Here is a 144179-nt window from a genome sequence, read left to right on the forward strand (position 1 = left end):
GTGTGTTCAAGTCTTCACTTGACACTTAGCACCCTATCCAACACTTCCATACAATCCACTCACTACAGGTGAGTTCATACCCCTTAATTAACCTTTTAAATGTTTTAAGTGCTTTTATGGGGGGAATACAAGTTGAATCATACTAGTTATTATATCAATCACATGTGATTAAGAACTAGCATACAAATGGATTTTCTATGCTTTAAACAGTTTTGTCAACAAATCTACTTGAAAATGATTACTAAACCCTTTTACATGTTAACCTTGTTATAAAACTTAGTTTTAGTTTCCAAATCTTTACTTTCAATTATTATACTCTTATATTGTGAAATCATCTCCCATACATATATAGTTATATAAGTAAGGTTTGAAGGACTTCGGACTGATAATACACTCTATTTCCTGTTCCTTGTTTGGTTGTGGACTTAGAGTACCTTATTATTTGTCCGAGTGTCGTTTGATCCTTAGTTATATATCATGTATATATGTATAGACATAAAAGCTTATTGTCTTATTTCAATACACTCAGATATACACACAACATTACTATTAAATTATAATAAGTATAGTTTAGTGGTGTATTACTTACTATTTCTAGTACAAAGAAACATACAAAGAGTCAGTTCATACATGAGTCAATACACACTATAAACAATACATACACTATACTATACAATTGAACATACTATTCATACACACTATATACTATACTAGAGAACTTACTATGATGAGAATCAGGGGAGACATACACTACGCTAGTACATACACTACATACACACTATATCATAAATGTGAGGCACTACTTCAGGGCACGACATCTCTGTCATGGCTCGTCTTGTATCCAGAGTCTCCTGAAGGGAGAGCGTGAATTTGTGTATAGATCTATACTGGACTGAGTGTCCTACACCTTGCTGCTAGCTACAGTGGGACCTACAGGTCTTCGGATGATGAATGTCATAACATCTCGACGTCTTCGAGCGTCGTGTTTCACTAGGTCGATCAAGTATGGTTACAATTACATCACATTATACCTTAATTAACAATTGGTTTAAGGTAGTTAGTACAATAGTAGTTATAATATTATTATACTACAGTACTTCATTATTTTCCAATTACATCTACCTTGTGACCTCCTCACATAAAGTGTAATGTAAATCTATATTTTTACTAATGATAGTAACGTTTGGGAAAAATACTCACTTTTACAATGAACCAACATATAGTACACTTGATGCCTTGGTAGAAGGCTGCTTTTAATGGAAAATATAGGATTTTCTAGTAGATACAAACAATTACTACAAACATTTACATACTTTTGCATTCGAACACTTACAAACATTTTCATAGAAATTATGACACTAAATACTTATGAACTCACCAGCTTTAATGTTGATAAACTCTTTCAAAATAACTTGTATTCTCAGGTCATCAGTAGACAGGTATAGGGACCAGCTTCTGAGAAGATGGAGCATACTTCAAGTCTCATCTTTTATTTTGATTCATATTTTTCGTGTCTTATAAACTGTACAGAACTGATGGGTTTGAGCCATAAGAACTTTCCTATGTGCACATGAAAACCATAATGCTTGGATCTAGGTTTCTCTAATTGAACATGCAATGTATCCAAGGCTTAAAATTCTAGATCTAGTGTAAACAATTGAATCATAACATATGAAATCAAATCTAGAAGAATACCTTGAGTTGATTGCTTGAAACTTCTTGTTCTTGGAGCTTAGAGTCACAATTGTCACTCCTCTAATGGCTTACAAACACCAACTAGCAAGAGAATGATCTTGAGAGAGAGAGAGAGAGAGGAGGAGGAGAGGAAATCGGCTCTAGGGTTTCTTCCTTGCTAGAGTGGCCGATTTCCCTCACCCATGGGGTCTATTTATACTATGATTTACTAGGGTTACACCCTTAACCCTAATTGAATAACTTAGGCCCTAAGCAATCCAAAGATCCTTCTAGATATGAGGCTTGGACGATTTTAAGATATCATAACCCTAAAATTCGTCCACCCTAATATATTTAAGGATTCATAGCCCAAAACCACAACTATCATACATTTGACAGTTTATGCCCCTTTATTCAATTAACCTCTTTAAGTCACCAAATTAATTCTTACTTAATTTATGACTTATATTAATTAAATAATATTATTATTCCTTTAATATATTACTCTCATAATATATTAATAATATACCTTCTCTCTTTACAAATCACCCTGTCAAGTTGCTATGGTGAAGGCAACCCAAAAGGACCATGCAGAACCGGGTCAAGTACTTACTAAATATAGTTACAGCCTAAGACACTAATCCAATTGTCTCCCACTTAGATAAGTCTAGTAACTTTATATGAAAACACAATTCGATTAGCAATCGTAGATCTCAAAGACGCTGTCAAACTCTGATCTTATCAGTATCCTGTCCTTTAGATAAGGGATCGTACAGTCCTTTGTTTAGATACGGTGCGGACAATCTCATGGAACATAGTCATACTTATTGTCCAGCAGTTGGTTTCTCGATCTCAGATTCATTTGACATAGAACTTAATTGAACACATCAATTCAGTCCTGACCGGGCCCGACACATAAGTCAAATCAAATCATCGAGGGGCCCTGATATCGCTTTTACCCTCTTAGGACAAAAGTAACAGATAAACTTCGACTTATATGCATTTACTATTTACTAATCAACTATACACAACAATGTGTTTTATGACATCAATTTACTGATGCAGTTTCGCATTGTCAATGCACAACCAATTAATAAACAATAAACCATATATCTTGGTTTTAAGACCATATGATATTATCGTCTTGCGATCACTTGCGGTACATTCCATAAAGTGATTCCAGCAAGCGCGGGTTTATTCCAATGCTCAAAAATTGTTCATAAGCACTCATGAACGTTGCAGCAAACCTTTGCTATGTCTAATACCTTTTAGACAATCTACACACCAATTCATGACAATCTTCATTCATACCTAATTCCAACATATGAACGATTGTGGACCATTCAAATAATTGATTATCTAATAACTCAATTATTCAGGAAGTCAAAACATGCAAAGTGAATAATAGTTAAACAATTAACGTAAGACAGTAGCTTTACTTATAAATAATACTCCTTTATTTAATCATCAAATGTCAATTACATTTATCTATTACATGTTTCTAAACTATCTAATCTAAACTAATATCGTCTTTGAGCCCAATGCTCCTAGTGTGCTACAAATGCTTAACCCTACTTAGTCCCAAGGTAAGCGGATCTGCTAGGTTATCCTCTGACGATACCCTCTTTACTATGAGGTGTCCTTCTACTCAATGTCTACTAAAGTGATATTTTCTATCGATATGTCGAGATCTACAATGATCCCTCGGTTCCTTGGTCAAGGCAACCGCTCCTTCATTATCACAGAAAATTTCCATAGGCTTCTTTATGGCAAGCACAACTCCAAGGTCACCAATGAAGTTCTTCAACCACATCGCCTCCTTTGACGCTTCGCTCGCTGCAATGTACTCTGATTCACACATTAAATCAGCTACGGTCTCTTGCTTGGAACTTTTCCAAGTCACTGCTCCTCCATTGAGGGTAAAGACCCAGCCCGACTGTGAACGGTAGTTGTCCCTGTCGGTCTGGAAGCTGGCGTCACTATACCTCCGCACCTTTAAGTCATCACTCCCTCCAAGGACTAAAAACCATTCCTTGGTCCTCCGAAGGTACTTAAGGATATTCTTGACTGCAATCCAATGAGCTCTGTCAGGTTTCCCTTGATATCTACTGACCATGCTCAAAGCAAAGGCCACATCAGGGCGAGTACAAGTCACAGCATACATGATTGAGCCAACTGTGGAAGCGTAAGGTACTTGGCTCATCTCAGCTATCTCGGCTTCTGTACTCGGACTTTGAGTCTTACTCAATTTGGCACTACTTTGTATCAGTAGTTCTCCCTTCTTCGAGTTCTCCATACTAAAACATTTTAGTAGTTTATCCAAGTAAGTATTCTGACTAAGTCCTATTAGTCTCTTATTTTGTTCTCTCACTATCCTTATTCCCAAAATATAGGAAGCCTCTCCGAGGTCCTTCATAGCGAAGCACTTCCCGATCCAGGAATTAACCTCCTGCATAGTCGGGATGTCATTTCCTATGAGCAACATGTCATCGACATACAAAACGAGGAAGCTAACTATACTCCCATTGGCCTTGACATATACACATGATTCATCTTCACTTTGTACAAATCCAAACTCTTTGACTTTCTCATCGAAGAAAAGATTCCATCTGCGAGATGCTTGCTTAAGTCCATAAATGGACTTCTCAAGCTTGCACACTCTATTGGGATGCTTCGTATCGACAAAACCCTCTGGCTAAGCAATGTAAACATCCTCAGCCAACTTCCCATTAAGGAAAGCGGTCTTGACATCCATCTGCCATATCTCATAATCATGAAATGCAGCAATGGCTAGCATCACCCTAATAAACTTTATTTTAGCAACTGGCGAGAAGGACTCATCATAGTCAACTCCGGGAGTTTGAGTGAAGCCCTTCGCAACCAATCGTGCCTGATACATGTGCACATTCCCATCCACGTTGGTCTTCTTCTTGAAGATCCATTTGCACCCAACCGTCTTACATCCGGGCACATTGTCCACCAAATTCCAAACTTGGTTGTCATACATGGACTGAATCTCACTGTGCATTGCCTCTTTCCATTTTGCAGACTCTGGGCCTACCATGGCTTCCTTATAGCTATTAGGTTCATCTAGATTTATTAGTGTACCATCACTAATGTACGTGTCCCCTTCGGTAGTAATATGAAAGCCATAAAACTGGGGTTGAACTCTAACTCGTTCGGAACGTCTAAGAGGTAAGGACTTGTCAATTGGTTCAACCGGAGTTTCCTCCTCGGTTTGAGTGCCAGCGTTAGAGGTTCCTTCATCGCTCGACTCTTGAATCTCTTCAAGATCGATTTGCCTCCCACTGTCCCCTTGGCTTATGAGTTCTCGCTCTCGGAAAACCCCTCTCCTCGTAACGAAGACAACATTGTCACTTGGTCTATAGAAGAGATATCCAAAGGATTTCTGCGGGTAGCTGATGAAAATACACCGCTCACTACGAGGTTCGAGTTTGTCGTGATTTTCTCCTCTTATGAAAACCTCACAACCCCAAACCTTGATATATGCCAACGAGGGAGCTTTCCCTCTCCACATCTCGTGAGGTGTTTTAGAAACCTTCTTTGTAGGGACTCGGTTAAGGATATGGGCGGAAGTCTCTAAGGCATACCCCCAGAATGAGATAGGTAGTGAAGCACGACTCATCATAGAATGAACCATGTCTAACAGGGTTCAATTACGCCTTTCTGCCACACCATTCAACTGTGGTGTCCTAGGTGGCGTCAATTGCGAAACTATTCCGCATTCCTTGAGATAGTCGTGGAATTCAAGACTTAGGTACTCTCCTCCTCGATCGGGTCGAAGCATCTTGATTTTTCTGTGCAATTGATTCTCCACTTCATGTTTGAACTCTTTGAACTTTTCAAACGTTTCTGACTTGTTCTTGATTAAGTAAGTATACCCATATATACTATAATCATCGGTGCAAGTCACGTCGAAGCGGTTCCCATCCTTTATGGTGGATCTAAAGGGCCCACACACGTCGGTGTGTATGAGATCCAATAAACCCTCACCTCTTTCACAAGTGCTAGTGAAGGGTAACTTGGTCATCTTTCCAAGTAAACAAGATTCGCACGTGTCATCTTCCCTAAGGTCGAATGACTCCAACACTCCATCCTTTTGGAGTTGGGCTATGCACTTCTTGTTGACATGTCCAAGATGACAATGCCACAAGCATGCTTTATGCATACTATTGGAAGAATCCATACACAACACATCATTTCCTAGGTTATCTACAACCATAACAGTTTCATAATTTCCATTACAAGGCATTGCTTCAAAATATAAAACACCATTTAGATAAACATAAATCGAAATAAGAATAATCATTTTAGAATATGAATTTGATCGTTAAGGAAAAAGTGATTAAGTAAATAATCAATCATCTAATTAATTATATAGGACATTTATTTACACAAGCTAAATTTAAAACATACATTGTTGTAAAACAAGCATTGTTTTATAATACATGTATTTTATGTTCTAAGCATAAATAAAAACTCCACCATAGTAGTTCCAACTTGCTTGTGCTCAACTGCTTACTCTTCTAGAGTATCTATAAGCATTGGCAAATATTAGATTAACATTAAGTATCAAGTACTTGAGTGTTAAATGAATAATATAAGTTCCATCTAATAAATACATGAATTACTGGTTTGGCCAGTTGTTTTTATAATAGACATGTTTGATCCCAATTATGCCTCAGACATCTGTTGTTTAGGTGACCTTTATCACAATAGATTTCCGATCAAATCATCTAGTTTGAGGAACATGTGTAATCGGCCTATAACTTGGTTATAGAAATCGTGAATACACATGGGCCATCAAAACATAACACTAGCGGTTAGGTGCCTTTTATCCCACTAGCTCATAAAAGTGATGTGCGAGTGATTTCAAAGTGGACTGCATAGATTTGAGTTTAATAAGAGGTCTTCAAATGTTTTTATAATTCTAGTTTACCAAACATATGGTATCATGGTTATTGCATGCATTCAATAATCCATTATATGCTTTTATGTAAAATCACATTTTAAGAATGTTCTTTTATAAAATCATATTTTATATAATCCACGTGATCAAATTTTAAATTTAACATCTAGTATTAAGTTTCGATATTTGAGCGCTAAACAACATTTATAAACCTTTTACTAAAGTTTCCTTTTATAAAATAAGGTTTGAAGTTTGATAAGTCTCTAAAATTCCAATTTCAAACTTATATAATTTTAATCCTCGAAATTTACCATTAACTAATTTTAAAATATGAAGCCCATTTTATTTTTAAAATCTTTTTACCATCATATGTTAAAAGAAAATTGTCACTAAAATCAATCTCTTTGTGACCATTTTGTGTTAAAAATATTTTATAGAATTAAAAACTAATTTTACAAAGATAGGATACTTTATCATAAAATCAACATTACAAAGCATAAAACATAATGCATAAACCATCCATAAATTAATGAAATTTTGTGAGCCATCACAAAAATGTGAAGTCCATTCCTACGGGACATAAGGGACCAAAACTTCTTGTAATGTCTTCGTCATCCCATTTTCTTCAACACCTTGTAGCAAGTTTATAAAATAATTTTATAAAGTTTATAAAACTTTAATAAAACTAAGCGCATTAACTTTTGATCTTTAAAATGACCACCATCTTCATTCTTGTTACGTCTTTTATAAAATTAAACTATTCTAACTAATCTATTACTTACAAAAACAAACAAAATGAAAACTAACTATTTAATTATTACATACAATATGAAATAAGTAAATATTACAGCCATTTTAACTAATCAAAACAAATAACATCACAAGAGGTCCATGTCTAGTTTATATATATATATATATATATATATATATATATATATATATATATATATATATATATATATATATATATATATATATATATATATATATATATATATATATATATATGAATGAATGAAAAGATCCACGTAAACTTCCAGTCATAAAATATAACAATTATAAATATTTTGAAGTTGTCAAAAAAAATATGTATGATATTTTCTTATAAAAGAAAATTATATATGATTTCCAAAAAAAATATTATTCTAAATAATCTAATAATCTAACCAAACTTGTAAAAATGTATTTCACACAGATTGTTGGGTTTTATTCAAAAACAATCTATAATAAACTACGAGTTTAGCAACAAGAGGATTTTAAAATGACTAAACTTAAAACCATTTAACCCCCTAATAATCATTTTGCAAAGCATGGAAAAACTAAATCAACCATAAAATGAAAAGGATCATAACTTTTGAAGACTTTGATTGCCATGGGAGATTGGAAGTTAATGAAGTAACGCAAAAACTTCAAAGTAGAAGCTTTCTATAATGTATGTCATCTTCCTAGGTTCATGGTCATCTCTTCCATCTTGTTTTCTCTCAATATGGTATTCTTCCAATTCTTTCCAGCGAATCAAGATTTTCTGTCTCGATAGTTTCTTTTATCCCATATTCTTAGTTTACTATTAGACTTTCATTCATACTTAACCTTAGAGGTCGATACCTTTAATTTATAATCTATGTGTTTTTTACCATTCACTTTTCAAGTTGTGTTATCCTCTTCATTCAGCGCAAGAATTTGATAAGCATGAAAATTTGAATAACCACTAAGCCTTTTATTATCTTAACATTTTAACAAACTGATGAAATTTCAATTCAACTTTTATTCATCATGATTAAATGAAATTCTTTCGTATCCAATCATGAGGCTCTTAAGGTCACATTTCCATTGATGATATTTAGAAAATAATCATTTCTTTTTTCTTCCAATTATGTCATTCTATTTATAAGGTAATTTTTTCTCAACTACCCCCCACCAAGAAGTAACCCATTATTGGTCAACATTCTCATGTCACTAAGCTTTACAATAATGATATAACAAAATCACATACTTTTCATAATCCCTCTAAACATTAGATCAACTATTCAGTTGTTCTTCCGAGTCATACATCTGATCTTCTTCATACATGTTTCCTATGTTTTTCTCTTAAACAACTTTTAACAAATGTTTCTCTGGGATCCATTCTACATTCCATCACCGTAGTCTTTACGACAACTAATTCCAACCATTATAATAAGAATCTATTTACACCAACCATCTGGTTGAAGCATTTAGTTTTCTATAAATGACCCCATTTCCACAAAATTATCTACCTAACACGAGATTATATTTCTAAATCATTTTCCAATACCAACATTGTAACAACTGGTAAAAATTGGTTAGAGTTTGGAGTCAAACCACCGCAAACCGCTATGTGTTAAGGACCAATTGTGTGTAATTCTATGTTTATAATGTATATTAAAGATGTTTTAGGGAAAGGATCAAATGAGAACACCTTAAAGGTTGAGAACGCAAGAACAAGTATATTCATTTGTGATTCCATGTATTAATTTGTGGAGAAATGATAAATTTTTACGCATAATCTACATGAATGTGCCTTTTTTCTTCAATTGAAATTAAAGGCATAAAAATTTATCATTTCTCCACAAATGAATACATGGAATCACAAATGAACATACTTTGTTCTCGCATTCTCAACCTTTTTGTGTTCTCATTTGATCCTCTTTCAGATGTTTTATTCATAATTATTTTCAGAACATCCTAAACTTCTCAAACCGTCTATCGTTGAAGACTGAATAGAAACTTACTAAAAATTTAATTTATCTGTGGCGTTAAAAGTAATTTTTGCATCTAGTATATCTGAGAGTTATGGATAAGATATTTTAGTATATTACATTCTCCTGATTTCGTGAATATAAAGAACGTTTAAAACAGATGTCGTATGACAAAAAGTTACGTCTCTTTAAAATTACAAAAATCGATATATATCTGATTTTTCTGAAACAAACGGTACACTGCTTCCTTTGGAATAACTATGAACCTCGAAAACCACTTTTGAGCATGTTTTCACATAGGTTGGTACCTCATAATTGAATTGAGTCTACGTTTTTGGAATCACCACGACTAGGAGAATTAACATGCAATACCATAAGAATATTATGTAGTGAGCATCGATGGCACCAGAATCAAGAATCAAGAAATGAGATTAATACCATAAAAAATACATAATATATGTTTAGTATCAAAAATATCTATACAATGAGTTTTTTTTTTTTTTTTTTTATAAAGTATTTGTGCTTCCAAATGAAGCTATCCTTTTCCCTCACACTTGACAGCACCACTCGAAATCTCTTCCTCCCCAACCATTTCATCTCTATCTCCCTCAACCAATTGAAGAATACCTACCGGAGGTGAGTGTTTTCCGATCACCAGCAAGAGGTTGACGCCTCTCCTCCCCCCCTCGGGTCGATGAAGGACCACCCAAGCCCACCCTCATCTTCAGTTCAAACAAAAGGACCATCCGGTGGAATTTACTAATAAAATGACCCTCTTTCTTTCGATTTTCCTCCTCTTTTTTTGTTTTCCTTTTCTGTCCACTGATTGAAGATGCCAAGGGACCACCAGTGGTGGGTGAAATGCCGGTGACCACCAAGAAAAGCGTAACAACCCATATTTTCCTTCTTTCTGTCAAATACAACAATCCAAAACACCCTCTGAATCGCTGCTTCTTTCTTTCCGATAAACTATCAAGAAGCACCGGAGGTGTGCTGATTCCGACGAAAATCAAAAGGAAGCAGCATCCTACGTTTACCTTTCCTCCTCCTGTTGAGCACCCACTGTCAAACACCCCCTGGAGCTGCTGCTATCGTCGGATGCTTTCTAGTCACCAAAACAGCCGCCAAAGGCCTTCCCTTTCGAGAACCTACCGGCGAGCCAAGGGACTGCATCGCCACCAAATGTCGCCTCTGCTTCCTCCTGCATCTTCCTTCTACGTTGTCGCTGCTTCAACTTCTTCAACCTTTGACTGTCGGCGACGAAATCACGAAGGCCTAGGAGGGATCGCCGTTCTCGACGGCCTTCTTCTTCCCTCAACGCGATTTGAATGACCACCATTGGAATTTCTCATCGTAACCGCTTCCGATTCGCTCGTTCCTTTCAATCCCCAATCAGATGAAGATGACGAGGCGTTGACCCCCATTTGTACATGTGATAAATTTGGCGAAATCAGTCCCTGCAGTTGAAGTCTTTAATAAAAATTAACTCCTTAGTGGAAATCCTTACAATCTGAGTCCCATGTGATTTAGTCTTTTCAAAAATGGTCTCTGCATTGTTTTTAAAGATCAAAATTGGTCCTTATGGATATAATTCATCACCAAATCAATCCTTTGTGTTAGTGAAACAAGTTACAAAACAACTTTTAAATATAAAGTATTTTAAAACAAGTCCATTAACTTCAAATATTATAAAAATTGTCCAGGACCTTGTTTTAACTCAAAAAGACGTCAAGATGCGGTTTCTCAAGTGAAGCTTCACCAAAACGAACCTGGATCGAGATCACACATCAAATGTGAGTTGCTACGACCCCTATTTGACTATTTTAATATTTGGGGGAGAGTAAATGTGGGTCTATTAGAGTTTTGAGGATTTTCATGTTTTATACACATAATAGCATCCTACTTTATTATTGGCCAAAAACTTATTAAATAGCAATCTAAAATGTTATAAATCATTAATAAACTATACAAGTTAAAGTAGATTGCTAAAAGATAATATGTATATTAAGAAAAATTACAAGATTACAAATAAATACTATAATGGTGCAAATGTATTTAATGATTTATAAAGACTATGATACTTGTCATATATAAGTTTGAGCATGATAAAAGTATGTAAAAAGATATTATGTAATCAAAAATACTATTCCACATATTTACTGCGTAAAAGGAAAATAGATTGACAAACGTGGTGGAAAAACCAAGTTTATGAAAACATATAATTATTAGTTAAGATTATCAAATTTAACTTTTAATGTATAAGATTTTGTAAAAATAAATCTAAAATTTATTAATATATTTTTATATTGATTATAAAAATATAACTAATTTTTTACTAAATTAAGAACACAAGAATGGCTTTAAATATGTCGTATGATTAAGAGTCAACACCTCAGAAGAGCTCGATTAAGAACTTCGACTGTAGAGGTGCTTAGGGTTACAAAACAATAAATGATAATCACGACTTTTTTTACAATGCATACATGCATGCATTATTTATATAGTAAAACCCTACTAGATAATCACAGATGGACAGGCCCAATCCGGATACAAAACATAAGCTCATGACACAACAAAACAAGACCCATCAATCTCCCCCTTTACGTCAATGGAGCAGAAAGCTCACTTCGGTTGAGCTGCAGAAGACTTCTTGATTGTCTTGAACACCTTCGGTATGATGGACAACAGATGATGACGAAAGGTAACGTACCACCGAAGCATGTCTGTGAAGTTCTTCTTGTCTGCTTCTGAGTTCTGCTTGCACCGATGGATAATATTAATAATGTACTCCAAGCAGTCAGTTGAGAATAAATGTTTATCAGCAAGAGCAAACAGAAAGCGATTGCCTTCGCCTTTTGTGAACATCACAGTAAGATGTGTAGAATCAATTTGGCCAATCTTCATTTTGTCCACATCACTTGGTTTCGGTGTAGGCTTGACAGTCGGTTTCTTGTTCATCACTTTCGCTATCTCCTGCTCCATAGTAGCAACCTCATGAATGTAAGAGGCCAACATTCTCTTCAAATGATCCAATATCGGCTCATATTCTTTCGGATTGGAGAGCAGAATGTTAAACAATAGGATCCGGTCATGAGGATTTAAATTCGGAAGATCTGCCAGAGAAATAATCGACACCGAGTTTGCTGATCCTCGTGTGATTTTGAAATTAACATTTGCAAATTTCCAAGCAGGTGTAGGTTTCAATACCTTGACAGTAACTATCTTCTGTGCGCTCCATGTCAAGTACCGCGGTTGAACATACTACAGATAGAAGTCGATAAGCTCTCGATCAACTTTTGGATGAGGGAAAGGAACTTCAACAGTCGAATCAAAGCAATGAAACGTGAATGCCTTTCGTGTTATCGACATGTCAAACTGTGAATCCTTGGAATTGTCAGAATCAAAAGAAGCGACAGGTTCCAGCCAGTAAACGCTTGGAAACACTATATCCTCATTGATAAGTGTTTCTCTAGTCTAGAGGGGAAACAAGGCCTTCTTGCGGTTCAAGGCTTCTTCTTCTTCCATGTTCCTCCTTTCCCTTTCCTCAGCCTCTTTAGCAGCCCGAGGAGTCCTCATCTATCTCTTCATCCTCGTCATCTTCTCCAATAAGACGCTTTTTCCTTCCTTTGACACCAGAACCCAAAGCTAAATTATCCTTCGGTTTGGTTGTAACTCCGACTTTCGGTTGAGGAGATTTAATTTCAGTCTTCATAGTAAACTTCATTTGAGCATCTTGTCCCCCTTGTTTTGGAGATATGAACCTCTTCGAAATACTCTTCATCTCGTGTAACAATGCAAGGGCAGGAAGAAGTTTTGAAGTAAGATGATTCCTGATAGTCAAAGTGAGGATATGATCATGAGCACCAAGGAAACTGGTCAGCATATCCTTGACATCCCCAGCACAGCTGCGAAAGACAGCTCTCTCCGTCTTCAACAATGAAATCTCCTTTTCTGCTTGAGCTAGCTGTACCTTCTGAACTTCAATAGTGGAGGCTTGGCGTGCAAGTTCTTCCTTTAGAGTACTCTCCTTAGCTAAATCAACATGAAGAGAGTCAAGCCAAGACATCACAGAACTGATAAGTGAGGTGTTCTCTGCTTGTATTGAAGAACGAACAACCTCAAACTTTGTACTCTCCACTTGAATAGACTTGGATAAGGAATCCACAGAGGCATTCACCTTTGCTAAATTGGAATCAGCATGCCCTTTGAGTGACTTAACAAAAATATGAGTATTTTGAACAATTTCTGCAACGGCAGTAGTGGCCTTTTTGCAAGAAGAAGTAGACTCATTAACAAACTTGGTAGATTTGTCAATAGACTCGGTGTATTGCTCAAGAGCAGTATCCAGGAAAGCCTTGAGTACAACATCACTGTAGGACTTATTGGCGTTAAGTAGGTTGTTGAGTTTCTCGTCAATGCTCTCCAAGTGTTTGCGTGTGACTGGAGCTTCATCATCATCATCATCTGTAGGAAGCCGATAAGGACTATAGAAGATTGAATCAAACTCATCATTAGCACCACCGAGAGTGGCACCAGAATCGGTTGAATGTGAGGGTGAAATTGTTTTAGAAGTAACTGGAGGTTTTGTCTCAGTAGTCTCCCTCGTATCAGATACGTTGACTCCTACTCTCGGTTGTGAGATAGTTGAGGAAGTTGATTGGGAAATAATGGGAGTAGGGATTGGTGTTGTAGAAATGGGAATAGTAGAAATAGGAGGCGGTGGTGGAATAGAAGTTGTTGTTTGAGATGTAATAGGTGGGGGAATAGGAGCAACCGAAATAAGAACAGTTTGTTTCGGTGATGGAGGTGGTGTTGGAAGTTTGTCATGAGGAGGTTCGGTTGGAGAGGGGGATCGGGGAGGAGTGTTGCCTCTCGGTGATACATGGTGAGTTTCCTCTTCTGCATCCTTCTCATTGTTTTCTGAACTAGAAGGAGAGGGACTCTTGGATTTTTTTCGCCATCTTCTTGATCTTCTTTGACTTGGAAGAATCCCCTTTCTCAGACTTCCGCTTCTTCGACTTTGACTTATTATCCTCGCCTGTCCCTTTCTTGGTAGTAGCCTTTTTTCCTCGGTTGTAACTCCGACTCTTGGTGCCTTGGGAGGAATCTTGCGATATTCAGCAATGAGCTTACTCTCAGCTGAAACACACCTGTACATGGTCTTAGGAATAGAGCCATTGTGAGGGAACTTCGTAGGATCAGAAATTATGATCTTCTTGGTGTGAAACGTAGCCACAGAAGCTACTAAGGCATCCTTCATAACTAGAACCTGCAGAGTATCAATTGCCCTCCGTGTAATGAGAGTCCAGAATCCACCACACGAAACTTGTGAGTGCCTCGTTGAAGTGTTGAGGCTTTGCACCACCTATGACCAGATAATCGACCCATAGTCGAGATTGATACCATTATAAAGGCCATATAGAAGGGTCAGAAAACCCTTGCTAGTACCATCAGACCCACTACTCCTCTCTGCCAAACTCTTGATGAGAAGAGTAAGCAATCCATTCCACTTAGGCGGTAAGCATAACTTTTTGACCTTCGTAACAGTGGTAAGTACATTGGTGTAGCCCATCTCGTAAAGCATCGAGAACAGTTGAGTAGTGGTGATGAAGTCCGGTGAGATCACAGATGAATCCACAACAAGTTGCAAGAGGGAACATAATCTCCCTTTAGAATTTGAAGCCTTGTGAGAGAAGATTTGGAAGTAGATCCTCTCCTTGTTCTTATCATACGAGGCGGTAGTGTAGACTTGCGATAAGAGTGACATTGGGACAGATTCAACCTATGTTAGGGCTAGAACCAGAGGTGAATACTTCAAACACTCAACCACTTGCAGCATGTACGAGTCGTATAGAAAAGAGTTGAGTTCGATGATCATGTTCTGATTTGGCTTGATAGAGATCAATGTGGACGAAGCAGTAGAGCTGATGATGAAGTCGCCATTGTTGAGTGAAGGGTGAAGATGAACAGTTGCAAATCGTCGTGTATATAGAGAGAGTTTGTTGCAGGTAAAAGAAACAAATAGAATTAGAAACCCTTTATATACCGTTTCCAGGAGAGATAAAGAATCATCATGATATTGATGAGATCACTAAAATGTCGCCTGTAAAAGCATGATGTGACAAGGTGATATCTCCCAGGTATACGTCAGCACGCGTGGGTTTAGGAACCGTTCAAATTCACGTGCCCAAAAGCTTATCCTTAATTCGTCGTTTGAAATTCAATGTTGCTCCAAAATTTAGGATAACCTCTGTTATTCCAAAGATAAATAACAATCGAACCAACAACAACCAGATTGTTTAGAAAATAAAAAAAAATCTTCGTGCAATAGGGTGACAAAAGATAAAGAAATAAATCAAAAGGTGTATTAGATGTGAGTGATGTCTATTACAAGACATAAAGCAGATGATTCCGGGCAAGAATCACTTCCTTCAAAGTCAAGAGAGACTTAAAGTGCTTGTTTGGTTTCCCGAGAAGATACAATCAATTGTTTGTAGAGAAACATTGAAAGGCTTCTTTTAAATTATAGGCTAAGGGTATCTTATCTTCAACCGAACGTCGATTCTTAACATAAGACTGAACGTTGGAAGAAGTACTTGTGAGACCATTGTGGTCTGTTAAACAAGTAGGTTGGATATAATTTATAGTGACTTAAGATGTGATAGATATCTCAAAAACAAAAATAAGCTGGATCTTTTTGGGAAGAAAAGCCTTGGTGTTAGACAATTTCTTAAAAGACCACTCAAAAATAAATAAAGATTTCATTAGATAACAAGTAAGATCTTGAATATAATGATTCACCGTCAATTCTTTGTAGGTGTTGGTTTTTGGGTTTCACTTAGCACGTGGTGTATGTATCTAAGATCACAAACACAAATTTTGTGCAACGATAAACCTTAGTGGTAAAGACCGAGAGTCTCGAGGGTTACAATGGTGAACCGAAAGTTAATGGAGAATGTAAAGAGGAGGGTTAAAGAACCGAAAGTACCTCTGCTATATTATCATGACTAAGCAGAAAACTCTTAACTCATTTGAGAAGAGTAAGGTAGGTCTGAACTTGAATGAATTTTATCAGCCTGATTGGGAAGAAACGATAGGTATAGATCGAATCATTAAGGCCTTACTCTTAGTTATAGAGGCTTAGGTCAACATGCAACAGCATGCTTCTAGGGACCCTTAACTAGTTCAAATAGAAAGAATCGAACCTGCCTTAGCTCCAAATTCTGTTGTACTGGTATACTTGGGACCTAATTAAAAGAACAACCAAACAAACACACCACACAAAAAAAAACAACCAAACAAAAAGAGTGTTTAGAAAAATATTTTTTAAGTTTTGAAATTTTTCTGAAAAATAGTAAAAACAGAAAGAGAAAATATTTTTTGATTTTTGAAGTTTTTCTGAAAAATAGTAAAAACAGAAAGAGAAAAATGAAGTAAAACACTAAAAAAATTGTTAAAAGAATAAGTAAAGAGTACAACCGAAACCATATCTTAAAAGAATGAAGCAAAATAAGCCGAGCGTTCGGTTCATTTCGGTTCCTAAAGTTCTAGAGCCAAAAAGGACCGAGCATTCGGTTCCCGAAAAATCCGGAACCGAAATAGACCGAGCAGTCGCTCTATTTCGCTTGTCCAATTTGTAGTGAGAGTTTTGAGGATTTGGTACCGACTCTGCTTCCATCATTCCCAAGCCTTGTAAAATTTTATTGAAGCTTGCTTCAGGTAAGGCTTTAGTGAATATGTCAGCCAGTTGATCAGAGGACCGAATGAAATGTACTTCCACGTTCCCATCTTCTATATGGTCCTTGATGAAATGATATCTAAGTGCAATATGCTTAGTCTTTGAGTGTTGCACTGGATTGTGACATATTCTTATTGCACTTTCTGAGTCACAATAAAGAGGAATCTTCTTCATACTCAGCCCATAATCTCTTAGTTGACTTTGAATCCATATTACTTGAGAAGTACAGGATGCTACAGCTATATACTCAGCTTCGGTTGTTGAAAGCGACACACTGGTTTGCTTTTTGGACTGCCAGCTTACAAGTTTACCGTCAAGAAATTGGCATCCACCAGTTGTGCTCTTACAGTCCAGACCACATCCTCCAATATCTGCTTCAGAAAAAGCCTGAATAAAGAATCCAGATCTAGCAGGGTACCAGAGCCCGAGAGATGAGGTTCGCTTCAGGTAACGGAAAATATTTTTCACCGCCACCATGTGAGGTTCTCTTGGATTAGCTTGAAACCTGGAACAATAACAAATAGAAAACATAATGTCCGTTCAACTAGCTGTTAGATACATAAGGGACCCTATCATTTGTCGATATAGTGTTATGTCAACAACAGGTTTTTCCAGAGAAGGTGTTAACTTAGTGCCAAATGCCATAAGAACCTTTCCTTTCGAATCTCCCTTCATACCAAATTTTGCCAGTAAGTTCTTTGTGTAGGCCTCCTGGTTGATAAATATACCTTCTGGTCCCTGTCTAATATTCAAACCAAGAAAAAAATAATCGGACCCATTGCGCTCATTTCAAATTTAGTCTCCATCAACTTCCTGAATTCAGCCGTTAAGCTAGGATTCATGGAGCCGAAGATGATGTCATCAACATAAATCTGAACTATCATTAGATGTTCTCCTTCTTTCTTTCGAAAGAAGGTTGGGTCAACCGAACCTTGTTTAAATTTCGACATTTTCAAAAAGCGACTTAAAGTTTCATACTAGGCTCTCGGTGCTTGCTTTAAACCATATACAACTTTATCCAGCACATAGCAATGATTAGGGAATTTCTCGTTCACGAACCCAGGAGGTTGCTCAACATATACTATTTCTTCTAGTTCTCCATTCAAGAAAGCACATTTTACTTCCATTTGGAAAACTTCGAAGTTTTTATGAGCAGCATATGCCAGAAAGATTCTAACTGATTCCAACCTTGGTACTGGAGCGAAGGTTTCTTCATAGTCTATCCCTTCCTCTTGACAATATACTTTTACTACCAACCGAGCCTTGTTTCTATTGACGTTCCCCTCTTTGTATAATTTATTCCTAAAGACCCACTTCAAGCCAAACACTGAAGCATCCTTTGGTGTGCGAATCAATCTCCAAACTCGATTGCGTTCGAACTCATGAAGCTCATCTTGCATTGCTTGTACCCAATCAGAATGATCAAGTGCAACATTAACTGTTTTTGGTTCGACTTTGGAGACAAACGAATTAAACATACATAATTCAAGTTTAGAGAATAATGCAGTTTGTTTTACTTTCAATTGAGATTGAATGAGAACTTTCTCAGATGATTCACCAATGATTTTTTGTTTTGGGATGATCCTTGGTCCATTTTACTAAAGGAGGATAATTTGGGTCACAGGCTGGATCCAACTCTGCATTTACTTCCTCTTCAAGTTCTGATTGTTCATCTTCGTCAGTTGTATTCTCTTTCTCCCCCTCGATTGGTGAAGTAAAACCTGTGTCAGGATCAGAGTTTTCATCCTCTGTAGAAGTTGGATTCTCCCCCTCGATTGGACTATTATTGGGTGGGTTTGGAATTGTATGCTCCCCCTCGCTTGGACCTTTATGAGTTGAGGATGGTATAGGATTCTCCCTCTCGAAAGACATTTTAGTTGTATTTGGTGCTGATGAACTCTCCCCCTTGAACATTGAGCCGTTGTTTGGAGAGTCATTGGAGGGTTGACCACCTGTCGGTTTAGGAGGTTCACTTTTCATTTCTTTGGCAGCTTCATCTATGATCTTTTTGAGACTGTCGATTTTTTTGTCTGCTGCTTTCGCTTCTGAGTGTGCTGCTTTCTTTGGTTCATTAAATAGCTGAATGTATTCTTCAAACAAATTGGATAGTGGAACCGAGACATGTCCTGATTCAGGAAATATTTCCCCCAAGACACTTACGCTCCTTTGAAATTTCTTCATGTAATTATCGTCAATGGTTACATAATATGTTTATTCAATTAGTTTGGAGTGTTTTTTCAAAACTCTGTATGCCTTTGAAGTGAACGAATACCCAAGAAAAATTCCCTCATCAACTTTGACGTCAAACTTATTGCGGTTCTCTTTTGAATTAAAGATGAAACACCTTGAACCGAACACGTGGAAAAATTTAACATTGGGCTTTAGATTGTTCAGAATCTCATATGGAGTGATTAAGAATGTTTTGTTGAGCAAGGATCGGTTCTGAGTGTAGCACGCGGTTGCAACTGCATCAGCCCAAAAGTATAGTGGTAGAGAAGCGAAGCTTAGCATGGTTCTGGCTGCCTCACATAGGGAACGATTTCGTCTTTCAACAATCCCATTCTGTTGTGGAGTATAAGGGGCCGAGAAGTTGTGAGATATCCCCTTTTCTACCAAAAATCCTCAAACTCTTTATTCTTGAATTCCAGCCCGTTGTCGCTTTTAATGTTTCTCACCAGTTTCCTCAGCTGTACTTCCTCTTGGTTGATGAACGTTTTCAACTTGGGCGTCGCATGTGATTTCTGTTTAAGAAAGAAAACCCAGGTGAAGCGTGAAAAATCATCTATAATGATAAGAATGAACTTACTACCACTGAAGCTTTCGATAGCCGAAGGTCCACACAAGTCAATGTGCAAAAGTTTAAGAGCTACAACTATCTTTGTGTTGATTCGTGTAGGATGGCTCTTTCTGCTCTGTTTGCCCAACTCACATGAAGCACACAGATGTTCCTTGTCGAATTTGAGAAGAGGAAGGCCTCGAACATGGTCACCTAGCACCAACTTATTAATGTCTTTGAAGTTCAGGTGCGATAGGCGTCGATGCCACAACCAACTTTCATCATTGTTTGCCTTTGATAGCAGGCATATAGCTGGTTTTCCTCGAATGGGGTTGAGATTCAAAGGATACATCTCTCCCTTGCATTCAGACTTCAACAGAACCTTTTTGGATTCCTTCTCAATTATTTCAGAGCACTCATCATCAAACGAAACCTTCAAACCTGTTCCCACAACTAATTGTGACACGCTAATGAGGTTATGCTGCAATCCTTCCACATACGCTACTTTTCGAATCGAGAACTCTCCGTTGGTTATCATTCCATATCCTTTGATTGTTCCATATGAGTTATTGCCATACTTCACACATCCACCATTCTTTATGTAACAATTGGTAAAAATAGGAACGATCGTACGATGCTATCTTTTGATTATTAAGCAATATGAGTATTTTATTAAGAATGGTTGAAGGAATTTAACCTCTTTTATTTAAATAAGTTATTGTGAAATATAAAACAAGTAACTATTGATAAATTTCGTTATGATGTATGACATCGAACCATCACCGGTTTGTGAAATTAACATATAACATCATTTAAATGCAACAAACTTAATTTTTGTATCAACATGTCTCTAGTTGATAAGTAAGTTAGGTTCTATGTAAATCGTTTGCTTAATAGATGTGAAGGATCTAAATTTGACAAATATACGAACCAAAGTGACAAAACGTGTTTAACGATATGGTTAACCGGTTAAATGTCACGAAATTATACATTGCTCAATAAATTTTATATTTAAATAAATTAAAATATAAAATGAATTATTATAAGGTATAATTAAAATGTATTTAAGTGTTTTTGAATAAAAAGAATAAAACATAAACATTAAAGTTCAAATACACAAAAACTACATTGTTATTTTATACTAAGTATACATGTATGTATTTGTATATATGTATTATTATCTAGTGAATGACTAGTTATAAGTCATGAATTAAAATGATTTCATGTAAGTTTTATGATGTCTAAATCAATTAAGATAAGAGAATTGGTGGAGATAAGTGCCAACTTAACTAATAAGTGCTTAATCACTTAAGACATTTTACTAAGAATGCTTATTAATCCCTCTTCTAATTTTCGAGATTAAGACCTTCCCTCTCCTTAACTAGAACTCCTAACTAACTAAATAACTAGTAGTTAGTTAGTTAACTAACTCTATCTCTAAACAACCACCCAAGCAAGTGGCTAGACAAGATCACATCACTTAAACTCACATCCCATCACATGCTAGTCTAGGTTTTGTCCCCTTATCCTCTTCCACCCTTTCCTCCTTCATAACCACGAAATTTCCTCTTCATTTTACCCTCATTTGACCAGCCAATACTCCAAGTAATTACTCTCAACCTTCATCTCATTTTCAAGCACAAGAACTTCCTTCCAAAGCCATCAAAACCATGAACTAAAGGGTTGCTGTCCCTTTTGTGTTTCAGCCACCATTTCACCCATCTACACCTTCCTTTTGCTTGATATTTTTACCACCAAATACCCCTGGAAGTTACTTGTTTTGATACTCAAAATTATTGATTCAAAACAGTGAGTAAACTACCCTTTTTCTTGCACTTTTGCTGTGAAATTTTCGTGACAGCAACATAGCCAAAAGAGTGGCTGTTTTGGAGCATCAAACCAACAACCAAAAGTTCATCTTCAACTTTCCATTCTTCAAGTATTCACATAAGGTGAGTTCATACCCCTACATTTTCATGTTTTATTCAAGTTTTAAGGGGGGGGGGGGGGAATACAAGTTAGAACACTAAACATAACTCAAATTTAAATGACAGCTTTCTACAGAAAAGTTGAGTCCTGTTCACGGACTGTTTTGACCATCTTAAACTTAATATCTTTCAAAACTCTACAATATGCAAATAGTTCAAGTTTATACCTTTCTAATGACTACTCGCACGCGTTCATACGATTTTTCTACAATTTATGGCGATTTTTATAAAACTGCCTGTCATTTCAGAAGTGATTTCGGACCAGTCTGTGAAGATGTTCATTTTCACACTAGTTTGAGACCACTAAAAATCATAATAAAAATTAGGAACAAAGTAGACTCATTTTATAAACTCTCAGAGGTGACGGATTCAGTTTTTGACTTATGAGGATTTTTCTATGAGTTTTCTAAAAACAGGGACAGTAAAGGGCAAAACTGTCAAAAGTGGTTTATACATTTATTAACACCTTCTAACATTTTTTAGCAATGTTTATACATTAAGGAAGTTAAAACACAATCATTTAAATATGTTTAATTACCATTTTTACAAAAGTGATAAGTACAAAAAGGTCTTTAGTATCAAACTTAAGGATTATTTCATGCAAAGTTTCTAATAAAAACGTAAGAATATGAACAACAATTACGAAACATACCAAATCATCTTTTAAAATTTATACATATATATAACCATATACATATATATGTTTTGTTTACAAAACTTCTTTATGCTTTTATATTATAAATTGCATGCCTCTATATGTATAGTTATATAAGAAATGTTTAAAAGACTTAGAAAGGCTATCCACTCTGTTTCCTTTTCCTCGATTTGGATGTGGTCTGGTGGGATATCGGGTACTCCTCCGAAGGTCGTTTAAATATTAGTTATATATCATGTATACATATATGGTCATAAATGTTCCACCAGTTAATTTAGTTTCGATACTCCTGGGTAGCAAAGGTGTATAAACCTACTTGGACACTCATCAATTACATTCTAGTAAACTATTATAGGAATAGTTTAGAGTAAACAAAACATTTTCATTACTACAAGAAATTACACCAGAGTCAGTTCATTCATGAGTCCAGACTACATGTTATATGAAGGAATACTTTTACATGAATACTTATACATGAATACTTTTACATAAACATTATATGGCAAATTACTACTACATGTTATATAAAGGAATACTCTTACCTGAATACTTATACATGAATACTTGTACATGAATACTTTTACATAGACATCATATGGCAATTTAATATTACATGTTATATGTCTAGATACGGTTATATTGTTCGCCTTTCTATCTTTACCTTGTGATTCAATCACATCATCGACGAGGTAGACTGGGACTTTATCTCCTAGTACCACATCATACTTTGAGGGACTAACCATTCCGATAACCACTGCTAGCTACAGAGGTAAATGAACAATCTACGGATGTTCTAGGTTGATACCATCGTGGGTATACAGAAGGGACTAACTAATCCTAAACTCGGCTGTTAGCAACAGAGGTAAATGAACAGTCTACGGATGTTCTAGGTTGATACCATTTCAGGTATACTTAAGAGACTACTAATAAGAGTTAAACAAGGAAAAACCATCACATTTTCAAGAGATGCGTACTTTCAAAACAGTCAGGTCTAGGTAAAAGACTACTTTCAAAACATTCGAGTCTTGGTAGAAGACTACTTTTATACTAGTAGGAAATATGGGATTTTCTAGAGCTTTTCGTACTTATACTAAATGTTTCATCATTCATTTACCAGTCTTTCATATCAACTAATCAAAGCAATGACATTAAATACTTATGAACTCACCAGCTTAAATGCTGATCTACTCTTTCAAAATAACTTGTATTCTCAGGTTACAAATAGACAGGTGTCGATACAAGGTTCAGAGAAGACGGAGCAGTCAAGACTCGTCTTTTTTTTTTGATAAGTTATTATCATATCTTGTACAATGAAAGAAAACACTTGTAACTAAAATTATACTATTGATGCAATGGATGATGTTGTTGCTTGTTTACTACTTTACATTTGTTGTGATGCATACATGACGTCCTCCGCCCCAGAACGTTTCCGCCGTTCGTGGTTTTGGGGTGTGACAGATTGGTATCAGAGCATTGTTTATAGTGAATTGAGTATATCAGCCCATAAAAGATATACTAACTATAAATACAATGGGATTAAAAATACTCTGATTTAGAGTTTATACTTTAAATAATAAAATATTTAAGTAAGTATACGTGCTGCATTCATACTAAAATCAGTGTCACTAGGACAGTACAAAAGAATTACGATTGTTGGGCAACACAAGTGGGCTTAGAGACATATGGTCAAAACTGGGAAGATATAGCCTGATCGCCTATATTATCCGAGGGTTGACTAGCATGTGCCTAAGTTTAAATGTATAGTCGCAACAATGCTAAAATCTTACCAACCCTACCACAATGAGAACAATAGAACATAACGTTAAAATTAAAATACTATAGGAGTATTTGGTGTTACTATAAGTACTTTATACTTGAGAATTTAAAACAGGATCCTCATTACTAAGTTGATAGTTGTTAAGTGGATACACTATGGCTACATGTAATTAGGATGTTATAGACTTAGAATCAGTGATAATTTTGCCTTACCTCTATTCTGTGTGAATTTGGAAATAAGGTCACTTATTCGAAGGTCTATCCTGTTTAGATTACACATAGCTGGTATGCACTTCACAAATAGCGATGTAACTAATAAGGGTTTTTTCTAAATAATTATCTAGATAGTTCGTCTAATAATTATCCACTTACCCTAAATTCTCGCATAGAAATCATAGTTGGACTCCATCCCCTCGGCAACCAGTATCTTCCGAATGAAGTCATAGCTGGTTGGTTTGGAGAAGAACCAGAGAATGATCATCCTATCCCTTTGGATGATCATCATGATGAAAACCTTTCAGCCGATGCTAATTCCGAACTAGAGGTTGAGAACCTACCTCGAGCAACTCCCTTTCCAATTCCTAACCCTCGTCCAGCTCTTCATGGCCCGACGCCTGATTCGGTGGAATGCTTGGAAACATGAAGCCAAGAACAAGATCAGCCCATGCCATTTATTGGCGACTGAAACTTTTACGACCTGAGCAATGGGGGCTCAGCAGGTAGAATCTTGCCAATCATGGTCCGCAGAGTGGCCCAAAATGAGATTCAAGGCAGGACAGCCCAACATCAGATTGCCGAAGTTGTCACCGATGCAAGAATGAGTACCCTCCACACCACTCATCTAGAAGATGCTCACAAGAGATCAGAAAGAAACCATGAGAACCTGCTGCAAACACTAGCTGAAAACCCGAGCCAAAGTCATAGAGCTCCAAGTACGCCAGAGGGTGTAATAGAGACACCTACTTGACATGGAACGTCAATTGGTTGAACTAAGAATTCACCAGAGGAATTACCGTCACCAGTAGTAGACGCTTTACTTTATTTCCCTTACAAAAAGAGGAATCGTATTCATCTGTCTATGCCTGATGTGGCATTTTCCATGAAATTATCTTGTACCGTAAGTACTTTAGTTAGGTCTTTATACTGTCAGGAACTATCTCTTGTGTATATGATGTAAGACCTTTACAAGGCCATTTTCCTGAACCGTTACGCCGTAAATATCCAAGATATTGACCGCCGGCTAACTTTTGTGTCATTTCCATCATTCAAGTACTCTTATCATACTCTCATTGGAGTCTATCTGAAACCTGCTTTATTTAAGTCATTGGACCATAGCAAGTTAGATACGGAGACATTTCCAAGTCTCTTTCAGTGGTTGGATTTTATTATTCACCAATCCACGATACCTCAACTTGTACAACAAACAGTGACATTCCATACCACCACCATCCCTACTACCTCAGTGCCAACAAGACCATATGTTGGAAACCTGCCAAAATGCACCAAGTGTAGCTTTCATCACAAAGGAAAGTGCAGGGAAATGCATTGCAAGAACTATAATGAAAAAGGGGCATACCACAAAGTTCTGTAGGGTGCCGGCTCAACAGACCAACCAGAACACAAAAGCTGGGATGAGTCGGACTTGCTACAGATGTGGAGAAGTAGGGCATTTCATAAAGGAGTTCCCGGAGACTAAAAACAAAGATGTCAAGAGCATCGGAAGTGTTTTAGCAACAGAGCGTGGGAAAGCAGTAATAGACCCCGCTGAGATTCCGGTACGTTCATTCCCGATAGCACATATGCATGGATACTATATAATAGCAACGCGGAGAGGAGTATTGTGAGTCGTAGATTTAATCAATTTCTCAACCAAAAACCTCAAAAACTTAAACGAAATATTTACAGTAGAATTGGAATAATCAAAAGCACTAGAGACGTGTACATAGGGTGCACTCTAACACTAAATCAACCAATTCATTCAAATCATCCTAAAACCGGTCACAATAAAAATTTACGACATTTTCATTTTAACAACGTATTAGTTAGTTTCCTCACCATACCGATATCATATATTACGAAAAGTCCATTCGCCTAAACCCATCGAGTAATAGAACCCTCGTTGTCTATAACGACAAACCGGACACAATCCCCCGACTCGCCTTTTGCAACAAGACTCAGAAGTACCTACACAGGAGGCACCACGCCATCCTAGCCTGTGCTGTGGATAAGAAACAAGAAGAGAAAGACATCATGGATGTTGAAAAAGCCCATAACCTTCTCGATATATTCCGAGAAGATCTCCTGGGAATACCATCCATACGGTAACCCGAGTTCAAAAATCAACCTAAGTGTAGTAGTTGCGGAAAAGGGTTGTGGTAAATGCCATCTCACCCAAGTTAATCACCCCACTCAAGTAGAGACTATGGACCCATACTAGTGAATCTATGATTACTAAGTGTATATATTGGAGCCTTATATAATTAAGATTCTACGGACTTAGGGTTGGTAATTCCGCTTTAAATCCTTTTCCTTGTTTGGATGTGGGCTTAGAATAGAATCACCGATTCGACTGTCTTTTCAATCTTAATTATACACGACTTATAAACACAAAGAGATGATAGATGAATCAGTTATGAGTCATACCATGAACTCCATGACAAGTTACCCAAGACAGTGGATGGACATGCTACCACTTGAGCGATCGTAGACAAATCAACCAAACCCACACACTTTCTACCGACCAAGGATACAAAGAAAAATAGAAAAGCTAATAGGAGCATACACAAAGAAAATTGCGAGACTGCATAGTATACCACTGTCTATCATTTTGGATAAGGGACAGGCGATTCGCCTCGTGTTTTTAATAGTCGTTAAAGAAGTCCTTTTTATCACCCTCAAACTGAAAGACAAAGAGGAAGAACCATTCATCGAATCCTTATACAACATCAACTATTACATTAACATCAAGGTCACGTCATTCGAAGCTCTCTGCAGAAGCAAGTGTAGATCACCTCTTTGATGGGATGAGGTAGGTGACACACAAATAGCTAATAGGCAAGTTCCTAACAACACTTTCACCAGCCCCCAGATCATACGAGAAACTACAGAGAAGATTGTTCAAACCCGTGAATGATTGAAGGCATCCCAGGATCGGAAGAAGATCTTGTCTGATGAGACTCTTGTTATTCCACTGGATGAAATTGAAATCAACGGGAGTCTAAACTTCATCGAAGAACCGGTGGAAATCATGGATCAGGAGGTCAAAAGGACGAAACAAATCCGCATACCCATAGTGAAGGCCCGTTGGAATGCCAAGCGAGGACCTGAATTCACTAGGGAACGCGCGAATCAAAAAAAAAAATAAATAAAAGAAACACCCCCAATTGTTTAGTGATATCCCGTCTACAAGTTGAATTTCGGGGCGAAATTCTTTTAACGGGGGGAGAATGTAACAATTGGTAAAAATAGGAACGATCGTACGATGCTATCTTTTGATTATTAAGCAATATGAGTATTTTATTAAGAATGGTTGAAGGAATTTAACCTCTTTTATTTAAATAAGTTATTGTGAAATATAAAACAAGTAACTATTGATAAATTTCGTTATGATGTATGACATCGAACCATCACCGGTTTGTGAAATTAACATATAACATCATTTAAATGCAACAAACTTAATTTTTGTATCAACATGTCTCTAGTTGATAAGTAAGTTAGGTTCTATGTAAATCGTTTGCTTAATAGATGTGAAGGATCTAAATTTGACAAATATACGAACCAAAGTGACAAAACGTGTTTAACGATATGGTTAACCGGTTAAATGTCACGAAATTATACATTGCTCAATAAATTTTATATTTAAATAAATTAAAATATAAAATGAATTATTATAAGGTATAATTAAAATGTATTTAAGTGTTTTTGAATAAAAAGAATAAAACATAAACATTAAAGTTCAAATACACAAAAACTACATTGTTATTTTATACTAAGTATACATGTATGTATTTGTATATATGTATTATTATCTAGTGAATGACTAGTTATAAGTCATGAATTAAAATGATTTCATGTAAGTTTTATGATGTCTAAATCAATTAAGATAAGAGAATTGGTGGAGATAAGTGCCAACTTAACTAATAAGTGCTTAATCACTTAAGACATTTTACTAAGAATGCTTATTAATCCCTCTTCTGATTTTCGAGATTAAGACCTTCCCTCTCCTTAACTAGAACTCCTAACTAACTAAATAACTAGTAGTTAGTTAGTTAACTAACTCTATCTCTAAACAACCACACAAGCAAGTGGCTAGACAAGATCACATCACTTAAACTCACATCCCATCACATGCTAGTCTAGGTTTTGTCCCCTTATCCTCTTCCACCCTTTCCTCCTTCATAACCACGAAATTTCCTCTTCATTTTACCCTCATTTGACCAGCCAATACTCCAAGTAATTACTCTCAACCTTCATCTCATTTTCAAGCACAAGAACTTCCTTCCAAAGCCATCAAAACCATGAACTAAAGGGTTGCTGTCCCTTTTGTGTTTCAGCCACCATTTCACCCATCTACACCTTCCTTTTGCTTGATATTTTTACCACCAAATACCCCTGGAAGTTACTTGTTTTGATACTCAAAATTATTGATTCAAAACAGTGAGTAAACTACCCTTTTTCTTGCACTTTTGCTGTGAAATTTTCGTGACAGCAACATAGCCAAAAGAGTGGCTGTTTTGGAGCATCAAACCAACAACCAAAAGTTCATCTTCAACTTTCCATTCTTCAAGTATTCACATAAGGTGAGTTCATACCCCTACATTTTCATGTTTTATTCAAGTTTTAAGGGGGGGGGGGGGGGGGGGGGAATACAAGTTAGAACACTAAACATAACTCAAATTTAAATGACAGCTTTCTACAGAAAAGTTGAGTCCTGTTCACGGACTGTTTTGACCATCTTAAACTTAATATCTTTCAAAACTCTACAATATGCAAATAGTTCAAGTTTATACCTTTCTAATGACTACTCGCACGCGTTCATACGATTTTTCTACAATTTATGGCGATTTTTATAAAACTGCCTGTCATTTCAGAAGTGATTTCGGACCAGTCTGTGAAGATGTTCATTTTCACACTAGTTTGAGACCACTAAAAATCATAATAAAAATTAGGAACAAAGTAGACTCATTTTATAAACTCTCAGAGGTGACGGATTCAGTTTTTGACTTATGAGGATTTTTCTATGAGTTTTCTAAAAACAGGGACAGTAAAGGGCAAAACTGTCAAAAGTGGTTTATACATTTATTAACACCTTCTAACATTTTTTAGCAATGTTTATACATTAAGGAAGTTAAAACACAATCATTTAAATATGTTTAATTACCATTTTTACAAAAGTGATAAGTACAAAAAGGTCTTTAGTATCAAACTTAAGGATTATTTCATGCAAAGTTTCTAATAAAAACGTAAGAATATGAACAACAATTACGAAACATACCAAATCATCTTTTAAAATTTATACATATATATAACCATATACATATATATGTTTTGTTTACAAAACTTCTTTATGCTTTTATATTATAAATTGCATGCCTCTATATGTATAGTTATATAAGAAATGTTTAAAAGACTTAGAAAGGCTATCCACTCTGTTTCCTTTTCCTCGATTTGGATGTGGTCTGGTGGGATATCGGGTACTCCTCCGAAGGTCGTTTAAATATTAGTTATATATCATGTATACATATATGGTCATAAATGTTCCACCAGTTAATTTAGTTTCGATACTCCTGGGTAGCAAAGGTGTATAAACCTACTTGGACACTCATCAATTACATTCTAGTAAACTATTATAGGAATAGTTTAGAGTAAACAAAACATTTTCATTACTACAAGAAATTACACCAGAGTCAGTTCATTCATGAGTCCAGACTACATGTTATATGAAGGAATACTTTTACATGAATACTTATACATGAATACTTTTACATAAACATTATATGGCAAATTACTACTACATGTTATATGAAGGAATACTCTTACCTGAATACTTATACATGAATACTTGTACATGAATACTTTTACATAGACATCATATGGCAATTTAATATTACATGTTATATGTCTAGATACGGTTATATTGTTCGCCTTTCTATCTTTACCTTGTGATTCAATCACATCATCGACGAGGTAGACTGGGACTTTATCTCCTAGTACCACATCATACTTTGAGGGACTAACCATTCCGATAACCACTGCTAGCTACAGAGGTAAATGAACAATCTACGGATGTTCTAGGTTGATACCATCGTGGGTATACAGAAGGGACTAACTATTCCTAAACTCGGCTGTTAGCAACAGAGGTAAATGAACAGTCTACGGATGTTCTAGGTTGATACCATTTCAGGTATACTTAAGAGACTACTAATAAGAGTTAAACAAGGAAAAACCATCACATTTTCAAGAGATGCGTACTTTCAAAACAGTCAGGTCTAGGTAAAAGACTACTTTCAAAACATTCGAGTCTTGGTAGAAGACTACTTTTATACTAGTAGGAAATATGGGATTTTCTAGAGCTTTTCGTACTTATACTAAATGTTTCATCATTCATTTACCAGTCTTTCATATCAACTAATCAAAGCAATGACATTAAATACTTATGAACTCACCAGCTTAAATGCTGATCTACTCTTTCAAAATAACTTGTATTCTCAGGTTACAAATAGACAGGTGTCGATACAAGGTTCAGAGAAGACGGAGCAGTCAAGACTCGTCTTTTTTTTTGATAAGTTATTATCATATCTTGTACAATGAAAGAAAACACTTGTAACTAAAATTATACTATTGATGCAATGGATGATGTTGTTGCTTGTTTACTACTTTACATTTGTTGTGATGCATACATGACGTCCTCCGCCCCAGAACGTTTCCGCCGTTCGTGGTTTTGGGGTGTGACACTTTAGGGACCGAAACTCCCTCAACTCTTCCTTCCTTCCTGCCATGTGACATGAGCAGCCACTGTCTATGTAACATTCATCATCAAACTGCTTGTCACTTATCACCTGCAAATTCAAGCAGATTTAGGAACCCAAAGTCTCTTGGTTCCTTGTGAGTTTTTCACAGAAAAAGGAACTGCAGTAGAAACATCAACCAAATAAGTTCTTTTTATTAGAGTGGATTGATCTTTTATTTTGATGGTATACACCTTGATTTTTGTTTTATCTTGTTTAAATTTTAGTGTATTCAATGGTGTGTTGTTAGATGGTTTTGGTATTTTCTTTTGAATTCTAGGGTTAGCTGACTTTTTCTTATTATTGATATCAAAATCAGAATCAAACCCCTTCACTGAATTGAATTTTCTTTGGGAGTAGGATGGACTGAAACTAGACTTTTGACCGAAACTTGACTTTCGGTTCTGAGTTTTTAGGTTGGAACCGAAAGTAGACGATTGGACCGAAACTAGACATTCGGTTCTGAGCTTTAGAATAGTAGGAATTTGGACTGAAATTTTCTTTTCCTTTTAACTTTTCCTTTCCTTTGTCAATTGATTCTTTCTTAGGAGGTATGTAGTTGGGATTTTGAGATTGCCAATAACGTTTTCGCTCATTTAGATTTTTATTGTATCTTTGATTTCTTTGCGATTCTGTTAAGCTAGCTCCTTCTAAGATTTGCGAATGTTAAAACTCGATTTTGGCTTTTTCTTTTGAGTTTCGGTTGTCTTAGTTGGAACACTTGTTTTTCTCATTGGTTCTTCAGGGATTTCTTTTGTTCCACTTGTGCTTGGTTTGTTGAAACTCGAGGGTTTGTTGATAGGTTCAACAACATATCTTCCTTTAACTCTCCATGAAGTTTGCTCAGATAAGCCAACAGTTTCGTCTGCGTTGTCAATAGGGGCTGACCAGAAGTAATCGTCGCATCGTTTAGCATTATCTTTGTCAATTAAGATTTTTAACTCTGCTGTTTGTTTTGCAGAGCTCCTGTAACAGCATAGACTTGATTCGACACAGTTTGAACCTTGTTATAAACCATTGCTTTCTCTTTGAGTTTCTGTGGCTTGTCCTTTGACAGGTGAGTGTATTCCATCGAATTTTCAGAAATGAGGGGTTTCTCATTTTCGGTTTCGCTATTCATGAACTCAGAGCAATCAACAACATCTTCAACTGAGATTTTGCTCATCTCACTTTCTTCATCAAATTCAGACGTATTTTCTATGTTCATTTTATTTTTTGAAATTAATTTAGCGTTGGACGAGTCAAATGATTGAATGGTTTCGGACTTAATTTTTAACCTATCATTTTCATCTAAAAAATTTTTGAGCATACATTTATGTTCCTTAGAGTCAATGAAGGTCTCTATTTTATCCAGTCCAATTTTGTAAGCGTTGGATGTTTCTTCTGAGGACACTATTGATTCACACTCAACAATAACCTCATCCTCCTTAAATTCAAGGAAGGGTAATATCATCTTATGAATCTTTTTCCCTACTTCACAACTTAAATGCAATTGAGCAATATTTGTATATAAGCGCTTAGCAATTAAGCAAAAAAACATTCCTTTGTTTCAAAAATTTTAAATTTTCTCGTTGCAAATAAATACTTTCATCCCTAGCCCAAGATAACTCCGCCTCTTTCAGCTCAATCTACATCCTTCTCTCCTCACTTTTTAAAGACACCTTGCTGAGTTGGTCAGTTAGGTTAGAATTCGCTAAGCGAGTTTGAATGAGACTACCATTTAAGTTAGAAAATTTAAATTTAAATTCGTTTAATTCTTCTTCATAATTTGTTATTGGAACTTTAAGTGATTCAAGGATGGAGTGTACCTTTTTGATCAGCTGATCACAGTCCTTTTGAGACAAGGGCCAACGATCCCACACCTGAAACAACTTTCGGCTCCTTGGTTACCACACTTTCATGGGACTTAAGTATTCCCACAAGTTCCGCTAGTGAATAAGATTTAAACTGTTCATGAGCTTTCACTATTGAAACCACAACCATCCATTCTAGTCTCAGACCGTTCATGAAGGTTACCTTCTGCTCGATCAACTTTCTTTCTATTCTATGCTTGATCATCTTACTTAGGAGATGATTGAATCGATCAAAAGTTTGTATTAGTTTTTCTTCTAGTTTCTGTTCCAAAACTCCAAATTCAGAGAGCAACAAGGTTTGAATGGAGTGTTCTATATCTTCATCGGTTGAGTAAAGTTCTTTCAACCTATCCCAAATTTCTTTGGCAGTCGTGCATGAACCAACTAATCAAAAAGTGTTAAACTTCAAGGCGAATCTGATCATTCTCATGGCCTTCACATTACTTAGCAACTTGTCCTTCTCATCCTGTGGCATCTTGTCTTTGTTTGCCATCAGCTTGTTATATTCTTTTTGAGTCTTAACCGTTGTGTTCGTTCCAGAATGAACGAACGGCCCAAGCATGATGGCTTCCCAGATGAGATAACCATTATCTTCAGATCCGACCACATAATCTTCAAAGTGGTACGCCCATACTTCATAGTCTTGAGTGTAAAGAATGGGAATCCTGGTAGTGGATCCAATGCTGTTAGAGATGTTGATGGGATTTGTTTGAGAATCTTTGAGAGACATGGTGAGCCGCTAGAATCAGACCTGTAACTCGAGATTAGGGTTTTATCAAAAAGAGTTCCCGTCGACAGGAAGAAGACGACTTCTTTTATATTCGATAAAAGCGGAGACCCATAGGAATTCTTAACACATAAGGAATGTGTATTGATCACACAGTCTCCTGCTCTGATACCAATTGTTAGAACTAAGTTCTATTAGGATTGATAGATTCTATGGAGGCAAAAAATTAAGAACGTAATTAAGAACACAAGAATGGCTTCAAATATGTCGTATGATTAAGAGTCAACACCTCAGAAGAGCTCGATTAAGAACTTCGACTGTAGATGTGCTTAGGGTTACAAAACAATAAATGATAATCACGACTTTTTTTACAATGCATACATGCATGCATTATTTATATAGTAAAACCCTACTAGATAATCACGGATGGACAGACCCAATCCAGATACAAAACATAAGTCCATGACGCAACAAAACAAGAACCAACAAAAACAATTGGAATAAAAACATTCCTTTTGAAATCACAGTGATTTGATCCAATTCATTAAATAACACATCCTTTGAAACTTTATTTATTTCCAAACAGGAAGGACAATTTTGGTGTTCTTGAAGGAAGAACTGCAGTATGAAACATTGATTGCGTAGAATGGACTAGAACTAAAATATAACATGATTGCAACGTTTGACATAAAAAATAATAAAAGGATCCAAAGAGTATGTATGTAACATCCCATAATCAAAATAAAAATTTTCAGTTTTAATTAAAGAGAAATCATTGTTTTCAATCAAACCCAAATCATAAGAACGCAAGATCAAGTACAAATGTTCCAAAATCAATGTATCATAACACCTTCAAAATATATCACCAAAGGTTGTGTACTATCATGCCTTTGCTTTTCACCGATCATCTGAAGTACCTAAAAAATAAAACTTAAACTGTAAGACAAAGCTTAGTGAGTTCCCCTAAAGTACCACATACAACCAATACAAATAACAACATGCATTTATGAGCCTTCACCCTGACTAGACCGCCTCACAAAGCCTGCAACCTATCTGGACGCTCTCCAGGCCTTCGTCCTGACTGAACCGCGAGATTTTAGTCTATTCGGACCGCCACATGTATATTGTTCTTTAGCACGAAGCGGGACTGCCTCAAACCAACAAACCATAACATGTCGACATATACAATAGCAATCAATAACAAACAACACAAATAATCATACATATCTACTAATCTAACGCATACTCAGTGAACACAGGTAATTATACAGATCTATCAATCTAACGCATACTCAGTGAACACTGGTAATTAGACAGATCTACCAATCTAACACATACTTAGCATAATATCAATCTAAAATACCAGGATACAAAATCCAATGGGTTGGCCTTGGTGCCATCGACCCACAAGTACAGTGAGGAAAGCACACCTTATAGTCTAAAATGGTAGGAAAAAAGAACGTTGCTCCAAATGCCAACTCTACATGTCACCTATTCAACAAACAATGACCTAGTCTCAAACTACTACTCAAAATACCTAAAATACCCCTAGGTAAGACTTGGTCAAAATCCTTGTGAAGGTCAAATTCAAAAAGTCAAAGATCCCTTCTGGGCTGCATACGCCTAGCATACTTCCCTCTACGCCCAATGTATAGGGTACCTTCACAATCCACAGGCTCAAACCTTGGTATGCGCAACATACCTCCAGGTACGCCTAGCGTACCATAGATTAATCTTAACTTTACCATTAAGCTCTTATTTTGTTAAGTCAAAGCACCAAACTTCAAATCCAGATATCAAGGGACGTCTTAAAGTCTCTGAATTTATCCATTTGCATGCATACAAGAGGGTAAAAACTCAAATCCTTGGCCCAAAAGTCATCCAAACTCTTGCATAGCTTAAGGAGAGTGTCCAAGCTCTCATTTTTATGAATCTAGAAGCTCAAAACTTTAGGAAACTACATTTGAAGGACCTAGAGTAGCTCATACTCCATTAGACTAAAGTATGGGACAAAAAAATCATACAAATTCTATACTAACAAGATATAAGAAAATAACACATCAAGATCCAAGCTTTTTACCTCCAAATGAAGCTTGGGGGCATGATAGTTATGGATCCAAGAAACATTGAGCTTTCAATTTGATTCCACTTCTTTCTTCTTCATTCAAGATCACTAAAAGCACACTTTCAAGCTAAAAATGCACATGTGAAGGATTAGGTTTTTCTAGGGACGATTTGGGAGATGGAGGATAATGAAGGAAGAGGTCTTGAAGAGATAATGTTGCTTAAATAGGGTTGAAACCCTAAAAATTAGGTTTTGACCCTCAACCACTTACGCCCAACGTAAGCTGGAGTACACCCAACATACTAGGCACATATACATTTTTGACTTAAAGAGACAAGGGACCAATTTCAGAAATAAATATCATACTAAGGGTATAAATGGAAAATACGTGGATCAAGATGTTACAACATAGATCATAAATAAACTTCGGTGAATCGGAATTGACTGGGGTATAATTTATGAAGTATGTGATGAATAGTTAAACATAAATAGATATAATTTAAAACATATAAAAATAAACATGCATCAAAGATTTTGAGATATCAAGATGAGTGCAACATATCTATTTGTTAGTTGTGAAGACTTTGTAGTATGTGAAGATTATCGATTCAAGAAAAATAGAGGGTCGGGATTCATCATTCCCAACATTTCTAAAAATCCATTAAGCTTTGTGGAATCAAGTGGTTTGGTGAAAACATTGGATATTTCTTTGTGTGCAGGAACAATGATGAGTTCAATGATACCTATAAGGATATGATTCTTGATGAAGTGGTATATGAGTTCAATGTGCTAAAGAGGATTATGTGAGATTGCAATCGTGCTCTCAAACTCACAGTAGATAGGTATGTAAAACATTATGTGGTTGTAATCCATTAGTTGAGTTTTCATCTAGAGAACTTCTGAGCAACAACTTAAGGCTGCAACATATTCCGCCTTTATGGTGGAAAAAGATACACAGTTCTTATTTCTAGATGAGCAACTCACAAATCTTACAACGAGGAATTGGCATCCTGTAAACGTGATTTTGCAGTCCAATCTACATCTCACATGGTCTGAATCTATTAAATCTTGCAGATTGAAGTCGTTTCCTAATAGGTACCAAAGTCCTAATGTTTTACTCCCTTTAAGGTATCTGAAAATCTACTTGACTGCATTAAGATGAGATACTTTGGGATCAACCTGTTATCCGACACACAAACCTATTGCGAAGAATATATTAGTCCTACTTGCGTTCAAGTAGAGTAGTGAACTACTCATTCCTTAGTATATCTTTTGATCAACCGACTCTCCACTGGGATCAACTGTGATTTTTTAAACGAAGGCCATAGGGACCTTTCCATAAGAACAATTATCCATGGAGTATTTCTTTAATAGTTCAATGGTATACTTTTCTTGATAAATGAAGATTTCTTGTGGGACTTTTTTGATTTTTAATCCTAGAAAGAAATTAATCTATTGGTTCATACCCATTCAGAATTTGCTCGTCATGAGCTTTGCTAAGTCATGTACCATTACCTGATTAGTTAAGCTAAATATAATACCATCCACATAGATTTATACTAGAATGGAATGCTTTTCACTTGAATGTCTAAAGAGGGTAGGATCAATGACCACATGCTTGAATCCATACTCGAAAACAAACGTAGAGAGAGTTTATACCAAGCCCTTGGTGCCTGCTTCAAACCATAAGCAACTTTCTCTAATTTGTAACATTAATGGGGTAGATCAAGTTTCTCAAAACCCAGAGATTTTTTTAAATATACCTATTCTTTCAGTTCACCATTGAGGAAAGTGATTTTGACATCCACTTAATGTACTTCAATATTTTTATGCACCGTCTACGCTAAAAAGATGCGTATGGCCTCAAGCCTCGCAATTGGAGCATATGTTTTGTCATAGTCAGTACCTTCTATTTAACTATAACCTTTAGCTACCATTTAGGCTTTGTTTGTGATTACAACACCTATATCATCAAATTTGTTGTGAACAACCTAGCGGGTTCCAACTATGGTATGTCCCTTTGGCTTAGGAATGAGTTTCCAAACATTTTTTCTCTTAAACTCAACAAGCTCTCCATGCATTGAAACACTCCATTCGTGATCAAAAAGGGATTCTTTAGTAGTTCTGAGCTAAGTTGATGACATGAAAGCTATGTAGTGACAATGTTTAGTCAAATCATCAGAGGATCGAGTTCGAATACCAGCAAAAGGACTTCCTATTATTTGGCTAGGTGGATGATCTCTAGTCAAGATGTATAGACGTGCTTAATGATATTTAGTAGCGACATTAGATGGAATGTATTCAACTTCAGGAGGCTCTTCTCCTTGAACGTCTTGAACTTGTTCCTCCTCAGTTTGTGAACATCCTATAGATAAGTCTTGAACTGAGGAAATCGGTTACGCAACTGACGATGAATGTTCCCTGGAAAGTTAATGGTCCCCCTCGACTAATGATTCCCCCTGGACTCATGTCATGGTGATCCTAGGAACCTTATCTCATGTTTCTATACCATCAACTTCTTATTTTTCAGAATCTTCTGAGTTTTTAGAGACATGAAATTGATTGTTGACTATTGGAACAACTTCTTCTAAGACTGGAAGCTCAATGGTTTTGAAAATTGTCTGATTATTAGGCATGATTTCCCTTTTAACCACTGAGGTAGAAGGCACATGCGATGAGCCATCAGTAATGGAAGGTCCAGATTCTTCAGTGTGTTGCAGTTAAGCAGCAAGTGAGACTAGAATTTCTTATAGTCTCGCAGTCTCTGGAAGATAAAAGAGAGCCTTGTAGTTTACTTCAACTATGTTGAAGGGTCCATATTATATTGGAATATCATTCTCCAAGATGAATTTTTTTCGTTGACTAGAGCAGTTTTCCAGACATGGAAATCACTAAAATTCATGTCAAAGCTTTCTTCAATTATCCTTGTTCTTCAGATCAGAACTCTATATGCAACTTTGTTTGTAGAATAGCCCAACAAGATTCCTTCACTAGAATCCGGTGCAAACTTCCTCAGATGATCTTTGTAATTTACTACAAAACAATTGAAACCAAAGATATGACTGAGGTGGCTTCGAAGAACTTCATCCACTAATAATAATTCCTTTTGTCAACAAAATTTTTGTTGTCATTGTAAAAGTTATTGGAACATAAGTCTTGGGCATCGAAGTGGGAATTTGAGTTAACATAGCCTTTCCAACAACCTTTGCTTCATCTCCATCTTTTGGAGAACCATTTCCTCCCATACCAGCTTTTGAACCCATGCCGACACTTACTCTTTCTCCCCCTTGCACCCCTGTGTGAACAAGCGGGGCATCAGTTGACATCAAATTTATGAACTTCTGCAATGGAACCATTTCTGCTTTGAGTGTAGACTCCAAAGACATAAATTTTTGAGATAATAATTCCTGAGTGAGTAATGATGGTGACGAAGACCCAAGCTCCAAAACTAATTGCTTCAGATTACCCAATGTCTCTTCAATTTTACCATAACTTTGAATATCAACCTCATCCTTCTTATCAACTTTGGGAAGTAAAGAGTTGTACCGTAATCACTTTTGTCACAACATCAATAATTATCTCAAACTTTGTACGAAGAGATGAATATTTGTGATCAAGAGCTGCGACCTCCTTCGCCATATCAGCTTTGAGTTCCTCAATCTTCAAGTTGACATTTTTATGAACTGTTTTCACATCTTGAACAAACAACACATGTTGTTCCTTCGCTATAGCTTTCAACTCTTTTAATGCATGAATAAAAGAATCAGATTGAAACTTCACTCACAACTCATTATTCTTATCCATGTGATCCGTTTTATTTCTCAAACGAAGCTCTTGGGCCTTGAGCATCACATCCACTTCTATCCCAAACACATGATTTCTACTTCCAACATCAGTTTGAAGTTGCAACAAGAAATTGAGTTTTCTATTTAGAATTTTGAACTGATTACCAGACATAAGCATATGATTTGGTATATTCTCTTATTCTGGATCAAACTGGATGTTGGCAAAAGATACCATGTCATCATCCCCTTCGGTAGTATCATCCTCTGTAACAGATTTAGGTCCTTCCATAGATTGAGATTGAATTAAGGAGGTGATAGGTTGATTGAGGATGTTGTGAAAAGTAGGTGAAGTAGTGGATTGAGGTAATGTAGGAGAAATAGGAGTATGAAATGGCGGTATAGAAGTAATAGTATCAATGGTAAGTGCATCGAGAGTAGAGGAAATAATAATGGTAGAAGTACCTTGGGCTATGTTATTCAAAACCCCATCATCCTTGTTGACATTTGCGTTCATATCAGATATGTTGGCATTGATGCCAGAAGTTCGAACCTCCTCAGAAACTGATTCGGCAGTCGAAACTCCGGATGGTGTAACTGTAGTCTGCTTAGGAGCAGATACTTGCGAAGGATCACCTCGATTGGTGGTTGTGTCCACATAAAATTCTTCCACATTTCCACCAGAACCTCCAGTCTCCTCGAAGATCGAATTGAGTGGAGAGTTCATTGATGGTGATGGAATGCCCATATCATCGTGATGAGTTGGAGACTGAGATTTTCCACTGTTTTCGAAGTCAATCTCAACAACCACTTCGTCCAATGGATCTTCAATAAGCTTTTTCTTCTTTTGAATACACCTTACCATATCTCTTTCCATTCGCTTTTTCGATGTTGGAGAAACAGGAGAAGGAATTTCACGAATCACCATCCCCTTACGAGTAAGTTGTGGTTTGCGAATCCACTTTGACTTTGCTTCGTGAACATTAGACCTGTCTGGTTAATAACGAGGCCTATGAGCTATTTTCTTTAATCGTTTGAGCACCCCAGACTTCGAAGGAATTGTATCCTTGGTAGATTCTTGAACAACCTCCTCTTGAATAGGTTTCTTTGTTTCTTTCTCAATTGGCACAAAAGAAGACTTAACAATCTTTTTAGGAGAAGGATCAGGCTTCGAAGGACTAGCCTAAACACCTTTCTTCGAGGGTTTGACCTTTTTCACATTAATCCCCTTTTCCAATAATACCCCAGTTTCAATTGATGGATTAATAGTTTGAAGATAAGCAAGAAGAACTTGATTTGCAGGATCTACTTTATGAAGCGTAGAATCACGAATGCGTGCCACCGTTGGAAAAACATCCAAATCATCCATCACAACCTTCGGATGTTGGTAAATACCAAATTCAGCCTGAAGATTATCTGTAGGAACCATTATTCCTTCTTTTTCGTAGACACTGTTCAGTATCAAACTCCAATAGTGAGCATAAGAAACTCCAGCAACAACACTAGTTTTCACAATACTATTAGCAAAATCTTGCCACAACTGAGTTGCATAATCAATACTTAAATCATAGTACAATCAAGGAAGAGAGGATTTCTTAAAGTCACTTATCTTGATCATCAGTGGTTGATAACCCATTTCATTGAACATATGAACCACTTGTTCAGTCCAAACCTCATAAAAAGGTTCTTCGTTGGGGATGTTCATGATGTGACCAAACTGCTTCTTGGTTAATTTGTATTTCTTCTCATTTGTCAACTGAAAAGTGACCACTTTAGTCGTCTTGTTGAACACAATTATGGAACCAACAAGCGACAACCATGTCATTGGAACAGAGAAAGATGCTGACATTACAGTAGATAAGATTGAGTGATTTAAAGCAACTATTAGCATCTGCAGTTCTTCAGGATATTGCTCAACATTAGGTTGAACTCGGTAATTAGTCCCCTGAATGTTCAGTATTGGTTGGGATGTGTTGTCATCAGTGGTTTGAGAAGGATCACTGTTCATAGTAGTGTCCGCCATTGTTAGGGTTTGAAGTGTTTATAGAAAATAGAGCGTATAAAGAGAAAGAATTGGGAAAATCTAGAATTTTGATTGCGTAAAATTGGAATAAGAGTACCCAAAACCCTTTTATAAGTAAACCCCACATTTGAATTTGAATCGATTCACCATTAAAACCATGCCACATGCCTCCTTCTAAATCGGGACTATTGCTATAAAAGTAGCCACGACTAAAAAGTGATGAGTAGTTTTCCTGGAAAATTGTGAAGCAACCAAACTGTCACATCTATCAGACTTTTCACATACGCCAAGAGGATAAGAACCGTTAGAAGACCTTCGGCATGGAGGTTGGGCTCTTTCACTTTTGGGTTGTGAAGTGAAGTCATATGCCAGATGTTTCGAAATCATCAGCTTGAGTTGGCATAACTTAGAACCTCAAGGATTTCGGTGTGTGCTTAACTATGACAAAAATTCGGATGGGATCAAGATAAAATTTTTTAGATCTATGAAGTCAATTACAAATCAACATAAATGCAGTAAGATCCCAGGCAAAGATTACTTTATTCTACATCAAGAGAGATGTCAAACAGCTTGTGTGGTTTCCCGTGACTTACAATCAAATACTTATAGAGATGTATCAAAAGGCTTCTTTTTCAAGGCTTTGCGGGTGGTCTTAATTTCATAACATATCACGACTCAACATAAATGTGAGAAAATGTAAGTGAAATTACTTGATTGACCAGTGTAGTCAGTGACAAGTATGCTTTGGAAAATATATAAAGTAACGAAGAATCAAACTGATATTTAGAAAAAAAATCATATTCCAAGAAAAATAAGTAAGTATTGGACCTTGTTGTGCAAAAATGTCGTGGGTGTCAAATATTTTATCAAGATCACTCAAAACAAAAGAATATGATTTTGAACATAGAAAATAGGTACAAAAAGAAGTGTTCCGTGAAAATATTGAACATTAAGTTCATTGTCAATCCCATTAATGGTTCGAAATTGAAGGTTTCACCATCATCACGGCCTCATGATTCTGGATCATAAACATAGAAGGTTTACATACCTATAACCAGGTTGCTTTCGACCAAAGATATCTTAGGTATGTGTCATTCTGTGTGAACGTGAAAGAACATTAGGATGAAAAAGATTGGTTAAAAGAAACGAAGTGTACCTCTGCCATACTTGGACCAAGTAGAAAACTATTAACTCAATATGAGAAGAGTAAGGTAGCTTAGTGACTAATGCGAATATAGCCTAATTGGGAAGGAGTCCTCAGGATGAGAATTCCATTAAGGCACGAAACACATTGAGTCGAGGAGGCTTGGGACAACATGCTGCAGCATGCTTCTAGGGACACTTAACTAGTGCAAATGATTGAGATTATACCTTTCCCTAAAGCTACGATGCATGTATCATCAGAGGTCTTCCCTAATATGATGTACAAACAAGTTAACCAACACAAAAAAAATTGTAAAATATTTTTGGCTTTTTATCTATTTCAAAAAGAAAAATAACAAAAGTAAGAAAATATTTTTGATATTTTGATTTTTGAAGTGAAATAACGAAAATAAGAAAATCTTTTTGATGTTTTTGAATTTTTTAATTGATATAATAAAAATAAGAAAATCTTTTTGATGTTTTTGTTTTGAAATGAAAAATGTATTAGACAAACAAAGTGTAAAATAGTGACATAAAGATATAATACATCAACAAAATTGTTATATCTTGACTTACGAAGAGTGTTCTGAATCGTTCAGAGGAATGTCGAAAGCGAAGCATGTCGAACGCTGAATAGTGAACAGTAACATCTGAATTAGGCAGCGAGAATTCGACACAACTTGACTTTAAGACGAAGGCAAGCTTGGAACAACAGTTGCATCAATCATGCCTAATCCTAACAAAATCCTTAGAAAAAGTTTTCTCATCCAAGGTTTTGTGAATATATCATCAAGTTGATCTATAGCATCCCAAATTTCGAGTCCAAAATTTTCATTTTTAATTAACTGGTTTATAAAACTTCCATAAGAAAACATAGCGAAGACATATCATTTCATAAAATTAATATCTCATGTCTGAAAACCAAACCATAGATATAACAATGTCAGAGTACAATCCCAAGAATCTCATAATGCGGAAATCCAACGTGTGTGTGTATGATGTGCATCTACCGCGCCGACTCCTTCCCCTTCGCTGAAGAGGTACCTGAAACAAAACTGAAAACTGTAAGCACGAAGCTTAATGAGCTCCCCCATCGTACCCCATATCATATAATCATATAACAAGCATATACTGTTAGGCATATCTGGATGACCGACCTACCCCTTTGGTCCTCTCGACCGGATACTGCCTAACATATCTAGGTGCCGACCTCCCTTTCGGTCCTCTCGACTGGATACTAGCTAGCATATCTGGGTGCTAGCCTCCACTTCGGTCCTCTCGACCGGATACTGGCTAGCATATCTAGGTATTGGCCTCCCCTTCGGTCCTCTCGACCGGATACTAGGGACTATTTCACCCCTCTACTATTACCACATAACATATAACACATAATGGTATTCTATCTAGCATGACTGGGTATGACTACACCCTTTGGCCCTATCAACCGAAAATCTTGGGGACTGTCTCCCCTACTGCTACTAGCATATAACATCATATCATACTAGCAGATAACATATCAGGTAGTAGCAAACCTAGATGAATATCACAAACACAACAACTCAGATGTATGAATAGTGGGTGAAGGGGCGGTACAATCCTTGCTGAAATGCCCCAACTTGCCGCACTTATAGCAACCCGACGCTCCCAACCTGCACGCTTCCTCATGTGACTTGCCGCATTTCCTGCAGCATCCTCAGCCCTGCTGGCCTTTTGACCCAGCGTCTGATCCCTTGGGCTTTTTCCTCGAAGCCCCAATCTCTGGCCCTATCTCTCAAGCATCCTACTGCATATCTCACCTTCGACCCCTCGGGGCAGAAGCTGGTCAACTGCACAGACTCAATGTCTGCAATCCACCGCCTGGCGACAATGGGGTCCTTTGCCCCATGGAAGTCCGATGCACCACTGCCCCTGGAGTCCTTAAAGGATAGTGTGCGTGATCCTGACTGGCTGGTTGCCATGTCACTCCTGAACACCCTGAGGCGATCCTCCATCAGCTCGATAATGCCTTCCTTGATCGACCCAAAGATGACCGGGGTTGCATCAAGGATGCCTCTAGTGATCTTGGTTGCGATGAACTCGTGTAGCCTCTCATCTACTGGTTTGGAACCTGAACCCGAACCCGACCCCTCTCCTAAACAACCAACTGCTGGCTTCGGACATAGTACCACCATTCTGCAATACATAATGACAACCGTCAGTGATACTAATACATCTAGAGGGATCATATCCATTTCAAGTTTCCCGGTCTCGTCTCAGCCTTCCTTGACTCAAGTATGGATCCTCGGCTTTCAGTAGTATGGGCCCATACTACCGTCCACATCTATCCGTACTTTCTTCAAGAACTGCCTCGACTCCACCAAATCCCTTTTACTACTGTTGTTCTCTGCTACTCTCATCCCAGACTTGCCCTGGGGTACCTCTAACTCCATCCAAACCAGTCCTCAGCTACTGAAGGGCTCTTTGCAATGCCAATTAGCCACCATATGGATACAGTCACATGCCACGAGGCTCAGATAATCCTTTGAGCAAGGGACTCATCCCTACAACGGTTAGGACTCAAACAAGAGCTACGCAGTAGGGTCAAATCCAACACTCTAAGATTATTCGTCCCTAGTAGCATGTAACCTAACATACCCACCTAATAGCTAACTTCCATCACTCTGAGCCCTACATAGCAAAAAACAAGCAACATTCAGACAAAAAGGAAACAAAATCAAGCAATTATATCCACATAATAGGAATTTGTACTAGCATGCGATATAAGCTCATGTAATCAGGCAAAACCTAAACAGACTATCCTATCTCTGTCTAATTGACACTATCATGCAACTCAAAAGCACATATAACAGGGACATAAGGCATCCTTCCTAGATCCATAGTCCTAATCTAGTATGTTGTTCTATTGAAACTGATAAACATAACATAAACTTGTATGGGTACTTTGGGGAAAAAATTAATTGAGCTCGGCCGGTTTCGCACATCACACACCTTGTTCTTTCTTAACACTTTTTAACTTAGCTTTTAGAAAACCATTTTCTTTGTAAAAATCTTTTAATCCCTCGGTTTGAGTCCAGACATCCCCGAGGGTGTGTCTGAATCCCTCAAACCAGGGCTCTGATACCAACTTATAACATCCCAAATTTTGAGTCCAAAAATTTCATTTTTAATTAACTGGTTTATAAAACTTCCATAATAAAACATAGCGAAGACATATCATTTCATAAAAATAATATCTCATGTCTGAATACCAAACCATAAATATAACAATGTCTGAGTACAATCCCAAGAATCTCATAATGCGGAAATCCAAAGTGTGTGTGTATGATGAGCATCTACCGCGCTGGATCCTTCCCCTTCGCTGAAGAGGTACCTGAAACAAAACTGAAAACTGTAAGCAGGAAGCTTAGTGAGTTCCCCCATCGTACCCCATATCATATAATCACATAACAAGCATATATTGTCAGGTATATCTGGGTGCTCGACCTACCCCTTTGGTCCTCTCGACGGGATACTGCCTAGCATATCTGGGTGTCGGCCTCCCCTTCGGTCCTCTCGAACGGATACTGGCTAGCATATCTGGGTGTTGGCCTACTGGTGGGCCGACATTGGTGCCTTAGACCCACCGCTACTGGAAGGTAACTCACGTCATAAGGCTAACTGCTGAAAAGATGATCGGCAGATGTCTGACTGCTGCTCCGGTGATCCTCTGGCTATAAACCCATAAAACACTTAATCATACACTGATAACTATTCTTATGGTAAAATGACTATTTTACCCCTGACCAAGTCAAAGTCAAAGCCAACTTTCAGTTGACCTGAGTCGCCGAGTTGGGCCGCCAACTCGTTGTGTCCCTATCCTTTCATCTGACCTTCTTCACGCTTGTACTAGTCGAGTTTAGCAACGACTCGATGATTCCTCCTTCTAAAATAACCTTGAGTGAACCTTCATCCAACCCGCCGAGTTGTATGAACAACTTGTCGAGTTCATCCTCATCCAACGAACAAGTCCTGACCTTGACTCGCCGAGTTGTATAAACAACTCGTCGAGTTCATCTCCAATGGGTGGGAGATTGCCTTGGATCCACCGAGTCTGCTCATGCACTCGTCGAGTCCTATGAACTCCCGGTCTATGGCTAAGTCCAACACGTTGGGCCACTCCATTAGACCCTCTAAAACCTTTCTAATGCCCAATTGGGTTCCTTCGAAGCACAACAAAAAAGGGTAGTCAAGCCATGGACTCGCCGAGTCCCAAGAACGACTTACCGAGTCGAGATTGTCCAAGTCTCATTTCTCGATTTCTGATATACAACACTTGTCCAAACGATAGATCTAGGCTCCTAAGATCGATCTAGCATGTAAAGTTATAAACTCTACGTGCATGTATGGGACTATGAGCTAAAAAGACCCTAAAAGAAGCTCTTGAGTTGCACGGGGCTTTCCATGGGTGCAAAGGCAATCCCTTTCTTCCTTCTAACTCCTTAAGGAGACTGGATATGAAGCCTCAACCCCCAACCATGCTTGCAATCGTGGTTGGTCACCAAGAATGGCTTATCAAAAGCCCTAAATCTCCCCAAAAGGGATCTAATGCAAGAAGGAGCACGGTGTCCACTTTATACCTTCCAAGGACTGTAGATGATGCACAAGCTTGACTCCTTCTGGTCTCCTCTTGATTCCTCAATCTTTTCCCTCCTTCTTGCCAACACAAACCACTAAGAATCACCAAAAAGCCCTTAGATCTTTCACAGCACAGTTAGGGTTCGAAATGGAGTGCTCTAGGAACATAAAGGGGCGATGGAGGCTGTATAAGGTTGTTTAAATAGGGTGCAAAGCCTCAGATTAGGGTTTTGCCCAGCCAGAGTCTACTCGTCGAGTCTTGCCGCCGACTCGACGAGTCTGTCACTTAACCCCCGTGTCCAAACCGCTACCACTCGATGAGTTGGGCCATCAACTCGCCGAATCTCAGTCCAAATTGCGAAAAATACCAGAATTAAATACATACTAGGAACCGAGTGCTACATGATCTTTGGTTTTTAAAAAGTGAACTTCAATGTTGCCATCCTCAACAAGATCTTTGCTAATGTGATAGCGAAGAGCAATGTGTTTAGTCTTCGAATGGTGCACTGGATTATGGGAGATGCGAATAGCACTTTGTGAGTCACAATACAACAAAATTTTCTTCATGTTGATTGCATAATCACTGTAATTCTCGTATCCTAGTTTTTATTTTAAATAAAATCTGTCCTTTTTGCAAAGGGACTCGACGAGTTGGAGGCCCCAAAATCATCGAGTAGGAACGGATTTTGGATGGAGGAATTGAAGTCTACTCGACGAGTCGAGAGCCTCGACTCGACGAGTAGGGCTGCCATGGTGAAACCCTAATTTTTAGGGTTTGCACCCTATTTAAACACGTTAACCTCCAAAGGGTGGCCTCATTTGCAGCCTCCATCACTCCAAACCCTAGCCACGAAACCCTAATCCATTTTTGAGTGTTCTTGAGCCATTATTGTGTGTTTTTGGTGATTTTGAAGCTTAAGAAGGAAGAAGAAGCATGGGAATTCAAGAGGAATCAAGTAGATTCAGATTTTGTGCTACATTTATGACTTATTTGAGATATAAAGTCGATACCTTGGTTTTCCATTGCTTAGATCTTTAATTAGGGTTGTATTTTGTTACTTTTGGGCCATATTGAAGTCATTGTCGGGATTTGAGTGTATCATGAGGTTTTGACGTCAGATCTAGACACTCATGAGCTAATGAGGCTTAAAGTGGCCAGTTTTATCAAGCCTTGGCTCTTCCCCATGCCCTAAATGATGGGTTTTATACAAACAATCCTATGTGTGCATGCAACCCTACAGTTGGATCTATGTTTTCACTATTGGTTATACAACTTTATGAACACAAAAACAAACCTGGCATGCTAGTACTATTTTCGAAATCCATATAGAAGAATAGAATACATACCTTTTGTTGTTATATAGTAATAACAACTAGTTCCTTGAATTTCCTTAGCTCTTGAAAGCAAGTAACACAAGTGTAGTACCTCTAATGGCTTACAAACACACTAGGCGAAAGGATGAATATGGGAGAGAGGAGAGAAGGGTATCTTGCCCTAGATTTCGTCCCTTTTAGGGTTTCCCAAGGCTTGGACGAAATCTTAGTGCCTTAGGGTGCTATTTATACTTAAGGCTAACTAGGGTTTCAAGGTGTAAACCCTAATCCCTTAGCTTAGGGCCTAAGCAAGTCCATGGACTCCTTTCCTTAAGCCCTTGGATGAAAACTCCTAGATCCTTCTAGGACTTTCGTTCAAGCCTTAATAAAGGTGATCCAATGGCCCAAAGCCTCAACTATTGAATAATTACAAAATAGCCCCTGCACTTTCAGTCAGTTTCTTTAATCCCAAAATTAATCTTAAATTAATTTCTAATTAAATACTAATTAATAATATGATTCCAAATTAATATATTATTCATATAATATATTAACAAATCATATTTATACCCTAATTTATTATTCTTAACAATAAACCAGCGTCTCTCCTTAACAATCATCCTATCTAGTCACTAGTGTGAAGGCAACCCAAAAAGACCATCCACAATCGGGTCAAGTACATACCAAAATAGTTATGGACTTAGAAACTAATCCAACAGTCTCCCACTTGGATAAGTCTAATAACTATTCTGCGTATGACTTCAGATCCTGATCCACAATCGTAGCTTTTAAAAGCCGCTGTCGACTTTGATCTTATCAGATATGCGTCCTTTAGATAAAGGATCATATATTCCTCCATTCTAGATATGGTATAGACTGAGACATGGATTGAAATCATTCTCTCTTTCTATGTGTTGTTTCCCGATTTCCGATTTATGACGACTGACAACATACTACAATTTGAACACATCAAATTAGTCCCGGCTTGGCCAAGCGCTTATGTGCCATCACTAAATCATCGAGGGGCCCACATATATCCCTTTCATTCCACTTTGGATAAAAGGAACGTATAAACTTTGATTCAATGCTTGCTTGCACTCACTCACCGAATCACACACAACAATGTGTTTTATGACACCAAGTTACTGGTGCGTTTACATATTATCAATGAGTAACCAACTCGCAAGATACAACTCACACATCTCGGTTTCAAGAATATAAGATATTATCATCTCACCAATCACTCGTGATAAAATCCATGAAGTGATTATTGTGAGCGTGGGTTTAATCCAATGCTCAAAATCATATTCATAAGCACTCATGAACGTTGCAGCAAACCTTTGCTATGTCTAATACACTTTAGACAATCTACAAACCAATTCATGACAACCTTCATTCATACCTAGCTACTTCCAACTAGGGATGAAAGTGGGTCCAAACCCGGACCGGATGGACCCGGACACGGGAAACCCGGAACCGGTTAACGAGATTTTATAGAACCGGAAACCGGACCGGTATATAGGAACCGGTTCCGGTTCGGTTCCGGGTATGGTTCCGGGTAAAGTGGGTCTAGAACCGGAAAACCCGGAAACATCAAAGTGGGTAGGTTGGAACCGGATAAAGTGGGTTTAGACCCGGAAAACCCGAAAAAACCGGAATTTTTTGGTAATTACTTACTACTTAGTGGGTTGAACTTTGAAAATTTTCATATTGGTATCCCGACTTTGGGGGGCTATAACTTATTGAATACGAAACCACAATTAACAAAATTAGAGTCTAAAATCATGTACAAACTCTAAAATACACTCTGGAAAAACCCGCATGTCAATCCGAATTTAAACGAATGAGATATACTTGTGTTAATATTTTCACATAATACAAAGTACAAAAACAAATAGCCGAAAAGTTGAAAATTTTCAGTTTTGATATCCCGACTTCGGAGGACTGTAAATCATTGAATGTTAAACCAAAAATGACAAAATTATAGTCTAAACTCATGTACAAACTGTAAACTAGAAGTTGAAAAAACCACATGTCAATCCGACTTCAAACGAATTAGATATGCATGTTTTAAAACTTTCACCGAATACAAAAAAACTAAAAAACTAAAAACTTTCAGCTTTGGTATCTCAAATTTTGAGGACTGTAAGTCAATGAATATAAAACTAAAAATGACAAATTTATAGTCTAGAATCATGTACAAACTCTAAACTACATGTTGGAAAAAACCGTATGTCAATTGGAGTTGAAACGAATAAGATATGCACCTTGTAAACGTTTCACAAAAAGTGGTTCCGGCCCTAAAAGTGGTTCCGGTTCCAAAAACCGGTTCCGGATTTTAGACCCGGTTTACCCGGACCCAATGGACCCAAACCCGGATTACCCGGAACCCGGATAAAGCCAATTTTTAAACCCGGAACCGGACCCGGTTCTATATATTCCGGTTCTAACGGGTCCGGTTCTGGTTCGGTTCCGGTTCCGGTCCGGTTTTCCGGTTCTAAATCTCATCCCTACTTCCAACATATGAACGACTGTGGTCCGTTCGAATAATTTGATTGTTCTGATCCAATTTAATTATTCAGGAAGTCAAAACATGCAAAGTGAAACACAAGAATAATACTAATCCCATATGGCCCCAAACTCTGGGTATAAATAAAACATTTTATTTAATCACCATATTGATTACTCATTATTTGTTGTTTCGGGTAATCAACTTCTTACTTGAATTATAACTACACTTGTCCCATGCTCTCAGCATGCACACAATGTTTTGCTACGGTCCTTACTTTGTGAAATAGATCAAATGAACACATTTCCAATCATACTCATTTCACAATTCCCAATCCTTATCATAAGTATAAGAATATCAAATTCTTGTTACTTATGCTAGATTCTAACATTTTATGCAATGATTCTTTCGTAAACTCATAGCTCAAAATCATCAAGATTTGGCCAATCTCTATCAGAAACAATTCTATAGTTATGATGTCTCTCACTCAAAGTATATTCCTTTGAACATCCTTCTTGCGTAAAAGTTTCTAATCTAGACATAGATTCTCAATATCCAACTCCCAATATGGAAACATTTCCATATTTGCCATATGAAAATTCATTCTTAATAGAATCTTATCTATTCATAATAATGTCATCCAATACCATACTTCCAACTACTCACAAGCGACCAATCCTCAGCGATCTTTGGATCGTCCTTTGATAGTTGTTTGATTATTTTAGTCAAAACCGATTGTAGTCCTTTTTCCCTCTTAATAGCATTTGGAAAATTTTAGAATGGTCAAATATAATAGCACTGGCAATCAATCCTATACCCGAAGCGTATGGGACACGATGCATAATGTCTTACATAAAGATATGATACTTTATCAATCTTCTGCCATAATATTTTATGTGTCTCGTTCTTACAATTCGAATTATGAAGAGGGATACCGTAATCATAATCGAAATTTAAGAACACACTATGTATCCTTCGACTAAATTTATTAAAATTTCTCAATCTAAGCTTTAGATTTTGAAACGAAATACAGTATTCTCTCCCTTAATTATAGCAAAACAACTTTTCAACCCTTACGACTTTGCAAAGTATAACTCTTGTTTTATATAATTAATATTACTAACTTGCAATACTTGCCTTAATAAGCACAACATTTATGCTCCCACTATCATGATGATTATTATCATATAAGCATAACACTTATACTCCCACTAGCTTTGACATGTATTCAGAAAACAGCATAACTTCCAAAAAACAATACCTATTGAATTTCTTAAGTTCATATTTCTAATACCTAATGCTTTGATAATCCTTTATCTATGCTTCTCAAACTTATACACCTTTGCCTTAGATAGCTCATATGTGTGTCTAAACAATTCAAACTAATTGCCAAATCTCACAATTCGAATCATGGAAAGGGATACCGTAACCATAATCGAATTCGAGAATACAATTTTCACAATCACTATCTTCTTAAAATCTCTCTTAGTGAAAGCATTTCCTCACAGTTATTTTCATGAAGGAGGGAATCTTATGACACTTAGATTTTAATGGTGTATGTGTTCCTATCCATGCGAATTTGTCACACCCCCGAACCAGACGGCGGAAACGTCCGGGGGCTGTCGTGACTCAATTGAATACCATAACATTGAATATATATGAAACATAACAACATTCGTCGCCATTCATTAATACAGTACAACCAGTAGCGTTTACATGAAATACATTGTTTAAACATTACATTCCCAAAAATTAAATTGTTCGATTCATACATAAATAAACTGCAACCGTCACTGAATATGATTTCCTTTGATTCACTGGTTCCCTGAGAATACAAGTATTTTGAAAAACGTCAACATATGAAATGTTGGTGAGTTCATAAGTAGTGGTTGAAATCCAATGTTTGTATTGTTTGAAAACCACCAGAAAATCCGATATTTTCTGAAATGAAAAACTTTCGAAAATGTTTGTGAAGATCCATAGGTATGCCTGTTTGTTTCTATACTTGTGAAAATTGTTTATTAAAAATTATATGCGTTTCGAATCCGATATGTTTTGAAAAACCTAGGAAAACCCGATGTTTTCCTAATCCTTTGAAATCCATTAAGTTGCGTTGAAACCATTACAAACATAGAAGTGTCATTCCCAGGCGACGTTGGATTATTTTTGAGCATGATTATTTACTACAAACCCGCATTACACAAACGCCCAGTTTGTAGCAATACTAACGATCCCGAAGGCGTCGTTCGTACAAATCACGTTATCCAGCCGCCCTGACTATGTGTCGTCCCACATCCGAAGAGTAAGAGGACATGAAGGCCTCGATGACTCTATTAATCGGTTGGGGATAATATGCGTACGAGGGGTCCCCGACCCGCCTCGCAAAATATGCAGACTCTTCTAGCAATACCAAAGGACCCTTGGGGACCAGTGGTATACAAGCCATTGAAAGTCCCTCTACGTTGTGCCAAGTCGGTGAAACTCAACACTTCGTAGAAAAATATGCGTCTTCGGGCCTTAAGATCAGGTCATTGGGCTAGCTAGGCCCAACAAGCAAGATTTTACACTTTTGGGGCCCGAAGGTGGTGCGTAGACGTCTGTGCACACTCGTATGTAAGCTAAGTTCCCAAACGTTATTTGTATGAACCGTAGTGTAGTAGTGTCATAGTGTTAGTAGTTGTAGGTTTCTATTGGTTCGAGACCGAGCCAATTCGTTTAACAACGACTTTTGGTATTGTAACGTATTGTATTTCGTCGAAAGCCGCGATGCCATTATTTGATCAAATTGTGTATATTGAATTAGCCTTAAAATTTTTCTGTTTTCAGCCCCTCATTGTTTGTAAAGTTTACATTTTCAACCCTTTTATTGAATACTTCCCGGTTTGGTCCTTAAACTAATTTTCTTGACATTTTAACACCAAAAATTATTGAAATTAATATTTTTCAGCATATTTTTCATAGAAAACAGTTTAAGTCCCTGAAAATGCAGTTTTCTCGGTTTTAACCCTTCTTTTTCGCAACTTTGGCAATTTTGGCCCAAATTGGAAAATTTTTGCAACTTTGGTCCTTTTTAAATTTAAAAAGCATTTTAAACCTTTGAAAAGGATTTGGAACACTTATAGTCCACTGTTTTACAGAAAATCACAGTTTTGGCCCTCCAAAACAGAAAAATTCGCATAATGGGCCTCATTGGGCCAAAAATGTCATTTTTAGCCCATTAAGCTTGGATTTTATGTTTTTAATCCCCTAAATGAGTATATTTCCAGAAATTGATTTATGGAAACTGTTTTGGCACACTTCATCCAGCAGAATTCGTGATATGCCAATTTGGACCCTTAATTTTGTATTTTTCACATTTTAGGCCCAAAATTTGTGTTTTTAACCCAAAGAAAATTGTTACTAAACCACTTGACCATTTTTCTTGAAACACTTTGTATTTAGAAATATATTTGAAGCTAAAATCATTTAACACAAGATATATCTCGGTTTTGAGGGGTTTTATGGCTAGATCCAACATTATAACACACAAATACATACATATAAGCATGGAAATCATACAAGGCATACAAAACACATATAGATATACACTTTCACTTGTATTCCCCCCCCCCACAAAACTCATAAAAACAGAAAATAGGGGGTATGAAGCTCACCTTCGGTGTGGTTTCGGTTTTTGGAAGAAAAGATGGAAGAAAACTTGATGATTTTTGGCCTTAGCACCTTTCCTTGGTAGATCTCGAGTTTGAGATGGTTCTAGGGTGCAAGATCACGATTTTTGCATAGATTAGGAAAGGATTTTGATAAAACAAAGAATTTAGTTCATAGATTCAAGCAACTCTTACCTTAGATGAAGAATTTTGTGGAGATTTCCTCTCGAATGCCTCCTAATTTTTGAGATTTTTGGAGAGGGAAGAAGGGAGTGTTCTTGAGTGATCTAGAGAGAATTTGAGAGATTTGTGAAGGTGTGTGTGTGTGTTTCAGTCGAGAGGGAGAGAGAGGAAGGAGTGAGGTGATTTTGAAGTGATACTTGCATGGGAAAAGGGAATATCTTGCATGGAAATCCTATGGACAATAATGAGGTGGCATGGGAAAGTCAAACCCTCCTCTTGGGCTTGATGTGGGCCGAAAACATGGAAGGAAAAGGAAATTTTTGGGCTTTTTGCTCCCAAGCCCAATATTAGTGTTAATTAGGGTGTGTTTTAAGTCTAAAGGAGTGTGGTAGGATTTTTATATTTTTATTGGACTAGTTTAGGTTATTCATGTATCAAGGCTTTTAATTCATTTCATTCTAGGCCCAACATGGCCCAAAATGTTGAAATAAGTTAGTGTGGGTCCAATTAGAGCCCAATTAGAGTTCTAAGCCCATGATAGTCTAATTGGAAGCTTATTGGTCCATTTGGATCCAATAAGGAAGTCCTAATCCAAAATGGACTTAACAAGGACTTTTAGGGTCTCCAATTGTTTGATGACTATTTGTAGTACTAGCATGTTGTATTTGATTGAAGTTTTTGATTCACATTAACTTGAATGTATAGATTACATGGCTCAAAATTTCCAGTTGTGACATCATCCCCCCCGTTAGAGGGAATTTCGTCCCGAAATTCTGTTTGAAAGCTAGGTTTGAGGATGCTAGAATATGTGAGGGTACTTCTGCTTCATTTGATCTTCGCGTTCCCACGTGAATTCTGGCCCACGCTTTGCGTTCCACCGTACTTTCACGATCGGGATGCGACTTTGCTTAGTATGCTTCACCTCCCTGTCCATGATTTCGATTGGTTCTTCGACGAACAGGAGATTCTCATTGATTTCGATTTCGTCAAGAGGAATGACAAGGGTTTCATCTGATAGGCACTTTTTCAGATTAGAGACATCAAACACGGGGTGTACACCGTTTAGTTCCGCGGGTAGTTGTAGTCTGTAGGCTACCGGACCTATTCGGGCGACGATTTCGAAAGGTCCAATGTATCGCGGGTTCAGCTTTCCCCGTTTTCTGAAACGTATAACCCCTTTCCAGGGTGAGACTTTCAACAATACTCGATCACCGACCTGGAATTCTAAGGGCTTTCGTCGTTTGTCGGCGTAGCTCTTTTGTCGGTCACGCGACGCTTGCAATCGAGCTCTGATCTGAACGATCTTTTCTGTGGTTTCGCGAATAATCTCCGGTCCTGTTATTGCCCTATCCGACGTATGCGTTCTTGCTAGCTGGGTGTCACCTACTTCAGCCCAACATAACGGTGACCTACATTTACGCCCGTACAGTGCTTCGAAAGGGGCCACCTTGATGCTTGAATGGTAACTATTGTTATATGAGAAGTCAATCAACGGCAGGTGGGTATCCCAAGACTTTCCAAAGTCTATTACACAAGCACGAAGCATGTCTTCAAGCGTCTGAATGGTTCGTTCACTTTGACCGTCCGTTTGTGGGTGATACGCGGTGCTCATATCGAGATGAGTTCCCATTGCCTTGTGGAGTGATTGCCAAAACCGCGACGTGAACCTACTGTCCCTATCCGAGATGATAGATTTTGGCACTCCATGGAGTCTTACGATTTCTCGTAGATACAACCGCGTCAGTCTCTCCATCTTGTAGGATTCTTTGATTGGCAGGAAATGGGCAGATTTCGTCAGTCGGTCGATTATTACCCATATGGTGTCCAATCCGTCCGACGTCTTGGGCAGCTTGGTCACGAAATCCATAGAAATTCCCTCCCATTTCCACTCAGGGATTGCCGGTTGTTGTAACAATCTGGAAGGTTTCTGGTATTCCACCTTTACTTTGGCGCACGTAAGGCACTTACCAACATAAGTCGCGATTTCCGCCTTCATGTTAGGCCACCAATAGTGTTGCTTGATGTCCAAATACATCTTGTCCGAACCGGGATGAATGGAGTATCGTGTCTTGTGGGCTTCCTTCATAACGGTCTCTCTAAATCCTCCGATTTTTGGGACCCAAATACGGTTCATGAAGTAGTATACCCCATTCTCTTTGACTTCCAGGTTCTTCTCCATTCCGCGTAATGCCTCGCTAGTTCTATTTTCCGCTTTCATAGCCTCTGCCTGGACTGATGCAATTTGAGTGGTCAGATGAGACTGAATGGTTATCGAGTGCGTTTTCGTACGGCGATTAGAGTACTCCTTCCGACTTAATGCATCGGCTACCACATTGGCCTTGCCTGGATGGTACTTGATCTCGCATTCGTAGTCGTTTAGCAATTCCACCCATCTTCGTTGTCTCATGTTCAGCTCCTTCTGATTCAAGATGTGCTAGAGGCTCTTGTGGTCCGTGAAGATGGTGCACTTTGTGCCGTACAGGTAGTGCCTCCAAATTTTCAGAGCGAAGACCACGGCTCCCAGTTCTAGGTCATGGGTCGTGTAATTTACTTCGTGCGTCTTTAGTTGGCGGGACGCATATGCTATCACTCTTCCACGTTGCATGAGAATGCAACCTAAGCCTTGATTCGACGCGTCACAGTAGACTACAAAATCTTCCGTTCCTTCGGGTAGAGATAGCACAGGAGCGCTACAGAGAGCTTGCTTCAAGGTTCGAAACGCAATCTCTTGTTGGTCTATCCACTTGAATGGCACGCTCTTTTGCGTAAGCAAGGTAAGCGGCTTGGCGATCTTAGAGAAGTTTTGGATGAATCTCCTATAGTAGCCTGCTAGACCTAAGAACTGACGAATTTCGGTGGGCGTAGTCGGAGTTGCCCATCCTTCCACTGCTTTGACCTTAGAGGGATCCACATGAATTCCATCTTGGCTAACTACGTGACCTAGAAAATTCACGCTCCGTAGCCAAAACTCACACTTAGAGAGTTTGGCGTAAAGCTTTTCCGATCGCAGTGTCTCTAGGACTTGTCGGAGATGTTGGCCATGCTCCTCTTTGCTTCGAGAATAGACGAGGATGTCATCGATAAACACAATGACGAAGTTGTCCAGGAACGGTCGACAGATTCGATTCATTAGGTCCATAAATGCGGCAGGTGCATTTGTTAGACCGAAGGGCATTACAACGAATTCATAATGTCCGTAGCGGGTTCGAAAAGCGGTTTTAGGAATATCTTCTTCTCGGACTTTGAGTTGGTGGTATCCGGACCGTAAATCTATTTTTGAAAAATAGCTAGCTCCTTGGAGCTGGTTGAATAGATCATCGATTCGCGGGAGTGGGTAGCGGTTTTTAACAGTGAGTTTATTTAACTCTCTGTAATCGATGCACATTCTGAAAGATCCGTCCTTCTTTTTGACAAAGAGCACCGGAGCTCCCCATGGCGAGTAGCTAGGTCGGATAAATCCCTTATCCAGAAGCTCACTGAGTTGACTGGACAATTCCTGCATTTCAGCAGGAGCCAACCGATATGGTGATTTAGCGAGAGGAGTTGCTCCTGGAACGAGGTCGATTCGAAACTCAACCTGTCTCTCTGGGGGTACTCCTGGAAGATCTTCAGGAAACACGTCCGGAAATTCACACGCTACCGGAATATCTTGGATGTTAGTTTCTTCTTTGGTCTTGTCCACTATGTGAGCCAAGAACGCCAAATTGTTTTTTTCGCAAGTGTTTTTGTGCTTTGATGCACGAGATGAGACGAAGATTCGTACTGGGTTTGTCTCCGTAAATTACTAGTGTTTCGTGATTTGGGAGACGAAGGCGAATGGCCTTCTCATGGCACATAATCTCAGCATGGTGGGGGCTTAACCAATCCATGCCGATAATCACATCGAAACTCCTAATTGATACTGGCATCAGATCTATTCGTAAGACGTGTTGGTTGAGGGTTAGGGTACATCCGATGTAGATTTCCCTAGTGGATTCGGTTTTCCCATTGGCCATTTCCACCGTATAGGTTTCATTTAGCTTCTGGGGTTGTTGTTTTAATAAATGTTTAAACTTCTCACTTACGAAACTTCGCTCCGCTCCGGTATCAAATAAGATGCATGCATAAGTGTGGTTTAGGAGGAACGTACCGGTCACAACTGCGGGGTCCTGAACTGCATCACTCTGACCCATAGTCAGCATTCTTCCTGCTCCTCTGTTTCCTGAGTTGTTGTTGTTAGGGCAATCTCGACGGAAATGCCCCGTCTTTCCACACCCAAAACAGGTGTGGCTAGGCCCTGCGTTGTTGCCGCCGGTATTGGTGTTGATGTTATTGCGGGGGTTGTTGTTGTTCTGGTTGTTTCCCTGACTCTGGTTCTGAGAAGTATAAGTCCTGCAGAACCTTGCAGTGTGTCGCTTTCGGTTGCAACTGGTGCAATGGAACTCCTTACATTCTCCATGGTGATCGAAACTGCACTTATTGCACTTGGGAGAATTACCGGAATAGGGTCTTGAAGCATTTGAAGCAGCTGAGGCTGGAGCATGTGATGTGGCTGGAACCGGCGCAGTAACAGCGTTAACTGCCACTGTTTGCTGCTTTTTAGAGGTCTCGGGGCCCTGACGCCCCTTTCTCTTGTTGTTCCATCCTTTCTTACCATCACTCTCCTTCTTCTTCTCAGTCTCTACCGGTTTCTCGCCCTTTTTGTGGTTATGATCATATAGCCTCTTTGCCAATCTCTTCGCACTGTCAAAAGTTTCAGGGTTCGCAGCTATCACATTCCCTTGAATGGGGGATGTCAGTCCCCAGATGAATCGTTCAATCTTCTTTCCCTCTGATGTGATCATACCCGGGCACAACAGAGATAGTTCACTGAATCTCGATATGTAAGCATCGATGTTCCCATTCTGCATCGTGAGATTCCATAGTTCCTGCTCCATCTTCTGTATTTCGCCTCGGGGGCAGTACTCCGCCATTAACATTTCTTTCATTTCTGTCCAGGGAATAAAGTTGGCGACAGGGAGTGTCATGGCTTCTACGTGTCCATTCCACCAAGTGAGTGCTTGGTCCACAAAAGTGCAGGCTGCGAACTTCACCTTCATCTGCTCGGGGCACTCGCATATCTCGAATACCGACTCTACCTTCTCGATCCATCGCTTTAGGGTAATCACTCCTCCAGTGCCGTTGAAAGTTCGGGGTTTAGCGTTCGCAAAATCCTTGTAGGTGCACGTTTTAGTGGGTCCTTGGTTCGTCCCGTTGTTCGAACTTCCGGATCCTTGCCCGTTACCTCTTCCGTTGTTCCCTCGGTGAAGTTGTGCCATAGCTGCTGTGACCGCAGCAGACACGGCTGCCTGGAAGGCAGTGGAGTCAACTTCAGGCGGGGTTGGTTCGGGATTTCCGCGAGTAGCTGGGCGAGGCATCTTTCTGTCATGAAACGGAAAGATGTTGAGTGTACGTGGTTTTTGTGAGGTTGCGATCCTACTAACTAGGTGTATGATGCGAACCTAAACATTACTACCATCGGGCATACAATCATAACGTCTCAACACATAACAACTGGTAATATCATAACAAAACACACAAAAGTTTATTAATATTATCCGCATTTAATACAAGGAAATTTGCTCGTAGGAGCATACATATGTGACACTAATCCGACAGCATAACGGCTCCATGAGTAGTGTAGTCACTTAAACATAGAGCCGGAGTACGTAACATAGTTCCTAATAACCTACTATGATAAGTCTATCCCTAACTGCGATGAGCTGCGTCAGGAGGTGGTGCCGAGGTCATATGCCGAAATGTTGTGCCAGAAGCTGCGCCATCTCTGCCATGTCTCCTATAACCTCATCCCTCTCATGCTCTACTTGCACTGCCCGAGCCTCGATAGCATACAGCTGTTGTCGCAGTGCGGCGATCTCAGCTTCGAGGGAACGGTTCTCTCTTGGGGGGTTCGCTGGTGGAGCAGGGTGATCTGGTTGTGCCTCGTCCTCACATGGCGGGATGGGGTCCTGGTCCCCGACCTGACCTTCCTCATCGTCATCGTCGATCTCTCCAAATTCGTAGTCGATGTCTACGTATTCGTCGGGTCCGACATCGTGTGCTTCACCTGGATTCTCTCCTGGCTCATCCACAAGCATCCCGTGAGCTACTAAGGCCTGATGAAACTGGATACCCTGCTGCTCCTCCTCAGGCTCCTCCTCCTCTAGCCACCCGTTGTTTCCCTGATTAGGGAAGTAGGGGTCTCCAGGGTGATGAAAACCAGCCATGCCGTCTGCGCGAGTACGTAAATATGCTAACATTATTCCTAGTTGCTATGACTATTGTACAGGCTAAGCGAACGTTCTCTTTTTGGTGATAAAGGGTATAGATTTAGGTTCCCTAGCTATCCCGATCTCATCAAGATGTGTGTTAGTTTTACTTTGGAGAGAATGTAGTTGATCAGGCTACATTCACTCCTTGGTATCACTAAGAACAGTCCCGAATTAACCGAGATACCAGTGTTATTGTGTTTGGTTCGGAGTTAGGTCCTTATTTCTAATGCAAGCAAGTGTGTTTTATTTACTTGTTTTGTTCAGAGTTATGTTAGTCCCTCTTTTTGGTTTATAGTTGCATATCAATGTATGGCTCGACATGCTAGTTCACTATAAACAAAGCTCTGATACCAACCTGTCACACCCCCGAACCAGACGGCGGAAACGTCCGGGGCCTGTCGTGACTCAATTGAATACCATAACATTGAATATATATGAAACATAACAACATTCGTCACCATTCATTAATACAGTACAACCAGTAGCGTTTACATGAAATACATTGTTTAAACATTACATTCCCAAAAATTAAATTGTTCGATTCATACATAAATAAACTGCAACCGTCACTGAATATGATTTCCTTTGATTCACTGGTTCCCTAAGAATACAAGTATTTTGAAAAACGTCAACATATGAAATGTTGGTGAGTTCATAAGTAGTGTTTGAAATCCAATGTTTGTATTGTTTGAAAACCACCAGAAAATCCGATATTTTCTGAAATGAAAAACTTTCGAAAATGTTTGTGAAGATCCATAGGTATGCCTGTTTGTTTCTATACTTGTGAAAATTGTTTATTAAAAATTATATGCGTTTCGAATCCGATATGTTTTGAAAAATCTAGGAAAACCCGATGTTTTCCTAATCCTTTGAAATCCATTAAGTTGCGTTGAAACCATTACAAAGATAGAAGTGTCATTCCCAGGCGACGTTGGATTATTTTTGAGCATGATTATTTACTACAAACCCGCATTACACAAACGCCCAGTTTGTAGCAATACTAACGATCCCGAAGGCGTCGTTCGTACAAATCACGTTATCCAGCCGCCCTGACTATGTGTCGTCCCACATCCGAAGAGTAAGAGGACACGAAGGCCTCGATGACTCTATTAATCGGTTGGGGATAATATGCGTACGAGGGGTCCCCGACCCGCCTCGCAAAATATGCAGACTCTTCTAGCAATACCAAAGGACCCTTGGGGACCAGTGGTATACAAGCCATTGAAAGTCCCTCTACGTTGTGCCAAGTCGGTGAAACTCAACACTTCGTAGAAAAATATGCGTCTTCGGGCCTTAAGATCAGGTCATTGGGCTAGCTAGGCCCAACAAGCAAGATTTTACACTTTTGGGGCCCGAAGGTGGTGCGTAGACGTCTGTGCACACTCATATGTAAGCTAAGTTCCCAAACGTTATTTGTATGAACCGTAGTGTAGTAGTGTCATAGTGTTAGTAGTTGTAGGTTTCTATTGGTTCGAGACCGAGCCAATTTGTTTAACAACGACTTTTGGTATTGTAACGTATTGTATTTCGTCGAAAGCCGCGATGCCATTATTTGATCAAATTGTGTATATTGAATTAGCCTTGAAATTTTTCTGTTTTCAGCCCCTCATTGTTTGTAAAGTTTACATTTTCAACCCTTTTATTGAATACTTCCCGGTTTGGTCCTTAAACTAATTTTCTTGACATTTTAACACCAAAAATTATTGAAATTAATATTTTTCAGCATATTTTTCATAGAAAACAGTTTAAGTCCCTGAAAATGCAGTTTTCTCGGTTTTAACCCTTCTTTTTCGCAACTTTGGCAATTTTGGCCCAAATTGGAAAATTTTTGCAACTTTGGTCCTTTTTAAATTTAAAAAAGCATTTTAAACCTTTGAAAAGGATTTGGAACACTTATAGTCCACTGTTTTACAGAAAATCACAGTTTTGGCCCTCCAAAACAGAAAAATTCGCATAATGGGCCTCATTGGGCCAAAAATGTCATTTTTAGCCCATTAAGCTTGGATTTTATGTTTTTAATCCCCTAAATGAGTATATTTCCAGAAATTGATTTATGGAAACTGTTTTGGCACACTTCATCCAGCAGAATTCGTGATATGCCAATTTGGACCCTTAATTTTGTATTTTTCACATTTTAGGCCCAAAATTTGTGTTTTTAACCCAAAGAAAATTGTTACTAAACCACTTGACCATTTTTCTTGAAACACTTTGTATTTAGAAATATATTTGAAGCTAAAATCATTTAACACAAGATATATCTCGGTTTTGAGGGGTTTTATGGCTAGATCCAACATTATAACACACAAATACATACATATAAGCATGGAAATCATACAAGGCATACAAAACACATATAGATCTACACTTTCACTTGTATCCCCCCCCCACAAAACTCATAAAAACAGAAAATAGGGGGTATGAAGCTCACCTTGGGTGTGGTTTCGGTTTTTGGAAGAAAAGATGGAAGAAAACTTGAAGATTTTTGGCCTTAGCACCTTTCCTTGGTAGATCTCGAGTTTGAGATGGTTCTAGGGTGCAAGATCACGATTTTTGCATAGATTAGGAAAGGATTTTGATAAAACAAAGAATTTAGTTCACAGATTCAAGCAACTCTTACCTTAGATGAAGAATTTTGTGGAGATTTCCTCTTGAATGCCTCCTAATTTTCGAGATTTTTGGAGAGGGAAGAAGGGAGTGTTCTTGAGTGATCTAGAGAGAATTTGAGAGATTTGTGAAGGTGTGTGTGTGTGTTTCGGCCGAGAGGGAGAGAGAGGAAGGAGTGAGGTGATTTTGAAGTGATACTTGCATGGGAAAAGGGAATATCTTGCATGGAAATCCTATGGACAATAATGAGGTGGCATGGGAAAGTCAAACCCTCCTCTTGGGCTTGATGTGGGCCGAAAACATGGAAGGAAAAGGAAATTTTTGGGCTTTTTGCTCCCAAGCCCAATATTAGTGTTAATTAGGGTGTGTTTTAAGTCTAAAGGAGTGTGGTAGGATTTTTATATTTTTATTGGACTAGTTTAGGTTATTCATGTATCAAGGCTTTTAATTCATTTCATTCTAGGCCCAACATGGCCCAAAATGTTGAAATAAGTTAGTGTGGGTCCAATTAGAGCCCAATTAGGGTTCTAAGCCCATGATAGTCTAATTGGAAGCTTATTGGTCCATTTGGATCCAATAAGGAAGTCCTAATCCAAAATGGACTTAACAAGGACTTTTAGGGTCTCCAATTGTTTGATGACTATTTGTAGTACTAGCATGTTGTATTTGATTGAAGTTTTTGATTCACATTAACTTGAATGTATAGATTACATGGCTCAAAATATCCAGTTGTGACAGAATTTGTCAAAACCAAAATTTGCGACAAATCCAAACTCATATGGACCGAACTTTCTTAATCTTGATTTCTTGCCTTATGGTAACATGAGTGCCCACCATGTCTTCCAAGTAGTTAAGCAGCTCATCCTTTCCTATCAATGTACTTTTCATTGATCAAGGTGTTTGCCTTTTATGCGTTCAAATGAGAACTCACAAAACTCACATGCATAATTAACTCAATTGGAACGACACAAAAACAAGATAATGTCAACACGATAGGTTGTGAACCTCAAGTCGTGTGCTAGTGATGATCGATAAGGTTTATTCTTGATTAGTTCTTAAACTTTTCAAGACCATTAGGACTCCCACTGACTCCTTGACATATAAGATTCGCTTGTCAATAAACATTTCTCGACAAACAAATATTCAAGAGTTAGTGTAGCTTTGTTCAAGACAAAACACTTCACAAAATTGGTCCTAGTTGGTCTTTGTCTTATCCAAGACATCACAACTTTCCACATTTGATGAATGTTATAAACCTTCTTAAGGCTTGTCACTCAATGTCACAATCTTTACTCTAAGACTTGTTTTGGAACGAAGTATGATTGACTTCTTGATTTAACCATTTCTTCAATTCTTGATTCCTCTTCTCAGACATACAATTGTACTAAGACTCATTTAGAGGATCAGTTGAGATATGGTTCTTAATTATTAAGACCTATAATAAAACATAATAAAAGTTACTCTCCCTTCTTCTTAGAATAGAGAAACTTTTATCTTTCTACCTACTTGATTCTTCTTTATTCGTTCTGCTATTTATTGAAACTCTTTCAATCAACTGAGAATTACACTTAATATCATAAGTATAATCATATTTAGTTAACCTCGGTAAATCATTACGAACATTTTTTTACTCTTGTGGTGGACTTGATCAACACACAACCTTGTGTACTCGATCTCCCAGTCCTTCACTTGACACTTTGTCAACGAATTAGTCTAATTTCCAAATATGAAATTTCTCATTCATCATGCAACCAAGTTGCGTGATTCCAAGTCTCTGTCCAATTGAAACTTGGGCGATGAGAAACTCTCCCTATTTGGTAAAATCTTGACATTTATACAAATAACATAATCGATTATTGCTAATAACTGAAACATTCAAACATCAATTTTTTATACACGCCATTGCAAGGATAAATAATAATATAAAATCAAAATTTATTTTATTGCGGAATAATTTGTCCTAACAATGCAATTCAATTGAAAAACTATGTTAATACATATTCCATAGCAATCTATTCTAACTCCAAGTAGTAGCTCAAAATTCTAATCTTCAAGCAACGCGATCGAAATCCATTTCTTCACGATTAGATTCAACTCACTTCTTCCCTTAAGCTTCCTCTCTTTTCTTCGATTCTACAAAACATCAAAATGTAATCTTATCACATCATGTATTAAGAATCTAGAATAGGAACTTAAAAGAGTTAGTTAATGGATTTTATCTGAAGTAGAGCCATACGTCTTGACTCTCCCATCTCTTAGATCTCTCAGGTAAATAGGATAGCTTCGTCTCCAAGGCCCCTTCTCTTGGCAATGGACTCCTTTGGCATAGCACATCGGAAAATCATAGACTTAGTTCTTTCTAGAATTCTGATGTTGCCAATGTTCATTGCAGTTTGGGAGTTTGACTCACCAGAAAAATTTGCTTGACCAGCACGCCAAATCATTGCTGATTCAACAACTATATGCAAATAGGTGAGATCAATGAGCGTCACGTCGTGATGCATCATATAGTACTCTCTAAAGAACTCACTATATGATTTAGGAAGTGACTGAAGAACCCAATCAATAGCCAACTCGCCTGAAATCTCGACATCCAACATCCTTAACCTATCGATGTGTGACTTCATCTCTAAGACGTGTGTACACACAGGTTTCCCATGTTCATGTTTACTTGCCAAAAGGGCTTGAGTGAGTTTGAACTTTTCAATATTTTGACCTTATGGATTAGGGAGAACAATAGGAGGTGGTGGAGGAAGTGAAGCATGATTTCTTGTTCCTCGATCGAATCATGGAATATCATCTTCATGTGGAAAGCTTGTTCCACGGGATTCGGGAAGACCATAGTTGTCATACTTTGACATCTACAAAAACGGAGAAAATTCCAGTTAAGTTGATTAGGATCCTCCATGTGACACCCAAATGAAACTTCGAGGCTAGGATCCAACACAATACTCTACAACCTAGAAGAGGGATGTCGTAATCTAGTTGCAGAATATTTGAAGGTAGGTAAATGACGATTTACCAATTTCCACCATGAAAAACGAAAATGAAACTTGAGTTTTAAATGTATTGATAACTCCTACATCTTTTGAGATTCATTGAACTTTTCAATGGCATGTTTAAATCTCGACATGCCCCTCGATTTGTGACTGGGATGCCGAGGATCACAAAACAGGGTGTGGATAACCATGCAAACTTACATGGTTCCCTCAATGTTACAGTCACCTATTCGATGTGCCGGTTAACCACACACGCTCCACCGAACTATGACAAACATTGAGTCACCCTTTGCTACCTTTGCACAAAGTGTAATTTCATGGAATTGCATCAATTCACTTTTGCCTTAAGTAACTAAGATTAGGAATTTTGTAAAAGACATTTAGTTACTTTATACTTCATTATACTTTTAATAGAAAGGATTTGCCTTGTCCTACCCGTTCGGCTAACGACCCTCCACCAATCAAGGAAGCGGTGGGTGAGAGTGGACACCCATTAAACGGCCATTTTATAGGCCATAACCTTATACCCCCTTATAGATCGGCTTCGTGAATGAGGCCTACTAACGGTAAGATTAGCATTTAAGTTATACATATATAATATTAGACTTTTAATGTTATATATAGTATAAGGGTGTATTTTATGCTTTTAAAATACTAGGTGGTTTAATTTAATAAATTACACCTTTAATTTGATTAAATATAAACCATATGATTATGGATTTATTAACTCTCTTTTAATCATACTTTTAATTAACTTAACAAAACCATAAGGGTGTAATATGAACTTTTCAAAATTAGGGTTTTAGAATTTAGACTTTTTCAAAATTAAACCTTTTAATCAAACAATTTAAATTCCAAAACTTGAGGGCAAGTTTTGAAACTTTTTAAAACATAAGCAAGAACATTCTAGATCAAATTATAAATAATAATAATTAACCAATTAATTAGTAATTATCTAAATATGACCTAATTCAATTTCTTGCAAGATAATCTATCAAATAATTCAAATAAATCACGTTTATCGCATAAGGATATGATTATCTAATTAATTTGACAATTATCTTTTACTTTGGTAAGGATATCTTTTAAATTAAACAATTAATTTAACCTAATCCCTTAAATCCCCTAGAATTCGAAATTATGGGATGGATATTCAAAATCTTTAATTACCAAATTTAAACATTTAAAGGATAATTACAAGATATGACAATATCCAAATCCCTAAAATTTAGGATCTAATCATGGGGAAAGAGGCAATTTCGAAATCCTAGGGTTAGACAACCCTAAAAACGAAATCTTGGGGCTAAAGAAAAAGGTTTAGGAAATCTTACCAAAAATTTTGAAATCTAGGGTTTAGAAACCCTAATTTCGAAAATCAAGCGTCCAGAGTTTATTAGCCATAAAACCTAACATGTCATGTTCATACATTTGAATAAATCTAATTGAAAACAAAACTAATGGCTCTGATACCACAGATGGGTTTTATACAAACAATCCTATGTGTGCATGCAACCCTAGAGTTGGATCTATGTTTTCACTATTAGTTATAAAACTTTATGAACCCAAAAAGAAACCTGGAATGCTAGTACTATTTTCGAAATCCATATAGAAGAATAGAATACATACCTTTTGTTGTTATATAGTAATAACAACTAGTTCCTTGAATCTCCTTAGCTCTTGAAAGCAAGTACCACAAGTGTAGTACCTCTAATGGCTCACAAACACACTAGGTGAAAGGATGAATATGGGAGAGAGGAGAGAAGGGTATCTTGCCCTAAATTTCGTCCATTTTAGGGTTACCCAAGGCTTGGACGAAATCTTAGTGCCTTAGGGTGCTATTTATACATAAGGCTAACTAGGGTTTCTAGGTGTAAACCCTAATCCCTTAGCTTAGATCCTAAGCAAGTCCATGGACTCCTTTCCTTAAGCCCTTAGATGAAAACTCCTAGATCCTTCTAGGATTTTCGTTCAAGCCTTAATAAAGGTGATCCAATGGCCCAAATCCTCAACTATTGAATAATTACAAAATAGCACCTGCACTTTCAGTCAGTTCCTTTAATCCCAAAAGTAATTCTAAATTAATTTCTGATTAAATACTAATTAATAATATGATTCCAAATTAATATTGTAACATCCAAAATTTCCGAACAATTAAAACTTTTCGAAATCATCCATTTTATTAACGTTATTACAAAAAGTTTTTCAATACATTATTTAACAGAGTAATTTCCCAGGTTCATATCATAAAACACCAACGCGAGGAACAGTACGATCACGCCTTTGCCTTGCCACAGACTCTTGAGAACCTGAAACATAAAACCACAACTGTAAGCCCGAAAGCTTAGTGAGATACCCCCAGAATACCAACCACATATACGCCTTTCCAGGCCCTGACCTTCCGGTCCATGTGTCTCAGGGGACTTCCGTCCCTGCTGGGTAAACCTTCCGGTCCTACCCACGCCGACCTTCCGGTCCATCACACAACATAATCGCCTTCCGGCCCATAACATATTGCCTTCTGGCCCATAAGCATAAAATGCACATAACAAGCAATCATTTAGCAGTTCATAGACAACAATCGATCAACAGATCACATATCATAGCATTACTCTAACAAAATACCGGTCTAGCCGGTCACTAGCATAACATTACCCTATGAATCAGTCAACATACTAAATGCATAAATACGCCTTTCCAGGCCATGACCTTCCGGTCCACATAGCAATGCCTTCCGGCCCATAACATGTAATGACCACTACCCGGATTTCCATCCGATAAAAGGGTCGGCCTTGGTGCCATAAACCCTAGCGATATAGTGAGGATAACTCACCTCGAAACTGCCGACTGAACAGATAGCTCAAGCTGCTCCGATCACTGATACGATCTCCACCTCTGGACAGTCACCAATGCACTGAACTCAAACAATAACAACAATTACCAAAATACCCCTGGAACCACTGGTAAATCCTTGGTCAAAGACAAGGTCAAGGTCAACCCCTGACTGACCCTACTCGCCGAGTCAACCCTAAGACTCGCCGAGTCCCCATGCTCAGAACTTCACTCAACCCGCGACCTAACTCGCCGAGTCACCCCAAGACTCGCCGAGTTCAACGACTCTGAGTCCACTCGCCCTTAACTCACCGATTCCTTAAGACACCCTTTCTACACGTCGAGTATTCCCTTTTTACTCGACGAGTTCCTCCTGGAAGAATCGCGGGGCCACCCCGACTCATCTCGCCGAGTCTGAAGAACAACTCGACGAGTCCCAGTTAATCTTCAAGCTACTCGCCGAGTCTGTTCATCGAACTCGGCGAGTCCATGCCATGCAACCGCTCAAACCGCATCCTGGGATAAGGATGGTTCCGAACTACCCAAGCATGGGACCTTCTGGACCTCTAAAGGTCCTAATACAGGGTTATATTCGTTTGGATAACAAAGTAATGATCCATCTAATCACCAAATGGGTTCCATAAACCCTAGATCCATGCACACATCAATGTAACAGAAATGATCTGAAATATTACCTGGATAACACACTCTCTGTGACCCCAAACCTCAGAACTCGAATCCCTTGCAGTTCCTTTAGCCAAGACTCTTCTCCTCCTTGCACCACAATTTCTTCAAGTCACCAATGGCCTTCAATCTTGCTCTAGATGCCCACAGCCGCTTAGGGTTCTTCTCAGTCGACTAAAAGACGGGCAATGACGGCACATAGTGCGTTATATACGACCCAAACCTGAACGGTTAGGGTTTTCGCTAAACAGCGTAGACTCGCCGAGTCCATATCGGACTCGTCGAGTCCAGTCGCGAACCCGCGACCAAGTCTGCGATCCTACTCGGCGAGTCTAGACTCCAACTCGCCGAGTCCCCTCTTAAAACACCCCCAAAATCATAATTATATCAATATTTGAAATTCCGGGCTGTTACAACTCTCCCCCACTAGAACTAGACTTCGCCCTCGAAGTCTCACTCTGAAAATAGCCCCGGATGCTGCTCCCACATATCACGTTCCAGATCACAGTTCATTTCCGATCCCCTCCGGTGCTGCCACTGAACTAACCCAGAGGTATCTCCTTATTCCTCAGAACCTCGATCTTCCGTTCTCTGATGACCACTGGCTTCTCGGCATAAATCAGGCTCGCATCCACCTGAATGTCTTCTAATGGAACCACTGCCGACTCATCGACTATATACTTCCTCAATTGCGACACATGAAAAATATCGTGGATTTGTCTCAAATCCGTGGGCAACTCTAAACGATATGCCACCCGGCCTACCCCCGCAATCACATGAAAAGGTCCAATATACCGGGGCCCCAACTTGCCCCTCTTCCTGAATCGAATCACTCCTCTCCAAGGAGAGGCCTGCAGGAATACGAAGTCACCGACCTGAAACTCAAGCTCGGACCGGCGTCTGTCTGCATAACTTTCCTGTCGGCTCTGGGCGGTCAATAACCTCTGTCTAATCTGTTGAATCTACTCTGTCGACTGAAGCACGATCTCTGTACTGCACATCACTCTCTGAAATCGAAAATTACCCAAGTTGCAAGTCTGCTCTAAATCTCAACAATCACTCGACCCATAAGGGTTAGAAGACCATGAACCACCGGATCCCCGATCCAAAGCCCACTTTGTCCATTCCGGACCGACTGAGAGATCCATTCTCACCCTCAGAGCAACTCTCACAAGTTCTCCTCTTGCCAGACCCAATACACTGATGATATCCTCTAACATCTCCCAATATGAACCACTACATCCACCCTACACTCTGATCAGAATCACACTGAGAATTTAAGATTCTCCCTCTCCCTGCATCCCTTATGAGCCTCAACAGGCATCCCAAACCGGATGGGTTCCTACTTCGCTGCCGCGAACACGATGCTCGAAGGCATACTCGAAACACTCTAACCATAACTCCGCTCTGCGGCTTCCATTCTCGTGAATTTGCACTCCCTTTGGAGTTTCACACCTTTCTCTTTTCCTTCCAAGGGACTCTCTTGGCCATAATGCCCCTCCAACCGGTGCCACGGTGCTTGCCCCAAGCGACACCACCCTTTTTGCGTAACCGCTATTCACATAATCTGGTTCCCATTGCAGGGGCTCTCAATCCCATGCACTCTCTCCACTCATCAAAATCGCTGCCTCAGCTAAACAAGATCACTAACCCGGGGCCAGACCTTCCAATGCAATCACACTGCAACATACACGATCCGCAATCTCAAACTGATCCAGCAATACCAACAGAGTCTCCAGCATGACTGGACCGACTCTCATAACACATACTAGCCACTCGAGGCTATATCTCTGTGGGTCCGTACACCCAAACCCTGCAAACCCTCAGGTTCTAACTCTGGGAACCTTCCGGTTCCAGCTCTAGAAACATGCACAACATAATCCCGTGGGATTAATGCAGTACAACCCATCACGTACCTCAAACATACAAATACTCTGATCGCATAACCCCGGTTACTTACTCAAGCTTATTCCCGGCCTTCTCTCAGGCCTCCACAATCAATGCCCTAGGCCTGTATCCCGCCCCGCATACCCGACACTCGCTCTCGTCGGCCTATACTCTGAGCTGACAAACACTGCTAAATCCCAGCAGCTAAGCACCCTCACATACTCATCGATCTCCCGGAGAATTCTCCAATTCTCCCCCACTAAAGCACTGACTAACTGCCACCGATCGTCATTAACGACCTTTTAGAACAACCTTGCACAAAGAGAACATTTACGCACTCACTGCTTCCCACAAGCATAAGCAACCCTCAGCAAAACACATCTCCTCCCTGATCAATCCACTCAAAAGAATCCGGTCTTTCAATTATCCACTCTACGACTGCAGATGCTGCCTGACATTCAACCCAGTGCCGCATCCCCACTAACAACCCGCACGAATGATAACCAGCGGAATTCCCAACAATAACTCGTAACCAAACCCACAACCTGCCAAAGGATGAATACCGCATCGAAAACCGCACAAGGCTACCGGCACCAAAACACCAAACTATAACCATACCAAACCATCAGGGAAACAACGAATGCCAAAGCGAAAACCTGAAGCACCAATCCATAACCATGCCAAACCCGCGAAACAACGAATACCGCATCGAAATCCACGCAAGATACCAGCACAAACAATACGCCACAATCAACGCAAGACAATCAAGACACCAAGGAAGCATCATACCCGCAGCTGCCTTCGACACTGCTCCGTCTCCCTCTGCCGCAAGCCGATAAGCACGACCCTGAGCCCTTGGGGCTCCACTCCATCCTGTCCTCCTCCTGAACTCCTCAAGGTGGCCGGTGCTAGAGCCTGCACCGGTCCTGCAGAAAGCTGTGGACAGTTGACCCTCAAATGTCCAACCTGCCGACACTGATAACAAATCCTCAAATCCTGTGCACAGTGTCCCTCCTTTCCGCACTTGCGGCATGCACCACCGGACCAGCAAGCTCCGGTGTAGCCCCTCCCACACTTCCCACAAGTGTGGCCGTTTCGATCCCCCATTCTAACATCTACGGTCCTGGACCGTTTCGGCGCTGGCTGCGACTGCATTGGGGCCTGCCTCAGCTCACGTAACTGCAACTCAACCTCTAACTCACGCCACATGGCGGCCTCCTGCAACTCCAACAAGGTCTCACACCTCTGCGCAGACACGAACTGTCTGATATCCCCCTTGAGCATACTCAGATATCGGGACATCTGAGCCTGCTCCGAAGCGAACTCAGGGCAAAACATCGCCCTCTCAATAAACATCCTGGTGCTCTCAGTCACCGACTCCAAATCCTACTTCAGCTCAAGGAACTCCCGAGCCAATCTCTCCCTCTCATCTCGCGGAACATAGCGAGTACTGAACATCTCTCTGAACTGATCCCCTGAAACCGCAGCCCTCAGCGCGTCGAAATATGACCCCGTGGTCAATCTCCACCAATCCTTCGCCCCGAGCCTCAATAGGTTCAGAGCACACCTCACCCTCTGATCAGTAGGGCATAAACTCGTGGAGAAACACCCCTCCATGTCTGATAACCATCTCATAGCAACAATCGGGTCCTAAACTCCATCGAATGTGGGAGGCTTCGCATAATAGAAGTCCCGATACTGAAACCCCGACTAGCTCCTCCCCTTGCCGCTGTTACAGCCGTTGTAGCCACCGCGGCATCCGTCTCTACGAGAGCCGCATATCGCTCATCGAAATACTCAATCATGGCGGTCTTGATCGACCCAAACAACTCCGGCAACTCAGCCCGGAACAATACAGCAACCCCATCACGCAGGATCTCACGAATCCTCGCATCCCGCTCACTCGTGCTCATCCGATCGATAACCTTCGACGGCACCGATCCACCCGGGACTCGCTCTCCAGCTCCCGATCCCGATCCGGATCCACTATCATCATGCTTCGAGATCTCCATAATGAAGACACCCTACGAATCTCAGACACTTCCCAAAATCCTGGGATCCAACTCTCGCAGCCCTACCCTAGAGACCATTGTTTCCCTGATACGCGTATGGGTCCTGTGCTTTCAGTAGTACGGGCCCATACTACCTTCCACACCTACCCATATTTGTATGAAGTACTACCACAATACCCTAAGGAACATGCATAACAACTATCAACCCTCACCACTAGAGGAACACTGAGAACATCCCATAGGGGACCCTAGGCTACAGGCATCATATATCAGGCAACATTATCATGAATTCCTGAAGATCCCTAGCCTAACTCTAGCATGCTGTTCTATCAAGCTCAAATAATAAATATCATGTATGGTATCTTGGGGTTACTTACTGGCTCTGGCTGATCGTACCTCCGCATCATCCTTTTACTTAATTTGAAAACCATTTTAATTTCTCATTTTAATTTCTCTTTTTAAAATCCTCCTCGATTTGAGACTGGAGTCACACGAATGTTTCCCCAATTCACTCAAACCAAGGCTCTGATACCAACTTGTAACATCCAAAATTTCCAAGCAATTAAAACTTTTCGAAATCACCCATTTTATTAACGTTATTACAAAAAGGTTTTCAATACATTATTTAACAGAGTAATTTCCCAGGTTCATATCATAAAACACCAACGCGAGGAACAGTACGATCACGCCTTTGCCTTGCCACAGACTCTTGAGAACCTGAAACATAAAACCACAACTGTAAGCCCGAAAGCTTAGTGAGATACCCCCAGAATACCAACCACATATACGCCTTTCCAGGCCCTGACCTTCCGGTCCATGTGTCTCAGGGGACTTCCGTCCCTGCTGGGTAAACCTTCCGGTCCTACCCACGCCGACCTTCCGGTCCATCACACAACATAATCGCCTTCCGGCCCATAACATATTGCCTTCCGGCCCATAAGCATAAAATGCACATAACAAGCAATCATTTAGCAGTTCATAGACAACAATCGATCAACAGATCACATATCATAGCATTACTCTAACAAAATACCGGTCTAGCCGGTCACTAGCATAACATTACCCTATGAATCAGTCAACATACTAAATGCATAAATACGCCTTTCCAGGCCATGACCTTCCGGTCCACATAGCAATGCCTTCCGGCCCATAACATGTAATGACCACTACCCGGATTTCCATCCGATAAAAGGGTCGGCCTTGGTGCCATAAACCCTAGCGATATAGTGAGGATAACTCACCTCGAAACTGCCGACTGAACAGATAGCTCAAGCTGCTCCGATCACTGATACGATCTCCACCTCTGGACAGTCACCAATGCACTGAACTCAAACAATAACAACAATTACCAAAATACCCCTGGAACCACTGGTAAATCCTTGGCCAAAGACAAGGTCAAGGTCAACCCCTGACTGACCCTACTCGCCGAGTCAACCCTAAGACTCGCCGAGTCCCCATGCTCAGAACTTCACTCAACCCGCGACCTAACTCGCCGAGTCACCCCAAGACTCGCCGAGTTCAACGACTCTGAGTCCACTCGCCCTTAACTCACTGATTCCTTAAGACACCCTTTCTACACGTCGAGTATTCCCTTTTTACTCGACGAGTTCCTCCTGGAAGAATCGCGGGGCCACCCCGACTCAACTCGCCGAGTCTGAAGAACAACTCGACGAGTCCCAGTTAATCTTCAAGCTACTCGCCGAGTCTGTTCATCGAACTCGGCGAGTCCATGCCATGCAACCGCTCAAACCGCATCCTGGGATAAGGATGGTTCCGAACTACCCAAGCATGGGACCTTCTGGACCTCTAAAGGTCCTAATACAGGGTTATATTCGTTTGGGTAACAAAGTAATGATCCATCTAATCACCAAATGGGTTCCATAAACCCTAGATCCATGCACACATCAATGTAACAGAAATGATCCGAAATATTACCTGTATAACACACTCTCTGTGACCCCAAACCTCAGAACTCGAATCCCTTGCAGTTCCTTTAGCCAAGACTCTTCTCCTCCTTGCACCACAATTTCTTCAAGTCACCAATGGCCTTCAATCTTGCTCTAGATGCCCACAGCCGTTTAGGGTTCTTCTCAGTCGACTAAAAGACGGGCAATGACGGCATATAGTGCGTTATATACGACCCAAACCTGAACGGTTAGGGTTTTCGCTAAACAGCGTAGACTCGCCGAGTCCATATCGGACTCGTCGAGTCCAGTCGCGAACCCGCGACCAAGTCTGCGATCCTACTCGGCGAGTCTAGACTCCAACTCGCCGAGTCCCCTCTTAAAACACCCCCAAAATCATAATTATATCAATATTTGAAATTCCGGGCTGTTACAAATATATTATTCATATAATATATTAACAAATCATATTTATACCCTAATTTATTATTCTTAACAATAAACCAACGTCTCTCCTCAACAATCATCCTGTCTAGTTACTAATGTGAAGGCAACCCAAAAAGACCATGCACAAGCGGGTCAAGTACATACCAAAATAGTTATGGACTTAAACACTAATCCAAAACTAAATCTCTTACATAGCTTGGTTTTGGTGTTTCTAGCTTCATAACACTATGCATGGACGTAATGTTAGGAACTTTACATGGTAACTTGGTCCTAGGGGACCAGATCTATGGTTTGGAAGCATTGAACTCGAATGGAAACGACTGAATGGGTTTAGGCTATGGGGGACTCGACGAGTTGTTCATGCAACTCGGCGAGTTGGGTCGTGGTCCCACAACTTTTTTTATAGTGGACAAACTCATTGAGTCTGGGTGATGACTCAGTGAGTTGGACAAGGTTTTTGGTTTTGAAGATTGGAGAACTCGACGAGTTCAAGGATGAACTCGGCAAGTTATGATCGAAATGTCCCGACTCTATATGAAGAGGAACTCGACGAGTTCATGGACGAACTCGACGAGTTGGATCGAGATTTACAGGTTTTATGGATCATGGAACTCGACAAGTTGATGGACCAACTTGGCGAGTTGAGTCAACCAGGATGTTGACTTTCACCAGGATGTTGACTTTGACCTTGACCATTGACCAAATTTGACCTTTAGAAGGGTTATGAGTATGAAGGGGTAATTAAAGGAGATTTTGTGTATAAGAGTTTGAGAGGAGTTGATTCCAGAGCCGAGGACAGCTCAGCTACTACATGACATTTAGGTGAGTTACCTTGTAATAGAAGTCGGTCCAAGGCACCAATGTCAGCCCACTAGTAGTTGACTATAATAAAGATGATTGTCTTCATGAAAATTGTCTGGTATGCCACTATTTCTTATGTTTTATGTGCTAGTATGATATACAATTATGTGGTAGTGGTAGGGGTGAAATAGTCCCCGGTTACCGGTTGAAAGAGACCGAATGGGAGGCCAGCACCCAAATATGCTAGGCAGTATGTGATTTATACGTATATGCTAGGGTATTATCTGGTAGTGGTAGGGGTGAAAAAGTTAACTCTTATCGGTTGAAAGAAACCGAAGGGGTAGGCTAGCACCTAGATATGCTAGGAAATTACCGGTTGAAAGATACCGAAGGGGTAGGCCATCAACCAGATATGCTAGGCATTACCGGTTGAAAGAGACCGAATGGGAGGCCAACACCCATATATGATAGACATTATATTATTATATGTTATATGGTATGATAGGGGAACTCACTAAGCTTCATGCTTATGGTTTACAATTTTGGTTTCAGGTACCTCTTCTTCGAAGGGAAAGGAGTCGGCATGACTGCAGCGCATCGCACCACTATTTTCCGCACTATGATGTTCTTGAGGTTTGTACTCTGACATTGTTATGAATTGCTTTGAGACATATGACTTATGGGTTTTATGATATGATATAACTTAACGATGTTTTTAATAATCTGTTTTACGATTTACTAAATCAAAAATGAAAATTTTAGTCGTAAATTTTTGGATGTTACAAATTGGTATCATAGCCTTGTTTGAGCGATTCGGACAGACCTTCGGGGGTGTCTGAACTTAAATCGAGGGTTTGAAAAGTTTTTACAAGAAAAATATTTTTTTCTTAAAATTAAAATAAGGGATTTCGAGAAAGAACAAGATGTGTGATGCATGTAATCGGCCGAGTTCAAGTAAGTTTTCCCCAAGATACCCATACAAGTTATGTTATGATGTGATATGATTATGATAATGGCATACTAGATTAGGGCTGAGGATGTCGGAAGGAAGCCTTATATGCCTATTTTATGGTTATGAGAATTGCATATTAGATTAGGGCTAAGGATCTAAGAAGATGCCTTATGTGCCTGCTTTATGCTTATTGAATTGCATGATAGTATTGACTAGTCAGAGATATGATAGCCTGATCAAGATATGTTTGGGTTGGATTATTCAATGCCCGAATGTTGCATGCTTTGTGCTTTTAAGAGTCCTAGTTATCTTTAATTAACTAGTAAATGAATGCATTAAGTAACATATTATGAGGACTAAATAATTTCAAAAGGTTAGGTCTATCCCTATTTCGTAGCTCTTGTCTGAGTCCAACCGTTGTAAGGTAGGACCTCTCATTCGAAGAATTATCTGTTATTAATAATATGTAATGGTATTCGCGAGCTAGTTAAGGAGAGGTCGCAGGGACTTCTTATGCAGCTGATGACGGAGAGTGGGTTGGAGGTTACCCTAGGGTAAGCCTAGGATGAGATTAGTGCAACGAGCAGTAGTAGTGAAAGGGACATGGTGAAGTCAAGGCCATCCTTGAGGAAATTATGGATAAATGTGGAAGGTAGTATGGGCCTGTACTACTGAAAGAAGCGGATTCGTGCTCGATTCAAGGAGGAATGGGATAGAAGTAGGGAAATTGTAGAGTGTGTGAGGTCTCTCGATGTTATGTATGACCCTGACGATTATGTGTTTTGTTTCAGAATAGTGATGACACGTCATGGAGCAGGAGGTTTAGGGTCTTGATCACGATCAGGTTCAGGTTTGGGTGCAGGTTCTGAGCCGGTTGATGATGGGCAACGCATGTTCATCGCATTTGAGATTACGATAGGCATACTTGAGGCAATCCCGGTGATTTTTGGGTCGATCAAGGAAGGGATGATTGAGCTGATGGAGGATCGCCTCATGGCATTCCGGAGTGCCATGGCGTCTAGCTAATCAGGCACACACACACACACTCTCCTTCAAGGACTTTAGGGGATGTGGTGCGCCAGACTTTCATGGGTGAAGGACCCCATCATAGCCAGGAGATGAATTGCATACACCGAGTTTGCACAGTTGACGAGCTTCTGCCCTAAGGGGTTGAAGGTCCGGTATGCTGCAGGTTGTTTGAGAGACAGAGCTAGGGATGGTGGGAGGCAGTCAGTGATTCATTGGGAGCCCTAGCCATCGAGGCTATGACCTGGTCAGACTTTGTGACCAGGTTTAGGGATGAGTTTGTGCCGAGTGTGGAGCTTCAACAACTGGCCATGAGTTTCTGGATATGAGGCAAACTACTGAGTCGGGGGCGGAAATTACCGCCATGTTCAAGGAGAGGGCTTTACTAGTGCCTCAGTACGTGGGTGATGAGGAAATGAGGAAGATCCGGTACCATGACATGTTGAGAGCTGAGATTCGGAAACATGTCAGCTACTCAGCATGTCCAACTTTGGAGGATATGATAGCCAGGGAAAGAGAGAGAGAGAGAGAGAGAGAGAGAGAGAGAGAGAGAGAGAGAGAGAGATTGACATAGAGCACCTTCGGAAGAGGAAGGAGGAGGCTGGGAAGGTTAATGGGGTTTCAGGGACGAAACCCAAGGGATTTGACTCTAGGTCAAAAAGCCAGCAGGGTCAGAGCCACTTTGGGAAATGCGGCAAGGCGCATGAGGGAGTATGCAGATTAGGGGGATCGAGCTGCTATAAGTGCAGCAAGCCCGGACACTTTAGTAGGGATTGTACTACCCCTACCCTCACCCTCCAGAGATCAGACTTTATTTGCTTTCAGTGCAATCAAAAGGGCCATAAAAAGGCCAACTGCCCGAGACTGACATCAGGAGCGCCAGTGGTGGCGCCAGCTCCAGCGACCCTGCGGATCACGGATGGTCGACAGGGCAAGACAGAGGCTCTAGTGGTGAGGAGTCGAGACTTCCAAATGATCGCCGAGGAGGTGTGTGCCGCACCAGATGTAGTGGCTGGTATGTTTTCTTCTCCTTAACTCTTATTACATGTCGGTTATGATATTTATGTTTTATGTTTTATGTGATTTGTTTAGGATCGTTCCATGTGAACGACATCCCAGTACAAGTGTTATTTGACTCGGGGGCTACCCGATCATTTGTCTCTCTTGCACTTAGCAAGAGGTTTGTTGAGTCTTCAGGCATGTTGGATTTCCCTTTAGAGGTCGAGATTGCTGACGATCGATCCATCCGAGCATCGGAGGTCTATAGGGATTGCGTTTTGACAATGTATGACAAGTGTTACCTCGTGGATTTGGTTCCCATTCCGTTGCGTGGGAACAAGGTCATCATCGACGTGGATTGGCTGAGCCCTAATGGGGCGATGATCAACTATGCGCAGTAGTTGGTATGTGTCAGGACCCCAAGTGGGGGAGAGCTGGTGATTCATGGCGAAAGGCCGCATCGTGGACCAACTTTGTGCTCAGCAGCAAGGGCTAAGCGCTACCTTCAGCAGGGTTGCCCAGGGTATGTCGCAAACGTTATGGATACCCATGAGGTGGGTAAGGCGACCGTGAGTGATGTGCCAGCGGTGCAAGAGTACCCAGGCGTATTTCCAGAGGAGTTGCCTGGGATACCTCCAGAAAGACAGGTGGAGTTCGGGATCGACCTAGTCCCTGGTGTGGCTCTGATAGCCAACACACCATATCTGTTGGCTCCTCCCGAGATGTAGGAGTTGTCTACACAGCTGCAGGAGCTGTTAAAAAAAGTATTTATTAGGCCGAGCAGTTCGCCCTGGGGACCCTGATCCTGTTTGTGAAGAAGAAGGACGGGTCGCATCGAATATGTATAGATTACCGGGAGCTGACCAAGGTAATAATGAAGAACCGTTACCTACTCCCGATGATTGATGATCTTTTCGACCATCTACAATAGGCATCTTGGTTTTCCAATATAGATTTGCATTTAGGCTACCTTTAGATGCGATTCAGAGATAAGGATGTACATAAGACTGCTTTCCAGACTCGCTATGGCCACTACGAGTTCGTGGTGATGCTGTTCGGGCTAACCAATGCCAGTGCCGCGTTCATCAACCTCATTAACCGCGTATGCAGACCGATGCTGGATCGGTCTATAATAATCTTTATCGACGACATCTTGGTTTATTCCAAGATGTAGGAGCAACACGAGGAGCACTTACGGGAGGTGTTGGATACCCTGAGGAGGGAGAGCTTGTATCCCAAGTTCTCTAAGTCCGAGTTCTGGTTGCACGAGGTGCTGTTTTTGGGGCCCTTGTCAACCAGAACGGTAGTTTGGTTGACCCGGCCAAAGTGGAGGCCATGATGAGTTGGGAGGTTCTGAAGTCTCCATCTAAAATTTAGAGTTTCCTTGGGTGAGCAGGCTATTACCGGATTTTCATTTAGGACTTCTCCCAGATAGCAGTACCCTTGACCCGGTTGATGAAGAAGGTCGTTGTATTTTGCTGGCGGCCTGAGAAACAGGCAACATTCGAGACATTGAGGTAGAGGTTGTGCGAGGCGTCGATCTTATCCCTAATAGCGGGCATTGAGGATTTTGTTGTATACTACGATGCGTCCATCTCGGGTTTGGGTGCGGTATTAATGTAGAGAGGGCACGTCATCGCCTACGCCTCGAGGCAGCTGAAGCCTCATGAGGCGAACTACCCGATGCACGACTTGGAGTTGGGGGCAGTTGTTTTCGCCCTCAAGATTTGGCGACACTACCTCTATAGGGTTCGTTGTACCATTTATACGGACCACAAGAGCTTGAGGTACCTCATGGATCAGCCGAATCTGGACATGAGGAAGCGTCGGTGGTTAGATGTGGTGAAGGATTACGACTGTGAGATCCTCTACCACTCGAGGAAGGCCAATGTAGTGGACAATCAGAGACATATGTATGAGGATGACAATAGTGACTCCACTTCTACAGAAGATTCGGGAGGCCCAACAGGAGGCTATGAAGGAGGAACATCGGAAGAGTAAGCGTCTCGTGGGCCACATTTTCTCCTTCGACTATGATAGCCATGTGTTGTTGACACTTCACCGCAGAGTGTGGGTTCCGTACACAGGCGGTGTGCTCCAGATCCGGATGGAGGAGGTGCACAAGTCCAGATTTTTAAACCATCCTAGGGCGATGAAGATGTATAGAGATCTTCGTCCTGATTACTGGTGGCCCTGCATGAAGTAGGATGTAGCTTGTTACGTTGAGAGCTGCTTGAATTGCAGGAAGGTCAAGGCCGAACACTAGAGGCCTCACGGAAAGACGCAATCGTTAGATATCATTGTGTGGAAATGGGAGGATATTACTATGGATTTCATCATGAAGCTTCCCAAGACTGCGCAGGGAGTGGATTTGATTTGGGTCATTGTGGATAAGTTGACCAAGAGTGCCAATTTCATTCCGATACAACACAGTATTTCGGCCGAGAAGCTGACTGACATCTACATCCAAGAGGTAATAGCTCGATACGGAGTGCCAGTTTCCATGATTTCTAACTGAGATGTACAGTTCACTTCCAGATTCTGGAAGAAGTTTAATGATGAGTTGGGTACTCGTCTACACTTTAACACGGATTTTCACCCACAGAAGGATGGTCAGAGCGATCAGACCATCCAGACTTTTGAGGATATGATGCGGGCATGCTTTTTAGACTTTAGTGGTAGCTGGGATACCTACCTTCCCTTGGCAGAGTTTTCTTACAATAACTACCACCACGCGAGTATCGACCATCCTCCCTTCGAGATGTTATATGGGAGGAAGTGCAGAACCTTGATATGCTGGGGGTGAGGTGGGACAGAGAGTCATGGGGAGTAACGAAGTGGCACTCAAGACCACTGAGAGGATACAACAGTTCCGGAGCAGGCTTCAGACTGCTCAGAGTCGATAGAAAAGTTATGCTGATAAGCGTCGTTCAGACCTGGAGTTTCAGGTAGGAGATATGGTTCTCCTAAAGGTGTCACCTTGGAAAGGTGTCATCCGGTTCAGGAAGATGGGAAAGTTGGGCCCCAAGTATATTGGTCCTTTTAGGGTTATAGACCAGGTGGTCAAGTTGACGTATAGGCTGGATCTTCCAACCGAGCTCAGTCAGATCCAAAACACCTTTCATGTCTCCCAGCTGTGGAAGTGCTTGGTAGATAACTCTATAGTGGTGCCTCTAGATGATATTTAGGTGGATGATAGCCTGAACTACATCGAGCGACCAGTAGCCATCCTCGATAGGAAGACGAAGTATCTGAGGAACAAGAGTGTTGAGTTAGTGAACGTGCAATGGCAGCACCACAAGGGCTCAAAATGGACTTGGGAGCCGGAGCAAAAGATGAGGGAGCATTACCTCGAGCTGTTTCCAGGCGCAACAGACTTCGAGGACAAAGTCTAAAATTAATGGGGGAGATTGTAACGCCCGTATCCTGGTATGAATTTTAAATCAAATTTGTCATTTTTGCAAAAGGACTCGACGAGTTGGAGGCCCCAAAATTGTCAAGTAGCAATGGATTTTGGACACAGGAATTGAAGTCTACTCAACGAGTCGAGAGCCTCGACTCGACAAGTAGGGTTGCTAGAATGAAACACTAATTTTCAGGGGTTGCACCCTATTTAAACACCTTAATCTCCAAAGGGTGGCCTCATTTGCAGCCTCCATCACCCCAAACCCTAGCCACGAACCCTAATCCATTCTTGAGTGTTCTTGAGCCATTGTTGTGTGTTTCTGGTGATTTTAAAGCTTGAGAAGGTAGGAGAAGTTTGGGGATTTAAGAGGAAGCACGTAGATCCAGAATTTTTGCTGTATTTTTGAACTATTTGAGGTATAAAGTCAATACCTTGGCTTTACATTGCTTTGGTCTTCATTTAGGGTTGTATTTTGTTACTTTTGGGCCATATTGAAGTCATTTTTGGGATTTGAGTGTATCATCAGGTTTTGACTTCAGATCTAGACACTCATGAGCTTATGAGGCTTAAAGTTGCCAGCTTTTTCAAGCCTTTGCCATTCTCCATGCTCTAAATCTCTTATATAGGTTGTTTTTGGTGTTTCTAGCTTCATAAGACCATGCATGGTCGTAAAGTTAGCAACTTTACGTGGTAACTTGGTCCTATGGGACCAGATCTATGGTTTGGAAGCATTGAACTCGATTGTGAACGACTAAATGGGTTTAGGCTATGGGGGACTCGACGAGTTGTTCATGCAACTCGGCGAGATGGGTCGTGGTACCCCAACCTTTTTCTTTATTGGACAAACTCGTTGAGTCTAGGCGATGACTCAGTAAGTTGGACATGGTTTTTGGGTTTGAATATTGGAGAACTCGACGAGTTCAATGATGAACTCGGCGAGTTGTGAGCGAAATGTCCCGACTCTATATAAAGAGGAAATCGATGAGTTCATGGAGGAACTCGACGAGTTGGATCGAGATTTACAGGGTTTATGAATCATGGAACTCGACGAGTTGATGGACCAACTTGGTGAGTTGAGTCAACCAGGATGTTGACTTTGACCTTGACGAGTGACCACAGTTGACCTTTAGAAGGGTTATAAGTATGAAAGGGTAATTAAAGGAGATTTTGTGGATATGAGTTTAAGAGGAGTTAATTCCAGAGCCGAGGACAATTCAGCTACTACACGACATTGATGTGAGTTACCTTCCAGTAGAAGTGGGTCTAAGACACCAATGTCGGCCTACTAGTAGTTGATTATAGTAAAGATGATTGTCTTCATGATAATTGGCTGGTATGCAACTATATGTTATGTTTTATGTGCTAGTATGGTATGCTATTATGTGGTAGTGGTAGGTGGTCAAATAGTCCCCGGTTACCGGTTAAAAGAGACCGAAAGGGAGGCCAACACCCAGATATGCTTGGCAGTATGTGATTTATATGTATGTGCTAGGGTATTATGTGGTAGTGGTAGGGATGAAATGTCCTCGGTTACTGGTTGAATGAAACCAAAGGTGTAGGCCAACACCCAAATATGCTAGGCAGTTGCCGGTTGAAAGAGACCGAATGGATAGGCCATCACCCAGATATGCTAGGCACTTCCTGGTTGAAAGAGACCGAAGGGGAGGCCAGAACCCAGATATGCTAGGAATTATATGATTATATGGTATGTGGTATGATGGGGGGACTCGCTAAGCTTCGTTCTTACAGTGTACAGTTTTGGTTTCAGGTACCTCTTCTTCGAAGGGAAATGAGCCTACATGACTGCAGCGCATCACACCACTATCTTCCGCACTATGATGTTCTTGGGATTTGTACTCTGACATTATTATGACTTGTTTTGAGACATATGACTTATGGGTTTTATGATATGAGATAACTTAACGATGTTTTCAATAATCTGTTTGATGATTTACTTAATCAAAAATGCAATTTTTTGTCGTAAATTTTGGGATGTTACAATCACGCAGTTGAATTTGAATCCAAATGATTTGAAAAGTGCAAGCTGCAGCAACAACATATTCTGCTTCTGCTATGGAAATCGAAACACATGTTTGTTTCTTCGATTGCTAGCTAACAAGCTTCCCATCCAAAAGTTGACATCCACCACTTGTGCTTTTCTGATCTAGTTGACATGTACCAAGGTCTGCATCCAAAAATGCATGTATGAAGAACCCTGTGTTCGAAGCATACCATAATCCCAACGATACTATGCCTTTGAGATTACGAAAGATATTCATTAGAGCCGTAAGATGAGGTTATCTAGGATTCGACTAATACCTAGCTCAATTGCACACAACAAACATAATATCAGGTCTACTAGCAGTTAAGTAATGTAACGAACCAATCATGATTTGGTACAACGTGAGATCAACAACTGGTTTGTCTAATGAAGGACCAAGTCGTGTGCCAACTGCCATTGGTACTCTCAACTTTGAATAATTCGTCATTCCAAACTTCTCAAGCAGATTTCGAGAATACTTCTCTTGATTGTTAAAAATACCTTCTCTGCTTTGACGAATATTCAATTCCAGAAAATTATTGATCTTTCCCATCATGCTCATCTCAAATTGGCTTTTCATCATATTTTGAAACTCATTTGACAAATTAGGATCAGTAGAGCCAAAAATAATATCATCAACATAAATTTAAACAGGCATGAGATGATTCCGAACTTTCTTTCAAAAGAGTGTGGGATTAATGTATCCTTTTTTAATTTTCAATGATTTTAAAAAATTAGTAAGAGTCGCACACCAGGCTCATGGTGCTTGTTTAAGTCCATAAACAACCTTATCCACAACACAACAATGATTAGGATATTGAGAATTTATAAAACCTGGTGGTTGCTCAACATACACCGTTTCTTCCAGCACTCCATTGAGAAAATCACACTTCACATCCATTTGATATACATAGAAATCCTTGTGTGCTGCATAGGCTAAACATATTCGAACAACCTCGATTCTTGCGACAAGGGCAAAGGTTTTCTTCATAATCAATACCATCTTGTTGTGAACATCCTCTTACTACTAGCCTAGCCTTATTTTGCACTATGTTCCCTTCTTTATCAGTTTTATTTTTAAAGATCCATTTTAAGCCTATTACTGATACATCTTTTGGTTTCAAATAAGGTCTCCATGCTTTATTTCTTTCGAACTCAGCCAATTCAAATTGCAAAGAAACAATCCAATCAGGATCTTCTAATGCAACCTTGATTGATTTTGGTTTAATTTTTGAAAGAAAAACATTCAACATGCAAAATTCTTGATGAAAATTAAGTACCTCATTCTTTGCACGAAATTGAGCTCTAGTTAATACTCCAGATTGAGGATCACCAAGAACTTGTTCTTTGGGATGACTTCGTGTTCTTTTATCTATTGGTGGATGTGTAGGATCAAAATCCAATGGTGCATCTTCGAACATTTCTTTTGATTTAGAACCATCACCTAGATTGGACATATTATCATTGACATGAAGAAATACATCAGTATGAATATTCAAAGAATTTGGTAAAGATCCATTTTGCTCTCCCTCAACAATTGGGTCATTGTGATGATTCTCCCCCTTGACATCGACATTCACTTGAGTTTCTACCCCTCAAAAGTATGCTCCCCCTCAAAATTATTGATCGAACTCAAGTGCTCCCCCTCCACTTCATCATTAAGTAACACTGGCAGACTTTCGTTGTTCATTAGAGAATTCATTGTAGAGGTCAAATCAACATCATCCTGTGTGATAGTCGATGTAACATCCCGTTTATTTAATAAATAAATAAAAGAAATTGATAAATGGATCATAGTGCTAAATTGATAATTATATAGCAAGGTTATGGTCTCGAGGAGTTAATTGCTACTATATTAGAAGTTGGGGGTTAAAAGTGTGAAATTTGGATTTAGGTTGTAAATATTTATGAAGAAAAGGACTTTGTGGTAATTATTGGAACTTACGTTGAGAAGAATGAGAGGAAGAGGGACTAAAAATGTTAGCATGGCTGAAGTGTGACCATTGGACTTAAATTGGAAAGAATTTGGAATAATGAGGGCTAAAGAGTAATTTCCGGATCAAATTTGAAAAGGATTTGTTGAGGAGGGGACGTTAGGTAACTGTTGGATTTAATATGTAAAGGATTTCAGTAACCAGGGTATATTTGGTAAATTATGGACTTGAGTTGAAGGGAACTTAGATGGTATGGGCTAAAAAGGTAAAATATGGATCTATTTTGAAATAAATGGGAGCTGGAGGGACCATTTTGGGTCATTATGGCAAAATTTTGAAGGGCATCGGGTACACATATATTTAGCTAAGGAAACCTAACCCTAATCCATGTTACATCCGTCTCTCCACCCTTGTCTCTCCACCACCGTTCCCTCCCTAGCCGCCGCATCTTCCTTGTCGACGGCAACCAAGCCGGTAACAAAGTTCATGACCTCCGCCATTCCTCTTCGTCTCCTATTACAGTCGCCACCTTAGAAGCCTTCCATACGCTGCCACCCATGTCATTGCTCCGATCAGACCAAGCCGCCTAGTGGCCACCTTGCCATCGAAGTCTCGCCACCGCAACCTGCTGATGGAGATGATGTGTTGCGATCCGAGAGTCGCCGAGATCGGAGAAGTAGTCATGTTCATTGTTGTGCGAGTCGGGAAACGGTAATGTGTGTGTTGCTTCCGTCGTTCAATCGATGGTTTCCCTACAGTCATCGCCTCCTTTCCTTTTTCGCCGATACATTGCAACCGCCATTGTGTCGCCACTATGGACGTTAGTATCACTGCTGTCGCCACCGAGAGCCACTAGGTAAGTGGCTGGATCCGTCTGTAAGATAGAAAATGTGTGGGTTTTAGTTTGGTTATAGTGTGTGTCGTCTCTGTAGTTGGTTTGGTCGGCAAAGCCACCACCACCACCGTGAGGTGGTAGCTGCCACCACTTACCACCACCGGCCACTACAAGGGTGGTTGTGTGTGTATTTAGGATTAGTGTGTGTTTGTTTATTTTAGAGATTGATATTGTAAATTGTAAAAAAAATGGAATAATGGAAAGAAACTCAAAACCACCACCGTGAGGTGGTGGCTGTCGCCACCGTCTGCAGTGTCGGGTAGCGGTGTGTTTGCCTTGTGAGTTTGATTCGTTTGCGGGTGCTTGAAACCCTAATGGACCTTGTAAGCACTAATGGGTCCAATGAAGCCAAATGGGCCTAAGGAAAACCCAAATAGGCTTAATGATATTCTAGTGGGCCTAATAGGCACAATAAAGACCTAATTGACCTAAAAGCACAACAAATTGATAAATGGGTTAGTATTTGGGTTGGAAACTCTAATTAGGATTTGGAAAACCCTAATGCCAATAAAACCCTAATTTGGGGAATTAATCGGGACACACGGGAATTATTTAATAACTTGAGATATTAAATAATTATTATTGGCAAAAATGAATCTAAGCAATATTGGACTTAATGGATTAAGTCCTTAGAGGATTAAGTCCTTAATGAGTTAAGTGAGAAACACTTAACCCTAATCATCATTTTATATGAAACCCTAATTTTACTTGGGCTTATTGTTGGGCCTTTCTATTGGGCCTTGATGATTGGGTTATTAAATGGGCCATCCAAGATTAAGCAAATGGACTAGAATAATTAATGGGCTTTGGGATAAGGTCCATGTAAGGGGTTTGGGCCCCATTTGGAAAATTGGGCCATAGTTTGGGCCTTAATGATTATATGATGTTGGGCCTTAGAATAAGACCATGTAAAGGCTTAGGCCCAATTTGAAATTTCATAACTCTTTTCCAATTAGAAATGATGTTTGATATTTGTTTTTGTTGGTTTATTGGCATTTCTATCTAGTGATTAAGAGATTTAAGTGAAATTGATGAATCAAGTATACTAGTCCTAGTTTTCAACTTTGAATTTGTAACATCCTAGATTCCCAGGTATTATTTATTCTTGTATTTTGGTGATTTGTGAGGAGACTCGGCGAGTGGGAGTCCAAACTCGCCGAGTAGGATCGCGGTTTTAGGCACGAGTTGGCGTCTGGACTCGGCGAGTCCACGTTGTTTAATGAAACCCTAATTTCCAGGGTTTGGGACCTATTTAAAGGGGCTTATGGCCATCATTTGCGGCCACCTACCCTTAGAGAGAGAAACCCTAAAGAGATTTGAGCGTTTGGGAGAGAGAAGAGGCCATTGTTGACCTTTGAAGCTTTGTTTGGCCAGGCAAAGGAGCTTCTAGCTAAGAGAAGGCAAGGGAGGTGGACATCCTTCGATTTTGGAACTCAGATCATCATCTTGGAGGTATATTTTGGCTCCCTTTCCTGTTGTTATGATGAACATGGGGGTTTAGGGTTTCTTGTCCCCTTTGTTGTTTAGATTTGATGTCCATTTCGTCCCTATTTGTGATAAGGCTTGAGATAAGATCCATAGAGGTCCAGAGAAGCTTTATTCCTTAAGCTTTATGAGGGATCATGAGAGTATTGGCCTAGAGTTATGAGATATGGGGCTAAAACATCATTTATGAGCAAATAGTTGTTGTTTGAGCATCAAGGTTTGGACTTTACGTGAATATCATGCATGGGGAGGCCAGATCTATGATTGTATGGAACAGATCTGACCTCAGAAGTGAGTTTGAGTTTATGCATGGCATGGACTCACCGAGTCTGAAGAGCAGACTCGGCGAGTAGCATGAAGTTTGCCCATAACCACTCCACGAGTAGTTTTGCGAGTTGAGGGGTCGACTCAGTGTGTTAGGGAGAGTCTAGGGGGGGGGGGGGCTGAGTCAAGTCTGAACTTGCCGAGTTGTTCTTGAGACTCGGCGAGTTGAGTCGTGGTGGCCCTGCAATTCATGCCAGGTGGAACTCGTCGAGTTAGGGAAGTACTCGACGTGTCAAGAGAGGATGCAAGGGAGACAGTGGACACGTATAGACTCGCCGAGTCGCGCTAGTGCACTCGCCGAGTCTGGTCAAAGTTGACCGTTGACCTTGTTGACCTTTAGGGTTGAGTCCAGTTGTATTTATGGGTGTATTACTTTGTGTGATTAGGCGGAGGTTAGATCACATTTATTCCGACACAGATATTTACCGAGATACCCAAGGTGAGTCTTCTCACTATACTTTACCTAGTGTGGTAATAGAGTTAAGAGACGGAGTATTATAGAGTTATATGCCAGTGTGATTGCATGTTATTATGTATTGTGATTTGTTGTGATATGTGACATGCATGATTCAGAGTTACAGAGTTGGGACTTTCGGGTCCCTAGAGTTAGGGCCAGAGGGCCCACAGAGAGTTGGGGCTGGAGGGCCCCAACTGAGACACATTGACCAGAGGGTCAACAGAGTTAGAACCTCGAGTGGATATTATGTGATTAGTGTGGTATTTTGGGGAAACTCACTAAGCTTATGCTTACAGTGTTCAGTGTTATGTGTTTCCGATACCAGTGATGACCGCGGGAAGGCGCCGGCTTGATTCGTACACACATATGGGATTGGATGTATTTTGATCTTGGGAGACATTTTGATTTGAAAACTTGATGTTATGACATTTTGTGAATGAATGGTTTAATTAAAAATGTGTTTATTCAAAGTGAAAAATTGTTTTAATTTTTACGATGTTACAAGTTGGTATTAGAGCCTAGGTTTGAGGGATTCGGGTGCACCTTCGGGCATATCTGAACTCAAACCGAGGATTTGAGAAAAATTTTGATAATAAAACAAGTTTTCAAAAGAAGAACTTGCGAGATAAACAGAGCAGAGTCGTGTGTACGAACAGCCAGCGCCCGAATGGTGATTTCCCAAAATACCATCATTATAAGTGTTATAATATGTATGATGTGATATGTTATCTAATGAGCTATGATATGCATGCTAGAGTAGACTAGGTATTCTTATTAGGACTAGAGTGGCCTGATATGTGATGCCTGAGTCTAGGAGTCTTGCTGCTATGAATATTTCAGAGTGGTTAGGTAGCATCGAGGAGATGTTGAGAGATCTGTAGCAAGTATCATATGATTAGAGAGAGAGAGTAGAGTGCTTGGGACTTGGGGATCTGGGAGGAGGACGTGGGGTGGATGTTGATGCGGTGTGTATGGTAGTATTAGGCCCGTACCACTGAAGACACTAGGTCAGTGCACAGTCCAAGTAAGAATCTTTGGAGTACCAAGGAACAAGTAGGATGGAGTAATCGAGTGTAAGTATACTCGAGCGAGTCCCTGATATTATTCTTGTATGTATTTCAGAGAGAGAGAGATCATGGTTGAGACTCGCCACACGCCAGGGACCAGTGATACGAGGGATGAGGAGATCCATAGGATCATCCAGGAGGAGGTGGCTGCGGCCATCAGGGCAGAGATACCAGAGATGTTCGGGTCTATCAAGACCACGTTGATAGAGACATTCGATGAGAAGTACGCAGCTCTGTCCGAGGCTGCTGTCGTTGCAGCCACTGCAGCTATAGCTGCGACGAGGCCGCAGGGTGGTGATGCGTTGCTGTTCTGAGAGTTCAGCAACACAAAACCAACGGAGTTTGACGGGACCCAGGATGCGATTGCGGCAATGAGATGGATTTCAGACATAGAGGGGTGTTTCTTTACTTGCTCATCTCCTAAGCATTTGAGAGTCCGGTTCGCGCTGAACCAGCTTCGCTTGGGAGCGAAGGACTGGTGGAAGTTTGTGACGACGCACTATACACCTGCTGAGCTTGCAGCAGTGACCTGGGAGAGGTTCACTACTATGTTCTGAGATGAGTACGTTCCCTAGGTGGAGAGGGAGCGTTTGGCCCAGGAGTTTCAGACCCTCAAGCAGGGTATTGAGTCTGTTACGGTGATTACGAGGATGTTTCATGAGCAGGCGATGTTCTGCCCAGAGCACGTGTCCTCCGAGCAGGCACGTATGAGTCGATATTTGAGCATTCTGAAGAGGATATACGAGAGTTCGTGGCGAACTCGATGTACTGGACGTTTGCCGAGCTTCAGGAAAATGCCCGGAAGAGGGAGATAGAGAGCTGGAGACTCAAGCTAGGGAGGAGGCTGAGTCTCAGGGGATGGATCGGTGACCGGTGCAGTCTCAGCTGGTAGCCAAGCGGGCCAAGCCTGCCGATTCGAGATGACGGAGCCAGAGGGGCCGCACTTGTGGCAAGTGCGGCAAGAGCCACGACGGTGTGTGCAGAGCAGGGTCTTGCTACAAATGTGGCGAGGAGGGGCATATGGCCAAGGACTACCCCAAGGGGTTTGCAGTATGTTTTCACTACAACCAGACCAGACACTGGAAGGCAGAGTGTCCGCAGTTACGGGGATCAGCTCAGGGAGCACCTCAGGGATCTGCCCCTGCCGCCATCAGAGCTACTGAGAGTCGGCCAGTAAAGGCCGAGGCGCCGAGGGCATGAGGGAGAGCCTTTCAGTTGACCACAGAGGAGGTCCGTGCAGTGCCCGATGTCGTGGCTGGTATGTATTCTTTCGTGTATTTATTTTGATGATGAGATAGTATGCTTATATCATGTTATGCGTAGGTACTTTTCTTGTGAATTCTGTACCTGCCTTGGTGTTATTTGACTCGGGTGCGGGTCGGTCTTTTGTATCTCTGGCTTTTAGTCAGCATATCAGTGTTAGTCGTGAGGCATTGAGTCGGCCTCTGAGAGTTTCCATAGCTGACGAGAGAGTGATATATGCTACGGAGGTGATCTGTGGGTGCGTATTTGAGATTTTCGGTGTTGAGTTTCCGATTGATTTGGTTCCTATTGCGATGGGTGATGTCTGTGTCATTGTGGGCATGGACTGGTTGAGCAGATTCGGCGTGGTTATCGACTGTGAGCGACTGCTGGTGACCATACGAGACCCTAGTGGGGGAGTTCTTACGGTGTACGGCGAGGGTACACGTTCTGGGTCAGCTTTTTGTTCGCCCGCTAGGGCGAGGCAGTGTCTACAGCAGGGCTGTAAGGGCTTTGTGGCGTATGTGATGGATACGCGGGTTGATTCAGAGAGACCGAGGTCAGTTGAGGAGGTTCCGATAGTGCGTGAGTTCCCGGATGTATTTCCAGAGGAGTTGCTGGGTGTGCCTCCCGTGAGGCAAGTGGAGTTCAGTATCGGTTTGGTTTCGGGGGTCGCGCCTATTGCCAAGGTGCCCTATCGCCTTGCACCTCCAGAGATGCAATAGTTATCCTCGCAGCTTCAGGAGCTGTTGGGGAAGGGGTTTATTCGGCCGAGCAGCTCGCCGTGGGGAGCACCTATCCTTTTTGTCAAAAAGAAGGATGCTTCACACCAGATGTGCATTGATTACCGGGAGTTGAACAAACTGACGGTTAAGAACTGTTACCCGTTGCCGAGGATCGATGATTTGTTCGATCAGTTGCAGGGAGTGTCTTGGTTCTCCAACATCGATTTGAGATCTGGGTATCATCAGGTAAGGGTGCGAGATAAGGATATCTAGAATACAGCGTTCAGGACTTGTTATGGGCATTATGAGTTTGTGGTGATGCCTTTTGGACTCACCAATGCCCCGGTAGTGTTCATGGATCTCATGAACAGAGTGTGCAGACCGATGTTGGATCGGTCGGTGATCGTGTTCATCGACGATATTTTGGTGTATTCGAGATCTAAAGAGCAGCATGAGGAGCATTTGAGGGAGATCCTCGGAGTTCTGAGATAGGAGAGGCTTTACGCCAAATTCTCCAAGTGTGATTTCTGGTTGCGAGAGGTCCAGTTCCTAGGGCACCTCGTTAACCAGAAGGGGATTTTGGTCGACCCGGCCAAAGTGGAGGCAGTGATGAGTTGGGAGGTGCCGAGGACACTATCTGAGATCAGGAGTTTCTTGGGGTTGGCAGGCTATTATCGGAGATTTATCAGGGATTTCTCCAAGATCGCTGTGCCACTCACCAGATTAACCCGGAAGGGTGTCACTTTTTCATGAGGACCAGAGCAGCATACCACTTTTGAGACGCTTCGCCAGAGGCTATGTGAAGCCCCAGTGTTAGCCCTCCCAGAGGGGATGGAGGACTTTGTGGTGTATTGTGATGCGTTGACCTTGGGATTGGGAGCGGTGCTGATGCAGAGAGGGCATGTGATAGCATACGCATCGAGGCAGCTAAAGCCTCATGAGGCGAGGTATCCCACCCACGATCTAGAGTTGGGGGCAGTGGTGTTCGCCCTCAAGATTTGGCGTCACTATCTATACGGGGTTCGGTGTGCGATATACACGGACCACAAGAGCTTGAAGTATTTTATGGATCAGCCCAACCTAAACATTCGACAGAGAAGATAGTTGGATGTGGTCAAGGATTATGATTGTGAGATCCTGTACCACTCGGGCAAGGCTAATGTTGTAGCCGATGCACTGAGCCGCAGGGCGGAGAGCACCTGTTGCGAGATGTATGTTTGAGATTGACCGTGATAGCTCCAGTGTTGGACGCCATTCGTGGGGAACAGGCTGAGGCTATGCAGCCTGAGATGCAGAAGAAAGAGGGACTTGTTGGGTTGGTTTCGGAATTCATTACCGATGGTCGGGGGCTTATGACATTCCAGGGGCGTATTTGGGTACCGTTTGTGGGAGGGACGCGTACCATTTTGATGGAAGAGGCTCATCGGTCGAAATTCTCGATCCATCCTGGGGCCACTAAGATGTATTTAGACCTGAGAAGAGAGTATTGGTGGCCCTATATGAAGAGGGATGTCGCGTGGTTTGTTGAGAGGTGCTTAACCTGCCGTAGGGTTAAGGCCGAGCACCAGAGATCGCATGGTAAGTTGCACCCGTTGGAGATTCCCGAATGGAAGTGGGAGCAGATTACCATGGATTTTATCACCAAATTGCCAAGGACTTCTAGGGGAGTCGATGCAATTTGGGTGATTGTGGACAGGTTGACGAAGAGCGCCCACTTCCTTGCTATCAGTGAGAGCTCTTCCACAGAGATGTTAGCAGAGATGTACATAAGGGAAGTGGTATCGCGGCATGGAGTTCCGATCTCGATTGTCTCAGACCGAGATGTGCGTTTCACTTCCATATTCTGAAAGAAGTTTCACGAGGAGTTGTGTACTAGGCTACATTTTAATACCGCATATCACCCCCAGACTAACAGACAGAGTGAGCGGATGATGCAAACGTTTGAGGACATGCTCCGGGCATGTGTGATGGATTTCGGGGGGAGTTGGGACACGTATTTGCCCTTGGCAGAGTTTTCCTACAACAACAGCCATCATTCGAGCATTGGTATGCCACCCTTTGAGCTGTTGTATGAGAGGAGGTGTCGGACCCCCATTTGCTGGGGAGAGGTCGGGCAGCGTGTTATGATTAGTACTGAGATCGTACTTCAGACGATAGAGTAGATCCAGCAGGTCAGACAGAGGTTGTTGACCGCTCAGAGTCGTCAGAAGAGTTATGCGGACAGACACCGGTCCGAGCTTGAGTTTCGGGTCGGCGACTTTGTGCTCCTGAAGGTCTCTCCTTGGAAAGGAGTGATTCGATTCAGGAAGAGGGGAAAGTTGGGTCCCCGATATATTGGTCCATTCAGGGTGGTCGTGAGGGTAGGTAGGGTAGCCTACCGTTTGGAGTTGCCAGCAGAGTTGGGTCAGATTCACGACACTTTCCACGTGTCGCAATTGCGGAAGTGTATAGCCGATGAGTCGGCAGTGGTACCATTAGAGGATATTCAGGTGGATGCGAGCCTAAATTATGCTGAGAGACCGGTGACCATCAGAGATCGAAAAATCAAGGTTTTCAGGAACAAGGAGGTACCTTTGGTTTTGGTTCAGTGGCAACATCGGATGGGGTCCGAGATGACTTAGGAGCCGGAGAGTGAGATGCGTGAGCAGCATCCAGAGTTATTTGCAGAGCGAGACTTCGAGGGCGAAGTTTAGTTCTAGTGGGGGAGAATTGTAACATCCCGGATTCCCAGGTATTATTTATTCTTGTATTTTGGTGATTTGTGAGGAGACTCGGCGAGTTAGAGTCCAAACTTGCCGAGTAGGATCGTGGTTTTGGGCGCAGGTTCTCATCTGGACTCGGCGAGTCCATGCTGGTTAATGAAACCCTAATTTCCAGGGTTTGGGACCTATTTAAAGGGTCTTATGGCCATCATTTGCGGCCACCTACCCCTAGAGAGAGAAACCCTAAAGAGATTTGAGTGTTTGGGAGAGAGACGAGGCCATTGTTGACCTTTGAAGCTTTGTTTGGCAAGGCAAAGGAGATTCTAGCTAAGAGAAGGCAAGGGAGGTAGACATCCTTCGATTTTGGAACTCAAAGCATCATCTTGGAGGTATATTTTGGCTCCCTTTCCTGTTGTTATGATGAACATGGGGGTTTAGGGTTTCTTGACCCCTTTGTTGTTTAGATTTGATGTCCATTTCGTCCCTATTTGTGATAAGGCTTGAGATAAGATCCATGGAGGTCCAGAGAAGCTTTATTCCTTAAGATTTATGAGGGATCATGAGAGTATTGGCCTAGAGTTATGAGATATGGGGCTAAAACATCATTTATGAGCAAATAGTTGTTGTTTGAGCACCAAGGTTTGGACTTTACGTGATTATCATGCCTGGGGAGGCCAGATCTATGATTGTATGGAACAGATCTGACCTCAGAAGTGATTTTGAGTTTATGCATGGCATGGACTCGCCGAGTCTGAAGAACAGACTCGACGAGTAGCATGAAGTTTGCCCGTAACCACTCAGCGAGTAGTCTTGCCGAGTTGAGGGGTCGACTCAGTGAGTCAGGGAGAGTCAAGGGGGGGGGGCTGAGTCAAGCCTGACGCCGAGTTGTTCTTGAGACTCGGCGAGTTGAGTCGTGGTGGCCCCGCAATTCATGCCAGGTGGATCTCGTCGAGTTAGGGAAGTACTCGACGTGTCAAGAGAGGATCCAAGGGAAACAGTGGACACGTATAGACTCGCCTAGTCGCCCTAGTGCACTCGCCGACTCCGGTCAAAGTTGACCGTTGACCTTGTTGACCTTTAGGGTTGAGTCCATTTGTATTTATGGGTGTATTACATTGTGTGATTAGGCGGAGGCTAGATCACATTTATTCCGAGACAGATATTTACCGAGATACCCGAGGTGAGTCTTCTCACTATACTTTACCTAGTGTGGTAATACAGTTCAGAGACAGAGTATTATAGAGTTATATGCCAGTGTGATTGCATGTTATTATGTATTGTGATTTGTTGTGATATGTGACATGCATGATTCAGAGTTACAGAGTTGGGACTTTCGGGTCCCTAGAGTTAGGGCCAGAGGGCCCACAGAGAGTTGGAGCTGGAGGGCCCCAACTGGGACACATTGACCAGAGGGTCAACAGAGTTACAGCCTCGAGTGGCTACTATGTGATTAGTGTGGTATTTTGGGGAAACTCACTAAGCTTATGCTTACAGTGTTTAGTGTTATGTGTTTCAGGTACCAGTGATGACCGCGGGAAGGCGCCGACTTGATTCGTACACACATATGGGATTGGATGTATTTTGATCTTGGGAGACATTTTGATTTGAAAACTTGATGTTATGACATTTTTTGAATGAATGGTTTAATTAAAAATGTGTTTATTCAAAGTGAAAAATTGTTTTAATTTTTACGGTGTTACATAATTAAGTTCGAATGAGACTTAGGCCTAATTTTTGCTACTATGTCGAGTGGATGATGTATCTATTGCAATGCACAAAAATGCTTGAGTCAAGGAATGACTCGAATTTAGATAGTCACTACAGTTAAAGTAGTTGTAGAATTCACATATCAACGAGAAATCTACATACACTATCCTTTGATTCTACTTGTTTCCAAGTTTCTAGTAGGTCATAACTTAGCTTCTAGTTTCTAAGTCTAGAACGTGGTGTGCCTACCTGTGCAACTGAGTTTATTCAAATCTATAACCGAATCGAATTTTGATGGTTGTCACATAATTACAGCCAAATCATAACATTTTAAATGGGTCGGGTAAAAGTGTTGAAAATTTGTTGATCCGTTTGATAAGGGTATATGTTTAATTATTCAAAACTCTGCGGGTTACGGGTCAGGTTTAGATCAACATTTGAAAATTGCTTAATGGGGTTGGATCAAGTATAGTCCGCTCCAAAGCTGCTACATTGCCAAGTCTAACCGTATCCCAAACCCATTGAAAAAACACCATATTATCGTCTAAACCTTCCAAATCAACCTTAGAAACCTCAAGAAGCTCCAACATTGGTTAAACCCAAAATCTTATGTCAAAAATGTGGTATCAGAAACCACTATACAAAAGATTGTTTGTCTGAAATTCATTAGAAACCGAAGGTGAAAGACTCTACTTACTATGCTTGTCGTTCATAATAGATAACAGAGAGCGAGAAAGCATTTATTACCACAGTTTCTCAGAATGTGGATGGATATTGGTCATCTGAAGATGAGGGTGATAGAAAACCTAGGAAAACATGTGTTTCATGGCTAGGAAAAGTGTTGAACGTGATGAAGGTGACTGGTCATCTGGTTCACAAAATGAAGATGAGGATGTTGAGCCCAACTATTGCTACATGTAAACTAAAAACCCACCAAGAAGAAGCATCATCCAATAGGTAAAATCTATTATTACTGAAAATACTTTTGATTTATCTGTTTGTGAAACTTATCTAACTCAAATCGAATTAGTTATGACAATTATCCAAAAATCCCATGAGTTTGCCATAGATGTGAGTGAGAAGTTGGATAGTGAACTAACCAGACGTAGATTTCATTTTGAATATCGTAAGCTTAAGATAGAGTCCTTAGAAAGACAACTTGTAATAGCTAAGGGTGAATGTATTGTTTTAAATGAAAAATATGCTATTTCAATTAGTGAAAGAAATATTTTGGTTAATGATAATATGTGTCGTAATGCTAAGATTGATAGTATGCATAATTCCATTGATATGATTGAAACGAATGAAATGATGATTCATAATTTTCGTCATCCATGGTCCAAAGCACCTGGTCTTGGAAGTGAGTTTCTAAAACCAATTGCAAATCCCTTGAAGGAACTTCAAAATCTGACTTTTATGGGTGACATTTTGAACCACACTTATTCAGATACTCCTGTCTTTCCATTGGTGTCCCTCCAAGAGCCTACATGAGGATATCAATCCTTGATTCCTGAGTTCAACCCAATCACTGCCACATGTCCTAATTCAACAAAAACTTCCGCCTCTGATATCCATGGACATCAATCCATCTCAGAATGTTCCATGTAGCATAGGAGGCACTAGAGTTTATTTTCCGAACTCCGACCCTCCAAACAATTGTGTTATCAAGGAAATTATTCCTGAGATATCCTGACATGATCCTGAAAGACCAACTGAAAATGATAATTCATTTTGGGCCTCTCTAGATAGTGATATGAATGAAGAAATTAGGTGTGATGACAACTCCTCGTTTGATTCCTCCGTTCTAAACTCTAAAGTTGTTTCAAACTCTACCTTAGTTCCGATTAAGCCATGTTTCAACAATCCATCTATCAGACAATCTTTTAAGTCAAAGTCTGACTCTAAGAAGGAACCCTGGTTGAACAATAGGGATATTTTTTGTCCAAAGGTAGAGGGGAGAAAAGCCTTAGAGAAAGAAACTAGTTCTACACAATGCTCTAGGTTCCTTGAAAATTCTAAAAAGTATCTCAGAAAGTTATCAGTCCGGCAACTAAGAATCACAATACTTTTGCTTCTATTAAGATTCACAAACGACCATCCATTCCTGTTAGCTTAGATAATCATGACACCTTGGCTAAAAATAAAGTAAAACTTTTTAATGTTGAGACCTCACCAATGAAATGTAACTCTCCTTGAAAAGTATCCTCTCCAGTACGCATTGCTACCTCGGAAGGTAAAATTTTCAAACAAAAACTTATTTCGAAATCAAATGTGCGTAATAGCACAATGAGTAAGGGAAATGATATTTAGAACTCCAATAGAAGAAATTCTTCAAAAGGTTTAATTCAGAAATATGAATGGATAGTTAAAGGGAAAGTCACTCCAAAAGAATCGTAGAAAATTATTGTTTCGAAGAATTTTGTGTCTGAGTCACCATAAATGGAGTATGATTTTCGGATTAATGACAGGACTTTGACATTATGTATTTTCCCAAAAGAATCTCAGAAAGAGAAATTTGGGATTCCAGTTGTTCAGAAATCCAAAACCAAGTCCAAATCCCGTGCTAAAGTCCCTCGTTCTAACTCGGAGCTTCAAAACTCCAGAACTCACTGATTTCATAGGATTTTTTTTGCTTTGGAACAAGATACAATATGGTATATTGATAGTTCTTGTTCCTGTTGGGTTATGAGCATTCTAACACTTCTATGGTGTACATGCAACTCTATAAACCTTGGATCTATTTTTTTCTATTATACATGCAAATAAGAACTTTCCAAGGCATTAATACTAACTAGCATAATATGAGGCAACTATACTACAAAGACTAGTTAGATGACAAACCTTTTTGGTGTAGCTTGATGTCTTCAAGCTTTAAGAGCTTAGCCCCAATAGTGTGGAAGCCTCAAGTGGAATCACAAATCACCAAAACACCTTGGAAGACATTAAGAATAAGAATACTTAGGTTTTCTCTAGTTAAATCTCCTATCCCTCTTAGTGTACTCACACTAGTGCCAATTTCACCAAACAAGGACATCTTTATATAGTGTGGAGACTAGGGTTAAACCCATGACCTTTCATTTCATATGATCCATGGGTTAAACACTCCATGGACAATCCATGAAATCTTAGCCCAACCTAAATGAACTTGGCCCATCACACACATATACCTAAGAGTCCATATTTAATTAGTTCATTTTGATCACTTAATTAATTCTTGATCAATACTAATAAAATAATATGATTCCATATTAATATATTAGAACTTATAATATATTAATATAAATCATAAATATACTATTCTCAAAAGACTATCCATATAAATTATGCCAGTGAAGTGCAACCCAAATGGACCATGCCGGGTCGGGTCAAGTACATACCAAATATAGTTATGGACTTAGACATTAATTTAACAGTCTCCCACTTGGATAAGTCTAAAACTATTACTGAGTATGACTTCAAAACCTAACTGGCAATTGTAGCTCTTAAAGCCGTTGTCGAACTCTGACCTTTGTCAATGACTTGTCCATTAGATAAGGGATCATATATTCCACCATTCTTCATATCATATGGACTGAGACATGGATTATAAATCATTCTCTCTGTCCATTTGTTGTTTCTCGGTTTCCGATTTATGACGACTGACTGATTGAACAAATCAAATCAGTCCTGGCTTGGCCAAGCACTCACATGTGTCATCACTAATTCATCAAGGGGCCCACAAATATCGCTTTTATCCCGAAGGTAAAAGGAATGGATAAACTTTGAATCATATGGCTTGTTCTACTACTTGTTAAATCATACACAAAGGCACGTTTTATAACATCGAGTTACCAAATGCAGTTTCGTGCAATCAATGTACAACCAACTGATAGTAACAACTCATATCTCTAGGTTTGAAGAATATAAAATATTATCATCTCATGATCACTCGTGATAAAATCCATGAAGTGAATCAAATGAGCTTGGGTTGAATCCAATACTCAGAACTTATGAGCACTCATGAGTGTTGTAGCACAATTTTGTCCACCAACTTGAACCTCTACAAGCCAAGCCATGACAGTCTTGATTCATATCTACTTCCAATATATGACCGACTGTGGATGGTTTGAATAACTTAGTCATTCCGAAAGAATAACCTAGTTATTATGGAAGTCAAAACATCCAAAGTGAAACACAAGAATAAATGAATCTAATATGGTATCAAAACCTAAGAATATAAATAAAACACTTTCTATTTATCACCATACTGATTACTCATTATTCATTGTTTCGGTTTTATCAAATTTATATTTGAATTAAAAAACACTAGGTATCCCATGCTCCAAGCTTGTACACTATGTTTTTCTAAACAATAGCTTTGCCATACACCAAGTATGAACTCTATGTTTGTCTATGATCCTTTTCTTTGTGAACTAGATCAATTGAACATAATTTCAATGATTCTCTTTTCACACTCCTAACTCCTTCTCTTAAATGTAAGAATTCCAAATTCCTATCATTTATCGAAATCTATTTAGATTTTAAACTTGTATGCATTGTTCCTCTTGTAATGATTATGCACAAAGCCACAAAGGCTTGGCAACAATCATTACAGAGTATCCCAATGGAGTGTATTTCCATGGAAACGATGTCTCAGATTCAAAGTGAATTGCTTTTAACATGCTTCTTGCATTAAGTTTCTTTAACCTTACACATATTGCTTCCACCTATGAAGACAACTCTATATTCCCATTTTGACTTCCACTTTTGAACAAGAGTTGCCTCTTTTTCATACTATGTCAATATGGTCCTTCCAATATTAACAGTATACTTCCAACTGTCCTTGAGCAACCAATCTTTAGTAAACCATAGATTGTCCTCGACAATTTCTTAATCACTTTAGTCATATCCCATTCTAGACATTTTCCTCCTTAATGCCCCAAGGCATTTGGAAAATTCAGAAAGGATAAATATTATGGCACATGTAATCGATCTTGTACCCAAAGTAAATGGGACACGATTCATGATGTTTCATATAAAGACATGGTTCTAGACCAGTCTTTTTCCATAATAATTTTTGTTTGCCATATTTTCAAAATTTGACTATGAAAAGGGATGCCGTAATCATAATCGAATTTTGAGAACGCAATATATATAATTTTTTTTAAGTTGAACCAATCCAACATGAAATTCATATATATATATATATATATATATATATATATATATATATATATATATATATATATATATATATTCTTGACTAAAGGCGATTAAAATCTCAATATAAGCTCTTTATAATGATTATAAACTCAATCTAAGCTTTTCATGATTGAAATGAAGTATAATTTCCTCTCCCTTAATTATAGCAAAACAACTTTTTCAACCCTTGCAACCTCACGAATTGAAACTTTTGTTTTCTATAATTAACATTGCTAACTTGCAATTCTTATCATAATTGTCATGCTCCCACTAACATGTTGATTATTAGCATAACACTTATGCTCCCACTAGCTTTGACATGTACCCAGAAATCAACTGGACTTCTAGAAATCAATACTTTATTGAGTTTCTTACCAAAGTTCAGATTTCTGATACTAGATTGCTTTGATAAGGCTTTATCAAAATTATACACCTTATGTTAGATAGCTCATAGGTGTGTCTAAACAATTTCAGAACTATGAAAAGGGATGCCGTAATCATAGTCTCAATTGTTTAGACTTTTTGCCATTTCTCATAAGCCAATGTTAGCGTGCCGGTTAACCACACACGCTCCACTAGCAACTTTGAGAACTGCAGATATTACAATTGCTATCTACATAAAATCTACTTAGTGGAAGAGTTTCCTTACCATCATTTTCATGAGTCGAAGAGAAACCTTATGACACTTAGACTTTATGGTATATGTGTTCTTATCCACGTGAATTTGTCAAACCATAATCGCAAGACTAGGTTAGTGACAAATCCTAACTCATATGGATTGAACTTGTGCAATCCTTACTTCTTGCCACCTGGTAGCTTAAGGGCCTGCCATTGCTTCCAAGTAGCTATGCAAACAATTGAGAACATGTAGAACTCAAATGTATAGCCAGCTTAACTGGAATGGGCACAAAAATGTCAACACGATAGGTTATAAACCTCTAGTGGTGTGCTAGTGATGAAATACAGGTTTTTATTCTTGATTACTTCTTGAAACCCTTTTAGGATCTTTTAGAATCCCACTGTCTCCTTGACCTATAAGACTTTCTGCCAAATATTCAAGAGATAGTGTAATTTCTAATCAAGATAGACACTTAACACAATTGGCCTTAGTTTATCTTGTTTTATCCAAAACATCACAATTTACCAATTTCAAATGTACAAGAGTAGAAAACTTTTACTCTTACATTTGACAAGTGTTTTAAACCTTCTTTAAGACATGTCACTCAAGTTACAATCTTAGAGTATAACTCTAACAATTGTTTTTGGAACGATGTATGAATCATCTTCTTGATTTAACCACTACCACAATTCATAACTCCTCTTCTTAACTATCAGAATGCACTTAGAGGATGAATTGTGATAAGGTCTCAAAATCATTAAGATGATCTTAAAACATGATACTAAAGTACTCTCCCATCTTTTCAGATTTGAGAAACTTTTATCCTTCTACCTAATTTGATTCTTCTTATTCGTTCTGTCATACGTTGAAACTTTTCCAATGTCTCATAATTATACTTAAGCTTGTAAGTATAATCATATTTACTAAACCTTAGTAAATCATGACGAATAGTCTTATCCATCTTTTGTGGTGGGCTTTGACAAGTGCACAAGAAAGTGTACTTGATCCCTTAATCCTTCTCTTGAGTCACATATACATGTGATCACTGAACTAGTCTTAATTTTCCAAAGTTGAAAATTCAGACACTACCACAAATGAAAGAATCAAATTCATATTTCCAATATTGCTATAAACATACAAACATCAAGTTTTCATGAATGTCATTGTAAGGTGATAAAAATAAAGTAAAACAAAATTTTATTTATTTTAAAACGTGGAAAAAACTTTTTCCTTACAATGTAACTTGAAATGAAAACTATGTTATTACATTTTTCCTAGCAACCTATCATAACTCCTAAGAAGTAGCTCAAGAATCTGATCTTCAATCAAGCGATATAAATCCATCTTCACGGTCAGATTCAGCATACTTTTTCTTTAAGTTTCCTTCTTTTTTTCCTTGGATTCTTAAAACATCAACTTGTGACCCAGTTACATCGTGTAATAAGAATCTCATAATAGAAACTTAATAGAGTTTGATAGTGGACTTTACCTGAAATAGAGTCAAACTTATTGACTTTACCAGCCTTATGATCTTTTAGGTAAATTTGGCATCTTCGCAACCAATTCCCTTTCCTTTTTGGCAATAGAACCATATGGATCCTTTGGGAATGGTACATGGGATAATCTCAGACTTAGCCTGTCTCTTTACCATTTGGTCAACCGAGTTGACTATGACCGATCCCTTTCCATTGGGAAGAGAATGCTTTTTCTGGATTTCTAGTGTCACCATTTTCAATGTCCATAAAGTTTTGGGAAGTCGATCTTCTAATCAAATTTTCTTTACTAGCCTTTCGAATCATTGCTGATTCAGAAGCACCAAAAAAATAGATAAGATCATTAAGGGTCTTGTTATAGTCTGTTTCATAGGAGTCCCAAAGGAACTCACTATGTGACTTAGAAAGTAGTTGAGCCACCAACTTTCTCAAGACTTTGACACCCAACTCTCCCGGCTTGTCAATATGTGACTACATCTCCAAGATGTGATCACACATAGACCTTTGCTTGCCAATAGGGCTTGAGTGACCTTGAAATTGTGGGTAACGGAGAATAATTGGAGGAGGTGAAGTTCCAAGAGGTTTGGGAAGATCATAGATGTATGAACTAGACATCTTTTGGGAGATATTCAAGATAGTTGATTTAAAGTCCTTAATATAACACCCAATATGAAATATTAAGGCCAGGACCCAACAAACTATTTTATAACTTGGAAGAGGGATGTAGTAATCCAAGCGATAAAATATTTTAAGGTAGGTGAATGACGATTCACCAATTTCCACCAAGATAAACGAAATGTATAATTAGGTTTTAATTGGTTTTGAAACTCCTAGGTCTTTTCAGATTCATTGAACTTTTCAATGGCATGTTTCAATCTCGAGTGTGCCCTTCAGGTTTTGTGACTGGGATGTCGAGGATCACAAAACAAGGTGTGAAGTAACCATGCAAATTACTTGGAACCCTTAAGTGCTTACCCCTCAATCGATGTGTCGGTCAACCACACACGCTCCATCGATACTATGATAAACATTAAGTTACCCTTTTCCTACCTTGTTAAATACGAGTTAGTGTGCCGGTTAACCACACATGATCCACTAACCGACATAAACAAAGTGCAAAGTGTATTTTCATGGATTAGCACCTTATTCACATTTTCCTAAGTAACTAAGATTGGGCATTTATAAACGGTTTAGTTACTTAGTATTTATCATTAATACTTTTAATGAAGGGAGAATTTATAGTCTTTGGCCTACCCGTTTGGCTAACGACCCTCCACCAGTCAAGGAGGCAGTGGGTGAGAGTGGACGCCCATTAAACTGCCATTTTATAGGCAGTAACCTTATACCCCCTTATAGATCGGCTTCATGAATGAGGCCTTGTAACGGTAAGACTGACTTGCTCTTATATATATATATATATATATATATATATATATATATATATATATATATATATATATATTATTAAATTATAATATTATAAAGTATAAGGGTTGAATTTTAACTTTTAAAATTCTAAGGGCTAAACTTGGAATTAAAGTATTCATAAGAGAAATGTTTTCAAATTCCAAAACTTGAGGGCAAGTTTTGTAACTTTAAAAACTTTTCTATTCCATAACTTATGTGTTTAAAGTAGTTTTAATTAAAAAACTCTTCAAGTTCCATAACTTGAGGACAAGTTATGGAAGACTTTAAACTAATTAAGAAAGTGACTCTTCATAATTCATAACTTATGGAAACTTTATGAGTTTAACTAAGGTTACACAAATTTTATTTAATGAAGAGACTCTTGAACCTCCACAACTTGAGGAAAAGTTATGGAGTCATAAAACCATTTAATGAGAACAAGACTCTTCATTTTGTAACCTATGACAATTTTTATGAGTTTTAAGAAACTTAAATGTGACTTTTCATGTAACTTGAGGACAAGTTACACAAACACATTTTAGAATCAACTTTTAGATAAAATGGATTGAAAACAACTATTCAATTAACTTTTCTATTAATCTAAGCAACTCATATGAACAAAGATAATTCACATCAAACTTTTCCATGTAATTAGAAATACTCTTAAACTAATACAAAACGTGAATCTATTGAAAATTATCTTTGAAATTGGATTAGCATGAACATTACCACATCAAAATAGGTTTATAAGTTCAATAACTAGTTAGGGTAATGTTCCTAGACCATTTCTAGCCAAAAACAGTCGAATATATGTTGTCTGGGGGTCCAACTCGTCGAGTGCATGAACCAACTCGGCAAGTTGGATCATTTTGAACATTTTTAAGGCATGGACTCGTCGAGTCCCATGATGGACTCACTGAGTCCGTTGTCCAGACATCAAAAAACTTCGATTTTTAAGCAGTTTTTGCAAGTGTAACAGGAAAACAAACATGGATCTAATACCACTATTGGGTTTTGAGTATTCTAACACTCCTATGGTGTACATGCAACCTTATAAACCTTGGATCTATATTTTCTCTATTATGCATGCAAATAAGAACTTTCCAAGGCTTTAATCCTAACTAGCATAATATGAGGCAACTATACTACAAAGACTAGTTAGATGACATACCTTTTTGTGTAGCTTGACGTGTTCAAGCTTTAAGAGCTTAGCCTCGATAGTGTGGAATCCTCAAGTGGAATCACAAATCACCAAAACACCTTGGAAGACATTGGGAATAAGAATACTTAGGTTCTCTCTAGTGAAATCTGTATACCATGGAGACATTGAGAATAAGAATACTACGCCATGACAAAAAATTGGAAAGAATGTAGAAATAAGTTAGATTGGAACAAAAATATGTATACCATGGATATTAACATGATTTTCGTAAAGCATCATATGTGTTTTCCCTCAAAGGTTGTTCCTGATGTCAGTTGGTTATGTCATCGTTGACTCGCACATCTGAATTTTCGATACATGAATGACCTAGTTTCTAGAGAAATGGTCCGAGGTTTTCCACTCCTCAAGTTTGATAACGATCATCTATGTGATTTGTGTGAGTGTAGGAAGCAATCCAATAAATATCATCTAGTTCTGATCAAAAATTCCATCTTTGAGCCACTAAAACTCCTTCATACCGATTTTTTGGTCCATATGTTGTTGAAAGTTCACACCATAAGAAATACATTCTTACTATTGTTTAAGATTACACAAGATTCACTTGGGTTTTCTTTTTGAGATTGAATTCAGAAACAACTTCCGATCTCATCAATATTATTAAGGGAATCAAAGTTCTTACAAAGTTGCTTGTCCTAGGAGTTCATAGTGACAATGGAACTTAATTCACAAATACCACTGTTGAAGCATTCCTGGTTGACAAAGGCATTGAATACAACTTTTTTGCTCCCTACAAACCAAAACAAAATGGTGTCCTTGAACGAAGAAACTATACTCTTGTTGAACCCACTCGCTCGATGATGAAATTTCCAAATATACCTCTTTATCTTTAGGTTGATGTGACAACCCGAAAAACTTCTCGCATACACTCTTCAATTCTTTCCAATATTAGACTTATTTTACTATATGGTAGTACGCTTTAGAGCCTAATGAAGCGTTCTAAATGTGTTATAATCAAGGTAGGAGTGTTAAAAAGGGTTAACTCGAAGTGTAGGAATCAAAATCGGGCCAAACACTCCGACACATGGAGTGTGCGGCCACACACTTGTGTTTGCGACCTCACACCCTTCCCAACCGCACACTCCACTTATATATACCATACTTAGTCATTTTTTAACACTTCTTTCACTTCTTCAAACATAGAACATGAAATCCTCTCAAGTATCATCCATTCTCCTTGAAGATCTACATAAAAAGGTACCAAGAACACCAAGAACACCATGTTCTGGCAGCACACATGGCCGCACACCAGGCCGCACACCTGGCCGCACACACACATATAGTGTGTATTTTGGCCATACACCCTCTTGTATAGCCTTATAAACCCTCATACAATCATATGTGATTGTAACACTTCATTACAAGTGTTTGCTAGTCCCTAAGGTGGTCCCAATACATTAATTAGTCGTTCATAATACTAATTATAATCACATATGTACAATATATGCTCAGTAGGATTCGCGTGTGTACTCAAGTCACCATTTGACACCTAGCATCAAATCCAAAATTGTCATCAGAACCACTCACTACAGGTGAGTTTATACCCCTTTAATTAACCTTTGAAATACTTTTAAATGTTTTAAATGCTTTTATGGGGGGGATACAAGTTGAATACTTATAGTCATTACATTAATCACATGTGATTAATAACTACAAAACCAATGATTTTATCACTGTTTCAAACTGTTTTACTTCAAAATGTTTTACAAACTCTTTTACTGATCAAATACTTTCATTTAAACTTTATTATACTTCTTATAAATTGCATTTCCATATATGTATAGATATATAGGAAATGTTTAAAAGGCTTAGGAAGGCCATCCGCCTTATTTCCTTTTCCTCGATTTGGATGTGGTCTGGTGGGATGTCGGGTAGCCGTCCGAGGGTCGTTTCAATATTAATTATATATCATAGGAGCATATATAGACATAAAAGTACTTCCATATTCATGCGTATCAGTTACATCATTAGTAAGTTACCATTGGGGTAACACATGATTACACTTATACTATTACTAGATTAATGAGTCAGTTCATTTATGAGTCAGTACTTAGTACTATGAGAAACATATACATTTCATTACTATAAGAAACATATACATTACATTACTATGAGAACATATACAACTATACTAGAAGGAGAACATATATAACTATACTAGAAGGAAAACATATACAACTATACTAGAAAGAGAACATATACAACGATACTAGAACAGGAACAATACATTACATATACATACATACACTTACATAAATGTGATCCACTGTATCGAAGCATGCCTTAAATGTCATAACCTGAGTTGTAACCAGAGTCTCTTGGAGGGAGATCGTGATTTTACGTATAGATCTATACTAGATTGACTATCCTACACCTTGCTGCTAGCTACAGCCGGACCTGCAGGTCTGCGGGTGCTAAACGTCATTTCTTTTTACGACCTACATTTGTCATTGTTTATCCAGTCGATAGTATGGTACAATAAACCACATGATACCTTAATATAAATCCGGTTTAAGGTAGTTAGTACAGCAGTAGTTCCTATAATACAACACTACATTGCTACAATAAGTTACCCATTACATATATTTAGTGATTATGTCACTTAAACACTAATGTACAAACTATATTTTGTTAATGATAGTTACATTTGGGAAATTACACACATTTACAACAAACGAACCTACAAAACAGTTAAGCCTTGGTAGAAGGCTACTTTAATAGAAAATATAAGTTTTTCTGAGAGATTCAAACTTTTACAAACAGTTACAAACATTTACATACATTTTACAAACTTACACTTGAGACATTGTTCAAACGTTTTGATAACAAACACAGACACTAAAATACTTATGAACTCACCAGCTAAATCCTGATAAACTCTTTCAAAATAACTTGTATTTGCAGGTCATCAATAGGCAGGTACCGAGACCAGCTTTTGAGAAGATGGAGCGCATCCAAGACTCATCTTATTATTTTGATTCACATTATTTTTGGTGTCTATAACTGTAAAGAACACTCTTGTATTAAAATTATATATTTAATGCAATGGATGATGTTGTATGCTTGTTTACTTTTACTGTGTTGTGATACTTTACATGACATCCTCCGCCCCAGAACGTTTCCGCCGTTCTTGGTTTTGGGGTGTGATAGATTGGTATCAGAGCATTGTTTATAGTGAATTGAGTATATCAACCCATAAAAGATATACTAACTATAAACCCATTTGGGATAAAAAGACTCTGACCAAGAGTCTATACATTAAATACTAAAATATTTAATTAAGTATACTAGGCTTCATTCATACTAAAATCAGTGTCGCAATGACAAGAACAAAAGTATTACGATTGTTAAATATCACAGATAAGCTCAGGGATGTATGGTCAGTCTTGGGAATGGCATAGCCTGATCAACTATGTTGGTCCGAGGAGTGATTAGTAGATGCCCTAGAATGGTTGTGATATGTTAACAAGTCTAAAAACTTACCAACACTACTACAACAAGAACATTAGAACATAACATAAGTCTAAAATACTATAGGAGTATTTTGGGTTACTATAATTACATACCTGAGAATTAAAAAGATCTCTATCAAGTAGGTCAATACTTGTTAAGTGTATATGCTACGGTTATATGAAATTTAGGTGTTATAGACTCAAAATCTGTGACCTTTGCCTCACTTCTTGTTCCTTGTTTGGTTGTGGATTTGGAGTTAGGGCCACTTATTCGAATGGATATCCTACTCTAATTTCATATAACTGGTATACACTACACAAGTATTGACATAACTGATGAAGATCATCTTATAATTATCTTAGTAGTACGTCAAATTTCATAAGATTCTTATATCCCCTTTCTCGCGTAGATATCATGGCTGGATTTCATCATGGCGACCTATACTTCCCCAACCACGGCAATGCAAGATGGCTAGAAGAGGAACCAGAAGATGATCACCTGATTCCTTTGGATGATCATGAAGCTGAAGGCTTTTCTGATGGATGTGACTCGGAACCCGAAGTCAACAACCTACCATTCGTAGGTCAAGCCCCAAACAACAATCCCCGACCAGCTTTTCCAGGTCCCACTCCCTTGTGGGTAAACAACTTGAATCGCTGGAGCGATGAACAAGGTCAACCCTTACCTTACTTTGGGGACCGAAGCCTTTACAACATTAGCGAAGGTGGTTCTGCGGATAGAGCTCTGCCCGTCATGGTCCGTAGAATTGCTCGAAACGTCGAACAAGGTCGAGCAGCCATCGACCGAGTCATGGAAATTGATGCCAACTTAGGCGTTAATACCGTCCTCATTCGACATCTGGAAGAAGCACTCGAAAAGACGAGGAGATCCAATGACGCACTGCGACATCAATTGACCACCGAAATCGCAGAACTCCGAGTTCGCCAAAGAGCTCACGAACGACACCTTCAAGAAGTGGTTCGCCAATTGGAAGACATGAGGATTCGCCCTAGGAATTCCCGTCGTCGTTAGAAGATGTCTAGTACATATTTGTCTTTTGATTAAGGAATAGCCTTTAGTATCTGGGCTTTTAGTAACGCTTGTCTTTAAAATATTCCTAACTTTCAATACGCTAACTAGGAAGTTAGTAACTGTCAAACTTTTTCGTATGGTATGATGTAAGACCTACTGTTAGGTCAATTTTCCCTGAACACATTACACCAATAATACCAGTAATATTGACAGCTAACTAACCTGTGAGAAAATCTTTACACTTGCGTTTTCCTACTATTCTTCCCTATTGTGAATTCAATTCGTACACTCATTCAACTGTTGGACTATGGCTATTTAGTCCATGTGTCACTCTCAACTTGCTTACAATTGATTCTTACCATTGTATCTGTCTTTATAAACTTATAGCTGAAAGATGCCTCCTCGTAAGTCAACAAGACGTAACCCTGCACCTCCTCCACCTCCACCTCCTCCGGTCATCGATACTGCGGCTCTGAATGATGCAGTGGCTACGGCAGTAGCAACTGCCATGGCTCAATATCACTCAACTAACAACAACCAAGGTGGAACCCCTGTTGAATCTACTCATGTTGAGATCCATGTGCGCACGAGAGAATGCTCCTACAAGGATTTCACCAACTGTAAGCCAAAGTCCTTTTATGAAACCGGCGGAGTCATTGCCCTCTCGCAATGGTTCGAGAAGACTGAATCGGTCTTCGAAATTTGTTCATGCCCTGCGGCAAGCAAGGTTAAATATGCCGCCTGTACCTTTGAAGGAAAAGCCCTGACGTGGTGGAACGGCCACGTTAAAGCTCTAACCCTCGTCGGAGCCAACGACATGGGCGGGAAACAATGAAAGACCTCATGATTGAGGAGTATTGCCCGAGAGGCGAAATCCAGAAATTGTAGCAAGAGCTGTGGGGCCTAACCATGAACGGCTCCAACATAGTCGCTTATACCGCCAGGTTTAGTGAACTAGTGGCTCTCTGCCCCAATATGGTTCCCTCTGAGGGGAAAAAGATCGAAAGGTACATCTGGGGACTGGTGGCTCCGTACCAAGGAAATGTTCTATCATCAAACCCTACTACTTTCGACAGTGCCAAGCGGCTGGCACAACGACTCATTGACCATGGAATTCAATCCCCAACAGCGACAACAACCCAAGCCATCTCAGAACCCTCCAAACCCGCTGACTCTAAGCGGAAGTTCTGGGATGACAAGAAGCAGCAGCGAGCTGCCAAAAAGCAGCAAATTGTGGCTGTGCATGCTGCGATAATCCCTACTGTTGCTACTGCTCCGGTGAAGCAGTATGCTGGAAGTTTACCTAAGTGCAACAAATGCAACTTCCACCACAACGGCCCCTGCCGTGAAATGCAGTGTTCTAACTGTGACAAGAAAGGACACACTGTCCGTTTCTGTAGGTCTCCGGCAAGACCGATCACTCAAGTCCCTGGCTCAGGCGCCAGCCCAACCTGCTATGGATGTGGTGAAGCAGGCCACTACAAGAGGGACTGTCCCAAAGCAAAGAATGCAGGTGGATCGGGGAGAGTACTGGCAATAAGCCATGGGGAAGCGGTTGCTAAACCGACGGTGGTGACTGGTACGTTCCTTCTCGATAACTCCTATGCATGTATTCTGTTTGATAGTGGAGCGGAGCGAAGCTTCGTGAACCATAAATTTGCTCACATACTTAAACATCAACCGCATGCACTTAAAGAACAATTCATGGTAGAAATGGCTAATGGGAAAACTGAAAGCACCAGGAGCATATACTTAGGATGCAACCTAACTCTAGATAACCATTCATTTCCAATCGACCGCATGCTGGTTTCAATTAAAAGCTTTGACATTATCATCAGCATGGATTGGTTGACTCTTCATCGCCCCAACATCATGTGCTACGAGAAAGCAATCCGTCTAAACCTTCCATCTAACGAAACTCTTATTGTCTAGGACGACAAACCCAATACAAGTCTTCATATTATCTCCAGTATCCAAGAACAGAAATATCTACGTAAGGAATATCGTGCATTCCTTGCTCACGTTGTCGATACGAGCCTCGAAACGAAAGAACTAAAGAACATTCCAGTAGTGAGCGACTTCACCGACATTACCCAGAAGAGCTACTAGGATTACCTCCGCAACGGCAGGTCGAATTCAGAATCAACTTAGTCCCAAGAGCTACCCCAGTAGCCAAGTCGCCCTACCGATTAGCACCAGCAGAGATGCAGGAATTATCCGGTCAACTTAACGAACTTCTCAGCAAAGGCTTTATAAGACCGAGTTTCTCACCTTGGGGAGCATCGGTCTTGTTCGTTAAGAAGAAAGACGGATCATTCGGTATGTGTATCGACTACAGGGAACTCAACAAACTGACGGTCAAAAATCGTTACCCTCTGCCTCGCATTGACGATTTATTAGACCAACTCCAAGGGGCGAATTATTTTTCCAAAATTGATCTGAGATCCGGATATCACCAGTTACGAGTGCTAGAGGAGGATGTTCCGAAGACAGCCTTCCGGACTCGTTACGGATACTACGAGTTCGTGTTGATGCCATTCGGACTGACCAATGCACCTGCAGTTTTCATGGATCTGATGAATCGAGTATGCCGACCCTACTTGGATCAATTCATAATTGTTTTCATCGATGACATTCTGATCTACTCCCGGAGTGAGGAAGAGCATGACAATCACCTACGACAAGTTTTAAGAACGTTACGAATGGAAAAACTCTATGCGAAGTTCTCGAAGTGCGAATTTTGGATCCGAAGAATCTAACTCTTAGGACATGTGGTAAGTGAAGAGGGAATCCACATGGATCCATCCAAAATTAATGCTATTGAGAACTGGTCAGCACCAAAGACGCCTACATAAATTCGTCAATTTCTAGGTCTAACTGGCTACTACCGCAGATTCATACAGAACTTCTCCAGTATTGCAAAACATCTTACAACACTGACCCAGAAGGGCGTGGCCTTTGACTGGGAAGAGAAACAAGAGAGAGCATTTCAAACGCTCAAGCGAGCCTTGTGCACCACACCAATACTATCCCTACTCGAAGGGATAGAAGACTTCGTGGTCTATTGTGATGCGTCGAATCAAGGGCTCGGTTGTGTCCTGATGCAACGGGGTAAAGTCATCACCTACGCCTCGAGACAGCTGAAGATACACGAAGTCAACTACACCACACATGATCTTGAGTTGGGGCCAGTTGTGTTTGCCCTGAAGATCTGGAGACATTACTTGTATGGCACAAAAAGTACTATTTTTACTGACCACAAGAGTTTACAACACATATTCGATCAGAAGGAGCTCAACATGCGTCAACGACGGTGGGTCGAGCTACTCAATGACTACGAATGCGACATTCGTTATCATCCGGGTAAAGCCAACGTAGTAGCGGACGCCCTAAGTCGGATGGAATATTCTGGTCGAAGAGTCAAGTCGTTGACAATGACTATCCATTCGCACTTGTCTAAACAAATTCAGGCGGCTCAACTTGAATCTGTGAAACCTGAACATGTGGCGAGTGAATCCCTCAGAGGAATGGATAAGAACTTAGAAGCCAAGGGTGACGGAGCCCTATATTTCATGGACCGGATCTGGACCCCGAAACACGGTGGTTTCCGAGACTTGGTCATGACCGAGGCACACAACACTCGGTATTCCGTCCACCCAGGTTCGGATAAGATGTATCTGGATCTTAAAAAGCTATACTGGTGGCCTAATATGAAAGCAGAGATTGCTACCTTCGTAAGTAAATGCCTTACTTGCGCAAAGGTCAAGGTCGAGTACCAGAAACCCTCTGGTTTATTGCAACAACCAGAGATCCCAGAATGGAAGTGGGAGCAGATCACTATGGACTTCATAACCAAGTTGCCCAAGACAACGATTGGACTTGATACCATATGGGTCATCGTCGATAGATTGACCAAGTCTGCATACTTCCTACCTATCAAGGAAACTGATAAAATGGAGAAACTTACGAGAACATACATTAGGGAAATCGTGTGACTGCATGGTGTTCCTCAAGATTCTGGCAATCGTTGCAACATTCCCTAGGAACAAGGCTAGACATGAGCACAACCTACCATCCACAGACTGACGGACAAAGTGAGAGGACCATTCAAACACAAGAAGATATGCTAAGAGCCTGTGTGATTGACTTTGGAAAGGCATAGGACACTCACTTACCTCTTGTCGAATTTTCCTACAACAACAGTTATCACACGAGCATCAACGCTGCCCCATATGAAGCCCTTTACGGCCGGAAGTGCAGATCCCCTCCGTGCTAGGCTGAAGTGGGTGACACCCAGTTGGCTAAGGGGCAAACTTATGACAGTACTCTCACAGGCCCGAAAATCATTCGGGAAACGACGGAGAAAATCGTTCAGATCCGTGAACGATTGAAAGCCTCCAGAGACCGACAGAAAAGCTACGCCGATAAACGTAGAAAACCGTTGGAATTCTAGGTGGGTGACCGTGTCCTATTGAAGGTCTCACCCTGGAAGGGCATGATACGCTTCGAAAAGCGTGGAAAGCTGAATCCAAGGTACAGTGGTCCTTTCGAGATTCTCGCCAGAATCGGCCCAGTGGCTTACAAACTCAATCTACCGAACGAACTTCATAACGTACATTCTACCTTCCACGTTTCTAACTTGAAAAAGTGTCTGTCCGACGAGACTCTTGTAATCCCACTCGAAGAGATCGAGATCAACGAGAGCCTCAACTTCGTGGAAGAACCTGTAGAGGTCATGGACCGTGAAGTCAAGCAGACGAAACAAAGCAGCATCCCGATTGTGAAGGTTCGCTGGAACGCCAAGCGAGGACCGGAATTTACATGGGAGCAAGAGAATCAGATGAAACTGAAATATCCTCATCTTTACACTTAATTATTTGTAATAATCTAGTAACTTAAACTCAAATTTCGGGACGAAATTCCCTCTAACGGGGGGATGATGTGGCAACCCGAAAAACTTCTCGCATTCACTCTTTAATTATTTCCAATATTAGACTTATTTTACTATATGGTAGTACCCTTTAGAGCCTAATGAAGCGTTCTAAATGTGTTATAATCAAGTTAGGAGTGTTAAAAAGGGTTAAATCGAAGTGTAGGAATCAAAACCGGGCCAAACACTCCAACACATGGAGTGTGCGGCCACACACTTGAGTGTGCGGCCACACACTTGTGTTTGCGGCCTCACACCCTTCCCAACCAAACACTCCACCTATATATATACCATACTTAGTCATTTTTAAACACTTCTTTCACTTCTTCAAACATAGAACACGAAATCCTCTCAAGTATCATCCATTCTCCTTGGAGATCTTCATAAAAAGGTACCAAGAACACCATGTTCTGGCAGCACACACCATCTGGCAGCACACATGGCCGCACACAGGGCCACACACATGTGTTGGCTGCACACCAGGCCGTACACCTGGCCGCACACACACATATAGTGTGTATTTTGGCCATACACCCTCTTGTATAGCCTTATAAACCCTCATACAATCATATGTGATTGTAACACTTCATTACAAGTGTTTGCTAGTCCCAAAGGTGGTCCCAATACATTAATTAGTCATTCATAATACTAATTATAATCACATATGTACAATATATGCTCAATAGGATTCGCATGTGTACTCAAGTCACCACTTGACACCTAGCATCAAATCCAACATTGTCATCAGAACCACTCACTACAGGTGAGTTTATACCCCTTTAATTAACCTTTGAAATACTTTTAAATGTTTTAAATGCTTTTATGGGAGGGGATACAAGTTGAATACTTATAGTTATTACATCAATCACATGTGATTAATAACTATAACACCAATGATTTTATCACTGTTTCAAACTGTTTTACTTCAAAATATTTTACAAACTCTTTTACTTATCAAATACTTTCATTTAAACTTTATTATACTTCTTATAAATTGCATGTCCATATATGTATAGATATATAGGAAATGTTTAAAAGGCTTAGGAAGGCCATCCACCCTATTTCCTTTTCCTCAATTCGGATGTGGTCTGGTGGGATGTCGGGTAGCCGTCCAAGGGTCGATTCAATATTAATTATATATCATAGGTGCATATATAGACATAAAAGTACTTCAATATTCATGCGTATCAGTTACATCATTAGTAAGTTACCATTGGGGTAACACAGGATTACACTTATACTATTACCAGATTAACGAGTCAGTTCATTTATGAGTCAGTACTTAGTACTATGAGAAACATATACATTTCATTACTATGAGAAACATATACATTACATTACTATGAGAACATATACAACTATAATAGAAAGGAGAACATATACAACTATACTAGAAGGAAAACATATACACCTATACTAGAAAGAGAACATATACAACGATACTAGAACAGGAACAATACATTACATATACATACATACACTTACATAAATGTGATCCACTGTATCGGAGCATGCCTTAAATGTCATCGCCCGAGTTGTAACCAGAGTCTCTTGGAGGGAGATCGTGAGATTCTGTATAGATCTATACTGGATTGACTATCCTACACCTTGCTGCTAGCTACTGCCGGACCTGCAGGTCTGCGGGTGCCAAACGTCATTTCTTTTTACGACCTACATTTGTCGTTGTTTATCCAGTCGATAGTATGGTATAATAAATCACATGATACCTTAATATAAATCTGGTTTAAGGTAGTTAGTACAGCAGTAGTTCCTATAATACAACACTACAGTACTACAATAATTTACCCATTACATATATTTAGTGATTATGTCACTTAAACATTAATGTAAAAACTATATTTTGTTAATGATAGTTACATTTGGGAAATTACACACATTTACAACAAACGAACCTACAAAATAGTTAAGCCTTGGTAGAAGGCTACTTTAATAGAAAATATAGGTTTTTCTGAGAGATTCAAACTTTTACAAACAGTTACAAACATTTACATACATTTTACAAACTTACACTTGAGACATTGTTCAAACGTTTTGATAACAAACATCGACACTAAAATACTTATGAACTCACCAGCTAAATGCTGATAAACTCTTTCAAAATAACTTGTATTCTCAGGTCATCAGTAGGCAGGTACCGAGACCAGCTTTTGAGAAGATGGAGCGCATCCAAGACTCATCTTATTATTTTGATTCACATTATTTTTGGTGTCTATAACTGTAAAGAACACACTTGTATTAAAATTGTATATGTAATGCAATGGATGATGTTGTATGCTTGTTTACTTTTACTGTGCTGTGATACTTTACATGACATCCTCTGCCCCAAAATGTTTCCGTCGTTCTTGGTTTTGGGGTGTGATAGTTGAAGCAATCTCGACAGCTTTCTTAACTCAAAACTAAAGCATCATCAATCGATGACTCAACATGACACCTTATGTAACAACTGAATCCTGCTATGTATCTTATTTTGCCCCAAAACGTTTCCGCCATACCATTTGGTACACTTAGTGTACTGATGCGAGGTTGGGACAGGACTCTAGACATGTATGTTGGGCGTACATTTATGTACATGGGGCATACGTGAAAGATATTGAAACCTCAATTTAGGGTGTTGTACCCTATATAAAGGCCTTAAGTCCTAATGGTTGGCCTCTTTACCAGCCTCCATTTCCATATAAACCCTAAAATCAACCCTTAAGCCTCCTTGTGGTGTTCTTGAGCTATTAAGAAGACTTTGTTGCCATTTCTTAACTTTGTGAAGGAAGTAGAGAAGCTTGAAGTTGCTTTGCTTGGTGAGAAGATGTTGGATCCAGAATCATCATCTTGTGTGCAAGCTTTCTCGGGTATTAAGCGTGCATCTTGGCTTGTATATGTTTAAGATCTCTTCATAGTTGTTTTGGTATGATTTTGGTCCCTTTTTTATTGATGGAAGAGTTAAGTCATTTTAAGGGCTTATTCTTTTAGATCTAAGTTTCTATTGGACTCCTTAAGCATAAAGGTGCAAGCTTTAAGAGATTTTTGGTTACATGTATGCATTATGTAACTTATTAGGTCCCTTTTAAGCTTAAGAGCTTCATTTATCCATGCATGAACGTAAATTTAGCAACTATACATGATATTTCAGCTCAAGGAAGTCAGATCTATGTTTTGGGGATATGTCTTAAAGGATTAGGGACTAAAATTGAGTTTTGGTTGAATGGGTGAGTATGTTTGGCGTACTAGAAGGTACTCTTAGTGTACAAGACCTCAAGCGATTATGTTGCGCGTACATGCTAGGTACGCCCCAGGTACTCAATCTCATGGACTTCTCATGATTGGGCTTTAGTCTTAGGCTATTCTTTTGTCTTGGTGGCTTGGGGCCTTGTTGGACCACTTGAATGTAAGAGTTTGGAGTAGAAAAAATTAGTAGGCCTTAGGGTAAAACCCATGTAGAAATTTGGGCCCAATTTGGAAAATTGGGCCATATATGGGCCTTGGATGGTTAATTGGTTTTTGGGCTTTTTAGATTGAAAGTGTGGGCCTTAGTCTTGGACCAAACTAGGTATGGGGTGAAATGGTCTTTTTACCCTAAGTATGGATTGAATGATATAGATTTCACTCCAATTGCTAATTGGGTGTTATTTGATATTGATAGCTCGGGGATTTGTCGGACCAACAGACAACGATTATTAGTGTTAGTCAGCAGTGCGAGGTGATTTTCCTCACCATGTCTAGTAGGTCAAAGGCACCAATATCGACCCATGATCTGTTATGTTAGAATACTCATTGCCATTTTGACACTATTATGTATATGTGCTTGTATGCTTACTGGGCAGGGCCCGAGGATTATTCAGTATGTTATTACTTGTTATGTAGTATGAATTGTATGTGGGAGTGGCCCGTTATGCGAGTTAAGGTGGGGCCCATTATACTCATTGGGTGGGGCCCGTTATGCTAGTTAGGGCGGGGCCCGTAATACTCATTGGGTGGGGCCCGTTATGCGATTTAGGATGGGGCCCGTTATACTCTTTGGCGGGGGCCATTATGTGTTATATGTTTGGTATAAAATGTCTTGGGGAACTCACTAAGCTTTATGCTTCCGGTTTTCAGTTTATGTTTCAGGTACTTCCAGTTCCAAGTGAAAAGGCTCGAGATGATTGAAGAGCACACACCACCTCGTTCCGCATTTTGGTGTTTTAATATGATTGTTATGATGTTTGATACATTATTTTGTTTGGCTTGTATCGATTATGTTTTGGAAATACTGGTTTTATTAAATTAAAAATGAAATTTTTGGGTCTTATTTTTGGGACGTTACAAGTTGTTATCAGAGCCTTAGTTTGAGGGATTCAGGCATACTTGCGGGTGTGTCTGAAGTCAAACTGAGGATTTGGTAAGTTTTTCATAAAGAAATGTAGTTTTAAGAAAAGAGTTTTCCTAAGATAAGAAAGGGTGTGGTGCATGCAATCAGCCGAGCTCAAGTAAGTTTTCCCAAAATACCCATACATGTTATCTGATATGCTTTGATATGTGAATCATATGCTAGTTAGGGCTAAGGATCTACTCATTTTTGCATGATAGAATGCTAGTAGAGATGCCTTTGTAAGCCTAACATATGATATTTTAGACTTGCATGCTAATACTGATTAGTCAATGATAGGATGAACTGATTAGGTGTTACATGGATCTGATTACTTGATGCCCGAATGTTGCTTGCTGTATGCTTTTAAGAGTTCTAACTAGCTCCATCTTACTAGTAAGAAAATATGCTAGATTACATATTATGGGAACTAGATAATTTTAGAAGTTTAGGTTTTAACTCTATTGCACAACTCTTGTCGGAGTCCAACCGTTTTAGTGTGTGACCTCTCATTCGAATAATTATCTGTTTTTGGTAATATGTAATTGTACTCATGAGCTAGTTAGAGGAAGTTAGCGGGAGTTCCTTCTGCAGCTGATGGCAGAGAGTGGCGTGTAGTTTGCCCTCGGAAAACCTAGGATGAGATCTAATGCTGGGAGCCTTATCTATGAAGGGAAATTGTATGGATATAATGTGACTTGGTGGAGTCAAGACAATCCTTGAGGAAAGTACAGATAGATGTGGAAGGTTGTGTGGGCCCGTACTATTGAAACCAGAGGATCTGTACTGGATTCAAGGAGAGTTGTGATGACACCAAGAATCTTGTGAGCTTGTGATCGCTCGATGTATATATATATATATATATATATGTGTGTGTGTGTGTGTATATATATATATATATATATATATATATATATATATATTGATGTGAATTATGATGGTTTTTTTGGTCTATTTTCAGTATTGTGACATTACGAGGCAGATATGTTGGCAGTTCTGGTGCTGGAGACGGCTCGGGCTCGGTATCTAGAGTCGGGCAGCTAGCTGACTAGACGAGGGAGTTCATCTCGTCTGAGATTACGCATATTATCCTTGAGCCGACTCCTGTGATCTTTGGTACAATAAAGGAGGGTATTTTGGAGATTCTGGATGAGCGGTTGAGCGCCTTTCACACAAAGATGGTGTCCTTGGTTAGGAAGCATTCTTTGACCATTAGGGAGTTTCGGTCATGTGGAGCTTCGGCTTATCACAAGGAGAAGGACCCGATAGCGAGCTAGAGGTGGTTAGTGGATGTTGCTAAATTCTTCTGTATCGGCTGTTGTCCCCAGGGGGACAAGGTCAACCTAGCTTCCTACTTTTTGAAGGACATGGCATGAGACTAATGGGAGGAGGTAGGACGTGTGGTGGGTGATGATGTTGTTGATGTTATGACCTAGATGATTTCTCAACCAGGTTCCGCGCTGAGGTTGCACCTGTTATTGAGGTGCAACAGTTGGCGCAAGAGTTTCAGGATCTCAGCCAGACTATGAAGATAGTGGCTGAGATCACCGCTATGATCCAAGACAGGGCACTTTTGGTTCTACAATATGTGGAGGACGAGGAGATGAAGAAGGCTCGGTATCATAGGATGTTGAGGAGTGACGTTCAACAATTTGAGAGCTTATCCTGTTGCAAGATGTTGTAGAATATGATAGCGCGAGCTAGGGAGAGGGAGATTGATTTGGAGATGGAAAAGAAGAGGAAGCCATATTTCGTGTCGAGAGTTGAGGGTTCGGGAAAGAGGCCTAAGGTTGTCGATTCGAGAGGGAAGGGCCAATAGGGTCGAGGCCGCAGTTGCAAGTGCGGCAGGTCGCATGAGGGGACGTGCAGGGTGGGTGGTTCTGGCAACTTCAAGTGCGGCCGGACTAGTCATATTAGTAGGGATTGTACTGCTACCACCACCATCACCCAGATATCCAATCTGATTTGCTTCCATTGCAATCAGAGGGGCCACAAGAAGGCGTATTTTCCAAGTTTGGTTGTAGCAGGACCGGTGTCAGCACCCACTCCTGAAACTCTTCGGATTACCGATGGCTGCCAGGGCCGGGAAGACGCGCCTATGGTGATGAGCAAGGCTTTCCAGTTGACGACCGATGAGGCATATGCAACTCCTGACGTGGTGATGGGTATGTATCTTCTCCTTATGTCTTTATTTATATTGAATTGATTTTTTAAGTTTATGTGTTTTATTTTAGGATCGTTCCTTGTGAACAATATTTCTACTTTGGTATTGTTTGATTCGGGGGCTACCCAATCGTTTGTATCGCTTGCGCTGAGCAAGAGATTCGTTGGAGCTCCGAGGGAGATGGATTATCCTCTAGATGTTGATATTGTTGATAATAGGTCTGTTCGGGTTGCTAGGGTTCATCGGGGTTATACTATCCAGTTATTCAACGAGCAGCATATGGTTGATTTGGTTCCCATTCCTCTACATGGGAACAAGGTTATCGTGGGAATAGATTGGGTGAGCCCTAATAGGGCAGTGATCGACTATGAGCAATGGTTAGTTCGATTTCGGACCCCAAGTAGAGGAGAGATAGTAGTTCATGGGGGAGAGATATCAACATGGGCCGATTTTGTTTTCAACAACGAGGGCCATACACAATCTTCAGCAGGGTTGTTCCGGTTATGTCCCCTATGTTATGGATACCCGACATAAGGATAAGGAGACTGTGGATGATGTACCTATTTTGCGTGATTACCGGAATGTATTCCCGGAGGACTTGCCTGGGGTGCCTCCGAGTGCGGATCCGATAGCTAAAGCACCGTATTAGTTGGCTCCTCCCGAGATACAGGAGATGTCTACACAGTTGCAGGAGCTGGTAAACAATGGAGTTATTCATCCGAGTAGTTCTCCTTGGGGAGCACCGATTATGTTTGTGAAAAAGAAGGATGGGTCTCACCGTATGTGTATCGACTACCAGAAGCTGAATAAGGTAACGATGAAAAACCGCTACCCACTCCCTAAGATTGATGATCTTTTTGACTAGCTTCAAAGTGCTTCTTGGTTCTCCAAGATTGATATGCGATCGAGTTATCATTAGATGCGTGTCAGGGATGAGGATGTGCACAAGACCACTTTCCAGAGTCGTTATGGCCATTACGAGTTCATGGTGATGCCTTTTGGGCTCACCAATTCTCCAACTGCATTCATGGACCTCACGAAGAGTGTGTGCAGACCGATACTGTATCGGTTAGTGATAGTATTCATTGATTATATCTTGGTCTATTCCAAGACTCAGGAACAACATGAGGAGCACATGAGGGGAGTGTTGGATATGTTAAGGAGGGACATACTTTTTGCAAAGTTGTCCAAGTGTGAATTCCGCTCGCGCGAGGTGTAGTTTCTGGGGCACCATGTCAACCAGAATGGTATTCTGGTCGATCCGGCCAAGGTTGAGGCTGTGATGCAGTGGGAGGTTACGATGTCTCCATCTGAGATTCAGAGTATTCTTGGTTTTGTGGGTTATTATCGGAGATTCGTACCACATTTCTCCAATATGTTCCTTCAACCCGAATGAAAAATAAGACGGTGACATTTCGTTGGGGGTCTGAGCAGCAGGCAGCTTTGAGACTTTGAGGCAACGATTGTGTGAGGCACCGATTATGACCCTGCCAGAGGGTGTTGATCATTTTGTGGTTTATTGTGATGCATAGATCACATGTTTGAGGTAATGTTGATGTAGAGGGGTCGCGTGATCACTTACGCTTAGAGGAACTTAAAGCCTCATGAGGCGAATTATCCAACACATGATTTGGAGTTGGGGGCCGTGGCTTTCGCCCTCAAGATTTAGCGGCATTAACTCTATGGGGTCCATTGTACTATTTACACTGATCACAAGACCCTGAGGTACTTGATGGATCAGCCGAATCTGAATATGAGGCAGCGTCGATGGGTGGATGTGGTGAAGGATTATGATTAAGAGATGCTTTATCACCCGGGAAAGGACAATGTACTGGCCGATGCTCTCAGTCGCAAGGAGGTCAAGACTCCGATTAGAGATATATGTTTGAGGATGAGCATGATTACTCCATTACTGAAGCAGATTCGTGAGGCTCAAATTGAGTCTATAAAAGAAGAGCAGAGAAAGAGAGAGTGTATTGTGGGTCAGGTGGCTTCCTTCGATTATGATGGTCATGGATTGTTCAATTTTCACCGGCGTGTTTGGGTTCCTTATTAGGGCGATGTACGCCAGATTCTGATGGAGGAGGCCCACAAGTCTAGTTCTCCATTCTTCCCGAGGCGATGAAGATGTATAGGGAACTACATCCTGATTATTGTTGGCCCTACATGAAGCAGGATGTGGCCTGATACGTGGAACGGTGCTTGACTTGCAGGAAATTCATGGTCAACCATTAGCGTCCTCACGCAAGACGCAACCATTAGAGATTCCCGTATGGAAATGGGAGGATATGACTATGGATTTTATCACGAAGCTTCCCAGGACTACACGCTGAGTGGATTGATTTTTGGGTCATCATGGATCGTTTGACCAAGAGCACACATTACATTCCTATTTAGGAGAATATTTCCATAGAGAATTTGATTGAGATGTATATCCGGGAGGTTGTGGCACGTCATGGGGTGTTGGTAGCAGTGGTTTCCGATAAAGATGTTCGGTTTACTTTTAGGCTTTGGAAGAGGATCCTTGACGAGTTGGGTACTCATCTCCTATTTAGCACAACTTTTCATCCGCAGACAGATGGTCAGAGTGAGCGGACTATTTAGACTCTCGAGGATATGCAGCGGGCGTGTGCTCTGGATTTTGGTGGGAGTTTAGATACGTATCTTTCATTAGAGGAATTTTCATATAACAACATTTATGACGAGAGCATCGATCGACCTCCTATCGAGATGCTCTGTGGGAGGAAGTGTTGGACCCCGATTTGTTGGGGCGAGGTCGGTCAACGGGTTATGGGGAGTACCAAGGTGCTACTTAAGACTACTAAGGTGATTCAACAGGTTCAGAGCAGGCTCTAGACAGCTCAGAGTCGGCAGAAGACTTATGCCAACATTTGTCGATCAGACTTAGAGTTCCAGGTGGGAGATAAGGTCCTCCTGAAAGTGTCACCTTGGAAGTTGTCATCCAGTTCAGGAAGCAAGGCAAGCTGGGGCCCAGGTATATGTTGGATTAGTGTCTAAGTCCATAACTACTTTGGTATGTACTTGACCCGGTGGTGCATGGTCCTTTTGGGTTGCCTTCACCAAAGCAACTAGATAGGATGAATTATGGAGAGAAAGGATTAAATATGATTTATTAATATATTATGAGAATAATATATTAAAGGAGAAATCATATTGTTTAATTAATATTAGTCAATAATTAATTAGTAATTAGTTTTGTGACTAAAAGAGATTAATTAAACTTAAGGGACTGGAATTGTAATTATAGGATAATTGCAATTTGGGCCATGGATTGTCTTAAATTAAGGAGTGGACGAATTCTATGCGGAAACCCATAAGGAAATCGTCCAAGGCCCTAATTAAAGGAGTCCATGGGTTGCTTAGGGCTTAAGCATCCAAATTAGGGTTTCCTTGTTAGATAACCCTAATTGCCTAACTATATATAAGACCCTTATGACCCAAAAACGTGGTGAATCATTCTTCTAGGGTTAGAACACGTTTTGGACAGCCTCCATCCTCTCTCCTCTTCATCCTCTTGCTTATGGTGTTTGTGAACCATTAGAGGAGTGACAATTGTGACTCTAAGCTTTCTAAAGTCAATACAAGGAGATTTGGGATTGTTATTGCTACATAACAATCAAGGTAACATCTTAAACCTATTCTCATGTTAATATGATTACTTGAATGCTAGAATTAGGGTTTATAGTCTTGGATAACTTGCATGTACAATAGAGAAACCTAGATCCAAGCATTAGGGTTTGTATGAGCACATAGGATGTCTTAGGACCAAAACCCATCAGTGGTATCAGAGCCTTGATTGGTTTCTATTGTATTGATGCATTATGTGTTTATTCAAGTTGCAAAATCGAATTTTGAGCCATCTGCCTGATGAACTCGACGAGTACCACAGTGTACTCGGCGAGTAGGCCTTAACTCGGCGAGTACAGTGTGGTACTCGGCGAGTTTGAGCGTCAAATGGAGCTATTTTCGTGATTTCTTGTTGTTTATCTTTGAGATACTTGCCTTTATCATATTAGATCAATATAAATCCGATTTTATGATATATATGAGTATATTCTTGATCTAATTGAAGATATTTATCAATTAATAAAATATTTGTTTCCTTATGTGATAATTGATTAATTATTTTGACTAAATTGGTAAATTGTTTTGCAAGAAATCAATTAAATAAATCAAATATGGATAATTATGTGATTAAATGTTAATTTAGATTATTTGTTATTTGATCCTTGTGCTTTGAAAAGTTTCATATTTTCCCCTTTAGGTTTTATAGTTTAAATTTGAACCCAAAAAGTTTTGTTGTTTTGAAATTTAAATAGTTGAAACCCTAATGTTTTGAAAAAGGTTTCAAAACTTGCCCTCAAGTTTTGGAATTTAAATTTTGATTAATAGTTTAATTTTGATGTATATTTAAATTTTAAACCCTAATGTTTTGAAATGTTTCAAAACTTGCCCTCAAGTTTTGGAATTTAAAAGTTGATTAAAAGTTTAATTAGGAATGTTAAATTCTAAAACCCTAGTATTGTTTTGAAAAGTTCAAATCATACCCTTATGGTTTTATTAATTAATTAAGGAGTATAATTAAAAGAGGTTTAATAAATCCATAAAAGTTTAGGTTAACAATTTAATTGAATTAAAAGTATAATTGTTAAATTAAACCACCTAGTATTTTAAAAGTGTAAAATACACCCTATACTATATATATATAACATTAAAAGTCTAACATTATATATATATATATATATATATATATATATATATGAGTAAAAGTCAGTCTTACCGTTAGTAGGCCTCATTCACGAAGCTGGTCTATAAGGGGTGTTTAAGGAAATTGCCTATAAAATGGCGATTGAATGGGTATCCACTTTTACCCACCGTACTCTTTACTAGTGGAGGGTCGTTAGCCGAATGGGTAGGATAGGACGAAACCTTCCATTAAAAGTATAATGAATTATTAAAGTAACTAAATGTTTTCATAAAATTCCCAATCTTAGTTACTTAGGCAAAAGTGAATTGATGCAATTCCATGAAATTACACTTTGTGCCCTTGCGAAGACGTTAGTGGAGCGTGTGTGGTTTACCGGCACACTAAATGGTTCTAAGAAAAGGTAGCAAAGGGTGACTCAATGTTTTTCATAGTTCGGTGGAGCGTGTGTGGATTACCGGCACATCGAATAGGTGACTGTAACATGTGAGGGCACCATGTAAGTTTGCATGGTTATTCACACCCGCTTTGTGATCCTCGGCATCCCAGTCACAAACAAGAGGGACATATCGAGATTTAAACATGCCATTGAAAGTTCAATGAATCTCAAAGGATCTAGGAGTTTTCATAGATTTAAAACTTAAAATTTCTTTTTCGTTTTTCATGGTGGAAATTAGTGAATCGTCATTCACTTACCTTCAAATGTTCTGCAATTTGGGTTACGGCATCCCTCTCCCGAGTTGTAGAATATTGTGTTGGGTCCTAGCCTTAGTATCTCATTTGGGTGATTTACTAAGGACTCAATCAATCAACTAACTTGAATTCGTTTTCTCCCGTTTTGTAGATGTCAAAGTTTGACAACTATGGTCTTCTCAAATCCCGTGGAACAAGCATTCCACATGAAGATGATATTCCACGATTCGATCTAGGAACAAGAGATACTTCACTTCCTCCTCCTCCTCAAATTATTCTCCCTAACCCACAAGTTCGAAGGCTTGAAAAGTTCAAGATCAGTCAAGCCCTTTTGGCAAGTAAACATAAAAAAGGAAAGTCGGTGTGTGCACACGTCCTAGGGATGAAGTCACACATTGATAGGTTAAGAATGTTTGGATTCGTTGTCTATAAGGAAATGGCTGTTGATTGGGTTCTTCAGTCACTTCCTAACTCATATAGTGAGTTCGTAAGAGAGTACTATATGATAAACCGCGACGTGACCGTTATAGATCTCACCTATATGCTTATTGCTGCTGAATTAGCAATGGTTTGGCGCAATAGAAAAGCAAAGTTGATTAGTGAATCTGACTTCAAGACCTCTATGGATATAGACGATGGCAACAAAATACATGCTATGACCGAAAGGTTTGATCATAAGAGAAAGGCAATGTCTGAAGTAGTTCCATGCCATGTTCCAAAAGAGTCAATTTCCTTTTATTGCCAAGAGAAAAGGGCATTGGAGACAAAGCTGCCCCATTTAACTAAGAGATCTAAGAGATGGGAGAGTCGAAATGTATGGCTCTAATATAGTTAAAATCCATTAACTAGCTCTTTTAAGCTTTTATTCTAGATTCTTAATACATAATGTGATAAGATTGCAATTGATGTTTTGTAGGATCGAAGAAAAGAAAGGAAGCTTAAGGGAAGAAGTGACCAGAATCTAACCATGAAGGAATGGATTTCGATCGCATTTCTCGAAGATTAGATTCTTGAGCTACTACTTAGAGTTAGAATTAGATTGCTAAGAAAGATGTATTAGCATAGTTTTTCAATGAATTGCATTGTAAGGACAAAATTTTTCCGCAATAAAATTAATTTTGATTTTATATTATTTATTTATCCTTGCAAAGGCGTATATGAAAAATTGATGTTTGAATGTTTCTATTATTAGCAATAATGGATTTGGTTCTTATTATGTTATTTATGGAAAGTCGAGAGTTTACCAAATAGGGAGAGTTTCTCATCACCTAAGTTTCAATTGGACAGAAACTTGGAATCATGCAACTTGCTTGCACAATGAATGAAATATTTCATATTTGGAAATTAGACTAATTCATTGACAAAGTGTCAAGTGAAAGACTAGGAAATCGAGCACACAAAGTTGCGTGTTGATCAAGTCCATCATAAGAGTAACAAAGATATTCGTCATGTTTTATTAAAAGTTTAGTAGATGTGATTATACTTACAAGATTAAGTGTAATTATGAATTGATTGAAAAGGTTTAAATCAATAGCAAAACGAATAAGAAGAATCAAGTAGGCAGAAAGATAAAAGTTTCTTCATTCTAAGAAGAAGGGAGAGTAGCTTTTATGCTTTATGATAGGACTTAATGATTAAGAACCATATCTCAATTAATCCTCTAAGTGAGTCTTAGTACAATTGTATGTCTAAGAAGAGGAATCAAGAATTGAAGAAATGGTTAAATCAAGAAGTCAGTCATACCTCATTCCAAAACAAGTCTTAGAGTTGAGATTGTGACATTGAGTGGAAAAGTATTAAGAAGGTGTGACAACTGTCAAATTTAGGTCATTCTCGGACTCATGCATCTTTATAAAAACCATTCATGCACAACATGCCATGGCCTAGTAGTATAGATTAGGTCAAAATCTTGCATAAACTAGGATCCAACTAAGATCTAGGACTAATATACTTGACACTTACAATTCTAGTAAGTTGCTTAACCACAATAGGAAATGCCAATGCGATAATTTGAATGAAACTTTCAAGCTTAGTTATAATTGAAAAAGGGTATAAAACCCTAAAAATAAATTAAAATATTCTAATTATACTTCATTATGATGATGAATATCAAACAATATTCCAAAACCCTAAAAGAGCTAAAAATCCAAACTTATAAATTATAAAGCTTAAAAACTTTATAAAATTTGTCTATAAACTTTCTAATATAAATTTTTTATTAATCAAATTATGAATTATAATCAATGAAATAGAAATTAAATTATCAAGTATTAATCATAATTTATTAGTTAAAAACAAGATTTTTAAATAAATCAAATTTGCTTAATAAACACTTTTATAAAATTAGGGTTTTTATAAAGAAAATAGAGGGAATTTTATAAAATTTGAAAATTTTGAAGGGAGGAGGCCTAATGCATGATAGATCCGGCCATCTCCCCTCCCCATGCACTCACTCTTCCCAAAACACAATCATTAAGTCAAAACCCTCACACTTCCTCTTCTCTCTTCACTCTCTTACACTCCACTCTCCTCTCATACAAACTCTCTTCCTTTCTCTCTCTAACCCACGAAATCCTCCCTTCCTCTTCCATATTTCGAGATTTAGGAGGCTTCAAGTGTTCTTACTTCTCTCAAGGTCAAAACCAAGGTAAACAACACAATCCTCTCTCATAGTTTCATGATTTTTACTCCTTCTTCTTCTTAGTTTTCTCTTCTTTTCGGATTCTATGCCTTTCCATGGCTAGAAATCCTTATTTTTCCCTTGTAGTTTGTAGATTCTCACTGTAACACAATGCATGTGTTTGAAATGGTGAAAATCCGGGATCAAACCCATGCGAGGAGTGAAAATGATGCACATATGTCCATGTGACTTCAAAACCAATTATTACATCTTCTTCTCCATTTCTTTTGTGTTCTTACATGATCAAAAGCATTTAAACCATTTCTAGTACATCTTGGATGCTCATTCACTCCATGCATGTGCTAGAAATCAGACCTTAACAAAGGCATGCATGATGTTCTTGTCAAAATATTTTAAGAATGCACTCAAAGCAAACATGCAATCTGGCAGATTACTTTGTTCAACTTTGAACGACCATAACTCGGTCATTACTTAACCAAATCATGATATTCTTTTTGTATTGGATAGTACCATGAGTTAAATTTCCAACCCAACTGGTCTCACTGTAAAATATTAAATATCCGAGTTTGGGCAATTTTTACAAAATAGTTGCGCAAACAACTCTTTTTCTGTGATCACCATTTTTTCCTTGCATGATCAATGGCCTTAAACCCAACCATAAATCTGGGGGAAAATTCTTTAGGAACTTAACATATCCAGTGAATGATGGCTGAAAATTCGTGGCTTAAAACCTCACTGAATGGGCTACACAAATTCATGAACTTCAACCACATTTACATTTCATGCACCATTGAATGCAACATTTCTTAACTTATTTGGGTTCAATACCCCTATTTACCTTCTGAATAAATTTTGAACATTTTTCCTTTTGAAAGCCCTCACATGCATGTGATAGTCTGTAAAATACCAAAAGTTTTTATTATTTCTTTGATTTATTAAAATTATTGCTAGAAACCAAGAGCATAAATCACATAAAATACTTCCAGAGGTCAATAAATCCGGAACAAATTCATGGATGACCCTTATGACGGATAATGACTCTCACTAAATTTCATCAATTTTTGTTGCTGTTTGGTATGATTTCCGATTTTCTTTTTGTTAAGATATAATAAATCACAAAATCACTTTAGAGAGTGTAAAAATTTTATCTAACAATTTTCGTATACTTTACCTGTGATGGGTGACTCAGCAAAATAATTTCAAAATTTTTCATCACGCCTTGCTATTTTTCCCGATTTTTGGTAATTATAATGGTTTTAAAATGGGAAAAATAGTTCTGATTATCCAAAATTCAGGAAAATTTACCATGACATCATATTGTACAGTAGGAGGTTACATAAAAATTTTGAGGATTTGTCTCTACTGTAAACTATTTTTCTGTTATTTTCTAATGTTAATTACACATAAATACCCAAAACCAGATTATACATTATCAAAACCACTTTTGATATTTTTCCCAGGTTATTTATACTGTAGATGATGTTACAAAAAATTTTGGTAATTTATTTTAACTGTTTAGTATTATTTCTTCAATTAATGATTATTTAAAGGAATAAAACAAGGAAAAATAGAAATACCCACTGAAAAATATCTTTTATATTTTTCCCAGCATATTTATGTACAATAACAGTTAAATAAAAAGTTTGGGTAATTTTGGAAACTGTTATATATTTATTTCAATTTTTATTGGAATAAATGCTCAAAAATCATAAAATATAATTAACAGCTTGGAAATCCATTTTTATATATTTCCCAGCTTAGTATTGTGTAATATCAGATAAATAAAAAGTTTGAGAATTTTTATCCTTTGAATGCTATTTTTCGTGAATTTATGTTGTTATAAAGACTTAAAAATTTGGAAAATTTATATTCCAAAGTTGTAATTAATCGCACGACTTATTTCAGAAAAAGTGTAACCAATTAATATAAAATCAAATACTAAAACATAAATTGGCATTTCACTATACGTATTTCTACTCTTGTGTAATAGAACCATGTCAAGAAAGCCTAATCGCGGGCGCCCACAGAACGAAACACCCGATGTTGCTAAAGTTGTAGCACAACAACTCGTGGAAGCAATCCCAAACATTGTTACTCAAGTAACTGCAAGACTTAATGCTAACCAAGGAAGTAGTGGAGGAAACCGGGGAAACAATGAAAGAGAATGCAACTACAAGTCCTTTATGGCCTGTAAACCTAAGGAATTCCACGGAAAGGAAGGTGCGGTCGGGTTGCTGAAATGGATTGACAGCATGGAGTCGGTCCTTCACATTAGCAAATGCCTCGAGCGCAAAAAATTTGAGTATGCATCTTGCCTATTCCAAGATAGGGCATTAACCTGGTGGAATACTCTAGTGCAAACCCGAGGCCGTACGGCAGCATATCAACTAACTTGGGAAGACCTAAAGAAGCTACTGATAGAGGAGTATTGTCCTAAGGATGAACTTCAGAAGCTTGAATCTGAATTCTGGAACCATTCTATGGTTGGAACACTAATAGAGAAGTACACAGTCCGATTTCATGAACTAGCAAAACTGGTACCTCACATGGTTACTCCTGACGAGAAACAGATAGATCGTTACATCTGGGATCTGGCACCAGAGATTCGGGGAATGGTTACCTCAGCAAACCCAACTACTATTCAAAGTGCAGTAAGTCTAGCAAATTGACTAACCAATGATGTGATAAGGATGGGAGCATCGACAAAGAAAAGCTCTAGTAGTAAGAGGAAGCCAGCAGATCAGGGAGAGAAGAAGTATGGAGGCAAGTAAAGGAGGAAGCAGAAAGTCTCAAGAAACTTTATGGTAAGAGCCCAGGAGCAAGAACCAGTGAAAACTCAAGAACAGGAAGTGCAGGAGCGAAAGCAGTACTCAGGACCGCTTCCGAAGTGCAATAAGTGTAACTTTCATCACAAGGGAGCTTGCCCAGTATGTCAAAACTGTAAGCAAACAGGCCATTACTTGAAGTATTGTAAGATGAATAAGGAAGGAAAAAGGGCATGTTACGAGTGCGGGAGTACTGATCATCTCCGTAGAGCATGTCCCAAACTGAACAAAGGACCTGATAACAATGGACAAGGCCAAGCCAGGCAAAACTTCCAAGGAATTCAAGTTCGACGGCCAAGAGGTGTAGCCTTTGTGATTGGTGCAGAAGAAGCTTGTCAGAACCCTGAAGTGATAACAGGTACGTTTCTCCTGAACAACCATTTTGCATCGGTAATATTTGATGCGGGAGCAGATAGGAGCTTTGTTTCTTTAGCATTTAGACCGTTAATTGGCTTGAAATCGAAAAAGATGAGGAATGCTTATGCTATTGAACTTGCTGATGGGTATGAAATTAGGGCTAATGATATAATTCCTGGTTGTACTCTAAATTTAGCTGATAAACTATTTAGCATTGACCTAATTCCTATAGAGCTAGGTAGTTTTGATGTGATAATAGGAATGGATTGGTTATCCAAAAATAGAGCGGACATTGGTTGTTACGAGAAAGTCATTAGAGTGCCTCTCCCTAATGGAGAAACCCTTATCATACACGTTAAGAAGCTAGGAAGAAGTTTAAACATAGTATCAAGCATGAAGATTCACAAGTACTTGAAGAAGAATTGTATTGCATTCACGGCTCACGTGCTAGAAAGAGAACCTGAAGCTAAGCAACTCAAGGAGATTCCAGTGGTTCAAAATTATCCCGAAGTGTTTCCCGAGGAATTGCCCGGTTTACCCCCTCACAGGCAGGTCGAATTTCGGATACACTTAATTCGCGGAGCGGCACCGGTAGCAAAAGCACCATATCGCCTTGCACCATCCGAGATGCAAGAACTATCCGGACAACTTCAAGAACTTCTAGACAAAGGGTTTATTCGACCAAGTTCTTCACCGTGGGGAGCCCCAATGTTATTCGTCAAAAAGAAAGATGGTTCGTTCCGAATGTGCATTGATTACAGAGAACTGAACAAGTTAACAATCAAGAATCGATATCCCCTCCCTAGAATAGATGACTTGTTCGATCAGTTGCAGGGCGCTTCCTATTTCTCAAAAATCGACCTTTGGTCAGGGTATCATCAGCTAAGAATTCACGAAGGGGACATTCACAAAACAACATTTAGAACCTGTTATGGACATTATGAGTTCTTATTCATGCCTTTTGGACTAACGAATGCACCCGTTGTATTCATGGATTTGATGAATAGGGTCTGTAGACCATACCTAGACAAGTTTGTAATTGTATTTATCGATGACATACTTGTTTACTCGCAAACCAAAGAATATCACCATAAACATCTGAAGCTAGTGTTGGAGATGTTGAAGGAGCAGAAATTGTACGCCAAGTTCACTAAGTGTGAATTTTGGATTCGGGAAGTACATTTTCTTGGTCATGTGATCGGCGAAAGAGGAATTCATGTAGATCCGACTAAGATCGAGGCAATCAAGAAATGGGAAGCCCCCAAAACCCCGATAGAAATACAACAGTTCCTAGGATTAGCTGGGTACTACAGACGCTTCATTGAGAATTTCTCTAGGATTGCTCAACCATTAACATCTTTGACCCAAAAGGATAGAAAATTTCTCTGGGAAGAGAAACACGAAGAGGCGTTTTAAATCCTGAAAAACAAGTTGTGCAATGCACCAATTCTGGCTTTACCAGAAGGATCAGAGAACTTTGTGGTGTATTGTGATGCGTCTCATCAAGGATTAGGATGTGTGTTAATGCAAAAAGATAAGGTCATTGCGTATGCTTCCAGACAACTCAAATCGCACGAGAAGAATTATACCACCCATGATCTAGAACTAGGAGCAATGGTTTTCGCTCTTAAGATATGGAGGCATTATTTGTACGGAACCAAGTGCACCATTTATACCGATCGCAAAAGCCTTCAGCATATCCTGGATCAGAAAATGTTAAACATGCGGCAGAGAAGATGGGTAGAGTTGTTTAGTGATTATGATTGTGAGATACGATATCACTCAGGAAAGGCTAACATAGTAGCCGACGCTCTTAGTAGGAAAGAAAGAGTGAAACCTTCATGTGTGAGAGCTTTGGGAATGGTAATTCAGACAAGCTTGAAATCTCAAATCATTGATGCCCAAGAGAAAGCGTTATTCAAGGAAAATCTTGCAGGCGAGACTTTACATGGTTTGGAAGAGAGATTTGAATCCAAACCTGATGGAGTTCGTTATTTTAAGGACAGGGTCTGGATTCCAAGGGTTAGAAATCTGAGAGATATGGTACTAGAGGAGTCTCATCGATCTAAATACTCAATCCACCCTGGAGCGGATAAGATGTACAAGGATCTTAAAAAGTACTATTGGTGGCCTGGAATGAAAAAGGATATTGCCTTGTATGTCGGGAAGTGTTTGACGTGCTCAATAGTCAAGGTTGAACATCAAAAACCATCCGGGCTGTTGCAACAACCTGAAATTCCCCAATGGAAATGGGAGCAAATATCTATGGATTTCGTTACCAAACTTCCTAGAACTGCTAAAGGTCACGACTCAATTTGGTTCATAGTGGATCGACTAACGAAATCTGCTCACTTTCTCCCCATCCGGGAAGATTTCAAGATGGAAAAATTGGCCCAAATCTACATCGACAAAATTGTTTCTCTGCATGTGTACCCCTATCTATCATTTCTGATAGAGATAGTCATTTTACATCACGATTTTGGTGGATGTTACAGAAGGCACTAGGAACCAAGATAGATTTGAGCACAGCTTACCACCCTCAGACAGATGGGCAAACAGAGAGAACAATACAAACATTAGAAGACATGCTACGAGCGTGTGTCATCGAGTTCAAAGGAAATTGGGATACTCATTTGCCTCTAATTGAGTTTTCCTACAATAACAGTTACCACACGAGTATCCAATGTGCTCCATATGAAGCATTGTATGGACGCAAGTGTCGTTCGCCCTTATGCTGGACAGAAATCGGAGACAGATAGTTGACTAGACGCGAACTTATCCAGGAAACATCTGACAAGATTGCTATCATCAAGGATAGGCTTAAAGCTGCTAGAGATCGTCAGAAAAGTTATGCGGATAATTGTCGAAAACCATTAGAATTCCAAGTAGGAGACAAGGTACTTTTAAAAGTGTCGCCTTGGAAAGGGCTTTTGCGTTTTGGTAAGAAAGGAAAACTAAGCCCGAGATATGTTGGACCCTTTGAAGTCATTGAAAGGATTGGTCCGGTAGCTTATAAACTCCAGTTGCCCCAAGAGTTAAGCGCCATTCACGACGCATTCCACGTCTCCAATCTTAAGAAATGTCTAGCCAACGAAGCATTAATAGTACCCCTAGAGAAAATTAAGATCAATGATAAGCTAAACTTCATTGAGGAACCGATAGAAATCCTTGACAGGGAGGTAAAACAACTTAAGCGGAGTAAGATCCCGATTGTGAAAGTTCGATGGAACTCAAAACGCGGTCCGGAGTACACCTGGGAGCGTGAGGACCTCATGAAGGAAAAGTATCCACAACTTTTCCCATGCGATGACAAGTGATGACATATAAGGAATTTCGGAACGAAATTCTTTTTAAGTGGGGGATACTGTGACAACTGTCAAATTTAGGTCATTCTCGGACTCATGCATCTTTATAAAAACCATTCATGCACAACATGCCATGGCCTAGTAGTATAGATTAGGTCAAAATCTTGCATAAACTAGGATCCAACTAAGATCTATGACTAATATACTTGACACTTACAATTCTAGTAAGTTGCTTAACTACAATAGGAAATGCCAATGCGATAATTTAAATGAAACTTTCAAGCTTAGTTATAATTGAAAAAGGGTATAAAACCCTAAAAATAAATTAAAATATTCTAATTATACTTCATTATGATGATGAATATCAAACAATATTCCAAAACCCTAAAAGAGCTAAAAATCCAAACTTATAAATTATAAAGCTTAAAAACTTTATAAAATTTGGCTATAAACTTTCTAATATCAAATTTTTATTAATCAAATTATGAATTATAATCAATGAAATAGAAATTAAATTATCAAGTATTAATGATAATTTATTAGTTAAAAACAAGATTTTTAAATAAATCAAATTTGCTTAATAAACACTTTTATAAAATTAGGGTTTTTATAAAGAAAATAGAGGGAATTTTATAAAATTTGAAAATTTTGGAGAGAGGAGGCCTAATGCATGATAGAGCCGGCCATCTCCCCTCCCCATGCACTCTCTCTTCCCAAAACACAATCATTAAGTCAAAACCCTCACACTTCCTCTTCTCTCTTCACTCTCTTACACTCCACTCTCCTCTCACACAAACTCTCTTCCTTTCTCTCTCTAACTCACGAAATCCTCCCTTCCTCTTCCATATTTCGAGATTTAGGAGGCTTCAAGTGTTCTTACTTCTCTCAAGGTCAAAACCAAGGTAAACAACACAATCCTCTCTCATAGTTTCATGATTTTTACTCCTTCTTCTTCTTAGTTTTCTCTTTTTTTTTCGGATTCTATGCCTTTCCATGGCTAGAAATCCTTATTTTTCCGTTGTAGTTTGTAGATTCTCACCGTAACACAATGCATGTGTTTGAAATGGTGAAAATCCGGGATCAAACCCATGCAAGGAGTGAAAATGATGCACATATGTCCATGTGACTTCAAAACCAAGTATTACATCTTCTTCTCCATTTCTTTTGTGTTCTTACATGATCAAAAGCATTTAAACCATTTCTAGTACATCTTGGATGCTCATTCACTCCATGCATGTGCTAGAAATCGGACCTTAACAAAGGCATGCATGATGTTCTTGTCAAAATATCTTAAGAATGCACTCAAAGCAAACATGCAATCTGCCAGATTACTTTGTTCAACTTTGAACGACCATAACTCGGTCATTACTTAACCAAATCATGATATTCTTTTTGTATTGGATAGTACCATGAGTTAAATTTCAAACCCAACTGGTCTCACTGTAAAATATTAAATATCCGAGTTTGGGCAATTTTTACAAAATAGTTGCGCAAACAACTCTTTTTCTGTGATCACCATTTTTTCCTTGCATGATCAATGGCCTTAAACCCAACCATAAATCTGGGGGAAAATTCTTTAGGAACTTAACATGTCCAGTGAATGATGGCTGAAATTTCGTGGCTTAAATCCTCACTGAATGGGCTACACAAATTCATGAACTTCAGCCACATTTACATTTCATGCACTATTGCATGCAACATTTCTTAACTTGTTTGGGTTCAATACCCCTATTTCCCTTCTGAATAAATTTTGAACATTTTTCATTTTGAAAGCCCTCACATGCATGTGATAATCTGTAAAATACCAAAGGTTTTTATGATTTCTTTGATTTATTAAAATTATTGCTAGAAACCAAGGGCATAAATCACATAAAATATTTCCAGAGGTCAATAAATCCGGAAAAAATTCGTGGATGACCCTTATGACGGATAATGACTCCTCACTAAATTTCATCAATTTTTGTTGCAGTTTGGTATGATTTCCGATTTTCTTTTTGTTAAGATATAATAAATCACAAAGCCACTTTAGAAAGTGTAAAAATTTTATCTAACAATTTTCATATACATTACCTGTGATGGGTGACTCAGCAAAATAATGTCCAAATTTTTCATCATGCCTTGCTATTTTTTCTGATTTTTGGTAATTATAATGGTTTTAAAATGGGAAAAATAGTTCTGATTATCCAAAATTCAGGAAAATTTACCATGACATCATATTGTACAGTAGGAGGTTACATAAAAATTTTGAGGATTTGTATCTACTGTAAACTATTTTTCTGTTATTTTCTAATGTTAATTACACATAAATACCCAAAACCAGATTATACATTATCAAAACCACTTTTGATATTTGTCCCAGGTTATTTATACTGTAGATGATGTTACAAAAAATTTTGGTAATTTATTTTAACTGTTTAGTATTATTTCTTCAATTAATGATTATTTAAAGGAATAAAACAAGGAAAAATAGAAATACCCACTGAAAAATATCTTTTATATTTTTACCAGCATATTTATGTACAATAACAGTTAAATAAAAAGTTAGGGTAATTTTGGAAACTGTTTTATATTTATTTAAATTTTTATTGGAATAAATGCTCAAAAATCATAAAATATAATTAAACAGCTTGGAAATCCATTTTTATATCTTTCCCAGCTTAGTATTGTGTAATATCAGATAAATAAAAAGTTTGAGAACTTTTATCCTTTGAATGCTATTTTTCATGAATTTATGTTGTTATAAAGACTTAAAAATTTGGAAAATTTATATTCCAAAGTTGTAATTAATCGCACGACTTGTAGAATTTCGTTATTTCAGAAACAGTGTAACCAATTAATATAAAATCAAATACTAAAACATAAATTGGAATTTCACTATATGTAGAATTTAGTATATTAGCATTAGATTTCGACATGGAAACTCACTAGTGTGTGTTTGATGTCGTAGGATCCCGGTAGTAAGACGTTGGTGCATTCCGAAGTACCACTTGTACCTACTCGAAACATTGTGAGTATTCACGCACTCCCCTATTTTCAGTTTTTATGTTTTGGGGTGGAAAAGCATGTCCGGAAAAACTATAATCTGCATGTTGTATTTAAATTGGTTATTATCAAACATGATTGCTATTGTATTGCTATGTTTCTTTATGTATGTCTATGCAACACGGAACATGAGAACTTATCGTACTAAGGCCCTTCCCTTATCTCTAACCATTAACTCTTTGAGCCAATGGTCATTATGGATAGCGCTATTAGGAATTGACAACTCCTCACTCGCCCTATTGCTGGAGTGCATGATACCATATTCATCTATGGAACAATAAGCATAGATCTCGATAGGACTTCAATCATAGGTTTGGTTGAGACTCATTGTTTTCTCATATACATACAAACTCATTTCTCGTTATAGCAATAAACGTGTATTCATTAATAGCAATCAACCTTGTTTATCATTAAAGCAATGTACTTGTATTTACGAAAAGCCTTATTTCAAGCTCGATTTTATAAACTTGTGAACTCACCAACTATTTTCATATTTGATGCTCATTTTACATGCTTTTCAGAAAATAATTAGTAAGTGGATGTAAAGATTCATCATCATAGAGCATGCTGCATCGTGTTGAAGCTATTATGAAGTTATATTTTGAACAATGTTGTTTTGGAAAAACTTGTACTTTGTTTCTTTTTAATCTATGGGTTGTAAACTTTTAAATACTGCTATGGTGATGTATCTTTATCGTTTGCAATGAAACCGTTATCGCTGTCATATCTTGCGTTTCTGCTTTAGCGGGGTGTGACAGAAGGTTTATAACATTCATCAAATGTGGAAAGTTGTGATGTCTTAGATTAGACAAAGACCAACTAGGACCAATTTATGAAGAGTTTTGATAAAAGCTACACTAACTCTTGAATATTTGTTTGTCAAGAAATGTTTTGACAAGAGAATCTTATATGTCAAGGAGTCAGTGGGAGTCTTAATGGTCTTGAAAGGTTTCAAGAACAAATCAAATAAACCTTATCGATCATCACTATCACACGAGTTGAGGTTTACGACCTATCGTGCTGACATTATTTTGTTTCTGTGCCAATCCAATCGAGTTAATTATGCATGTGAGTCCTATGAGTTCTCATTTGAATGCATAAAAGGCAAGGACCTTGATCCACGGAAAGTAAATTGATAAGAAAAGGTGAGCTGCTTAACTACTTGGAAGACATGGTGGGCAGCTGTGCTACCATAAGACAAGAAATAGAGATTAGGAAAGTTCGATCCATATGAGTTTGAATTTGTCGTAAACTTTGGTTTTGACAAATTCACATGGATATGAACAAATACACCATTTAAATCAAAGTGTCATAAGATTTCTTCCTTCATGAAAATGATTGTGAGGAAATGCTTTCACTAAGAAAGATTTTAAGAAGATAGTGATTGTAAAATTACATTCTCGAATTCGATTATGGTTACGGTATCCCTTTCCATAATTTGAATTGTGAGGTTTGGCAATTGTTTACACACACATATGAACTATGTAAGGCAAAGGTGTATAAGTTCAAGAAGCCTTGATAAAAGATTATCAAAGCATTAAGTATTAGAAACATGAACTTAAGAAATTCAATAGGTATTGTTTTTCTGAAAGTTAAGATGTTTATGAATACATGTCGAAGCTAGTTGGAGCATAAGTGTTATGTTTTATAGTAATCATCATGATAGTGGGAGCATAAAAGTTATGATTGTATGATTATTATGGAAAGTATTGCAAGTTGGCAATATTAATTATAGAAAACAAGAGTTATACCTTGCAAAGTTGTAAGGGTTGTAAAGTTGTTTTGCTATAATTAAGGGATAGAATATTATGCTTCATTTCAAATCTAAAGGATTAGGTTGAGAAATGTTAATAAATTTAGTCAAAGGTACATAGTGTGTTCTTAAAATTTCGATTATGATTACGACATTCCTCTTCACAATTCGAATTTTGAAAACATAGCAAATAAAACATTATGTGTCGTGTCCCATACGCTTTGGGTATAGGATCGATTGCAAATGCTTTAATGTTTGACCATTCTAAAATTTTCCAAACGTCGAGCGCATTTAGAGGGAAAAGGGACTAGAATTGGTTTTGACTAAAATAATTAAACAACTATCAAAGGACAATCCAAAGTTTGACGAGGATTGGTCGCTTGTGAGTAGTTGGAAGCATGGTATTGGATGGACCATATCGACATTATTATGAATAGAA

Source organism: Lactuca serriola, chromosome 3, assembly GCF_051521515.1.
Source record: "Lactuca serriola cultivar US96UC23 chromosome 3, Lser_US96UC23_V15, whole genome shotgun sequence".
In the NCBI taxonomy this organism is placed as follows: domain Eukaryota; kingdom Viridiplantae; phylum Streptophyta; class Magnoliopsida; order Asterales; family Asteraceae; genus Lactuca; species Lactuca serriola.